This window comes from Nerophis ophidion, linkage group LG01, assembly GCF_033978795.1.
Source record: "Nerophis ophidion isolate RoL-2023_Sa linkage group LG01, RoL_Noph_v1.0, whole genome shotgun sequence".
Classification (NCBI taxonomy): Eukaryota; Metazoa; Chordata; class Actinopteri; order Syngnathiformes; family Syngnathidae; genus Nerophis; species Nerophis ophidion.
In genome coordinates this window covers 14,446,236-14,590,414 of record NC_084611.1, presented here as the reverse complement: position 1 = coordinate 14,590,414, position 144,179 = coordinate 14,446,236, and the positions used below count along the sequence as shown (strand labels likewise).

Here is a 144,179-nt window from a genome sequence, read left to right as displayed (position 1 = left end):
AAATTAGTTTGGAACCCCTGATTTAAACATACATTCATATTTTGTCGACGTATTATTCAATAAATATATTTATAAAGGATTTTTGAATTGTTGCTATTTTTAGAATATATTTTTTTAAATCTTACGTACCCCTTGGCATACCTTCAAGTACCCCCAGGGGTACGCGTACCCCCATTTGAGAACCACTGCGATAGAGCACCGACAACTTGCTGTAATATAATCTATCTGGAGCCCCTAAGATATTTGGATATTTCTGTAAATGTCAGTCCTCGTTGTGTCATGTCCAAAATCGTTTCTATGTAGGGTTTCAAATACGCTTTAGTCGGAGTTACAAACGCACAAATAATTCTCCTCCTGTTCTTTCGATTTTGAATTCTCAAAAGGCAAATCAAACAACTAATTTTGGGCTATTTTTTTTACAATTTTATTTCTGAAACAAAAGTTAGACAACTTTTTGATGACACGTTTTTAAAAACGACAATGAGACTCCTGCTGAACAAAGATGTTGGCAATTGATTGTAGCTGAGATAGGCACCAGCGACCCCTGCGAACCCAAAGGGAATAAGCAGTGGAAAATTGATGGATGGATGGATTATTAAAATTATTAAAATCCGTGTAAAACAATGAAAAAATTCAAATTCATGACCTGTTCTTAAACGGCCCAATTGTTCCCACCTGTTGTTCTTAAATTGCTGAACACCAAATAGTTAGCGCGTGCGTGTCTATCATAATTTGCATATAAACACGCCCTTATTTCCCCAATATGCATATGTAAACACCCTCAATTCCGTCATTTGCATAGGTAAACACCCTTAATTCCACATATAAGAGCACAATTCCAAAGCCAAACATCAAACACATGGAGAAAATACAAACAGATTACAGAAGAGAAATCCCTATTATCCCGCGGAGGAAATACATAATGTCAAAGCGTAGGTTTAAGAAAGGGGGGACTGCTGAGGTACCCCCGAAGCGTTCAAATAAATATTCGTCACTTCGGGCAAATAGGTCTACATGGTCGTAAAATATGCGCTCCCTTCCCAACGCACAATCTACGGCATCTTGCAGGAGCAGCAAAAGCATTGCCATTGTGTGAGTTGAGTTGTAAAGAGTCACCAATCACTAAATCAGCCCCGGTAATTGATAATTGTTTGTGTGTATGTGTGTGTGTGTGTGTGTGTGTGTGTGGGAGTGTGTGGGTGTGGGTGTGCTCGCACACAGTATTTTGAAATATCGATATTCCTGCCCCGCTGCTCCCAGTCTGTGGAACGCTCTCCCTGACCACCTGAGGGCACTTCAGACTGTGGATGCTTTTAAAAAAAGGCTTAAAAACCCTTCTTTTAAAAAAAAACCCTTTTTATAGATACATGCATACTAGTTCTAGCGATTAGGCTGTTCAAGTTTTTATACTGTATTTATTTTTATTATCTTATTTTTTTAATACACTGTAGCACTTTGAGGTTGTTTGCTCAATGTAAAGTGCTTTTTACAAATAAAATCTATTATTATTATTATTGCTCATTTTGCTATATTTCTGTCTATCTATCTATCTATCTATCTATCTATGTATCTCAGAAGGCAGGGTACACCCTGGACAAGTCGCTACCTCATCGCAGGGCCAACACAGATAGACAGATAACATTCACACTCACATTCACACACTAGGGCCATCTATCTATCTATCTATCTATCTATCTATCTATCTAGCTAGCTAGCTAGCTATCTATCTATCTATCTACATATAAATGAATGAACGGATTGTACTTGTATAGCGCTTTTCTACCTTCAAGGTACTCAAAGCGCTTCGACACTATTTCCACATTCACCCATTCACACACACATTCACACACTGATGGAGGGAGCTGCCATGCAAGGCCCGAACCACCACCCATCTAGAACAAGGGTGGCTGCCAATGCTTCTCCCTGCTCAGAGTCTCTCTACAATTCATCAAATATATCTGGAATCTGAGACAAATATCTTGAAATGCTCCATTGCTGATGGTAAAGGAATACTTTACTTCACTACTTTGGGGATATTGCAACAACATTGGACTCTGAAAAAGGTATTTTAAGAGTATCAAATCAAGGCCCAAACAGGCCTTCTGAAAACTTCAGTGCAGCTCATCAAGTTACCTAAAATACCTGTGTAAAATTACTTGAAAAGATGACAATAACAATTAAAAAGTTGTCAGAGGAACTTGAAGAGATAAAGAAATCTCTAAACTTCATGGGTGAAGAGATTGCTAAGGTTCTAAAGCAACAAGGAAACATCATGGGCCTCATGGAGGAAGTGAAGGAGCTGAAGGAGAATGTGATCCAGAGAGACAAAAGGATTGAACTTTTGGAGCAGAGATGTGAGGATTTGGAGCAACAATCACTTGTCAATGACATTGTGGTCACAGGACTAGAGCTGAAACACCGCATTTATGCTCGAGTTACAGCTGGGCTGAACCAAGGTGAAGATGCTCCTACGGAGGAACTTGAAACTCTTGAGCAAAAACTCCTGGACTTTTTCAGAGGTAAAAACATCATCGTTGAGAAACAAAACATATCAACATGCTATTCATTTCCAAACAAGAATGTTAAAGCAAGACCAATAATAGTGATGCAGATGGTTAACCAGAAACACAAAATGGAGCTGCTGAGACAGTCCAAAAAGCTAAAGGGCACTGGAATTTATCTGAATGAGCACCTGACAAAGAAAAATGGTGAAATTGCAAGAAGTGGCCGCATTCTCAGGAAAGAAAATAAGATTCAATCTACATGGACGAGACATGGCAAAGTCTACATAAAGCCAAATGGATCGGATCAAATGAAGCCAATATGGATTAAAAACATGAAAGACTTGGAACAATTTAAATAACTTGTTGAATCAGGACAACAAATGGTATGTGGACAATGAAAATGTATGGTACACATGGTATATGGACATTAGGATTATGGATAATGTGTGTTTTTTTAAGTTATATCGTACATTTTAGTACATTATTGATATTTTGGTTAAACTTCTTTGGAGGATGACTAATAAGGAGTTTGACTTTTATATTTCTGACGAGGAAGAAAGCAGTATAGCTGGGCAAGAAGATATTCAAGACAGGATAAGCGGTAAGGAACTAAATTTAAGTTATTTAGAAATGAATGATGATAAAGTAGGAGAATTTTGTAATGACATTGATCCAGAAATTAATTTAAGTGGATTACATAACATAAATGTTTCATATTACTCAGTGGATAGTTTTAAAAATGTGGATTTAAAGGGTTTTTCGCTTATTCATTTTAATAGTAGAAGTCTCAGGGCTAATTTTGAGAAGATACAAGAGTGTTTGGAATCTTTAAAATCAACATTCCAAGCAATTGCCATCTCAGAGACATGGTTGACAGATGAAATTAATGATATGTTTATATTAGAAGGTTATGATTTTTATAATATAAATAGAAAAAATAAAAAAGGAGGTGGTGTTGCGTTCTATGTACAGAAAAAATATTACTGTGAAATTATCGACAGTCTAGATGATGATGTTATGGAGAGTATGACTATAAAAATACAAATAAACAACGAACGTAGTGCATATTTGAGTTGTATTTATAGGACACCTGGGTCACATGTAGAGCTTTTCCATGACAGCCTACTAAAAGTACTTGGAAAACTAGCTAACAAGAAATGTGTCTTTGTGTGTGGAGATTTCAATTTTGATTTATTAAAATGGAGAACCCATAAACCAACTAATGACTTTATGAACGAAATGTTTACTTATGGTTTGCAACCAATAATTGATAAACCAAGCAGAATAACGCGAGAATCTGCTACCCTCATTGACAATATTTTTACAAATATCCATGACATAACTACAGGTGGAATACTCCTTAGTGACATCACAGATCATTTTCCAGTGTTTGTGAATATTCAAAGTATGATTGTAAATAATATAGCACAAAAAACATTGTTCAAATTAACAAGATTAAGGACACCTGAAAGAATACAAGCATTTAAGAATGAGCTTTCAAAATGTTTCTGGGAAGGGGTGTATGTTGAAAATTGTAATGATTCATACAGGGCATTTCTGTTTAAATGGTTTGAACTTTATAATTCCTGCTGTCCAGTCGTGAAGTCCACACTAAAGAAAGTGAGTAAAAATAAGCCTTGGATGACGAAGGGTCTAGTAATGGCCTCCAATAGAAAAAATGTTCCGTATGATAGTTACTTAAAAAATAAAACTGAACAAAATGAAAGGGAGTATAAAATTTATAAAAATAAGTTGACTTCTATTCTACGAAAGCAAAAGAAAAGTTATCATAACGAGAAATTTGAAGATAGCAAAAATAATATTAAACAAACGTGGAACACAATCAACCAGGTTTTAGGTAATAGATGTAAAAATCATGAGACTCCGAGCTACTTTATAAATGATAATAATATAAAACTAAACAAAAAAGAAATGATAGTGGAAGAATTTAATGACTATTTTGTTAATATGGGCCCTGCACTTGCAGAAAAAATACCTGTTTATGAGGACACAGGCTTGACTAAAAACACAATAAACCCTCATTTAAAATCAATGTTTTTGAGTGGAGTAACAGAAGTGGATATAATTCAAACAGTAAGAGCCTTTAAAAGTAAAACATCTACAGACATACATCACATAGATATGGTCATTATTAAAGAATGTATTCATTTAATTGCTAAGCCATTGGCTCACATATGTAATCAATCATTCCAGTGTGGATACTTCCCAGATGATATGAAGATAGCAAAGGTTATTCCTGTTTTTAAAAACAGAAATAAGCATCTTATGGAAAATTATAGACCGATCTCAATACTCACTCAATTTTCAAAAATTATTGAAAAGCTTTTTACAAAACAGCTAAATAATTTTCTGGAAAAAAACACCTTGCTTAAGCAGCAGCAGTATGGTTTTAGGGAAAATCGAACAACTACGTATGGAGTAATGCATATGCTAGAGGAGGTTAGTACTGCTATGGATAATGATGAATTTACAATAGCCATCTATATTGATTTAAAAAAGGCCTTCAATACCATTGACCGCAGACAGTTAATAAATAAGTTGGATAAGTACGGCATCCGAGGGCCAGCTCTGTCCTGGATCAAGAGCTATCTAGAAAATAGAAAACAATGTGTTCAGGTGGATAATACAATATCTGGATTTAAAAATATAGTTTGTGGAATTCCTCAGGGTTCTATAATTGGTCCTAAGTTATTTACAATTTTCATTAATGATTTTTGTGATGCATCAAGTTTCTTAACATTTTTTATGTTTGCTGATGATACAACCATCCTTTGTTCTGGAAACATTTTTAATGAACTTTTGGTAAAAATAGAACAAGAAATGACAGTGCTTAAAAACTGGTTTGATATGAATAAATTATGACTTAATATTGCTAAAACTAAATTTATGATATTTGGTACCAAAACTGAGGTATCTAAGGAAGTAAATATTAAAATAAATGGAGATAAAATTGAGCGTGTCTTTGATACTAAGTTTTTGGGAGTTATAATTGACTATAAATTATCATGGAGACAACATGTAAATTATATAAAAACAAAAATATCAAAAACACTTGGTGTTTTGTATAAAACTAAAGAATTACTTAATTATAATTCTTTGTTAACAATTTATTATACTTTGATACTTCCATACATGACATACTGTGTAGAACTCTGGGGAACCACTTTTAAAACCATAACTAATGATATTGTTTTGCTGCAAAAAAAAGCTGTACGGCTAATAAACAAAGCAGGATATTATGACCATACCCATCCATTATTTGTCAAATCAAAACTTATGAAATTTCAAGATATTGTTTATTATAAAATAACACAGATAATGTTCAAAGCAAAAATAAATACTCTTCCAGAAGGAATTCAAAAATACTTCTCTCTACAGACCAGCAAATACAATCTAAGAGATGAATCTAAGTTTATTTTACCAAAAGCAAGACTAGTTGTTAAACGTAGATGTTTATCTGTTCTCGGTGTTAATTTGTGGAATTCTGTTGGTAAAGAAATAAAAATGAGTGACTCAGTATTTAATTTCAAAAAGAACATGTCACAATGTATTTTAAAAAGTTATGTGAACTAGAAATTTATGTTTGTTTGGTTAAATGTTGTATTTAGAAGGTATGTATGTTTATCTATTTACAGAAAAGTGTATGTGTGTAGGTACATATTTTTGTATTATTTGTTGGGGGGCAGCCTGAATGTGGATGCTGAATGACTATATTTCTTTTTGTGTTGCAGAATTATTAGAAAAGGTAACTTAATTGAATGTAAAAAAATTTATGTTGGGCATATAAGCTTTTTTGCTTCTGCCTGTTTCAGTCATGTTATTCATTTTTGAATCGTGATCTATGTTTGAATATGTTTTTGTTAGACTGAAAATAAACTGAACTGAACTGAACTGAACGTGTCTTGCTCAAGGACACAACAGACGTGACGAGGTTGGTAGTAGGTGGGGATTGAACCAGGAACCCTCAAGTTATCTCTATATATATACGTCCTGTTGGCTTGAAAATGTACTTCCTGTTTCAATACCCCAAACCGGGGATAGCGTCCATAGCGTTTCTACTGGTATGGATTCTTCATTTATCACTCCAGGCAACGTTTGTAAGTTTTACAATGTAACTAAAACAATTCTTACTTACTAAAGTCTCCCACGTGTGGAGTGTTTTCATGCAATCACAATGTAATCAAGCTAGCGTCGTTAGCATTGGCTAATATGCTAACAGGTTTACGAGTGTCTGCGTTAGTATTACTAACTTACGATGGCATTCTTTTTCTGTTGTTTCACTTTCACAAATTCCTCAGTAACTTCACCAAAACGTCACCGTGGAGTTATTGAGTCTGTGTAGCTGATTAGAGAGCTAGTTTGCGCAGTTAGTGGGTCCATGACCATGAATTCTGTTTTGTTTGATCACCCCTTTTACTGCCTTGTTACAGACACCATTTCGAAACAATTACAGGTATGTAAATAAACATTTAAAGAAGATTTATATGTAAATAACTCATTTTGCGACGTATATATCTGCGACTAATAAGGGGATTTTTTATATATTTATTTCCATAGTTTATGAAACAATAACACACTTTTGAATTTCGGGCTAGTTTAAATCTATTCAATGGCACTTGGTGACCTAGAGGAGAGCGACAGGAACCTTGTAGTACAGAAAACAACAAGTATGTGACTTGCTGTAAAAGTGTCAACGATCAACATTCCCGGCTTTGACAGAATTTGGGATCTTTCCTAACTTTGGACAATATAAAAGGTTCTCCTCCCACCATTCTGACTGACGATTACAGAACTGCATTCTGGGTACTTGCGTTGTTTTGACCAGTCGCATTGAGAGTCGACAGTAGCATTGTTATTTTATTTGGATATTCAATTAAGTGGGACAGCAAATATGATACCTGTATTATTTTAGTGTGACATGAACTATAATAATAATATTACAAATATATTTGTGCCCTGCGATGAGGGGGCGACTTGTCCAGGGTGTACACCGCCTTCCGCAAGATTGTAGCTGAGATAGGCACCAGCGCCCCCTGCGACCCCAAAGGGAATAAGCGGTAGGGAATGGATGGATGGAATATATTTGTGTGACATGAACTATTCCAATATTATCAATATATTTCAGTGTGACATGAACTATAATAATATTATCAATATATTTTACTTTTTGTTTTTGTTGGATCCGCTTTGGACTGGACTCTCGCGACTGTGTTGGATCCATTGTGGATTGAACTCTCACAGTATCATGTTAGACCCGCTCGACATCCATTGCTTTCCTCCTCTCCAAGGTTCTCATAGTCATCATTGTCACCGACGTCCCACTGTGTGAGCCTACCGAGGATGTCGTAGTGGTTTGTGTTGTGGTTTGTGCAGCCCTTTGAGACACTAGTGATTTAGGGCTATATAAGTAAACATTGATTGATTGATTGATACTGTGACATGAACTATAATATTACTATCAATATATTTGTGTATGATGAACTATAATAATAATGTTATCAATACATTGATATGATAGTTATTGATTACATCATTGACTTTTGATCACATTATTGACTTATTGTTCATTACATTGCTGACTAACAATGATTATATTATTGAGTAATTATTGATTACATCACTAAATATTGACTACATTATTGAGTAATTATGTTTACATTATTGACATTATTACATTATCAGCGAATTGTCGATTACCTCATTGACTAATTATCAATTACATCATTGACTAATTATCCATTACATTATTGACTAATTATTGATTACATCCTTGACTAATCATCGACTACATTATTGATTATGATGGCATTATTGACTAACTATGATGACATTATTGACTAATTATCAATTAAGTCATTGACTAATTATCACATATATCATTGACTAATTGTCAATTACATTTTAGACTAAATATTGATCACATCATTGACTAATCATTGACTACATTATTGACCAATTATGATTACATTATTGAATAATTATTAATTAAGTCATTGACTAATTATCAACTATATTATTGACTAACTATTGATTACATCATTGACTAATCATCGACTACATTATTGACTAATTAGGATTACATTAGTGACTAATTATCAATTACATTTTAGACTAACTATTGATCAAATCATTGACTTATTATCAATTGTATTATTGAATAATTATGATTACATTATGACTAATTATTACATTTTTGACTAATCATCCATTAAGTCATTGACTAAATATCAATTATATAATTGAGTAATTGTCAACATTGTTGACTAATTATTGATTACATCATTGACTAATTATCGACTACATTATTGACTAATTAAGATTACATTATTGATATAACTATCCATTAAGTCATTGACTAATGTTTAATTACATTTTAGACTATAGGTCATTGACTAACTATTGATTATATTGTTGACTAATTACGATTACATTATTGATATGACTATCAATTAAGTCATTGACTAATGATCAATTACATTTTAGACTAATTATTGATTCCGTCATTGACTAACTATTGATTACATTGTTGACTCATTATTGATGAAATTTATGACTGATATTCATAGTTTGGTGCTAAAGTCCACCACCAACATATCTTTCACTCATTTATATCATTGACTAACTGTCAATGATATTATTGACTAATTATTGATCACATCATTGACTAATAATTGACTACATTATTGACTAATTGTGATTACATTATTGACTAATCATGATTACATTATTGATATAACTATCAATTAAGTCATTGACTAATGATCAATTACATTTTAGACTAATTATTGATTACGTCATTGACCAACTATTGATTACATTGTTGACTAATTATTGATGACATTTATGACTGATATTCATAGTTTGGTGCTAAAGTCCACCACCAACATATCTTTCACTCCCATTAAAGTACATTTTGAGCTCGTTTTTATCCAAGCAAATAATTGTGGAGCATGTGACTTTTATAAGCAGTGGAAATGTTGAATTCAAGTAAGAAGATATTTACAGTTACAAAATGCAACCATTTTTTAATTTGTATCAATTATGAATTCCAGATCCAAGTTAATAAAGTCGGCAGGAGAACATTTGAACAACTTCTCACTCACCACTTTCAGCCACACAGTGAAGACACATATGTGACAACAATCACTGTATCCGGTATTCTTCAAAATAAAACATTTTTGGACAGGCGGATTCTCCAGTAAAATAAACCAAACGTCACTACGTATAACTTTTACTCAATTGTAAAACACGCAAATCAACCATCATACATGAAACATTAGTTATTTTGTCCTCACAGAAATAACATTCGTTTTCGTAATTGCGTGATTTTGAAGGCATATTCGCTCCAAAATATAGTGCATTGACGTTACCCCAATCAGTGATTGTGATTGGTCGCCACTGTTCGCTGTCGTCCAATAGACAAACAGATTGTTGGACAGTCGGACATTTGCCTTCTCCGGAACGTGTGCAGATTCCGAGCTTCAAGGTGAGACTTTGTCGTAATTATTCCAAAATTCACATCAAATGTAAACATTCAGACTTTTATACGCCATCGTTGTTATGTCGTATTGTTAACAAGTCGGCTCGCTAACCGCATGGTTTGACTTGTACGCCTATTTTAGTGTAATAGTCGAACCAAGACGCAGCATTTTGTCAGTGACGTCAACATCTAAACTTGCACACTTGCAGGATTTATACGTTACATTATGTTTAAAAACAACGGTGACGATTATAATTTGTATCGTTAGTAATTCCAATAAAGTCTTTCTTTTGTGATTCGAATTATTTTGTGTAACTTGTCGCCGTCTTGTGACGTCACTGCCATTGCCCTCTTCCGGTAAGAAAATATTTTCCAAAGACAAAATATCCACAAAGGGTTTAGAAAAGTAGAAATAGGGGAAATCAGGACGATATATACGGTAGAACCTTTTTGGCTGAGAGAGCTAAGAATCCAAATATTTGATAATGTATTTACATAAGAGCCCATCCATCCATCCATTTTCTACCGCTTATTCCCTTTCGGGGTCGCGGGGGGCGCTGGCGCCTACCTCAGCTACAATCGGGCGGAAGGCGGGGTACACCCTGGACAAGTCGCCACCTCATTGCAGGGCCAACACAGATAGACAGACAACATTCACACTCACATTCACACACTAGGGCCAATTTAGTGTTGCCAATCAACCTATCCCCAGGTGCATGTCTTTGGAAGTGGGAGGAAGCCGGAGTACCCGGAGGGAACCCACGCATTCACGGGGAGAACATGTAAACTCCACACAGAAAGATCCCAGGCCTGGATTTGAACCCAGGACTGCAGGACCTTCGTATTGTGAGGCAGACGCACTAACCCATATAATATTTTTTTAACACTGAACACAACTAAATGCGTGCATTTTTAAGTAACACCAACATTTCTAGAGTATAATAGGTATCTTATTCTTTGTAATAACACTGTTATTCTTAAGCTAACTGGAGGGGGCGTGGCCTGCGGGCCTGCAGCGAAGTGGGGTGTTGCCAGGATCGGCCTCAAAATCAGCCCGTCTGGGCCTTGTTATCTAATCACCTGTCTCTCTGTTATGAGCAGCAGCCAGGAGGAGAGATGGGGTTGGGGCTGGAGCCAGAGCGCATGCGAGAACGAAAGAGGAAAAGACAATTGCCGGGAAAAAAACTGAGAGAAAAATAAAACAATATTGTAACCCTGAAACAGGCTCTCATGTCGGTGCTCATTGGTCTGAAAACCCCCCAGGAGGGCAAGTGCTACATTAACCAATAATAAATAAATAACTTCTTACCATTAACGCAACTTCTTGAACAGGTGTGGTAGAAAATGGATGGATGGATTAAAAGTGCATGAGAATGAAAGGGACGGCGTGGCGCAGTGGAAGAGTGGTTGTGCGCAACCCGAAGGTCCCTGGTTCAATCCCCACCTAGTAGCAACCCCGTCACGTCCGTTGTGTCCTGAGCAAGACACTTCACCCTTGCTCCTGATGGGGGCTGGTTAGCGCCTTGCATGGCAGCTCCCTCCATCAGTGTGTGAATGGGTAAATGTGGAAGTAGTGTCAAAGCGCTTTGAGTATCTTGAAGGTAGAAAAGCACTATACAAGTACAACCCATTTATTTATTTATTTATATTTTGAACTTTCTTTTTGATACTGTGATTACAAGTGGAATTATTAATTACTTGTCGTGCTACGCAATGTCAGATCAGATTTATCCCAGAGCCAGATGCAGTCATCAAAAGAGCCACATCTGGCTCTAGAGCCATAGGTTCCCTACCCCTGATATATACATTCTAGGTCAGGGGTCACCAACCTTTTTGAAACCAAGAGCTACTTCTTGGGTACTGATTAATGCGAAGGGCTACCAGTTCGATACACACTTAAAGGCCTACTGAAATTAGATTTTCTTATTCAAACGGGGATAGCAGGCCCATTCTATGTGTCATACTTGATTATTTCGCGATATTGCCATATTTTTGCTGAAAGGATTTAGTAGAGAACATCCACGATAAAGTTCGCAACTTTCGGTCTTGAGAGAAAAGCCCTGCATCCACCGGAAGTCGCAGACGATGACGTCACAAGTGTGGGGGCTCATCACATATTCACATTGTTTTTAATGGGAGCCTCCAACAAAAAGTGCTATTCGGACCGGGAAAACGACAATTTCCCCATTTATTTGAGCGAGGATGAAAGATTTGTGTTTGAGGATATTGATAGCGACGGACTAGAAGAAAAAAAAGAGTTAAAAAAAAAACGTGTTTGCATTGGGACGGATTCCGATGTTTTTAGACACATTTACTAGGATAATTCCGGGAAATCCCTTATTTTTCTATTGTGTTGCTAGTGTTTTAGTGAGTTTAATAGTACCTGATAGTCGGAGGTGTGTGTCTTGACGCAGCTAGTGTCTCAGGGAAGTCGACGGCAGCTGTATGGGCGGCACAAGCTCAGCTGATATCCTGTAAGAAGCGAATTTTAGCCACAATTTTCTCACCGAAACCTGCTGGTTGACATTCGGTTGGGATCCATGTTCGCTGTGATCCATAGTAAAGTTTCACCTCTGGGAATTTTAAACAAGGAATGTGTTTGTGTGGCTAAAGACTAAAGCTTCCCAACTCCATCTTTCTAGTTTGACTTCTCCAATATTAATTGAACAAATTGCAAAGGATTCAGCAACACAGATCTCCAAAATACTGCGTAATTATACGGTTAAAGCAGACAACTTTTAGCAGCGTGTGTGTGCAGCGTCTTGCGTACACGTCATCATTACGCAATGTTTTCAAGAAAAAACTCCCGGGAAATTTAAAATTGCAATTTAGTAAACTAAAAAGGCCATATTGGCATGTTTTGCAATGTTAATATTTCATCATTGATGTATAAACTATCAGACTGCGTGGTGGGTAGTAGTGGGCCTACTGAAACCCACTACTACCCACCACGAAGGTAGTAGGTGGGTAGTAGTGGATTTTTTTGACGGTGGAACTGTTGAAGTGGGTTGAAAAATGTGGAAGGAGTAGTCGCCAGAAGTAAGTGTGGAAATAGGGCTTTGAAAACCTGGATTTCTCAAAATCCTGGAATTTTTTTGAACTTGGAAAAAGGGTAGTTTAGATTTCCAGGATGGTGAAATATGTTGAAGGTGGAATGGTTTGAATAGGCTGAAAAATGTGGAAATGGATGTTTGAAAAAACGACCAATTTATGTTGAAATGGGAAAATAAAAAAACAAAAGGAAATGATGGGAAATCTGGGAATTCATTTTAGAAGTGTTGAAGTAGAGCTCACAGTTCCTAAACAGGCGGAATATTTTGAAGTTGGAATGGTTTGAATCAGATGAAGAATGTCCCATTGATTTTAATGGGAATTTCCCTAAATTTGGGGGTTTTGAGAAAGGTAGGAATTTTTTTGAAAATGCTAAAAAAAAAAAAAAACCTCTTGAATGAGTTGAGAAATGGTATTACGGAATTTCGGGAAAACCGGTAATTTTTCCAGTTCACAAAACAACATAGTTTTTCGTCCTAATTAAGAGGATTTTTTGGACGGTGGAACTGTTAAAGTGGATTGAAAAATGTGGAAGGAGTAGTCGCCAGAAAAAAGGGTGGAAATAGGGCTTTGAAAACCAGGAATTCTCAAAATCCTGGAATTTTTTTGAATTTGGAAAAAGGGTAGTTTGGATTTCCAGGATGGTGAAATGTGTTGAAGGTGGAATGGTTTGAAGAGGCTGAAAAATGTTGAAATGGAAGTTTGAAAAAACGACCAATTTATGTTGAAATGGGAAAATAAAAAAACAAAAGGAAATGATGGGAAATCTGGGAATTCCTTTTAGAAGTGTTGAAGTAGAGCTCACAGTTCCTAAACAGGCTGAATATTTTGAAGTTGGAATGGTTTGAATCAGATGAAAAATGTCGAACTTTGAAGAATGTCCCATTGATTTTAATGGGAATTTCCCAAAATTTGGGGTTTTTGAGAAAGGTAGGAATTTTTTTGAAAATGCTAAAAAAAAAAAAAAAAACCTCTTGAATGAGTTGAGAAATGGTATTACGGAATTTCGGGAATACCGGTAATTTTTCCAGTTCACAAAACAACGTAGTTTTTCGTCCTAATTAAGAGGATTTTTTGGACGGTGGAACTGTTAAAGTGGGTTGAAAAATGTGGAAGGAGTAGTCGCCAGAAAAAAGGGTGGAAATAGGGCTTTGAAAACCAGGAATTCTCAAAATCCTGGAATTTTTTTGAACTTGGAAAAAGGGTAGTTTGGATTTCCAGGATGGTGAAATGTGTTGAAGGTGGAATGGTTTGAATAGGCTGAAAAATGTGGAAATGGAAGTTTGAAAAAACGACCAATTTATGTTGAAATGGGAAAATAAGAAAACAAAAGGAAATGATGGGAAATCTGCGAATTCATTTTAGAAGTGTTGAAGTAGAGCACACAATACCTAAACAGGCTGAATATTTTGAAGTTGGAACGGTTTGAATCAGATGAAAAATGTCGAACTTTGAAGAATGTCCCATTGATTTTAATGGGAATTTCCCAAAATTTGGGGTTTTTGAGAAAGGTAGGAATTTTTTTGAAAATGCTAAAAAAAAAAAAAAAAAAAAAAACCTCTTGAATGAGTTGAGAAATGGTATTACGGAATTTCGGGAAAACCGGTAATTTTTCCAGTTCACAAAACAACATAGTTTTTCGTCCTAATTAAGAGGATTTTTTGGACGGTGGAACTGTTAAAGTGGATTGAAAAATGTGGAAGGAGTAGTCCCCAGAAAAAAGGGTGGAAATAGGGCTTTGAAAACCAGGAATTCTCAAAATCCTGGAATTTTTTTGAATTTGGAAAAAGGGTAGTTTGGATTTCCAGGATGGTGAAATGTGTTGAAGGTGGAATGGTTTGAATAGGCTGAAAAATGTGGAAATGGAAGTTTGAAAAAACGACCAATTTATTTTGAATTGGAAAAATGCAAAAACAAAAGGAAATTATGGGAAATCTGGGAATTCATTTTAGAAGTGTTGAAGTAGAGCTCACAGTTCCTAAACAGGCTGAATATTTTGAAGTTGGAACGGTTTGAATCAGATGAAAAATGTCGAACTTTGAAGAATGTCCCATTGATTTTAATGGGAATTTCCCAAAATTTGGGGTTTTTGAGAAAGGTAGGAATTTTTTTGAAAATGCTAAAAAAAAAAAAAAAACTCTTGAATGAGTTGAGAAATGGTATTACGGAATTTCGGGAATACCGGTAATTTTTCCAGTTCACAAAACAACATAGTTTTTCGTCCTAATTAAGAGGATTTTTTGGACGGTGGAACTGTTGAAGTGGATTGAAAAATGTGGAAGGAGTAGTCGCCAGAAAAAAGGGTGGAAATAGGGCTTTGAAAACCAGGAATTCTCAAAATCCTGGAATTTTTTGGAATTTGGAAAAAGGGTAGTTTGGATTTCCAGGATGGTGGAATGGGTTGAATAGGTTGAAAAATGTGGAAATGGTGTAAATATGAAAAAACGACCAATTTATTTTGAATTGGGAAAATGCAAAAACAAAAGGGAATTATGGTAAATCCGGGTATTTATTTTAGAAGTGTTGAAGTAGAGCACACAATTCTCAAATACCGTATTTCCTTGAATTGCCACCGGGGCGCTAATTAATTTAAAACCTCTTCTCACTCCGGCGCTTACCAAAGGCATGCGGTAAATTTAGGCATGCGCTTAAAAATTTGAGTGTGATGTAAGGATACCATCATGAAAAGCACATTTAATAAAAAAAACGTTATTATGGTTTTACCTTTACTTATTAATGAAGTCCATGCGGAGCTCCTTCTGATCAAAAGCATCGATCACTTGTTTATAGAAGTCTTCCTTATCTTTCTTCAGTTTTAAAAGTCTCTGTCTCGATGGAGATCTTCCTTTATTACCTCCTGCTTCGATTGAAAGTCCAGTTTAGAAAACTGTTTTATTTTAGACATGTAATTCTGCAAGTTAAAAGTGCAAGCGAGAGGAAAAAATAAACTCACGCTGCTCACTCTCGCTGCTTGTTGTCAATTCTTCTGCAGCCGAGTAGTCGCAAGAAGGATCACTAGCGCCCTCTACCACCAGGAGGCGGGAATCATTTGACTCATTTGACACACGCAGCTACGGTATAGTAATAAAATATAGCTGCTTACTGTTCTTTTTAGCATATTCAATAGCTTGGAACTTAAATCCTACTGAATATCTCTTAATCCTCTTCCCTTTATGCAATTTTAAATGATTGAAATCAGCCTCTTCCATTTTGAAACTTGACGTGACGTGTTGGACCCGGTGGAAATTTTAGACATGCGCTAATAAAAATAATATTTTACGAAACGAGTTTGACCCGGCGTTAGTCCTGAGCCGGCGGTAATGCTAAGCATGCGCTAATTATTTTGCGAAACGAGTTTGACCCGGCAGTAATTCTAGGCAGGCGCATACTATATACCCGGCGGCAAATCAAGGAAATACGGTAGGCTGAATATTTTGAAGTTGGAACGGTTTGAATCGGATGAAAAATGGGCAACTTTGAAGAATGTCCCATTAATTTCAATGTGAATTTCCCAAAATTTGGGAATTTGAGAAAGGCGAGATTTTTTTTGAAAATGCTAAATATAGTCTGAATGATTGGTGTTAAAAATGTTCAAATCGGTCGAGAAATGTTGAAGTAGTAACATGTTGAATTAAGAAATGGTATTACGGAATTTTGGTAAAACCGGGAATTCAAAAACCAACTTAGCTTTTTTGTCCTAATTAAAGGGGAACATTATCACAATTTCAAAAGGGTTAAAAACAATAAAAATCAGTTCCCAGTGGCTTGTTGTATTTTTTGAAGTTTTTTTAAAAATGTTACCGGTCTCGGAATATCCCTGAATAAAGCTTTAAAGTGCCTTATTTTAGCTCTCTGCGAAGACACGGGCCATTTCCCTGTGACGTCACACAGTGCTGCCAATGTAAACAAAAAATGGGAATACCACAGCAAGATATAGTGATATTAGCTCGGATTCAAACTCGGATTTCAGCGACTTAAGCGATTCAACAGATTACGCATGTATTGAAACAGATGGTTGGAGTATGAAAATATTGAAGAAGAAACTGAAGCTATTGAGCGAATAGCTATTGACGCTATTCATAGCCATAGCATGGCCGAATAGCTGCGTTAGCATTGCCGGTAAAATGTGCGGACCAAACTATCAGGACTTTCGCATCTTTTGACACTGGAGCAACTTAAATCCTTTGATTGGTAAGTGTTTTTTTCGCATTAAATGTGGGTGGAAGGAAACGTAATATAGTTGCAAATGCATCTGCAGGTTATCCATACATCTCTGTTCCATGTCCGCTTTAGCACCGCCGGTAAATAGCATGTTAGCATCGATTAGCGTAGCATGTTAGCATCGATTAGCTGGCAGTCAACATCAACAAAACTCACCTTTGTGATTTCGTTGACTATCGTTGCAAATGCATTTGCAGGTTATCCATACATCTCTGTGCTTTGTCTGCTTTGGCATCGCCGGTCAAATGTGGAGACACTCTGACACATTCAATGGGGGTCTGGCGGCAGACACTTTCGCATCTTCGGGCCAGTGGTGCAACTTGAATCCCTCCCTGTTAGTGTTGTTACACCCTCCGACAACACACCGACGAGGCATGATGTCTCCAAGGTTCCAAAAAAGAGTCCAAAAAACGGAAAATAACAGAGCTGAGACCCGGTGTTTGTAATGTGTTGAAAATGAAAATGGTGGGTGTGTTACCTCGGCGACGTCACATTCTGACGTCATCGCCTCCAGCGCGATAAACAGAAAGGCGTTTAATTCGCCAAAATTCACCCATTTAGAGTTCGGAAATCGGTTAAAAAAATAAATGGTCTTTTTTCTGGACCATCAAGGTATATATTGACGCTTACATAGGTCTGGTGATGATGTTCCCCTTTAAGAGGAATGTTTTGACGGTGGAAAGGTTGAAGTGGGTTGAAAAATGTGGAAGGAGTCGTCGCCAGAAAAAAAGGTCGAAATAGGGCTTTGAAAACCAGGAATTCTCAAAATCCTGACATTTTTTTGACCTGGGAAAAAAGGGTAGTTTGGATTTCCAGGATGGTGGAATGATTCGAATAGGTTGAAAAATGTGGAAGTTTGAAAAATGGCCAATTCATTTTGAATGGGAAAATGTCCTGGAAAACCGGGAATTCAGGGAAATATGGGATTTTTTGGGGGGACTTTGTGAAGAGAAAGCCCGCCATTCCCAAATAAGATGAACAGTTTGAAGTTGAAATGGTTTGAATGGGATGAAAAAATGTGGAATGTAGAGCGCGCCAAAATCAGGAGAAGAAGAAGTAGAGGAATAACAATAAATAGATTAATTTTGGTGTAGAAAAGCATGTTTGTGAATGTTGGCGTGGGCCCATAATAACATATATATATATATATATATATATATATATATATATATATATATATATATATATATATCCATCCATCCATCCATTTCCTACCGCTTATTCCCTTTTGGGGTCGCGGGGGGCGCTGGCGCCTATCTCAGCTACAATCAGGCGGAAGGCAGGGTACACCCTGGACAAGTCGCCACCTCATCGCAGGGCCAACACAGATAGACAGACAACATTCACACTCACATTCACACACTAGGGCCAATTTAGTGTTGCCAATTAACCTATCCCCAGGTGCATGTCTTTGATATATATATATAAAATCAATCACCTTTTCTGATGAGGTTGTTGGGTGTTTGCAGATGGGCGTCTTGTCCACCCTGCTCAGGGGTTTTATCCGAGGCGCGGACAGGATGTCGGAGTTCACCAGCAAGCGAGGGTCCAGGACTCACAACAAAGGCCGAGGATCGAGACCGTCTGGCGTGAATCTTCCCAGCAGGAAGTTTGTGTCCATCAGAGCCATGATTCCAGAGCTGGTGGTTCCTCAGCTGGAGGGCTTCCCGCTCAAGGCCTACGTCTCGTATCGCTGTCCGCCAGTAAGCGAGTTGCCGCTGACCCCAGAAAGTCTTTTTGCCGATGTGGTGGCTCCTCAGATCCAGCGGGACTGGAATGAAGGAACCTTCGACAAAGAAAAGCTGGAAAAATACGGATTTGAAGCCACGCAAGAAGGGAAGCTGTTCAAACTGTACCCCAAGAACTACGTGCGTTAAATCAGCTGTACCCCAAGAACTATGTGTGTTCAATAAACTGTACCCCAAGAACTACGTGCGTTAAATCAGCTGTACCCCAAGAACTATGTGTGTTCAATAAACTGTACCCCAATAAATACATGTTAAATCAACTGTACCCCAAGAACATGTTTTAAATCAACTGAACCCCAATAAATACATGTGTTGAATCAACGGAACCCCAATTAATACATGTTAAATCAACTATACCCCAAGAACTTCATGTTAAATAAACTTACCCCAATAAGTGCATGTTAAATAAACTAAACCCCAATAACTACATGTGTTAAATCAAATGTACCCCAAGAACTACATGTGTTAAATCAACTGTACCCCAATAACTACGTGTGTTAAATCAACTACACCAAGAACTACATGTGTTAAATCAACTTTACTCCAATAAATACATGTTATCAAATGTACCCCAAGATCTACATGTGTTAAATCAACTGTACCCCAAGAACTACATGTTAAATCAACTGTACTCCAATAAATACATGAGTTAAATTAACTGTACCCCAAGAAATACATGTGTTAAATTAACTGTACCCCAAGAAATACATGTTAAATCAACTGTACTCCAATAAATACATGAGTTAAATTAACTGTACCCCAAGAAATACATGAGATAAATCAACTGTACCCCAAGAAATACATGTGTTAACTCAACTGTACCCCAAGAACTACATGTGTTAAACTGTACCCCAATAACTACATGGGTTAGATCAACTGTACCCTAGAAACTACATGTGTTAAATAAACTGAACCCCAACGATAACTGTGTTAAATCCAATGTACCCCAATAACTACATGTGTTAAATCAACTACACCAATAACTACATGTGTTAAATAAACTGAACCCCAAGAACTACATGTGTTAAACTGAGCCCCAATAACTACATGTTAAATAAACTGAACCCCAATAACTATCCATCCATTTTCTACCGCTTGTCCCTTACGGGGTCGCGGGGGGCGCTGGCGCCTATCTCAGCTACAATTGGGCGGAAGGCGGGGTACACCCTGGACAAGTCGCCATCTCATCGCAGGGCCCCAATAACTACATTTGTTAAATCCAATGTACCCCAAGAACTACATGTGTTAAATCAACTACACCAAGAACTACATGTGTTAAACTGTACTCCAATAACTACATGGGTTAAATCAACTGTACCCTAGAAACTACATGTGTTAAATAAACTGAACCCCTACGATAACTGTGTTAAATCCAATGTACCCCAATAACTACATGGGTTAAATCAACTGTACCCTAGAAACTACATGTGTTAAATAAACTGAACCCCTACGATAACTGTGTTAAATCCAATGTACCCCAATAACTACATGGGTTAAATCAACTGTACCCTAGAAACTACATGTGTTAAATAAACTGAACCCCTACGATAACCGTGTTAAATCCAATGTACCCCAATAACTACATGTGTTAAACTGTACCATAGAAACTAAATGTGTTAAATAAACTGAACCCCAAGAACTACATGTGTTAAATCAACTACACCAATAACTACATGTGTTAAATGAACTGAACCCCAAGAACTACATGTGTTAAACTGAGCCCCGATAACTACATGTTAAATAAACTGAACCCCAATAACTAAATTTGTTAAATAAATGTACCCCAAGAATTACATGTGTTAAATCAACTACACCAAGAACTACATGTGTTAAACTGTACTCCAATAACTACATGTGTTAAATAAACTGTACCCTAGAAACTACATGTGTTAATTAAACTGAACCCCAAGAAGTACATGTGTTAAATCAACTACACCACTAACTACATGTGTTGAATAAACTGAACCCCAATAACTACATGTGTTAAATAACCTGTACCCCAATAACTACATGTGTTGAATAAACTGAACCCCAAGAACTACATTTGTTAAATCAACTACATCAAGAACTACATTTGTTAAATAAACTGTACCCCAAAAACTACATGTGTTAAATAAACTGAACCCCAAGAACTACATGTTGAATCAACTGTACCCCAAAAACTACATATGTTGAATCAACTACACCAAGAACTACATGTATTAAATCAACTGAACCCCAATAACTACATGTGTTAAATCCACTGTTCCCCAAGAAATACATGTGTTAAACTGAACCCCAATAACTACCTTGAATAAACTGAACCCCAAGAACTACAAACCCCAAAAGCAGTGAAGTTGTCACGTTGTGTAAATGGTAAAAACAGAAAACAATGATTTGCAAATTGGATAGACTGCAAAGAAAATATATTTAACGTTCAAAGTGGAAAACTTAGTTGGCAAATATTAGCTCATTTGGAATTTGATGCCTTCGACATGTTTGAAAAAAGCTGGCACAAGTGGCAAAAAGACAGAGAAAGTTGAGGAATTCTCATCAAACACTTATTTGGAACACAGGTGTGCAGGCTAATTGGGAACAGGTGGGTGCTATAAAAACAGCTTCCATAAAATGTTAAGTAATTGACAAACAAGGATGGGGCGAGGGTCCCCACTTTGTCAACACATGCCTGAGCAACTTGTTCAACAGTTTAAGAAGGTTCAGAGAATCTGGAGAAATCACTGCACGTAAGCCATTATGTCACAGACTTACGATCCCTCAGGCTGTACTGCATCAAAAAGCGACATCGGTGTGTAAAGGATATCACCACATGGGCTCAGGAACACTTCAGAAAACCACTGCCAGTAACTACAGTTGGTCGCGACATCTGTAAGTGCACGTTAAAACTCTACTGTGCAAAGCGAAAGACATTTATCAACAACACCCAGAAACACCGCCAGCTTCGAAAGCAACTACACTTCCCTGGTTTAAATGTTGTTGATGATAGTTTAGATAGTTGTTTGCGACAGTTTAGATAGTGAATGGTAGATGGTTGATGATGATAGTTTAGATGATTGATGATGATAGTTTAGATAGTTGATGGTGATAGTTTAGATATCCATCCATCCATCCATTTTCGGGGGGAAAATGGATGGATGGGGGGGGGCGCTGGCGCCTATCTCAGCTACAATCGGGCGGAAGGCAGGGTACACCCTGGACAAGTCGCCACCTCATCGCAGGGCCAACACAGATAGACAGACAACATTCACACTCACATTCACACACTAGGGCCAATTTAGTGTTGCCAATTAACCTATACCCAGGTGCATGTCTTTGGAAGATGGATGATAGTTTAAATGGTTGATGGTGATAGTTTAGATAGTGGATTATGATGGTTGCGATAGTGGATGACAGTTTAGAAAATGGATGATTGTTTAAATGGTTGATGGTGATAGTTTAGATAGTGGATGATGATAGTTTAGATAGTGGATGATAGTTTAGAAAATGGATGCTGATTTAGATGGTTGATGATGATAGTTTAGATAGTGGATGATGATAGTTTAGCTAGTTGATGATTGTTTAGATACTTGATGGTGAAAATGTAGATAACTGATGACAATAGTGGGGGATAGTTAAGAAAATGGAAGATAGTTTAGATGGTTGATGGTGATCGTTTAGATAGTGGATGCTGGTTTAGAAAATGGATGATAGTTTAGATGGTTGATGTGATAGTTTAGATAGTGGATGCTAGTTTAGAAAATGTATGATAGTTTAGATGGTTGATGGTGATAGTTTAGATAGTGGATTATGATAGTTTAGATAGTGGATGCTAGTTTAGAAAATGGATGATAGTTTAGATGGTTGATGGCGATAATTTAGATACTGGATTATGATAGTTTGTATAGTGAATGATAGTTTAGAAAATGGATGATAGTTTAGATGGTCAATGGTGATAATTTAGATAGTGGATGATAGTTTAGAAAATGTACGATAGTTTAGATGGTTGATGGTGATAGTTTAGATAGTGGATGATGATAGTTTAGATGGTTGATGATGATAGTTTAAATAGTGGATGATGATAGTTTAGATGGTTGATGATGATAAATGAGATTGTGTCAGGTAACTTTATTTTGAAATCGAGCTGCCCTTGGACACATCACAGCAGGAAGTAAGGACAATTTGGAACCAGGCTAATAAAAAGGATATTTATTTGACAAAGACAGGAAAGGAAGGTGTGGACCACGTGAGAAGAAGGTGAGGTCAACACGTACCGTCTGCCAGGTAGTCCCACCTCCACAGATGCAGCACGTGGTCGTAGAAGGAGCAGCTGGCGAGCAGAAAAGAAGATGTGTTGCCATGGCGACCGACAACCTCTCCTGCACTGGCAGCTGCTCCAAGGTCTTCTGGGACGTAACGTCCACTGTGGTCCTCCAGGCAGGTGTCCAGGCTGCCGGTGGGAGACTCGTACTGGATCTTCAGGTGACCGTCTGCCGGCTTCGAGAGCGTGGGGGAAGGGGCGGGAGGAGCAGGTTCCCCCACAGGAAGTTGAGACCAGTCGGCTCCGTAAGCCAAGGAGTTGTGCAGGACGTACGACGCCACCACTGGACACGCTCCCCCAGCTGCCTCTGCATGGAAACACATTCTTAGCATTAGTAGTAATACTCACAGTAACACTGGTAGTATTTACATTGTTAGCATTAGTATATATAAGTAAACATTGATTGATTGATTGATTACTCACAGTAACACTGGTAGTATTTACATTCTTAGCATTAGTAGTAATACTCACAGTAACACTGGTAATATTTACATTGTTAGCATTAGTAATACTCACAGTAATATTAGTAGTATTTACATTGTTACCATTAGTAGTATTACAGTAACAATGGCAGTATTTACATTGTTAGCATTAGTAGTATTACAGTAACAATGGCAGTATTTACATTGTTAGCATTAGTAGTATTACTCACAGTAACACTGGTAGTATTTTCATTGTAAGCATTAGTAGTATTACTCACAGTAACACTGGTAGTATTTACATTCTTAGCATTAGTAATACTCACAGTAATATTAGTAGTATTTACAGTGTTAGCATTAGTAGTATCACTCACAGTAACACTGGTAGTATTTACATTCTTAGCATTAGTAGTATTACTCACAGTAACACTGGTAGTATTTACATTCTTAGCATTAGTAATACTCACAGTAATATTAGTAGTATTTACAGTGTTAGCATTAGTAGTATTACTCACAGTAACACTGGTAGTATTTACATTGTTAGCATTAGTAGTATTACTCACAGTAACACTAGTAGTATTTACATTCTTAGCATTAGTAATACTCACAGTAATATTAGTAGTATTTACAGTGTTAGCATTTGTAGTATTACTCACAGTAACACTGGTAGTATTTACATTGTTAGCATTAGTAGTATTACTCACAGTAACACTGGTAGTATTTACATTCTTAGCATTAGTAGTAATACTCACAGTAACACTGGTAGTATTTACATTCTTAGCATTAGTAATACTCACAGTAATATTAGTAGTATTTACAGTGTTAGCATTAGTAGTATTACTAACAGTAACACTGGTAGTATTTACATTTTCAGCATTAGCAGTATTACTCACAGTAACACTGGTAGTATTTACATTTTTAGCATTAGTAGTATTACTCACAGTAACACTGGTAGTATTTACATTCTTAGCATTAGTAGTATAACTCACAGTAACACTAGTAGTACTTACATTCTTAGCATTAGTAGTATTACTAACAGTAACACTGGTAGCATTTACATTTTCAGCATTAGCAGTATTACTCACAGTAACACTGGTAGTATTTACATTTTTAGCGTTAGTAGTATTACTCACAGTAACACTGGTAGTATTTACATTCTTAGCATTAGTAGTATTACTCACAGACACACTGGTAGTATTTACTGTACATTCTTAGCATTAGTAGTATTACTCACAGTAACACTAGTAGTATTTACATTCTTAGCATTAGTAGTACTACTCACAGTAACACTGGTAGTATTTACATTGTTAGCATTAGTGGTATTACTGACAGTAATATTATTATTACTGACAGTAATATTAGTTGTATTACTGACAGTAATAGCAGTAGTATTACTGACAGTAATATATGTAGTATTTACATTGTTAGCATTAGTAATATAACTGACAGTAATAGCAGTAGTATTACTGACAGTAATATTTGTAGTATTTACATTGTTAGCATTAGTAATATTACTGACAGTAATATTAGTGGTATTACTGACAATAATATTAGTAGTATTATTGACAGTGATATTGGTAGTATTTACATTGTTAGCATTATTATTAGCAGTATTACTGACAGTAATATTATTATTATTACTGACAGTAATATTAGTAGTATTACTGACAGTAATAGCAGTAGTATTACTGACAGTAATAGCAGTAGTATTACTGACAGTAATATTTGTAGTATTTACATTGATAGCATTAGTAATGTTACTGACAGTAATATTAGGGGTATTACTTCCAATAATATTAGTAATATTACTGACAGTAATATTAGTAGTATTTCCATTGTTAGCATTATTATTAGTAGTATTACTGACAGTAATAGTAGTATTATTAACATTGTTAGCATTAATATCAGTAGCATTAAAAATAGTAATAGTATTATTTACATTGTTAGCATTTATATTAGTAGTATTTCTGAAAGTAATATTAGTGATATTTACATTGTTATTGGCCCTAGTGTGTGAATGTGAGTGTGAGGTGGCGACTTGTCCAGGGTGTACTTGGCCTTCCGCCCGATTGTAGCGGAGATCGGCACCAGCACCCCCCGCCACCCCAAATGGAATAAGCGGTAGGAAATGGATGGATGGATGGCATTGATATTAGATGTATTACTGACAATAATATTAGTAATATTTAGGTGGCGACTTGTCCAGGGTGTACTCGGCCTTCCGCCCGGTTGCAGCGGAGATAGGCACCAGCGCCCCCCGCCACCCCAAAGGGAATAAGCGGTAGAAAATGGATGGATGGCATTAATATTAGTTGTATTACTGACAGTAATATTAGTAATATTTACATTGTTAGCATTAATATTAGTTGTATTACTGACAGTAATAGTATTATTTACATTGTTAGCATTAATATTAGTAGTATTACAGTAATACTAGTAATATTAATGATTAATATGACAATGTGTTCACCTGTATTTATATTATGTTCATTTGTATTAATATGAAGATTTTTTCACCTGTAATAATATTGTCTTCACCTGTATTAATGTGTTCACCTGTATTAATATGATGTTCCCTTGTATTATGATGTGCTCACCTGGATTATTATGATGATGTGATCCCCTTATTAATATTATGTTCATTTGTATATAATGATGATGATGTGTTCACCAGTATGAATTCGATGTTCACCTGTATGACTATGATGATGATGTGCTCACCTGTGCTATGTTGAGTATTGAGAACATGTATATGATTGTGCATGCAGGCTGCCAGGAGAAGATGGTGGTGAGAAGGATGCCACTTCAACCTCCACACTCCTCCTCCCAAAGTGCTCTCACTCACAGGAGCTCGCATACTTCGACCGTCCCACAGCAGTACTTTCTCATCGTAGCTGAAATACACACACAAATACTTCAATACTTTCACATTGTTGCAGTACTTTCTCATCGTAGCTGAAATACACACATAAATACTTCAATATTTTCACATTGCTGCAGTACTTTCTCATCGGAGCTGAAATACACACACACATACTTGAATACTTTCACATTTTGCAGTACTTTTTCATCGGAGCTGAAATACACACACACATACTTCAATACTTTCACATTGTTGCAGTACTTTCTCATCGGAGCTGAAATACACACACAAATACTTCAATATTTTCACATTGCTGCAGTACTTTCTCATCGGAGCTGAAATACACACACACATACTTGAATACTTTCACATTTTGCAGTACTTTTTCATCGGAGCTGAAATACACACACACATACTTCAATACTTTCACATTGTTGCAGTACTTTCTCATCGGAGCTGAAATACACACACAAATACTTCAATATTTTCACATTGCTGCAGTACTTTCTCATCGGAGCTGAAATACACACACACATACTTGAATACTTTCACATTTTGCAGTACTTTTTCATCGTAGCTGAAATACACACACACATACTTGAATAGTTTCACATTTTTGCAGTACATTCGCATCGTAGCTGAAATACACGCACACAAATACTTCAATAATTCCACATTGCTGCAGTTCTTTTTCATCATAGCTGAAATACACACATAAATACTTCAATATTTTCACACTGTTGCAGTACTTTCTCATCATAGCTGAAATACACACACACATACTTGAAAACTTTCACATTATTGCAGTACTTTCTCGTCAGAGCTGAAATACACACACAAATACTTCAATATTTTCACATTGTTGCAGTACTTTCTCATTATAGCTGAAAAAAACACACAAACACTTCAATACTTTCACATTGCTGCAGTACTTTCTCGTCATAGCTGATATACACACACACATACTTGATTACTTTCACATTGTTGCAGTACTTTCTTATCGTAGCTGAAATACAAACACATATACTTGAATACTTTCACATTTTGCAGTACTTTTTCATCAGAGCTGAAATACACACACAATACTTTCACATTGTTGCAGTACTTTCTCATCATAGCTGGAATACACACACGAATAATTCAGTATTTTCAAATTTTTGCAGTACTTTCTCATCATAGCTGAAATACACACACACATACTTAAATACTTTCACATTGTTGCAGTACTTTCTCATCATAGCTGAAATACACACACAAATACTTGAATAGTTTCACATTGTTGCAGTACATTCTCATCGTAGCTGAAATACACACACAAATACTTCAATATTTTTACATTGTTGCAGTACTTTCTCATCATAGCTGAAATACACACACAAACACTTGAAAACTTTCACATAGTTGCAGTACTTTCTCATGGTAGCTGAAATACACACACAAATAATTCAATATTTTCACATTGTAGCAGTACTTTCTCATCATAGCTGAAATACACACACAAATACTTCAATACTTTCACATTGTTGCAGTACTTTTTCATCGTAGCTGAAATACATACACAAATGCTTCAGTATTTTCACATTGTTGCAGTACTTTCTCATCGGAGCTGAAATACACACACACATACTTGAATACTTTCACATTTTGCAGTACTTTTTCATCGGAGCTGAAATACACACACAAATACTTCAATATTTTTACATTGTTGCAGTACTTTCTCATCGTAGCTGAAATACACACACAACTACTTCAATAATTTCACATTGATGTAGTACTTTCTCATCATAGCTGAAATACACACACACATACTTGAATACTTCCACATTTTGCAGTACTTTCTCATCATAGCTGAAATACACACACAAATACTTCAATATTTTCACATTGTTGCAGTACTTTCTCATGGTAGCTGAAATACACACACAAAAACTTCAATACATCACATAGTTTATATTTGATGTAATAATCATAGTTTACATACTTTATATTTTACATAGTTACTTAAAGTATACATACCGTATTTCCTTGAATTGCTGCAGGGCATATAGTATGCGCCTGCCTTGAATTACTGCCGGGTCAAACTCGCTTTGCAAAATAATTAGCGCATGCTTAGTATTACCGCCTGGTCAAACTCGTGACGTCACGGGCGACAATTCCCCTGTCATCATTTTCAAAATGGAGGAGGCTGATTTCAATACCGGTAATTTGAAATCGCATAAAGGGAAGAATATTAGGAGCTATTCAGTAGGATTTAAGGTCCAAGCTTACATCACACTCAAATTTTTACTGCATGCCTTTGGTGAGTGCCGGAGTGAGAAGAGGTTTTAAAATAATTAGCACATGCCTACTTTTACCACATGCCTTTGGTAAGTGCCGGAGTGAGAAGAGGTTTTAAAATAATTAGCACATGCTTACTTTTACCGCATGCCTTGGGTAAGCGCAGGAGTGAGAAGAGGTTTTAAGCAATTCAAGGAAATACGGTACTTTATATTTGATACAATAATAATACTGAGAGTTAACATTGTTGATAATGATGTTATGATGGTAGTTTAGTTCGTTAATGATAGTTAATACAGCTGATGATAGTTAAGTTGATAGTTTTTATTGTTGAAATAGTTAATGATAGTTTAGACGGATGGTGATAGTTAAGACAGTTGATTTTGATGGTTTAGATGGATTGTGATGGTTAAGATAATTGATGATAGTTTAAATAGTTGATTACGATAGTTTAGCTGGATGGTGATAGTTAAGATAGTTGATGCTAGTTTAGATAGTTGATGATAGTTAAGACAGCTGATGATAGTTCAGTTGATAGTTTGTATTGTTGAGATAGGTAATGATAGTTTAGATAAATGGTGGTAGTTATGAGAGTTGATGATAGTTTAGATGGATGGTGATAGTTAAGATAGTTGATGCTAGTTTAGATAGTTGATGATGACCGTTTGGATAGTTAATGATAGTGAAGACACCTGATGATAGTTCAGTTGATAGTTTGTATTGTTGAGATGGTTAAATGATCGTTTAGATAAATGGTGGTAGTTAAGATAGTTGATGATAGTTGATTATGATAGTTTAGATAGATGGTGATAGTTAAGATAGTTGATGCTAGTTTAGATAGTTGATGATGATAGTTGAGATAGTTGATGATATTTACCTGCCAGTGGCAAGGATGTGTTCTCGATGGGGGTTGCTGTGAATGCTGCACACGCCCATAGAATGCCTTTGGAACAATATAAATTTAAACTTTAAATATCAACATTCATCTATGTTGATAGTTATAGGTATGATTATGCGCCATGAATAGTTATAGTCATAGTTCATTCAATGAACTATGACTATAACGATAACTAAAACTATAACTATGAATGGTCATAGTCATAGTTCATACTATAACTATGACCATTCATGGCGCATAACCATAACTCTAATTAGGAGTATTCTAGACTTATATGGCCAGACAATAGGAACGTTGCTGTATTGGAGATTCCAGCGGTACTCACAGTGGTAAAAGTACCTTTTCAAAGTACCACAATAAATATTAACATTAAGAGTACTACAAGGTACTACACAATTTACTTACATAGATAGTAAATAATTCCACTTTATTTACTAAGATAGAAACGTCAAAGCAACACAATATTCACTGATATAGATACTTCAAAGTACCACAATATATACTGACTTAGATACTTTACTAACATAGAACCAGATTTACCAACATAGATACTTTAAAGTACCACAACATTTACTAAAATAGTTATATCAAAGTACCACAACATTTACTAACATAGATACTTCAAAGTACCACAGTAATTATTAACAGTCACTTCAAAGTACCACAATATTTACTAACATATATAATTCAAAGTACCACAATATTTATCAAAATAGATACTTCAAAGAACAACAACATTTACTAACATAGATAGTAAATAATGCCATAATATTTACGAACGGATACTTCAAAATACCACAATATTTACAAACATCGATCCTTTGAAGTACCACAATACAGGTAGGTACTAAAATAGATAGTAAAATAACCCCATAATATTTACTAAAATAGATATATCAAAGTACCACAACATTTACTAACATAAATACTTCAATGTACCACAATATTTACTAACATAGATCCTTCAAAGTACCACAATAATTACTTGAGTAGATACTTCAAATTACTATAAAATTTACCAACATAGATCATTAAAAGTACCACAGTATTTACTATCATAGCTGGTAAAATAATTCCACAATATTTACTAAGATAGATACTTCAAAGTACCACAACATTTACTAAAATAAATACTTAAATGTACCACAATATTTACAAAAATAGATACTAAAAAGTACCACAAAATGTACTAAGATATATAGTAAGTAGTACCACAACATGTACCATTTTTTGATAGATAAAAAATAGTACCATAACATGTACTAAGATACAGAGTAAATAGTACCACATGTACTAAAATAGTTGGTAAATAGTACCAAAACATGTACTAAGATAATAGGTAAATAGTACCACAACACATACTAAGATAGATAGTAAATAGTACCTTTTACTGGTGAATGTGGGTGTGGAAGAATCCATTCTGAGATCCCAGCCTTTAAGTTTACAATCATCACCGCCTGAGAAGACAACAATATTTATTTTATACATAGTCAATATTTGTTTTACACACATTTAATATTTATTTTACAGATTCAATATTTATTAGATACATATTCAATATCTATTTTATACATATTAAATATTTATTTTGAACATATTCAATATTTATCTTATTAATAATCAATAATTTTATATATATTCAATATTCTTTTTACATATTTAATATATTTTTAAACATATTAAATATTTGTATTATATATTTAATATTCATTTTAATACATATTCGATATTTATTTCATATGTATTCAATATATATGTATACATATATATATATATATTTATTCAACATTTATTTCAAACATATTCAATATTTTCGTTATATATTTCATATTTTTCTGTATACATATTTCATATTTATTTGATACATATTCAATATTTTTATTTATATATATATATATATATATATATTCAACATTTATTTCAAACATATTCAATATTTTCATTATATATTTCATATTTATTTTAGACATATTCAATATTTATTTTATACATAATCAATATTTATTTTAAACATATTCAATATTTTTATTATATATTTCACATTTATTTTATATATAATCGATATTTATTTTATACATACCGGTATTCAAAATTTATTTTATACTTATTAAATATTTACTTTAAACATATGAAATATTTAGTTTATACATATTAAATTTTTTTATACATATTCAATATTGATTTTAAAAATATTCAATATTTATTTTAAAAATATTCAATATTTATTTTAGACATATTCAATATTTTCTATATATATATAATATTTATTTTATACATATTCAATATTTATTTAAGATATGAAATTTTACATAGCGACATCAAAGTATCACAACATTTATTAAACATAGATACTTCAAAGTACCATAACATTTACTAACATAGATACTTCGAAGTACTACACCATTTACTAACATAAATACTTCAAAGTATCACAATATATACTAAAAAAATACTTCAAAGTACCACAATATTTACTAACATGTATATTTCAATGTACCACGACATTTACTAAAATAGACACTTCAAAGTACCACAACATTTACTAACATAGATACTTCATAGTACCACAACATTTACTCAAATAAAGTATTTATTTTCAACATATTCAATATTTATTTCAAACATATTAAATATATATTTTTTATGATATTCAATATTTATTTTAAACCTATTTAATATTGATTTTTTACACATTTTCAATATTTATTTTATACATAGTCAATATTTCTTCTATACATAGTCACTATTTATTTTATACATAGTCGATATTTATTTTATACATACTCAACATTTATTTTGTACATGGTCAATATGTTGTGTTTTTTTAATTGATTGATTGAAAGTTTTATTAGTAGATTGCACGGTACAGTACATATTCCGTACAATTGACCACTAAATGGTAACACCCGAATAAGTTTTTCAACTTGTTTAAGTCGGGGTCCACATTATAAATTCATGGTGTTGATTGATGGTGTGGTAGATATTGTAGTACTTTGTAGAAGTAGTAGTAGTTGTAGTACCTGAGTACATCAAGTGTGTGTCCCAGTAGGAGAAGGCTGAGATTTAGTAGTAAATAATGCAGTATTTTGAAGTGGTGGTGGTAGTAGTAATAGTACCTCAGCACACCATGTGTTTCCCAGTAGGAGGAGGCTGAGATCTAGTAGTAAATATTGTAGTATTTTTAAGTAGTAGTAGTAGTAGTAGTAGTAGTAGGAGGAGGAGTAATACCTGAGTAAACCGGGTGTTTGTCCCAGTAGAAGGCGGATATCTAGTAGTATATATTGAAGTACTATGAAGTAGTGGTAGTAGTAGTAGTCGTACCTGAGTACACCAGGTGTGTGTCCCAAGGCTGAGATCTACTATTAAATATTGTAGTACTTTGAAGTAGTAGTAGTAGTAGTACCTAAGTACACCAGGTGTGAGTCCCAGTAGAAGGCGGAAATCTAGTAGTATATACTGAAGTACTTTGAAGTACTAGCAGTAGTAGTACCTGAGTACACCAGGTGTGTGTCCCATTGCTGAGATCTTGTAGTAAATATTGTAGTACTTTGAAGTAGTAGTAGTAGTACCTGAGTAAACCAGTTGTGTGTCCCAGTAGAAAGCGGATATCTTGTAGTGTATATTGAAGTAATTTGAAGTAGTAGTAGTAGTAGTAGTCGTACCTGAGTACAACAGGTGTGTGTCCCAAGGCTGAGATCTACTAGTAAATATTGTAGTACTTTGAAGTAGTAGTAGTAGTAGTTGCACCTGAGTACAACAAGTGTGTGTCCCAATGCTGAGATCTAGTAGTAAATATTGTAGTACTTTGAAGTAGTAGTAGTAGTAGTAGTAGTAGTAGCAGTACCTGAGTACACCAGTTGTTCATCCTAGTAGAACGTGGCGATCAAGTAGTATATATTGAGGTACTTTGAAGTAGTAGTAGTAGTACTAGTAGTAGTAGAAGTAGTCGTACCTGAGTACACCAGGTGTGTGTCCCAAGGCTGAGATCTAGTAGTAAATATTGTAGTACTTTGAAGTAGTAGTAGTAGTACCTGAGTACACCAGGTGTGTGTTCCAATGCTGAGATCTAGTAGTAAATATTGTAGTACTTTGAAGTAGTAGTAGTACCTGTGTACACCAGGTGTGTGTCTCAGTAAGAGAAGGTGGAGATCTAGTAGTATATACTGAAGTACTTTGAAGTACTAGTAGTAGTAGTAGTCGTACCTGAGTACACCAGGTGTGTGTCCCAAGGCTGAGATCTAGTAGTAAATATTGTAGTACTTTGAAGTAGTAGTCCCTTTGTACACCAGGTGTGTGTCCCAAAGCTGAGATCTAGTAGCAAATATTGTAGTACTTTGAAGTAGTAGTACCTGAGTACACCAGGTGTGTGTCTCAGTAGCAGAAGGTTGAGAACTAGCAGTAAATATTTTAGTACTTTGAAGTAGTAGTAGTTGTAGTAGTAGTAGTAGTAGTACCTGAGTACACCAGGTTTGTGTCCCAGTAAGAGAAGGCGGAGATCCAAGCTTCATAGTCGTGAGCTCTTAGGTGAGTGACAGGTGAAAGGTGAGTTTGGTGCAAAGAAAAGACGCTGACACTTCCTGTTGAGTCGCTGCACACAACCTTCACGTCACTGCTGCTCACCAAAACACAACACACACACACAACATTTGTGTAGAATACTACTAGGACATACATTTATTATAGTCATATTGTGAGAGAGACGTCACCTGTCCATCCTTCCAGTGGACCAATCTAACGACAAAACAAGTCCTGCTGACACCTTCTTGTTGTTGATCACCTGTAGACTCACACTGCCTTCCTACTGACACACACAACAATCACTGTGTCACTACACAACTACACTGCCTTCTTACTGAGACACACACCAATCACTGTGTCACAACACACCAACTACACTGCCTTCCTACTGACACACACAACAAACCACTGTGTCACTACACAACTACACTGCCTTCCTACTGACACACAACAATCATGTGTCACTACACAACAACTACACTGCCTTCCTACTGACACACACAACAAACCAGTGTCACTACACAACAACTACACTGCCTTCCTACTGACACACACAACAATCATGTGTCACTACACAACAACTACACTGCCTTCCTACTGACACACACAACAATCACTGTGTCACTACACAACTACACTGCCTTCCTACTGACACACAACAATCATGTGTCACTACACAACAACAACACTGCCTTCCTACTGACACACACAACAAACCAGTGTCACTACACAACAACTACACTGCCTTCCTACTGACACACACAACAAACCAGTGTCACTACACAACAACTACACTACCTTCCTACTGACACACACAACAATCATGTGTCACTACACAACAACTACACTGCCTTCCTACTGACACACACAACAATCACTGTGTCACTACACAACAACTACACTGTCTTCCTACTGACACACACAACAATCACGTGTCACTACACAACAACTACACTGCCTTCCTACTGACACACACAACAATCACTGTCACTACACAACAACTACACTGCCTTCCTACTGACACACAATAATCACTGTGTCACTACACAACAACTACACTGCCGTCCTCCTGACACACACAACAATCATGTATTTATACACATCAACTACACTGCCTTCCTACTAACACACACAACAATCACTGTGTCACTACACAACAACTACACTGTCTTCCTATTGACACACACTAATCACTGTGTCACTCACTACACAACAAGTACACTGCCTTCCTACTGATACACACAACAATCACTGTGTCACTACACACCAACTACACTGCCTTCCTACTGACACACACAACAAACCACTGTGTCACTACACAACAACTACACTGCCTTCCTACTGACACACACAACAATCACTGTGTCACTACACAACACTGCCTTCTTACTGAGACACACACCAATCGCTGTGTCACAACACAACAACTACACTGCCTTCCTACTGACACACACAACAAACCACTGTGTCACTACACAACAACTACACTGCCTTCCTACTGACACACACAACAATCATGTGTCACTACACAACTACACTGCCTTCCTACTAACACACACAACAACCACTGTGTCACTACACAACAACTACACTGTCTTCCTACTGACACACACAAATCACTGTGTCACTACACAGCAACTACACTGTCTTCCTACTGACACACACAACAATCATGTGTCACTACACAACAACTACACAGCCTTCCTACTGACACACACAACAATCACTGTGTCACTACACAACAACTACACTGTCTTCCTACTGACACACACAACAATCATGTGTCACTACGCAACAACTACACTGCCTTCCTACTGACACACACAACAATCATGTGTCACTACACAACAACTACACTGCCTTCCTACTGACACACACACCAATCACTGTGTCACAACACAACAACTACACTGCCTTCCTACTGACACACACAACAAACCACTGTGTCACTACACAACAACTACACTGCCTTCCTACTGACACACACAACAATCATGTGTCACTACACAACAACTACACTCCCTTCCTACTGACACACACACCAATCACTGTGTCACTACACAACAACTACACTGTCTTCCTACTGACACACACTAATCACTGTGTCACTACACAACAACTACACTGCCTTCCTACTGATACACACAACAATCACTGTGTCACTACACAACAATTACACTCCCTTCCTACTGACACAAAACAACCACTGTGTCACTACACAACAACTACACTGTCTTCCTATTGACACACACAACAATAATGTGTCACTACACAACAACTACACTGCCTTCCTACTGACACACCAACAATCAGTGTCACTACACAACTACACTGCCTTCCTACTGACACACACAACAATCACTGTGTCACTACAAAACAACTACACTGCCTTCCTAATGATACACACAACAATCACCGTGTCACTACACAACAACTACACTGCCTTCCTACTGACACACACAACAATCACTGTGTCACTACACAACTACACTGCCTACCTACTGACACACACAACAGTCATGTGTCACTACACAACAACTACACTGCCTTCCTACTGACACACACAACAATCATGTGTCACTACACTACAACTACACTGCCTTCCTACTGACACACACAACCCCTGTGTCACTACACTGCAGCTACACTGTCTTCCTACTGACACACACAACAATCACTGTGTCACTACAAAACTACACTGTTTTCCTACTGACACACACAACAATCACTGTGTGACTATACAACAACTACACGGCTTTCCTACTGACAGACGCAACAATCACTGTGTCACTACACAACTATACTTTCTTCCTATTGACTACAACAATAACTGTGTCAGTACACAACAGACGACCACTGTGTCACTACACAAGAACTACACTGCCTTCCTACTGAGGCACACAACAATCACTGTGTCACTACACAACAACTACACTTCTTTCCTACTGACACACAACAATCACTGTCATTACACAACCACTACACACTATAGCATGGTCCTTTTGACACAAAACTATCAGTGTATCACTACACAATAACTACACTATGGTCCTACTCACACAAAACCATCAGTGTATCACCACACAACAACTACACGGCATGCACAATGGTCCTACTTAACACACAACTATCAGTGTATCACTACACAACAACTACACTGTGGTCAAATTCACACAACAATCAGTATGTCACTACACAAAAACTACATAACGTGCACAATGGTCCTACTTAACACACAACTATTAGTGTATCCCTACAAAACAACTACACAATGGTCCTACTCAAACACAACCATCAGTGTATCCCTACACAATGGTCCTACTCAACACACAGCCATCAGTGTATCACTACACAACAACTACACAATGGTCCTACTTACACACAAACATCAGTGTATCACTACACAACAATTACATAATGATCCTACTCAAACACAACCATCAGTGTATCCCTACACAATGGTCCTACTCAAAACACAACCATCAGTGTATCACTACACAACAACTACACAATGGTCCTACTTACACACAAACATCAGTGTATCACTACACAACAATTACATAATGATCCTACTCACACACAACCATCAGTGTATCACTACACAACAACTGCATAATGGTCATACATAACACAACAATACAACATTTAGTGTGGTGACAAAAAACATGCACAATGGGCCTACACAACACACTAACACAACACAAGACAACATAAACAATGAAAAGTAGAGTAGGATGTGTCACATGATAAGTGTAGTACTACACAACACAACATGACAAGTAGCGTAGGATGTGTCACATATGATAAGTGTAACACAACACAACAAGTACAGTAAGATACGTCACATATGATAAGTGTAACACAACAAGTAGAGTAGGATACGTCACATATGATAAGTGTAACACTACACAACACAACATGATAAGTAGAGTAGGATGTGTCACATATGACAAATGTAACACAACACAACACAACATGACAAGTAGAGTAGGATGTGCTACATGTGATAAGTGTAACACAACATAACACAACACGACAAGACAGGTAGAGTAGGATGTGTTAAACATGTGATAAGTGTAATTCTACACAACACAACATGACAAGTATAGTACGTTGTGTCACATGATAAGTGTAATACCACACAGCACAACACAACACAACACAACACGACAAGTAGAGTAGGATGTGTCATATCTGGTAAGTGTAACACTACACAACATGACGATTAGGATGTGTCACATATGATAAGTGTGACACAACACAACACGACAAGGAGAGTCACATATGATAAGTGTAACACTACACAACACTACAAGTAGAGTAAGATGTGTTACACATATGATAAGTGTAACACAACATGACAAGTAAAATAGGATGTGTCACATATAAGTGTAACCTTACACAACACAACACAACATGGCAAGTAGAGTAGGGTGTGTCACATTTGATAAGTGTAACACTGCACAACACAACATGACGAGTAGGATGTGTCAGATACAATAAGTGTAACACTACACAACACAACACGACAAGTAGAGTAGGGTGTGACACATATGATAAGTGTAACACTACACAACACAACACAACATGACAGGTAGAGTAGGATGTGTCACATCTGATAAGTGTAACACTACACAAAATGACGAGTAAGATGTGTCATATATGATAACACTACACAACACAAAATTACAAGTAGAGTAAGATGTGTTACACATTTGATAAGTAACACTACACAACAAAACACGACAAGTAAAACAGGATGTGTCACATATAAGTGTAACCCTACACAACACAACACAACATGGCAAGTAGAGTAGAGTGTGTCACATATGATAAGTATAACACTACACAACACAATATGACAAGTAGAGTAGGATGTGTCAGATACGATAAGTGTAACACTACACAACACAACATGACAAGTGGAGTAGGACGTGTCACATTTGATAAGTGTAACACTACACAACACGACACAACATGACAAGTAGAGTAGGATGTGTCACATTTGATAAGTGTAACACTACACAACACGACACAACATGACAAGCAGAGTAGGATGTGTCACATACGATAAGTGTAATAACACAACACAACATGACAAGTAGAGTAGACATGAAAATACTACACAAAGTATGTGGAGTGTGTACCTGTTCAGGTGACAGTGTGTGTACTTGTAGTTCTCCATTAGAAGCTGCCAGACCCATCAGCACCTTTCCTGACACCGCCACATGACACCTGGCCAGGTAACTCATCACACACACACACACACACACACACACACACACACACACACACACACACACACACACACACACACACACAGAGTAAAATTAAAAAAATATATAATTTTGATAACTAATAACTTTTCTGCTATCATTTATTTACGTGTGTGTGTGTGTGTGTGTGTGTGTGCACCATTTGATATCAAGAATAGCAGACATGTCGATGGTCTGGATCTCAGTAAGGTGAGAAGTCTTTGCTTCTTGTTGATATCTCCAAAGATGCAAACGACCTTTTCTAATTGGAGGAACATCTTCTTCTTCCTGCAACAACAAATACACATGTACATGTACATTGCTCTATGTACGTACATACATACATACATACATACATACATACATACATACATACATACATACATACATACATAAATATACAGTGTATATATTTGATATACACTCCACATGCCCCTGAAGCTGACCAACACACCAGATTGTAGTCAGCTGGAGGTGTGTCTTAAAGAAATTATACAATGGATGCCCAGCAACTTTTTGCAACTTAACGCTAAGAAAACAGAAACTTAGATCATTAGACACAGACACCTATTTAATAATACCACCTTAACATTTGACAACAAAACATTTATACACTTATTTAATGAGACGGTAGAAGGTGGTAGGTGCCACATTAGTAGTAGTAGTAGTTTTTGAAGTATTACTTGCAGTACAAGATGGTAAGTGCAACATAAGTAGTAGTAGTAGTATTATTTCTCATGGTAGGTACCACATAAGTAGTAGTATTTGAAGTATTACTTGTGGTAGAAGGTGGTAGGTGCCACATAAGTAGTAGTATTTGAAGTATTACTTGCTGTAGAAGGAGTGGGTGCCACATTAGTAGTAGTAGTAGTAATATTTGAAGTTTTTCTTGTGGTAGAAGCTTGTAGGTACCACGTAAGTAGTAGTATTTGAAGTATTACTTGTGGTAGAAGGTGGTAGGTGCCACATAGGTAGTAGTATTTAAAGTATTTCTTGTGGTAGAAGGTGTTAGGTACCACATAAGTAGTAGTAGTATTTGAAGTATTACTTGTGGTAGAATGTGATAGGTGCCACATAAGTAGTAGTAGTATTTGAAGTTTTTCTTGTGGTAGAAGCTTGTAGGTACCACGTAAGTAGTAGTATTTGAAGTATTACTTGTGGTAGAATGTGATAGGTGCCACAAAAGTAGTAGTAGTATTTGAAGTATTACTTGTGGTAGAATGTGATAGTTGACACATAAGTAGTAGTAGTATTTACAATATTTCTTGTGGTAGAAGGATGTAGGTACCACATAAGTAGTAGTATTTGAAGTATTACTTGTGGTAGAATGTGATAGGTGCCACATAAGTAGTAGTAGTATTTACAATATTTCTTGTGGTAGAAAGATGTAGGTACCACATAAGTAGTAGTATTTGAAGTATTACTTGTGGTAGAATGTGATAGGTGCCACATAAGTAGTAGTAGTATTTGAAGTTTTTCTTGTGGTTGAAGCTTGTAGGTACCACGTAAGTAGTAGTATTTGAAGTATTACTTGTGGTAGAATGTGATAGGTGCCACAAAAGTAGTAGTAGTATTTGAAGTATTACTTGTGGTAGAATGTGATAGTTGACACATAAGTAGTAGTAGTATTTACAATATTTCTTGTGGTAGAAGGATGTAGGTACCACATAAGTAGTAGTATTTGAAGTATTACTTGTGGTAGAATGTGATAGGTGCCACATAAGTAGTAGTAGTATTTACAATATTTCTTGTGGTAGAAAGATGTAGGTACCACATAAGTAGTAGTATTTGAAGTATTACTTGTGGTAGAATGTGATAGGTGCCACATAAGTAGTAGTAGTATTTACAGTATTTCTTGTGTTAGAAGGTGGTAGGTACCACATAAGTAGTAGTAGTATTTGAAGTATTACTTGTGGTAGAATGTGATAGTTGCCACATAAGTAGTAGTAGTATTTACAATATTTCTTGTGGTAGAAGGATGTAGGTACCACATAAGTAGTAGTATTTGAAGTATTACTTGTGGTAGAAGGTGGTAGGTGCCACATAAGTAGTAGTATATAAAAGTATTACTTGCGGTAGAAGGTAGTAGGTGCCACATTAGTAGTAGTAGTAGAAGTAGTAGTATTTTAAGTATTAGTTGTGGTAGAAGGTGGTAGGTGCCACATAAGTAGTAGTATATAAAAGTATTACTTGCGGTAGAAGGTAGTAGGTGCCACATTAGTAGTAGTAGTAGAAGTAGTAGTATTTTAAGTATTAGTTGTGGTAGAAGGTGGTAGGTGCCACATAAGTAGTAGTATTTGAAGTATTACTTGCTGTAGAAGAAGTGGGTGCCACATTAGTAGTAGTAATATTTTAAGTTTTTCTTGTGGTAGAAGCTTGTAGGTACCAAGTAAGTAGTAGTATTTGAAGTATTACTTGTGGTAGAAGGTGGTAGATGCCACATAAGTAGTAGTATTATTTAAAGTATTTCTTGTGGTAGAAGGTGTTAGGTACCACATAAGTAGTAGTAGTATTTGAAGTATTACTTGTGGTAGAATGTGATAGGTGCCACATAAGTAGTAGTAGTATTTACAGTATTTCTAGTGGTAGAAGGTGGTAGGTACCACATAAGTAGTAGTAGTATTTGAAGTATTACTTGTGGTAGAAGGTGGTAGGTGCCACATAAGTAGTAGTATATAAAAGTATTACTTTCGGTAGAATGTGGTAGGTGCCACATTAGTAGTAGAAGTAGTAGTAGTATTTTAAGTATTACTTGTGGTAGAAGGTGGTAGGTGCCACATAAGTAGTAGTATTTGAAGTATTACTTGCTGTAGAAGGAGTGGGTGCCACATTAGTAGTAGTAATATTTGAAGTTTTTCTTGTGGTAGAAGCTTGTAGGTACCACGTAAGTAGTAGTATTTGAAGTATTACTTGTGGTAGAAGGTGGTAGATGCCACAAAAGTAGTAGTAGTATTTAAAGTATTACTTGTGGTAGAATGTGATAGTTGCCACATAAGTAGTAGTAGTATTTACAATATTTCTTGTGGTAGAAGGATGTAGGTACCACATAAGTAGTAGTATTTGAAGTATTACTTGTGGTAGAATGTGATAGGTGCCACATAAGTAGTAGTAGTATTTACAATATTTCTTGTGGTAGAAAGATGTAGGTACCACATAAGTAGTAGTATTTGAAGTATTACTTGTGGTAGAATGTGATAGGTGCCACATAAGTAGTAGTAGTATTTACAGTATTTCTTGTGTTAGAAGGTGGTAGGTACCACATAAGTAGTAGTAGTATTTGAAGTATTACTTGTGGTAGAATGTGATAGTTGCCACATAAGTAGTAGTAGTATTTACAATATTTCTTGTGGTAGAAGGATGTAGGTGCCACATAAGTAGTTGTATATAAAAGTATTACTTGCGGTAGAAGGTAGTAGGTGCCACATTAGTAGTAGTAGTAGAAGTAGTAGTATTTTAAGTATTACTTGTGGTAGAATGTGATAGGTGCCACATAAGTAGTAGTAGCATTTACAGTATTTCTTGTGTTAGAAGGTGGTAGGTACCACATAAGTAGTAGTAGTATTTGAAGTATTACTTGTGGTAGAATGTGATAGTTGCCACATAAGTAGTAGTAGTATTTACAATATTTCTTGTGGTAGAAGGATGTAGGTACCACATAAGTAGTAGAATTTGAAGTATTACTTGTGGTAGAAGGTGGTAGGTGCCACATAAGTAGTAGTATATAAAAGTATTACTTGTGGTAGAAGGTGGTAGGTGCCACATTATTATTATTAGTAGTAGTAGTATTTTAAGTATTACTTGTGGTAGAAGGTGGTAGATGCCACATAAGTAGTAGTAGTATTTAAAGTATTTCTTGTGGTAGAAGGTGTTAGGTACCACATAAGTAGTAGTAGTATTTGAAGTATTACTTGTGGTAGAATGTGATAGGTGCCACATAAGTAGTAGTAATATTTACAGTATTTCTTGTGGTAGAAGGTGGTAGGTGCCACATAAGTAGTAGTATATAAAAGTATTACTTGTGGTAGAAGGTGGTAGGTGCCACATAAGTAGTAGTATATAAAAGTATTACTTGCGGTAGAAGGTGGTAGGTGCCACATTATTATTATTAGTAGTAGTAGTATTTTAAGTATTACTTGTGGTAGAAGGTGGTAGATGCCACATAAGTAGTAGTAGTATTTAAAGTATTTCTTGTGGTAGAAGGTGTTAGGTACCACATAAGTAGTAGTAGTATTTGAAGTATTACTTGTGGTAGAATGTGATAGGTGCCACATAAGTAGTAGTAGTATTTACAGTATTTCTTGTGGTAGAAGGTGGTAGGTACCACATAAGTAGTAGTATTTGAAGTATTACTTGTGGTAGAAGGTGGTAGGTGCCACATAAGTAGTAGTATATAAAAGTATTACTTGTGGTAGAAGGTGGTAGGTGCCACATAAGTAGTAGTATATAAAAGTATTACTTGCGGTAGAAGGTGGTAGGTGCCACATTAGTAGTAGTAGTAGAAGTAATAGTATTTTAAGTATTAGTTGTGGTAGAAGGTGGTAGGTGCCACATAAGTAGTAGTATTTGAAGTATTACTTGCTGTAGAAGAAGTGGGTGCCACATTAGTAGTAGTAATATTTTAAGTTTTTCTTGTGGTAGAAGCTTGTAGGTACCACGTAAGTAGTAGTATTTGAAGTATTACTTGTGGTAGAAGGTGGTAGATGCCACATAAGTAGTAGTAGTATTTAAAGTATTTCTTGTGGTAGAAGGTGTTAGGTGCCACATAAGTAGTAGTAATATTTAAAGTATTACTTGTGGTAGAAGGTGGTAGGTGCCACATAAGTAGTAGTATATAAAAGTATTACTTGCGGTAGAAGGTGGTAGGTGCCACATTATTATTATTAGTAGTAGTAGTATTTTAAGTATTACTTGTGGTAGAAGGTGGTAGATGCCACATAAGTAGTAGTAGTATTTAAAGTATTTCTTGTGGTAGAAGGTGTTAGGTACCACATAAGTAGTAGTAGTATTTGAAGTATTACTTGTGGTAGAATGTGATAGGTGCCACATAAGTAGTAGTAATATTTACAGTATTTCTTGTGGTAGAAGGTGGTAGGTGCCACATAAGTAGTAGTATATAAAAGTATTACTTGTGGTAGAAGGTGGTAGGTGCCACATAAGTAGTAGTATATAAAAGTATTACTTGCGGTAGAAGGTGGTAGGTGCCACATTATTATTATTAGTAGTAGTAGTATTTTAAGTATTACTTGTGGTAGAAGGTGGTAGATGCCACATAAGTAGTAGTAGTATTTAAAGTATTTCTTGTGGTAGAAGGTGTTAGGTACCACATAAGTAGTAGTAGTATTTGAAGTATTACTTGTGGTAGAATGTGATAGGTGCCACATAAGTAGTAGTAGTATTTACAGTATTTCTTGTGGTAGAAGGTGGTAGGTACCACATAAGTAGTAGTATTTGAAGTATTACTTGTGGTAGAAGGTGGTAGGTGCCACATAAGTAGTAGTATATAAAAGTATTACTTGTGGTAGAAGGTGGTAGGTGCCACATAAGTAGTAGTATATAAAAGTATTACTTGCGGTAGAAGGTGGTAGGTGCCACATTAGTAGTAGTAGTAGAAGTAATAGTATTTTAAGTATTAGTTGTGGTAGAAGGTGGTAGGTGCCACATAAGTAGTAGTATTTGAAGTATTACTTGCTGTAGAAGAAGTGGGTGCCACATTAGTAGTAGTAATATTTTAAGTTTTTCTTGTGGTAGAAGCTTGTAGGTACCACGTAAGTAGTAGTATTTGAAGTATTACTTGTGGTAGAAGGTGGTAGATGCCACATAAGTAGTAGTAGTATTTAAAGTATTTCTTGTGGTAGAAGGTGTTAGGTACCACATAAGTAGTAGTAGTATTTGAAGTATTACTTGTGGTAGAATGTGATAGGTGCCACATAAGTAGTAGTAGTATTTGAAGTTTTTCTTGTGGTAGAAGCTTGTAGGTACCAAGTAAGTAGTAGTATTTGAAGTATTACTTGTGGTAGAATGTGATAGGTGCCACAAAAGTAGTAGTAGTATTTAAAGTATTACTTGTGGTAGAATGTGATAGGTGCCACATAAGTAGTAGTAGTATTTACAATATTTCTTGTGGTAGAAAGATGTAGGTACCACATAAGTAGTAGTATTTGAAGTATTACTTGTGGTAGAATGTGATAGGCGCCACATAAGTAGTAGTAGTATTTACAGTATTTCTTGTGTTAGAAGGTGGTAGGTACCACATAAGTAGTAGTAGTATTTGAAGTATTACTTGTGGTAGAATGTGATAGTTGCCACATAAGTAGTAGTAGTATTTACAATATTTCTTGTGGTAGAAGGATGTAGGTACCACATAAGTAGTAGTATTTGAAGTATTACTTGTGGTAGAAGGTGGTAGGTGGCACATAAGTAGTTGTATATAAAAGTATTACTTGCGGTAGAAGGTGGTAGGTGCCACATTAGTAGTAGTAGTAGAAGTAGTAGTATTTGAAGTATTAGTTGTGGTAGAAGGTGGTAGGTGCCACATAAGTAGTAGTATTTGAAGTATTACTTGCTGTAGAAGAAGTGGGTGCCACATTAGTAGTAGTAATATTTTAAGTTTTTCTTGTGGTAGAAGCTTGTAAGTACCAAGTAAGTAGTAGTATTTGAAGTATTACTTGTGGTAGAAGGTGGTAGATGCCACATAAGTAGTAGTATTATTTAAAGTATTTATTGTGGTAGAAGGTGTTAGGTACCACATAAGTAGTAGTAGTATTTGAAGTATTACATGTGGTAGAATGTGATAGGTGCCACATAAGTAGTAGTAGTATTTACAGTATTTCTAGTGGTAGAAGGTGGTAGGTACCACATAAGTAGTAGTAGTATTTGAAGTATTACTTGTGGTAGAAGGTGGTAGGTGCCACATAAGTAGTAGTATATAAAAGTATTACTTGTATTACTTGCGGTAGAATGTGGTAGGTGCCACATTAGTAGTAGTAGTAGTAGTAGTATTTTAAGTATTACTTGTGGTAGAAGGTGGTAGGTGCCACATAAGTAGTAGTATTTGAAGTATTACTTGCTGTAGAAGGAGTGGGTGCCACATTAGTAGTAGTAATATTTGAAGTTTTTCTTGTGGTAGAAGCTTGTAGGTACCACGTAAGTAGTAGTATTTGAAGTATTACTTGTGGTAGAAGGTGGTAGATGCCACAAAAGTAGTAGTAGTATTTAAAGTATTACTTGTGGTAGAATGTGATAGTTGCCACATAAGTAGTAGTAGTCTTTACAATATTTCTTGTGGTAGAAGGATGTAGGTACCACATAAGTAGTAGTATTTGAAGTATTACTTGTGGTAGAATGTGATAGGTGCCACATAAGTAGTAGTATTTGAAGTATTACTTGTGGTAGAAGGTGGTAGATGCCACAAAAGTAGTAGTAGTATTCAAAGTATTACTTGTGGTAGAATGTGATAGTTGCCACATAAGTAGTAGTAGTATTTACAATATTTCTTGTGGTAGAAGGATGTAGGTACCACATAAGTAGTAGTATTTGAAGTATTACTTGTGGTAGAAGTTGGTAGGTGCCACATAAGTAGTAGTATATAAAAGTATTACTTGTGGTAGAAGGTGGTAGGTGCCACATAAGTAGTAGTATATAAAAGTATTACTTGCGGTAGAAGGTGGTAGGTGCCACATTAGTAGTAGTAGTAGAAGTAGTAGTATTTTAAGTATTAGTTGTGGTAGAAGGTGGTAGGTGCCACATAAGTAGTAGTATTTGAAGTATTTCTTGCTGTAGAAGAAGTGGGTGCCACATTAGTAGTAGTAATATTTTAAGTTTTTCTTGTGGTAGAAGCTTGTAGGTACCAAGTAAGTAGTAGTATTTGAAGTATTACTTGTGGTAGAAGGTGGTAGATGCCACATAAGTAGTAGTAGTATTTAAAGTATTTCTTGTGGTAGAAGGTGTTAGGTACCACATAAGTAGTAGTAGTATTTGAAGTATTACTTGTGGTAGAATGTGATAGGTGCCATATTAGTAGTAGTAGTATTTACAGTATTTCTTGTGGTAGAAGGTGGTAGATACCACATAAGTAGTAGAATTTGAAGTATTACTTGTGGTAGAAGGTGGTAGGTGCCACATAAGTAGTAGTATATAAAAGTACTACTTGCGGTAGAAGGTGGTAGGTGCCACATTATTATTATTATTAGTAGTAGTATTTCAAGTATTACTTGTGGTAGAAGGTGGTAGATGCCACATAGGTAGTAGTAGTATTTAAAGTATTTCTTGTGGTAGAAGGTGGTAGGTGCCACATAAGTAGTAGTATATAAAAGTATTACTTGCGGTAGAAGGTGGTAGGTGCCACATTATTATTATTAATAGTAGTAGTATTTTAAGTATTACTTGTGGTAGAAGGTGGTAGATGCCACATAAGTAGTAGTAGTATTTAAAGTATTTCTTGTGGTAGAAGGTGGTAGGTGCCACATAAGTAGTAGTATATAAAAGTATTACTTGTGGTAGAAGGTGGTAGGTGCCACATAAGTAGTAGTATATAAAAGTATTACTTGCGGTAGAAGGTGGTAGGTGCCACATTAGTAGTAGTAGTAGAAGTAATAGTATTTTAAGTATTAGTTGTGGTAGAAGGTGGTAGGTGCCACATAAGTAGTAGTATTTGACGTATTACTTGCTGTAGAAGAAGTGGGTGCCACATTAGTAGTAGTAATATTTTAAGTTTTTCTTGTGGTAGAAGCTTGTAGGTACCACGTAAGTAGTAGTATTTGAAGTATTACTTGTGGTAGAAGGTGGTAGATGCCACATAAGTAGTAGTAGTATTTAAAGTATTTATTGTGGTAGAAGGTGTTAGGTACCACATAAGTAGTAGTAGTATTTGAAGTATTACTTGTGGTAGAATGTGATAGGTGCCACATTAGTAGTAGTAGTATTTACAGTATTTCTTGTGGTAGAAGGTGGTAGATACCACATAAGTAGTAGAATTTGAAGTATTACTTGTGGTAGAAGGTGGTAGGTGCCACATAAGTAGTAGTATATAAAAGTATTACTTGCGGTAGAAGGTGGTAGGTGCCACATTATTAGTAGTATTTTAAGTATTACTTGTGGTAGAAGGTGTTAGGTACCACATAAGTAGTAGTAGTATTAGAAGTATTACTTGTGGTAGAATGTGATAGGTGCCACATAAGTAGTAGTAGTATTTAAAGTATTTATTGTGGTAGAAGGTGTTAGGTACCACATAAGTAGTAGTAGTATTTGAAGTATTACTTGTGGTAGAATGTGATAGTTGCCACATAAGTAGTAGTAGTATTTACAATATTTCTTGTGGTAGAAGGATGTAGGTACCACATAAGTAGTAGTATTTGAAGTATTACTTGTGGTAGAAGGTGGTAGGTGCCACATTAGTAGTAGTATATAAAAGTATTACTTGTGGTAGAAGGTGGTAGGTGCCACATTAGTAGTAGTATATAAAAGTATTACTTGCAGTAGAAGGTGGTAGGTGCCACATTAGTAGTAGTAGTAGTAGTAGTAGTATTTGAAGTATTACTTACGGTAGAAGGTGGTAGGTGCCACATAAGTAGTAGTATTTGAAGTATTACTTGCGGTAGAAGTTAGTAGGTGCCACATTAATAGTAGTAGTAGTATTTGAAGTATTACTTGCGGTAGTAGTTGGTAGGTGCCACAGGCCAGGATGTGGTGGTAGGAGTACACAGGACACCATTCTACTGTGTCAGCGTTGAACTCCGTGTCCAAAACTTGCAAAGTACGAATTCCTGATCCTCTCTGCATCCTCTCTCTCTCACTTGCTGCAAAACATGACAACAACATGTACTGCAACATGTACTGCAACATGTACTGCAACATATAATACCACATGTACTTCCACAAGTACTACAACATGTACTTCAACATGTAATACCACATGTACAGCAACATGTACTTCAACATGTACTACATGTACTGTAACATGTACTGCAACATGTACATGATTACACGTGTCTTACTATGATGCACGTGTCCTACTATGATATATGATTACATGTGTACTTCCATGAATACTACACAAATACCACTATGATACACAAGTATGACTAGGATACATGAGTAAATGTGTACTACTACGATACCCGAATACTACTATGATACACGAGTACTATCATGATACATGATTACATGAGTACTACTATGATAATTGATTACACGTGTACTAATATGATACACGTATACTACTATAATATACAAGTACTATGAAACATCATTACAAAAGTTCTACTATGATACACCAGTACTACTACGATACATGATTGCACGTGTACTACTATGATTACACACTTACTACTATGATACATGATTACAAGTCTACTACAATGAATACACGTGCACTACTATGATACATGACTACTATGATACACGAGTACTACTATGATGTACGAGTACTACTATGATACACGTGTAGTACTATGATACATGAATACTAGTATGATACATGATTAGTACTTTGATACACGAGTACTACTATGATACGCGAGTACTACTATGGTACACAAGTACTACTATGATACACATGTACTAATATGATACACAAGTATTACTATGATACAAGAGTACTACTACAATACACTAGTAATACTATGATACACGAGTAGTATTATGATACACGTTTACTACTATGATATACAAGTACTACTATGATACACGTGTACTACTTTGATACATGAGTATTACTATGATACACAAGTAGTACTATGATAGACGAGTAGTAATATGATACACGAATACTACTATGATACACAAGTAGTACTATGATAGATGAGTAGTACTATGATACACGAGTACTACTATAATACATGAGTACTACTTTGACACACAAGTACTATACGATACACAAGTATTACTTTGATACACAATTACTACTATGATACACAAGTACTACTATGATACATGAGTACTACTTTGATACACGAGTACTACTATGATACACAAGTAGTACTATGATACATGAGTACTACTACGTTACACTAGTACTACTATGATACACAAGTAGTACTATGATACACGAGTACTACTATGATACAGGAGTAGTACTATGATACACGAGTAGTACAATGATACGGGAGTACTACTATGATACACAAGTACTACTATGATACACGAGTAGTACTATGATACACAAGTACTACTATGATACAGGAGTATTACTATGATACACGAGTAGTACTATGACACAGGTGTACTACTATGATACATGAGTAGTACTATGATACACGAGTTGTACTATGATACACAAGTAGTACTATGATACTGGAGTACGACTATGATACACGAGTAGTACTATGATACAGGAGTAGTACTATGATACACGAGTAATACTATGATACACTAGTACTACTATGATACAGGAGTAGTACTTTGATACACAAGTACTACTATGATACACAAATAGTACTACTACGATACAGGAGTACTACTATGATACAGAAGTAGTACTATGATACAGGAGTAGTACTATGATACAGGAGTACTACTGATACACGAGTAGTACTATGATACAAGACTAGTACTATGATACAGGAGTACTACTATGATACAGGAGAAGTACTCTGATACAGGAGTACTACTATGATACAGGAGTACTACGATGATACAGGAGTAGTACTATGATACAGGAGTAGTACTCTGATACAGGAGTAGTACTCTGATACAGGAGTAGTAGTATGATACAGGAGTACTACTATGATACAGGAGTACTACTATGATACAGGAGTACTACTATGATACAGGAGTAGTCCTCTGATACAGGAGTACTACTATGATACAGGAGTAGTACTATGATACAGGAGTAGTACTCTGATACAGGAGTACTACTATGATACAGGAGTAGAACTATGATACAGGAGTAGTACTCTGATACAGGAGTACTACTATGATACAGGAGTACTACTATGATACAGGAGTAGTACTATGATACAGGAGTAGTACTGATACAGGAGTACTACTATGATTACATGATATTTGTTTAGTTATTAAATAATTCTACAGACAGCACTGCTGGCTTGAAGGCTACAGTTAGCTTAGTCTTGTATTTACTACTTGTGTACTTAAAGAACGCACATACACACACGGGAGCTATAAAGTAACGCAGGAGTTATAAAATACATGTTTATACAAAAGTGTGTTTTTTAATCCAAACACGTCACTTAGAGTAAAAAGAGCGAAAATAAGTGTGTGTGAGGCGATAAACAAACTCACGTTGCTTTGCAGACCTTCTTCTTTTACAGCTGCTGTGCTGAGAATCCACATGTCTGCGACTCTACCGCCACCTGCTGCTCGGACACATACACTGCAACTAATATGAAGAGACGCTAATATAAAGGGTTCTTTTTGATCAGGGGTCTCGAACTCATTTTACTTGGGGGGCCACTGAATGCAGAGTCCGGGTGAGGCTGAGCTGCAAGAAAAGATTTATTTAAAAAAATATATTTTAAAATGTCTTTATTTTCATTTTCAACACGAAATAAAATCAAAATATAAATGAACAAGCCCTGCGATGAGGTCGCGACTTGTCCAGGGTGTACTCCGCCTTCCGCCTGAATGCAGCTGAGATAGGCTCCAGCGACCCCCCAGCTACCCCGAACGGGACAAGTAGTAGGAAATGGATGGATGGATAATAATGAACAAAATGAGAATTAAGAAATGTGAGGCCATGCAAATTAAATAATGAAAAAAAACAAATAATGGTTTGAATTGGTCTTGGTTATCGGGGACTGTTATTACTGACGGAGAGGTGCAACTGGAGCCAGGCACGTTAGAGAACCCTCGTCTCCATGGCAACGTCTCTGTCGCTTTCACTCATTTGCCGCTTTTCCACTAATGCAGGGGTAGGCAGTCCAGAACGTTGAAAGAGTCATTTTGGACCCAAATAACAAAAATTGTCTCCGTCTGGAGCATACTTGCCAACCCTCTTGGATTTTCCGTGAGACTCCCGAAAACCTCCCGGGGCAAATTTTCTCCCGAAATTCAGGCGGAGCTGGAGGCCACGCCCCCTCCAGCTCCATGCGGACCTGATCTAGGACAGCCTGTTTTCACGTCCGCTTTCCCACAATATAAACAGCGTGCCTGCCCAATAACGTTATAAGTGTAGAATGATCGAGGGCGAGTTCTTGGTTTCTTATGTGGGTTTATTGTTAGGCAGTTTCATTAACATCCTCCCAGCGCGGTAACAACACACAACAACAGCAGTCAAATTTTCATGTACCATAAAGAAATTTGTCTATGTATGTATATATATATATTAAGCTTCATCAACACATTTCCAACTTGGAAGCAGAGAGTTGAATAGAATTTAGAGTAGTCAGTGTGCAGCATTTGCAGAGTCATTTCTATGGTTGAATTGCATCGAATCGTGAAAAGATGTTTATCATTTAAAGATATTCATTTTATTGCGACAACCAGGCCGGAATTGAATTGATTAGCATGCACGTTAACTATTTAGCGAGATAATCAGCACATGACGAATAGTTATTTTTACGCCCTCAATTGTTTTGTCGTGTCACTTTAAGAGTCGAATATTTACAAGCAAAGGTTTTTTTCCATCAAGTTCAGCCGTGTGACTCTGGAGAAGAGTAGACAAGGTGAGCTCTGCTCATATCAATGTGAGTGACAGCTCCCTCTGGTGGCAGGAGTGATATTTCACGCAGAAATTATTGCCTTCGATGATTAATGCTAGTGTTAGTATTTTTTTTATATAGAAAACCCCAATCAAAACATTGCTCTTTGAAGAGTAATCATTGTAGTACATGTTGTAGTATTGATACACGTCAAAGCCAAATATCACATCCATATTTGGAACAAAAAAAAAGTCAAAATATTCTTTAGAAATATTTTAGAACGCATGAATCCAAAGTCCTTTATTCAAGTAAATATTCTTACAGAGAGTTGCAAACAGGCACAAAAACAACAACGTGTTTGTCTTAAGACACATTTTCTTGACATTTCACTTACATTCAGAATGCTGGGAAGACTCAGCAGTAATAAAGCAGTAATAGAGCAGTAATAAAGCGGTAATAGAGCAGTCGGAAAGCAGTAATTAGACTATAACAGAGCAGTAGAAAAGCAGTAATACAGCAGCAATAGAGCAGTGGTTAGGGTGTAATAAAGCAGTACTTAGTGTACTAGAGCAGTTACAAAGCAGTAATTAGGGTGTAATAGAGCAGTAACAGCACAATATGTCTGTTTTCTAGCTGTCACATGAGCAAATATAAGACAACTTGAATGATCAACGTTGCGTTTATAATACATTTATTACAAAGGAATAGTTCTATAACAACCCAAACACACAACGGCCAATAGAATACATCTTCCCGACATATACTGTATACTGTAAGTGTACTGTACTGTGTATTGTAAATCTACTGAACTGTATACAGTATATGCACTGCACTCTATACTGTAAACCAGGGGTGCCCATTACGTCGATCGCGAGCTACCAGTCGACCGCGGGGGGTGTGTCAGTCGATCTCCAGCCAGGCTTTTAAAAAAAATAGACCTAAAAATTAGTGATCATCAATCTTCACCAAGACGTCACTTAAATGACATTCACGGTACCGGAGGGTCTTGTGAGATGACGCTGGCTGCTGCAAGATCATTATTATGAAAATATGACCGAGAGGAAGGCGAGAAACACTTTTTATTTCAACAGACTCTCGCGCCGTACCTTCCGTCAAAACTCTAAAGGCCGACTGCACATTTCCTATCTTCACAATAAAAGCCCTGCTTCATGCTGCCTGCGCTAACTAAATACAGAGTCTCGGAAAACTGCCGTGCACAAGTGATCCCTCAGAAAGCTGGCGTGCACATCGATTGTGCACGCCAGCTTTCCGAGACTCTTATTTTGTTAGCGCAGGCAGCATGAAGCAGGGCTTTTATTGTGAAGATAGGAAATGTGCAGTCGGCCTTTAGAGTTTTGACGGAAGGGACGGCGCGAAAGTCTGTTGAAATAAAAAGTGTTTCTCGCCTTCCTCTCTGTCATTTTTTCATAATAATGAACTGGCAGCAGCCAGCGTCATCTCACAAGACCCTCGGGTGCCGTGAATGTCAATCAAGCAAGCTACGGATTTTGCCGCCAATGTTTTTCTTGTAAAGTGTATGGAAGCTGGATGAATTAGATGCCAAAAACCAACCACTTTCATGTGGTATTGTACAGAAAGGACAACTTTTTTTCTCCTCCATTTGAAAATGTGGGCGTTATCCTCATTACTGTCTGATTCCAATCAATGCAAGTCATCAGAATCAGGTAATACACCAACTTATATTCTTGTCTTCATGAAAGAAAGACATCTATATGTGTTACACATGCTTGTATTATCATTAAACACATTTAACTTGTTTACAAAAATGTCTCTTTCATAAATAAATAAATATAAATGATATATATAAATGAGGTAGATCCCCTCGAGTTGGTCAATTGAAAAGTAGCTCGCCTGCAGAAAAAGTGTGGCCACCCCTGCCGTAAACAGTATATGTACTGGACTGTATTCTGTAATTGTAATGTACTGTATACAGTATATGTACTGTACTGTATACTGTAAATGTATTGTATACTGTAAACATACTGTCCTATATACTGTAAATGTACATAACTGTATACAATATATGGACTAGACAGTATACTGTAAACATACTGTCCTGTATACTGTAAATATACTTAACTGTATACTGTACATGTACTAAATAAATAGTTTATATTGCTAGAGTCATAGATAATACACATACTTTCTTTCTGTTATTTGTTGTAAACACGCACACACACACACACACACACACACACACACACACACACACACACACACACACACACACACACACGCGCACACTAAAAGCAGTTTTGGTGCAGCATTATCACATGGCTAAAGAATATATTGCCATCATGATATACCATCATCACATGGCTAAAGAAGCTAATGCCATCATGATACATCATCATCACATGGCTAAAGAAGCTAATGCCATCATGATACATCATCATCACATGGCTAAAGATAATGTCATCATGATACACCATCACATGGGTAAAAAAAAGCTAATGCCATCAGGATATATCATCATCACATGACTAAAGAAGATAATGCCATCATGATATATTATAATGACATGACTAAAGAAGATAATGTCATCATAATACACCATCATCACATGGCTAAATAAGTTAATGCCGTCATGATATATCACCACATGACTAAAGAAGATAATGCCATCATGATATATTATAATGACATGACTAAAGAAGGTATTGTCATCATAATACACCATCATCACATGGCTAAATAAGTTAATGTCGTCATGATATATCATCACATGGCTAAAAAGCTAATGCCATCATGATATATCATTATTACATGGCTAAAAAAGATAATGTTGTCATGATACATCATCATCACGTAGCTGAATAAGCTAATGCCGTCATGATATATCATCACATGGCTAAAGAAGCTAATGCCATCATGATACATCATCATCACATGGCTAAAGAAGCTAATGCCATCATGATACATCATCATCACATGGCTAAAGATAATGTCATCATGATACACCATCATCACATGGGTAAAAAAAAGCTAAGGCCATCAGGATATATCATCATCACATGACTAAAGAAGATAATGCCATCATGATATATTATAATGACATGACTAAAGAAGATAATGTCATCATAATACACCATCATCACATGGCTAAATAAGTTAATGCCGTCATGATATATCACCACATGACTAAAGAAGATAATGCCATCATGATATATTATAATGACATGACTAAAGAAGGTAATGTCATCATAATACACCATCATCACATGGTTAAATAAGTTAATGCCGTCATGATATATCATCACATGGCTAAAAAGCTAATGCCATCATGATATATCATTATTACATGGCTAAAAAAGATAATGTTGTCATGATACATAATCATCACATTACTATAGAATCTATTGCCATCATGATACATCATCATCACGTGGCTGAATAAGCTAATGCCATCATGATATATCATAACATGGCTAAAAAAGCTAATGCCATCATGATATATCATTATTACATGGCTAAAAAAGATAATGTTGTCATGATACATCATCATCACATTGCTATAGAATCTATTGCCATCATGATTCATCATCATCACGTGGCTGAATAAGCTAATGCCATGATGATATATCATCACATGGCTAAAGAGGCTAATGCCATCATGATATATCATCATCACATGGCTAAAGAAGATAATGTTGTCATGATACATCATCATCACGTAGCTGAATAAGCTAATGCCGTCATGATATATCATCACATGGCTAAAGAAGCTAATGCCATCATGACATATAATCACATGGCCAAAGAAGCTAATGCCATCTTGATATATCATCATCACATGGCTAAAGAAGATAATGCCATTATGATATACCATCATCACATTGCTAAATAATCTATTGCCACCATGATACATCATCATCACATGGCTAAATAAGCTAATGCCATCATGATATATCATCACATGGCTAAAGAAGATAATGCCATCATGATAAATCATTATATGGATAAAAATAATACCATCATGATATATCAACACATGGCTAAAGAAGATAATGCCATCATTAACAATTTCCATAATCACATGGCTAAAGAAGATCATCCCATCAATAACATTTTTGGAAAATGTTTAACATATGAGTAAAGTTTTATTTAAAACAAGCGTGGAGAAAAAAGAATCAATAAAATTGAGTAATTGTGATTGAATTGTGATGATTTTTCTTTTTTTATCCGTACGAGCTCTGTGATTGGCTGGCATGGTGACCAAGGTGGACCTCACCTGTCAGCTGGGAGAGACTCCTGCTCACCTGCAAGCAGAAGAAAAAAAGCAACATAAAGATGTAATAAAAACATGTTTATGAGTAATTATAGTTTGTATATAAAACATCCAACCATCCATCCATTTTCTACCGCTTGTCCCTTTCTGGGTCGCAAGGGATCTGGAGCATGTTTATGAATATTTGCAGTTTGTATTAAAACATGTTTATGAATATTTATAGTTAGTATTAAAAACATGTTTATGAATAATTATAGTTAGTATTAAAAACATGTTTATGAATAATTATAGTTTGTATTAAAAACATGTTAATGAATAATTGCAGTTTGTATTAAAACATGTTTATGAATAATTATAGTTTGTATTTAAAACATCCAACCATCCGTCCATTTTCTACTGCTTGTCCCTTTCCGGGTCGCGGGGGGTGCTGGATCATGTTTATGAATAATTATAGTTTGTATTAAAAACATGTTCATTAATAATTATAGTTTGTAGTAAAATAAATTTATGAATAATTATAGTTTTTATCAAAACATGTTTCCAAATAATTATAGTTGGTATTAAAACATTTCTATTTCTATGAATAGTTATAATTTGTATTAAAAAATGTTTATGAATAATTATAGTTTGTATTAAAACATGTTTATGAATAATTATAGCTTGTATTTAAAACATCCAACCATCCATCCATTTTTCTACCGCTTGTCCTTTTCTGGGATGCGGAGGGTGCTGGATCATGTTTATGTTTATAGTTTGTATTAAAAACATGTTTATGAATAATTATAGTTTGTACTAAAACATGTTTATAAATAATTATATTTTGTTTTTAAAACATCCAACCATCCACCCATTTTCTACCGATTGTCTCTTTCTGGGTCGCTGGATCATGTTTATGAATAATTAGTTTGTATTAAAAATATGTATATGAATAATTATAGTTTGTATTAAAAACATGTTTACGAATAATTATAGTTGGTATTAAAACATGTCTATGAATAATTATAATTTGTATCAAAACATGTTTATGAATAATTATAGTTTGTATTAAAACATGTTTATGAATAATTATAGCTTGTATTTAAAACATCCAACCATCCATCCATTTTTCTACCGCTTGTCCTTTTCTGGGATGCGGAGGGTGCTGGATCATGTTTATGTTTATAGTTTGTATTGAAAACATGTTTATAAATAATTATAGTTTGTACTAAAACATGTTTATAAATAATTATATTTTGTTTTTAAAACATCCAACCATCCATCCATTTTCTACCGATTGTCTCTTTCTGGGTCGCTGGATCATGTTTATGAATAATTATACTTTGTATTAAAAATATGTATATGAATGATTATAGTTTGTATTAAAAACATGTTTATGAATACTTATAGTTTGTATTGAAACATGTTTATGAATAATTAGAGTTTGTATTAAACCATATTTATGAATAATTATAGTTTGTAATAAAAACGTGTTTATGAATAATTATTGTTTGTATTAAACCATGTTTATGAATAATTATATCTTGTATTTAAAACATTCAACCATCCATCCATTTCCTACCGCTTGTCCTTTTCTGGGTTTCGGGGGGTGCTGGAACATGTTTGTGAATAATTGTAGTTTGTATTAAAAACATGATTATGAATAATAATAGTTTGTATTAAAACATGTTTATGAATAATTATAGTTTGTATTTAAAACATCCATCCATTTTCTACCGCTTGTCCCTTTCTGGGTTGCGGGGGGTGCTGGAACATGTCTGTGAATAATTATAGTTTGTATTAAAAACACGTTTATGAATAATTATAGTTCGTATTAAAAACATGTTTATGAATAATTATAGTTTATATTAAAACATGTTTATGAATAATTATAATTTGTAATAAAAACGTGTTAATAAATCATTCTAGTTTGTATTAAAACATGTTTATGAATAATTACTTTGTATTAAAACATGTTTATGAATAATTATAGTTTGTATTAAACAATGTTTATGAATAATTATAGTTTGTATTTAAAACATCCATCCATTTTCTACCGCTTGTCCCTTTCTGGGTTGCGGGGAATGCTGGAACATGTTTGTGAATAATTATAGTTTGTATTAAAAACATGTTTATGAATAATTATAGTTTGTATTAAAAACATGTTTATGAATAATTATAGTTTGTATTAAAACATGTTTATGAATAATTATAATTTGTAATAAAAACGTGTTAATAAATCATTCTAGTTTGTATTAAAACATGTTTATGAATAATTATAGTTTATATTGAAACATGTTTATGAATAATTACTTTGTATTAAAACATGTTTATGAATAATTATAGTTTGTATTAAACAATGTTTATGAATAATTATAGTTTGTATTTAAAACATCCATCCATTTTCTACCACTTGTCCCTTTCTGGGTTGCGGGGGATGCTGGAACATGTTTGTGAATAATTGTAGTTTGTATTAAAAACATGATTATGAATAATAATAGTTTGTATTAAAACATGTTTATGAATAATTATAGTTTGTATTTAAAACATCCATCCATTTTCTACCGCTTGTCCCTTTCTGGGTTGCGGGGGGTGCTGGAACATGTTTGTGAATAATTATAGTTTGTATTAAAAACACGTTTATGAATAATTATAGTTTGTATTAAAAACATGTTTATGAATAATTATAGTTTGTATTAAAACATGTTTATGAATAATTATAGTTTGTATTTAAAACATCCATCCATTTTCTACCGCTTGTCCCTTTCTGGGTTGCGGGGGGTGCTGGAACATGTTTGTGAATAATTATAGTTTGTATTAAAAACATGTTTATGAATAATTATAGTTTGTATTAAAAACATGTTTATGAATAATTATAGTTTATATTAAAACATGTTTATGAATAATTATAATTTGTAATAAAAACGTGTTAATAAATCATTCTAGTTTGTATTAAAACATGTTTATGAATAATTATAGTTTATATTGAAACATGTTTATGAATAATTACTTTGTATTAAAACATGTTTATGAATAATTATAGTTTGTATTAAACAATGTTTATGAATAATTATAGTTTGTATTTAAAACATCCATCCATTTTCTACCGCTTGTCCCTTTCTGGGTTGCGGGGGATGCTGGAACATGTTTGTGAATAATTATAGTTTGTATTAAAAACATGTTTATGAATAATTATAGTTTGTATTAAAATATGTTCATGAATAATTATAGTTTTTATTGAAAACATCCATCTGTCCATCCATTTACTACCGCTTGTCCCTTTCTGAGAAGTGGGGGGTTAGATAAATATTACATACATCATTATGCCATCATGATATACCATCATCACATGGCTAAAGAAGGTAATGCCATCATAATAGATCATCATCACATGGCTAAAGAAGATAATGCCATCATGATACATCATCATCAAATGGCTAAAGAAGATAATGCCATCATGATATACCATCATCACATGGCTAAATAAGCTAATGCCATCATGATATACCATCATCACATGGCTAAAGAAGATAATGCCATCATGATACATCATCATCAAATGGCTAAAGAAGATAATCCCATCATGATATACCATCATCACATGGCTAAAGATAATGCCATCATGATAGATCATCATCACATGGCTAAATAAGCCAATGCCATCATGATATACCATCATCACTTGGCTAAAGAAGCTAATGCCATCATGATATACCATCATCACAATGTTCATAACTCACTTAGGTCCATCACCGGACAATAGAAGCTTTGAAAGGTGCGGCAGTTAAATGTAAACTGGCTGCTCCTGGGCTGTGAGCAGGCGATACATGGCTGCTGGCATCGTCTTCATGTGGATCTGAAACATAACAACATATTCACATTTATATTTATTTATGTATTTATTTATTTTTCTTTGTCTTGAAAAAGGGACATTTTTGTCATGAAAAAGGGAGGTTTTTGTGGTTGGTGCACTAATTGTAAGTATATATTGTGTTTTTTATGTTGATTTAATAAAAAAAAAAAAATATATATATTTTATTTTATTTTTATTTTTCAAATAAAAATGAATAAAACATTCTTCTGCGGCCCGGTACCAATCGGGCCACGGCCCGGATGGTTGGGGACCATTGCGCTAGAGAATGAAGAGTGCTTGAAACTCTGCATCAACATCTCTGGCCGGTGCCACACCAACAAAATGCCGAAGCAACTATTTCCATGTCAACACCGTACGAAAAAAAAAAGTCACCAACAGAAGGAGATAACGTCCGCAGGAACCTACCACATAGCGAAGTACATACACTATTTGATTTCCTATTATGCAGCTCATTTCAATGTGACACTTATTGAAATATCTTGTGTGACATCATGCACAAAAGTGCACTTTATTTATTTTAAACAATTGTAGTGGCGTTCTGTACAAAAAGTGCACTTTAATTTTGTGTTGTTTTGATGTGTCATCTTAGTGACATCATTCACAAAAGTGCACTTACGGCTTGTTTTAAAATGTCTCTGAGAATTTTGCACTTTCTGTTTCTGAAATGACATGAATGTTTGTGTCACTGTTTAATAACTGTTTAATAATTTGGTAAATTGACTTAGTTGTGATTTCCCTCGCTGCACGAAAGTTTAAAATGAGCATAGTATGAACAAGAAGGTTTTAATGTAGACACATAGAATCATCATACTGCTGTGATTATATGCATCAAGTGTTCATTCAAGGCTAAGGCAAAATATCGAGATATATATGGTGTATCGTGACATGGCCTAAAAATATCGAGATATTCATAAAAGGCCATATCGCCCAACCCTAGTCCGACTTACCGCCGGCAATGCAGACCAAGCTCTGACACTGATCATGCAGGGAGCGGCTGATACCCCATAATGACTGAGCATTTTCCACAGGACTTCCCGAAGAACAGAGTAGAAAGCCTTATCTAAGTCCACAAAGCACAAGTAGACGGGTTGGCCCAACTCCCATGACCCCTTAAACATCCTGCCGAGAGTATAGAGTTGGTCCACAGTTCCAAAACCAGGACCAAAACCAAACTGGCGCACCCTCCTTCCCAGTAAACCTGAGTAGACCTTAACACAGGCCTGTGCAATTATTTTGACTTGGGGGCCAAATTTAGAGAAAAAAATGTGCCTCGGGGCCGGTATATCTATTTTTAGGAAAACTTATACAAACATCACAATAAAGTCTTATTGAATCCTAAAAACGTTGACAGACCGCCTTAAAAACGGAATGGATTTTTTTTCTATGAACGATAAAACCCTGAATATTGAAAACATACGAACGTCACAGTCCCTCTCAATCGACATATTTTACAATCAAGCCAAATGCAACAAACAGCGAAATATGAACGGGAAGGGTAAAAAAAACAAAAAAACATCAACAATCTAAAATATCACTAAGCTTTAGAACTTTCTTGTAAAAATCTCCTTCCACGTCTGTCCCTGACACCCACATTTCAGGCTGGCTGCTCTGGAAACACTCTGTGGAAACGCTCCACACCCACACTGCTTGGTGTCTTGTCTGACCTGCTGTGACGTAGATTACCATAGTAACTAGTAGGGTTGTACGATATACAGGTATTAGTATAGTATCACGATACTAATGAATCATATTCCGTACCATACCGCCTCTGACAAGTACCGGTCCGCCACTCCCTAAGATTTTTTGTTAAAATAATGCCAATAATGCAATTTTTTCTTGTCGCCTTTATTTAGAAAACAATCGAAAAGTACCGAAAAGTATCAAAATAATATTGGTATCAGGACAACACTAGTCACTAAAACATCATGCAAAAGCGCAGATTCCAACCATTGACATACAAACCCCGTTTCCATATGAGTTGGGAAATTGTTAGATGTAAATATAAACGGAATACAATGATTTGCAAATCATTTTCAACCCATATTCAATTGAATGCACTACAAAGACAACATATTCGATGTTCAGACTCATACACTTTATTTTTTTTTGCAGATAACAATTAACTTAGAATTTCATGGCTGCAACACGTGACCAAGTAATTGTGAAGGGGCATGTTTACCACTGTGTTACATCACCTTTTCTTTTAACAACACTCAATAAACGTTTGGGAACTGAGGAAACTAATTGTTGAAGCTTTGAAAGTGGAATCCTTTCCCATTCTTGTTTTATGTAGAGCTTCAGTCGTTCAACAGTCCGGGGTCTCCGCTGTCGTATTTTACGCTTCATAACGCGCCACACATTTTCAATGGGAGACAGGTCTGGACTGCAGGCAGGCCAGGAAAGTAACCGCACTCTTTTACTATGAAGCCACGCTGTTGTAACACATGCTGAATGTGGCTTGGAAAAAGACGGCGCTTAGATGGCAGCTTATGTTGTTCCAAAACCTGTGTGTACCTTTCAGCATTAATGGTGCCTTCACAGATGTGTAAGTTACCCATGCCTTGAGCACTAATGCACCACCATACCATCACAGATGCTGGCTTTTCAACTTTGCGTCGATAACAGTCTGGATTGTTCGCTTCCACATTGGTCCGGTAGACACAATGTCAAATATTTCCAAAAACAATTTGGAATAAAAGACTCGTCAGACCACAGAACACTTTTCCACTTTGCATCAGTCAATCTTAGATGATCCCGGGCCCAAAGAAACCGGCGGCGTTTCTGGATGTTGTTGATAAATGGCTTTCACTTTGCATAGTACAGCTTTAACTTGCACTTACAGATGTAGCGACCAACTGTATTTAGTGACAGTGGTTTTCTGAGGTGTTCCTGAGCCCATGTGGTGATATCCTTTGGAGTTTGATGTCGGTTTTTGATACAGTGCCGTCTGAGGGATCGAAGGTCACGGTCATTCAATGTTGGTTTCCGGCCATCCCGCTTACGTGGAGTGATTTCTCCAGATTCTCTGAACCTTTTGATGATATTATGGACCGTAGATGTTAAAATCCCAAAATTTCTTGCTATTGCACTTTGAGAAACGTTGTTCTTAAACTGTTTGACTATTTGCTCACGCAGTTTTGGACAAAGGGGTGTACCTCGCCCCATCCTTTCTTGTGAAAGACAGAGCATTTTTTGGGAAGCTGTTTTTATACCCAATCATGGCACCCACCTGTTCCCAATTAGCCTGCACACCTGTGGGATGTTCCAAATAAGTGTTTGATGAGCATTCCTCAACTTTATCAGTATTTATTGCCACCTTTCCAAACTTCTTTGTCACAAGTTGCTGGTATCAACTTCTAAAGTTAATGATTATTTGCACAAAAAAGAAAAAGAAAGTTTATCAGTTTGAACATCAAATATGTTGTCTTTGTAGCATATTCAACTGAATATGGATTGAAAATGATTTATTTGCAAATCATTGTATTCTGTTTATATTTACATCAAACACAATTTCCCAACTCATATGGAAACGGGGTTTGTATATGCAATGATGCAAAGTCTTTGGTTAGATGGATCCTTTGATTTACGCGAGAGTGTCTGCCTATATAAGGTGGGCGTGTCCAAGGTCTGGATGGTAAAAAAATAATTTAGAGAAACGTGCGTAACTTCAAATAAAAAAAATATGAGGTTCAAAGGAAACAATACGTGATTCTCCACAAGTGTCCCAGATGAGGTTCTGGTCTACATGACAGCATTCAACATGTAATACTTGTGAGCTCACCTCTCCCACTGCGTTGGACAGGACCTGGACAATTTTTTCATGGGGGGTGGCGACCACACTCTGGCTGTTGATCTCAATGATGCGGTGACCCACTCGGACTCCGCCCCTTTCAGCAATCCCACCCCGCATCAGACTGCAGATCTGTGGACGGGGGGGAGCGCCCCTTGTAGCCGATTGCAATACTTTGCAATTTGAGAAAGTATGGTGATTACCCACAATGCCGTTCTGGACACTGAAGCCCAGCTGGTAGCGGAGGTCTGGTCGCCGGATGAGCACCGTGGTCACTGGGGGACATCTCACCAGGTTCATCCTGATGCGGGACTGGTTTTTAAGACCCTAAGAAAGAACGACTGTGATCTTTACATCAATACTTTTAAGCACGTCTGAACAACGCCATTACTCCCATACCTTGATGATACTCTGACAGGTGGACAGTGGCAGACCCACCAAACTGGTACCGTTAATGGACATGATCTGATCCCCGATGTTCAGTCTGCCAGACCTCTCTGCTGGCCCGCCGTGCATCATGTTGGCGATGATGACGGTGGGCAGGATGGAGCCCCAGCCGCTCTCCACGATGACCACACCCAATATCTCGCCTTTCGCTTTCTCCAGTAACACCTGGCAAACACAAACACACTAGAGATGTCGGATCATTTCTTTTTTGCCGATATTGTCCAACTCTTAATTAGGTAGGTAGGTCTTTATAGTCATTGCAACAAGTCCAACGAAACGGTTTTTTCAGCACAAACCTGTTCAAGATTAGACAAAAAAACAGTGTACAGGGTTACAGAACAAGAATGCTGATGGGTCGCCATGAGGGGACCCGTAAAAGATGGGAAAAAGGTAAACGCTGGGGAAGGATGAGTAAAAAAATACAATCCAGACTGGGCTCCTAAGGGGGCCCAGTTTGGAGTGAGAAAAAAACCTCCATAGTAAAGCACATATATATATATATATTACAACATACATCTCGAGATATCTAACAACAGAGGGAAGGTAGTTCAAGGTTATGGTGGTAGGTCGCAGCTCTCAGGCGCTGACCATCCATTCATCACCCCGGCGGGATTTGCGTCGAGGGCGTTGGATTGGGGGACAGGGGGGTGTATGTGTGGCATATATTTTTTTGTGGATGTGTGTGTATGTGTGTGTGTGTATAAGCCCATAGTGTGTCTCTGTTCCGTGGCCTTGATGTATTTGCCGTCGCTAGTCCAAAGTTCACAGGTGTGTGTCCATGAGAGACAAAAAAGGGAGTTTGTTGTGTCTTCGCTTGCAGTGATCTCCGGGAGAGTCTCGAAGCCAAGGAAACAATCCAAGTTAAAAAGATTTGTATGAGAGTGAAAATAAAATTAGCTTTTCACTCTAAAATTGTCTATGACTGGTCCTCAAAAACTGCAGGGTAGACAGTCCGATGTAATCCACAGTTCTTCCCGCATCCAGCTTTGGGGTACGTTGAAGACTGCCAGCAACTTCCAATTTGTCGACAAACCAGAGCAACGCTTACTCCAATCAGCAGATGTCCTGTTGTCATAATTCCGAATAGGTGGATATCTTAACGTCCTCGACAGAAAAGGGTCGCCAGGAACGCGGCCATCCTCCTTCTCCCAAGAGTCCGTCGTGTGTCCAGCAACAACCGCTTCGTCACGACAGCAGGTTCCCCCAAACCCAAGATCTTGTCAATTTTGTTGAGGCCGGTTAAATAGTTCCAATGTTTAGATTTGGAGAGCAGTGCAAAAAGAGACAACAAGAAAGTTAAAGACAAGACAAAACAAAGAAGCAAGCAGGAGAGATAAGGGTGGGGAAAGGGGAGCGTCCACCCTCGGTGAGTGCCAGAGAGAAAGAAGAATTACCGATACCAATATCAATACCGATATATACAGTCGTGGAATTAACACATTATTATACCTAATTTTGTTGTGATGCCCCGCTGGATGCTTTAAAAAAGGTAACAAGGTTTTCCAAAATAAATCAACTCAAGTTATGGAAAAAAAATGCCAACATGGCACTGCCATATTTATTATTGAAGTCACAAAGTGCATTATTTTTTTTAACATGCCTCAAAAAAGCAGCTTGGAATTTGGGACATGCTCTCCCTGAGAGAGCATGAGGAGGTTGAGGTGGGGGTCGGGGTGTATATTGCAACGTCCCGGGAGAGTTAGTGCTGCAAGGGGTTCTGGGTATTTGTTCTGTTGTGTTTATGTTGTGTTACGGTGCGGATGTTCTCCCGAAATGTGTTTGTCATTCATGTTTGGTGTGGGTTGGCATTATTATAACAGTTTTAAAGTTGTTTATACGGCCACCCTCAGTGTGACCTGTATGGCTGTTGACCAAGTATGATTTACATTCACTTATATGTGAGAAAAGCCGGAGATATTATGTGACTGGGCCAACATGCAAAGGAAGTGCCTTTAAGGTTTATTAGCGCTCTGAACTTCTCCCTACGTCCATGTGCACAGCGACGTTTTAAAAAGTAATGAATTTTACTTTTGGAAACTGATATCGATAATTGTAAAACCGATACTGATCATTTACGATATTACATTATAAAGCATTTATCGGCCGATGATATCGGTATTCCCTATGTTGCTAGATATCTCCAGATGTATGTAGTTTTAGAGATGCCCGATAATATCGGTATTCCGATATTATCGGGCATCTCTAAAACACACCCAATATTTATTCAAAGTAAATACCAAATAAAGTAAATGTCAAGTACATGTCAGGTAAACAAAAAGTAAATGTCAAGTACTTGTTAAGTAAAGGTCACATAAATACAAAGTAAATACCAAGTAGATGGAAAGTCCATGTCAAGTAAATACAAAGAACAGTATATACAAACCCTGTTTCCATATGAGTTGGGAAATTGTGTTAGATGTAAATATAAAAGGAATACAATGATTTGCAAATCATTTTCAACCCATATTCAGTTGAATATGCTACAAAGACAAGTACACCCCTTTGTCCGCAACTGCGTGAGCAAATAGTCAAACAGTTTGAGAACAACGTTTCTCAAAGTGCAATTGCAAGAAATTTAGGGATTTCAACATCTAGGGTCCAAAATATCAACAAAAGGTTCAGAGAATCTGGAGAAATCACTCCACGTAAGCGGCATGGCCGGAAACCAACATTGAATGACTGTGACCGTTGGATCACTCGGACGGCACTGTATCAAAAACCGACATCAATCTCTAAAGGATATCACCACATAGGCTTAGGAACACTTCCGAAAACCACTGTCACTAAATACAGTTCGTCGCTACATCTGTAAGTACAAGTTAAAGCTGTACTATGCAAAGCGAAAGCCATTTATCAACAACATCCAGAAACGCCGCCGGTTTCTCTGGGCCCGAGATCATCTAAGATGGACTGATGCCAAGTGGAAAAGTGTTCTGTGGTCTGACGAGTCTTTTATTCCAAATTGTTTTTGGAAATATTCGACATCGTGTCATCCGGACCAAAGGGGAAGCAAACCATCCAGACTGTTATCGACGCAAAGTTCAAAAGCCAGCATCTGTGATGGTAAGGGGGTGTAAGGCATGGGTAACTTACACATCCGTGAAGGCACCATTAATGCTAAAAGGTACACAAGTAAATGTCAAGTAAAAACCAAGTAAACATCAAGTAAATACGGAGTAAATACCAAGTAAATGTCAAGTAAATACCAAGTAAATATGAAGTAAATACAGAGTAAATGTCAAGTAAATACTAAGTAAATACAGAGTAAATGTCAAGTAAATATCAAGTAAATACTAAGTAAATACAGAGTATATGTCAAGTAAATATCAAGTAAATACCAAGTGAATACCTAGTAAATATCAAGTAAATACCAAGTGAATACCTAGTAAATATCAAGTAAATGTCAAGTAAATGCAAAAATGTCTATATAAAACTACGGACCAAGAATGACACTTTGCCATGATTTCTTCTGCACCTAAGGAGTGAAACAAGACTCTTTCGTTCGTGCGAACGGACTGCAACAAAGTCGCTCTTGTTCCTCAGAGGAGCTAGGACTTCAACATGGAGCCAGTCTCAATCGAGGATTGGAAGGACAGAATCACAGCAAAGAGAGGACAGTTCCTCTTCCAAGCTGTGGGAGCAACTTAGAGCTTTGAGAAGTTCCGGAGGTATGACACGGTAAGACCCGGATTAGGGTTTTCCCTTCAGCAGAAGCATCTGGACTCAAATCACCGGTTTTTCAGTCATTCTGGTAGGAGGAGAAGTAATGCCTTCTTTCATTTTCTACAGCAGTGGTTCTCAAATTGGCGTACGCGTACCCCTGGGGGTACTTGAAGGTATGCCAAGGGGTACGTGAGATTTTTTTTAAACATTTAAATATTTTTTAAATATTTTTAAATATTTTTTAAATATTCTAAAAATAGCAAATATTCAAAAATCCTTTATAAATATATTTATTGAATAATAATTCAACAAAATATGAAAGTAAGTTCATTAACTGTGAACAGAAATGCAACCATGCAATATTCAGTGTTGACAGCTAGATTTTTTGTGGACATGTTCCATAAATATTGATGTTAAAAATGTGTTTTTTTGGGAAGAAATGTTTAGAATTAAGTTCATGAATCCAGATGGATCTCGATTACAATCCCCAAAGAGGGCACTTTAAGTTGATGATTATTTCTGTGTAGAAATTTTTATTTATAATTGAATCACTTGTTTATTTTTCAACAAGCTTTTAGTTATTTTTATATCTTTTTTTTCCAAATAGTTCTAGAAAGACCACAACAAATGAGCAATATTTTGCACTGTTATACAATTTAATAAATCAGAAACTTTTTTTCAACCAAAAATGCTTTGCTCTGATTAGGGGGTACTTGAATTAAAAAAAATGTTCACAGGGGGTACATCACTGAAAAAAGGTTGAGAACCACTGTTCTACTGTATGCACAACGAAGCTCCTTTACCAAATATATTTTGGATGTATTTCCTACCTTACTACTGTTCTGACTACTCCCTTCTTTTATCTTCATTGTTAACGTTCATAACTGAGTTGTCACCTCGACTTCTAGTCTGATACCTATCTTACAGATTAGTTGTGTGATGTAAAATATACTGTATAGTATTGTAGTAGTATTAGAAGTAGTATAGTGGCGGCCAGACGGTCTTACATCTTTGCAGTTTTCCGACTTGGAGAAGTGAACGAGGTCATCGTTGTACATGTCCTGCGTGTTGAGCAGGTCGCTGTATTCCTTCTGGCTCAGGTCCTCTGGGTTGATGCCGTTGGCCCTCAAGAACTCCTGGTAGGCCACGCTGAAGGCCTGCCCAATAGACTGAGCAATGAGCTGGGCCTGGAATGAGCACCACAATGATTATTATCGTTGATAAGACCAATGATGCCAACGTATTGAAGACATCAACGCTTAGAATGTTCACTTCACGTATGAGCAGTTTGAACACAAGATAAGAAATCATATCGTGTACTACTTGGACTTATACTACAGTACCATTCTACAGTTTACATTACAGTACACATTATACAGTAAGGGTGATGTTAATGAGAGTGTAAACAATATCACTTGTTAGTGATGTTAATAAGAGTGTAAACAATATCTCATAGATCTTACATACTACATATTTATTAAGTCTTGCGTGTTTACTATTTATTAAGTCTAACATATTTACTATTTACTAAGTCCTACATATTTACAGTTTACTAAGTCTAACTTTTTTACTATTAACTAAGTCTTAGATATGAACTTATTTACTATTTACTAAGTCTTACATATTTACTATTTACAATGTCTAACTTTTTTTTACTATTTACATAGTCTCAAATTTTTACGAAGTCTCACATATTTACTATTGACAGTCTTACATTTTTACGAAGTTTTACATATTAACTTATTTACTATTTACCAAGTCCTACATATTAACTTATTTACTATTTACTAAGTCTTACATATTTACTAAGTTTTACACATTAACTTATTTACTATTTACCAAGTCTTACATATTAACTTATTTACTATTTACCAAGTCTTACATATTAACTTATTTACTATTTACCAAGTCTTACATATTAACTTATTTACTATTTACCAAGTCTTACATATTTACTATTTACAAAGTCTAACTTTTTTACTATTTACAAAGTCTTAAATTTTTACAAAGTCATACATATTTACTATTTACTAAGTCTTGCATATTTACTATTTACTAAGTCTTACATATTTGTTACTTACAAAGTCTTACATACTTACTATTTAATAAGACTAACATATTTAGTATTTACTAAGTCTTAAATATTTACTATTTACTAAGTCTAACTTATTTACTATTTAAAAAGTCTTACATATTCACTAAGTGTAACATATTTACTATTCAATAAGTCTAACCTATTTACTATTTACTAAGCCAAACTTTTTTACTATTTAAAAAGTCTTACATTTTTACAGTCATACATATTTAATATTTACTAAGTCTTACATATTTATTACTTACAAAGTCTTACATATTTACTATTTAATAAGACTAACATATTTAGTATTTACTAAGTCTTAAATATTTACTATTTACTAAGTCCAACTTATTTACTAGTTACTAAGTCTAACTTATTTACTATTTACAAAGTCTTACATATTCACTAAGTGTAACATATTTACTATTCACTAAGTCTAACTTATTTACTATTTACTAAGTCAAACTTTTTTACTATTTACCAAGTCTTACATATTCACTAAGTGTAACATATTTACTATTCACTAAGTCTTACATACCGGTATTTACTATTTATTAAGTGTAACAAGCGGTAGAAAATGGATGGATGGATATTTACTGAGTCTTACATATTACCTATTTACAAAATCTTCTATATTTACTATTTCTTAAGTCTAACATATTTACTAGGTCTTACATATTTACAAAGTTTTAACATATTTACTTACTCTCTATGAATATGGTCATCCAGGTCATTGGAGTCTCAGAACATTCAATCAATCATAACTGGACTGTTTGGTTTGTTTTGGAAGACGTTTTGCCTCTTATCAGGTCATGATCGTAGACTTTTATTGGTTATATCTAGTCTTAGACTTAGATTGGTCACATCTAGTCTTAGACTTAAATTGGTCAGATCTTGTCTTAGACTTAGATTGGTCAGATCTAGTCTTAGACTTAGATTCGTCGAAATCAAGTTTTAGACTTTGATTCGTCAGATCTAGCCTTTGACCTAGATTGGTCAGATCTAGTCTTAGGTTGGTCAGATCTAGTTTTAATAGTTGTACTTTGAAGTGATTACTTACGTCGTCGGATTCAAAGACGTGACAGACCATCTTGTACTGCCGCTTGCTGTCCACTTCTGGCTCTGAGGCCTCCATGTTGTCCTCAGAGTCCTGGCGGACCAAACGCCGGCGGGCCATCAGAACCACCAGGTTGCCGATGTCAGCGATGTAAGAGATGGTGCGCAGAGGATGGTCCATCATGGTCTCCTGTGGCTACACCACCATCATTATGTCACACACATAAAACATGCATGCTGCCCAGTCCGATACTCCTCATCCATAGGTGATATCGGCTGATACCGCTCACATGTACGAACTGTAAATGTTGCAATGAGTGCTATCGACAGTGTAGCACTATCAACTAGTTCCTAATTTGACCAAAACAAAGTCAAAAGTACACATTCAACAAACAGAAAAACTACTATCTACCAGTGGTGTGCCGTCAGGTCCTAACATAACCAGAAATCATGATCATAATAAAAGATAAAACAATTTTTCATTTACTTTTCCTAAATATCTAAAAGTATTCATATTATCTTCATGTCGTATTATGCTCCTTCCAGTGCAGTTGTGTTTAGTTTTAGTTTGTAGCCAAGCAGAATTCAGCTGCCATACTGTACAAAATCTGCCCGGAGACTTCAGAATCAACAATACGGGGTTTGTAAATAATAGTAAGACTTAGTAAATATGTAGATATGTAAGACTTAGTAAATTTTAAATATGTAAGTCTTAGTAAATATGTAGGACTTAGTAAATATGTAAGACTTAGTAAATAATAAACATGTAAGACTTAGTATATAGTAAATATGTAAGACTTAGTAAATACTAAATATGTTAGACATAGTAAATATGTAAGACTTAGTAAATAATAAATATGTTAGACATAGTAAATATGTAAGACTTAGTGAATAATAAATATGTAAGACACAGTAAATATGTGAATATGTAAGACTTAGTAATTAATAAACATGTAAGACTTAGTAAATACGTAAGCCTTAGTAAAGAGTAAGTAGGCAAGACTGAGTAAATATGTAACTTAGTAAATAATACATATGTAAGACTTAGTAAATACTAGGGCTGGGCAACGATTAAACATTTTAATCGAAGTTAATCGCACTATTTCTCGGATTAATCGCGATTAACTGCATTGTATACGCAAAGCCCAATAATGAATTCAAAAGTAGTGTGTAGTGCACCTTTATTGGAATATTCTCCCACATGAACAAAAGCGCCAAAACATTTGTTGTGCAAACACAATTTAAATCAGTCCTTGTTAAACAGTAGCAGTTAAATAGCATATTTTAAGAAAATCTACTCAAAAAATGTAAATACAAACATTTAAGCTTATTACTACCACTGCCAGGGTATTTAAGTTATCCTGTTTGTTATGGAAAATAAATATAATCTACATACAAATCTCTGAGCCACAATCATAACATCTGAACAGGCAATTTCTGAGGTAACAGCAGAAACATTTTTTTTATCAGGGATCTTATGTTTAAAAAACCTATATTATAGGTAGTGGGCTGTTTTAGGGAATTTTTGATCAAATTATCCGTGGTAGCAATATTAATAATGTTGTGTTTATTCTGAGTAGTGCACTTAAAATAATTATGACCATATCTAGGAATTGATATGATGGGAATTTTCCAATTGTTTGCTTGGTGCTTTGATAAACTGAACGCATCATATACATGGTACTATATTGTGATGTTATGAGCCAGGGGAAAAAAGAACTAACCTACCCAGCATGCAACAGGAGTGACGAGCATGCGCGGTAGCCCGGTATAGGTTGCGTCGCCATGACGGCATCTTGTATGTTGTGATATGCACGCTCTGAAGGCAAACGTTAAGAACTCAGCCAACACTCCTCGTCTGCATTATTCATAAATAGACAGACAACACATATACTCCGCTGCTTCACAGGCCGCTGGATGTAGCCGGCAAAGTATTCCCATGCTAGCCAGCCGGTCTAGCAAGCACGCCTCATTCAGTCCAAAACGGCCCGATCTATCCACATTCAGAATTGTCTGGCGGTCGTAAGTGATCCCGGAGTGACCACGCTGTAAGCCAGCCATGAAATTTGCAGAATTGTCCGGTATTTTTGCCAAATGTTCCATCTTTACCAAGAGCCCCTCGACGCCGAAGATTTTCCGGGCGACGCCATCTTGTTAAGAAAAGGCGTTAACAAAATAAAAGCATGTAAACAACATACGCAAATGTGCGATAAAATAATTGTCGGCGTTAATAGATTGATGAGTTAACTCGTAATTAACGCATTAATTTGCCCACCCCTAGTAAATACGTAAGCCTTAGTAAACATGTAAGACATTAATATAATTAATTATACGTATTTAGGAGTTTAAGAGTATCTGAGAGTATGCATTAGGTACTCTGAGTATACTTTGAGTGTGTAAAAGTAACTGAGAGTCAGCATTAAGTACTTTAATTATACTTTAAGTGTGTACAAGTACCTGGGAGTCAGCATTAAGTACTTTAATTCTCTGGGTGGAGATGAAGAGATCAACCTCCGTCATTGGCTGGCCTTCATCCTCAGGGACCTAAACACACACACGTACACATTAGTACTACACACACGTACACATTAGTACTACACACATGTACACATTAATACTACACACATACACAGTAGTACTACAAACAGATACAAAATAGTACTACACTCGTACACTTTAATACTACACACAGATACATAATAGTACTACACATGTACACTTCAATACTACACATGTACATACTAGTACCACACACAACACTTACACATTAGTACTACACACCCACACACATGTACACACTAGTACTAAACAAACATGTATAAACTAGTAATATACACATGTACATATTAAACATTAGTGCTACACAAACGTACACATTAGTACTACACATGCATACACTTTAATAGTACACGTACACATTTGTACTACACACACATGTACACACAGGTACACGTTATCCATTAGTGCTACACACACATACACATTAATACTACACACGGGTACGCATTAGTTCTACACACATGTACACTTTAATAGTACACGTACACACTTGTACTACACACACGTAAACAATATTAGAAAACACACATATGTACACTTTAGCACTATACACAGGTACACATTAGTACTAAACACACGTAAACATGAGTACTACACACACATATGTACACATTAGTACTAAACAAACATGTATAAACTTGTCATGACGTGGACAATGGTGTGGTTTGTTTTCTTGTGGTGGATCGGACACAACGTGAAAGTAACGACATATTTTAATCTTAACTCAAAAAAGGAATAAACGAAAGGCGCTCGCAGAGGAGGTACAAAAACTTGGCTATGAAACAAAACTATTACTACAACATAAACTATGTACATAAAACAAAACTTGCAAACTATGGCATGAATAACAAAACTTACGGGGAACGAGAAAAGAGCATGGATCATCAGCACGGAGCAAGGGTGCGTAGAGGATGATGTCGCCAGGCTGGCTGCCTGGCAACTACAGGCTTAAATAGTGTTGTGGTGCTTGAAAACAGGTGCGTGAGTTCAAATGAATCAGGTGCGTGAGTCGTGAGGACAGGTGAACTGATTGGTAGGCATGGAAACAAAACAATGGAGTGAAAAAACAGGAACTAATGGAGTCTTGAAGTAATCTAACACAACTAAACAAAACATGATCACAAAGACATGACAAAACTAGTAATACACACTTGTACACGCTAAACATTAGTACCCCTCCCACACACACACACACACACACACAGACGTACAAATTAGTACTACGCACATGTAAACTTGAGTACTACACACACACACATGTACACATTAGTACTAAACACATGCACATATTTAAACATGAGTACTACACAGAAGTACACATGTACACTTTAGTAAGTGAAAGTACTGCACCTTCTTTCTGTTCTGAGATCCTTTGTGAGCCGCCTGGCAGACATGCAATAAAATAAAACACACAATCATTGCTTACAACACTAAAATACATTTTCCACACACTATCTTGAACATACTGTATGTTATGTGTATGTATGTGTATCTCGTACGTGTACACTAGGGTTGTCCCAATACCAATAATTTGGTACCGGTACCAAAATGTATATCGATACTTTTCCAAATAAAGGGATCTACAAAATGTTTTAATATTGGCTTTATTCTAACAGAAATGCTTACAATACAATAAACATATGTTTCCTATTGCACTCTAAGAACAACTTTAAAAGGTTAAAATATAAATTATAAGGCATTAAACACATTGTGTTTTTCTTGTTGCACTCAAAGAACAATGTACATTTTCCCATATTTCACATAGTACGCCATAATCAAGGATTAAAGTTAAAATTAAAAGTTAAAGTACCAATGATTGTCACACACATAGTAGATGTGGCGAAATTATTCTCTGCATTTGACCCAACACCCTTGATCACCCCCTGGGAGGTGAGGGAGCAGTGGGCAGCAACGGTGCCGCGCCCGGAAATCATTTACGGTGATTTAACCCCCAAATCCAACCCTTAATGCTGAGTGCCAAGCAGGGAAGTAATGGGTCCCATTTTTATAGTCTTTGGTATGTAGATTAGAATACAATAAAAAGCTTTGTTTACATTATATTAAGTGCTTCATGATTTATGGTTGCCATTCCTGGTCTGTGCTTTAAGAAAAATACAATTATTATTAAGTTCTAAAAACAAAACTATGGATTATTCATCAGGACTCCTCTTCCTCCTATTCAGGAAATCGCAAAAAGCCGCTGCCTGACCAGGGCTCAAAAAATCTGCAGAGACTCCTCCCACCCGCATCCAAGGACTGTTTTCACTGCTGGACTCTAGAAAGAGTTTCCGCAGCCTCCGTAGCAGAACCTCCAGGTTCTGTAACAGCTTCATCCTTCAGGCTGTAAGACTGTTGAACGCCTCATAATAATCCCCTCAATTCCCCCCAAAAATGTATTAACTCGCTGGAAATACAAAGACAATATAACCTACATCCATAAATGTGGATGCACATGCAAAAGTGCAATATATTTATCTGTACAGTAATCTATTTATATGTATATCTGCACCTTAGTGATTTTTTTTATCCTGCACTACCATGAGCTAATGCAACAAAATGTTGTTCTTATCTTTACTGGAAAGTTCAAATTTGAATGACAATAAAAAGGATGTCTAAGTCTATATGTACACAGATAAGCCATGTAGCAGGTAAAGCACACATTGTTAAATGATTCTCATTTGCTGTGATTTGCACTGTAAGCTGGAAGGTCTTCTATGGACAGGTGTGTCTCTTTACTAATCAAGTACGATCAGTTGAATGTAAAGGGGTCTGAATACTTTCCGAAGGTACATCTATCTGTATACATATACATATACATAAGTACTAGTGTGTACTTACCTTGATGCGGGTGACCGCCTCTTGGGCTTGCATCATGCGGACGTTCTTGGACGGGGTCTTGTCTGACAGCAGCTGAGTAGATCCCAGGTAGTTGGCGGCAAAGATGATCCCATCAATCAGGTCTTCTGGGTCACACGGGCCCGGCACTGATGATGGCAACACAGTGAAAGCGTACGGTCACATGACCTGCAGCATGGCAAAACTGGACGAAGCTTCTTCACCTCGTATTTGAAGACACTCGGACCATGTAAAGAACCAAGTGGCTCAAAGTCATGTAGTAATGCAGACTCATCAGAAAATGTATTTTTAGTATATATGCTCCTTTACCTTAACTGTGGATGGTTACCTGAAACTTAGGGGTTGTTATACGTCACTGATCAGATAAATAATATGTAATTGATCAGGTCAATAATATGTCATTGATCAGGTCAATAATACGTAATTAATCAGGTCAGTAATTGCCTAAGTGTGAATGTGGAGTGAATAAATGATGGGTTCTTACTTCTCAGTGAGTGCTTAGTGTGTATTTAGTCGATAGAAAAGGACTATGTAAATCAAATATATTTACATATACTTATTTGACAGTAAATATAATATATAATTACACATACTTTAAATATATGTTTGATACTATATCTAGTATATAATTACACATACTTTTATATGCATGTTTGACACTATAAATACTATATAATTACACATACTTCATATACATGTTTGATACTATATATAGTATAAAATTACACATACTTTTATATACTTGTTTGACACTACAAATAGTATATAATTACACATACTTTATATACATGATTGATACTATATTTAGTATATAATTGCACATACTTTTATATACATCTTTGACACTACATATAGTATATTATTACACATGCTTTTACATATACAGTATGTTTGACACTATATATCAGTGGTCCCCAAACTACGGCCCTTGGGCTGGTACCAGCCCGCCAGCGTTCAAAAAATGGCCCGCGGGAAGTCCCAAGTTATTTTTTTTTTTTTAAATCTGTCCTGTCTAATCCATTTTCTACCGCTTGTTGCTTCCTAACCGCTCAGGCAAATCATAATGTCTACAAATGCATTTTCCAATCGATGACGTGATATTTATATATATATATATATATATATATATATGTATGTATGTGTATGTATATATATATACATATATATGTGTATATATATACACACATATATATATATATATATACATATATATACATAAATGATAAATGGGTTGTACTTGTATAGCGCTTTTCTACCTTCAAGGTACTCAAAGCGCTTTGACACTACTTCCACATTTACCCATTCACACACACATTCACACACTGATGGAGGGAGCTGCCATGCAAGGCGCCAACCAGCACCCATCAGGAGCAAGGGTGAAGTGTCTTGCTCAGGACACAACGAGGTTGGTACTAGGTGGGATTTGAACCAGGGCCCCCCGGGTTGCGCACGGCAACTCTCCCACTGCGCCACGCCGTCCCTGATACAAATATGTATATATATATGTATGTATATATATATATATATATATATATATATATATATATATATATATATATATATATATATATATATATATATATATATATATATATATATATATATATATATATATATATATATATATATATACACATATATATATATATATATATATATATATATATATATATATATATATATATATATATATATATAGCCGGCCCCTGGGTCAAAAAGTTTTGGGACCCCTACTCTATATAGCATAAAATTACACATACTTTTATATAGTTGTTTGACACTACAAATAATATATAACTACACACTTTATATGTATGTTTGATACTATATCTAGTATATAATTACACATACTTTTATAGTCATGTTTGACACTATAAATGCTATATAATTACACATACTTCATATACATGTTTGATACTATATCTAGTATATAATTACCGTATTTCCTTGAATTGCCGCCGGGGTGCTAATTAATTTAAAACCTCTTCTCACTCCTGCGCTTACCAAAGGCATGCGGTAAAAGTAAGCATGCGCTAATTATTTTAAAACCTTTTCTCACTCCGGCACTTACCAAAGGCATGCAGTAAAAATTTGAGTGTGATGTAAGCTTGGACCTTAAATCCTACTGAATAGCTCTTAATCTTTTTCCCTTTATGCGATTTCAAATTACCTTTATTGAAATCAGCCTCCTCCATTTTGAAAATGATGACAGGGGAAGTTTCACTCGTGACGTCACGAGTTTGACCAGGCGGTAATACTAAGCATGCGCTAATTATTTTGCGAAGCGAGTTTGACCCGGCAGTAATTCAATGCAGGCGCATACTATATGCCCTGCGGCAATTCAAGGAAATACGGTACACATACTTTTATATAAATTTTTGACACTATATGGCATAAATTAAACAATGGATGTCCGCTAACTTTTTGCAACTCAACGCCAAAAAAACAGAAATGCTGATTATCGGTCCTGCTAGACACCGAACTCTATTTAATAATACAACTCTAACATTTGACAACCAAACAAGTAAACAAGGCGACACGGTAAAGAATCTGGGTATTATCTTCGACCCAACTCTCTCCTTTGAGGCACACATTAAAAGCGTTACTAAAACGGCCTTCTTTCATCTCCGTAATATCGCTAAAATTCGCTCCATTCTGTCCACTAAAGACGCTGAGATCATTATCCATGCGTTTGTTACGTCTCGCCTCGACTACTGTAACGTATTATTTTCGGGTCTCCCCATGTCTAGCATTAAAAGATTACAGTTGGTACAAAATGCGGCTGCTAGACTTTTGACAAGAACAAGAAAGTTTGATCACATTACGCCTATACTGGCTCACCTGCACTGGCTTCCTGTGCACTTAAGATGTGACTTTAAGGTTTTACTACTTACGTATAAAATACTACACGGTCTAGCTCCATCCTATCTTGCCGATTGTATTGTACCATATGTCCCGGCAAGAAATCTGCGTTCAAAGGACTCCGGCTTATTAGTGATTCCCAAAGCCCAAAAAAAGTCTGCGGGCTATAGAGCGTTTTCCGTTCGGGCTCCAGTACTCTGGAATGCCCTCCCGGTAACAGTTCGAGATGCCACCTCAGTAGAAGCATTTAAGTCTCACCTTAAAACTCATTTGTATACTCTAGCCTTTAAATAGACTCCCTTTTTAGACCAGTTGATCTGCCGTTTCTTTTCTTTTTCTTCTATGTCCCACTCTCCCTTGTGGAGGGGGTCCGGTCCGATCCGGTGGCCATGTACTGCTTGCCTGTGTATCGGCTGGGGACATCTCCGCGCTGCTGATCCGCCTCCGCTTGGGATGGTTTCCTGCTGGCTCCGCTGTGAACGGGACTCTCGCTGCTGTGTTGGATCCGCTTTGGACTGGACTCTCGCGACTGTGTTGGATCCATTGTGGATTGAACTTTCACAGTATCATGTTAGACCCGCTCGACATCCATTGCTTTCCTCCTCTCCAAGGTTCTCATAGTCATTATTGTCACCGATGTCCCACTGGGTGTGAGTTTTCCTTGCCCTTATGTGGGCCTACCGAGGATGTCGTGGTGGTTTGTGCAGCCCTTTGAGACACTAGTGATTTAGGGCTATATAAGTAAACATTGATTGATGATTGATGATATAATTATACACATACTGTTTATACAAGCGGTAGAAAAATGGATGGATGGATGGATATATACATGGATAAAAATTCTTGGAAAGTTAGTTCTCACCCTCTAGGCATCCACTAAAAGTTTGCAAACAGACACTTTTGCAGAAACTGTAAATAGTTATGAATAATTATAATTCAAAAGTGTGATTAATCAGATTTTTTTTTAAATATATGTACTGTATGTGGCTTTGATTATAAAAATGGATTATATGGGGCGGTATAGCTCGGTTGGTAGAGTGGCCGTGCCAGCAACTTGAGGGTTGCAGGTTCGATTCCCGCTTCCGCCATCCTAGTCACTGCCGTTGTGTCCTTGGGCAAGACACTTTACCCACCTGCTCCCAGTGCCACCCACACTGGTTTAAATGTAACTTAGATATTGGGTTTCACTATGTAAAGCGCTTTGAGTCAATAGAGAAAAGCGCTATATAAATATAATTCACTTCACTTCACTTATTGATTACAGATCGATATCGTTGAATGGCTTCACAGGGCATGATATCAGTCAGAAAGCGCAGAGAGGTTTGGATTCCACAATGAAGTCAGTCCAAGCATGAAAGCGTGACTTGAAATCTAGATGTGCTGCACTAAAGTATGACACTTAGTAACTTGCTGTCTCACACACACACACACACACACACACACACACACACACGAATACACACACATACTTTGAAGACACACACAAAGATCATCAACGTTCTAAAGCAAAACCTCTCATTACAAAAGGACTTGCAGCGTTCCACATGGATCTGACATTAATCTGTGGGATCTTTGACCAAACTCACCTTCAACATACGTGGGGAACGATGCAAGACTTCTTCTGCACTACAAACAAAACATGAAAGTATAAGCACTGAGGCCAGCAAGTACTTAGTAAAGGTCAAATGTGACCAAGAGAGTGAGGCCACCTCTTTACTGGACGCAGACGCTTCCAGGCTGTCATCGGCCAGCAGAAGTCTGCTGGATGATTCTGCTCCACAAGGAGAAGGAGACCCGGAACCAGGAGACTGAAGAGGGAGAACTATGTGTTAAAAACACTGTACAGTAGAACATGTGTGGGGTTAGTAGGTTTTCCCTGAGACCGCGTGGGTTCTCTCCAGGTTCTCAAAGACATGCACCTGCTAGGATAGGCGGATTGACAACACTACATCAAAGTGAAATAAATTGTTAGATAAAGACTTACATTTGCTACAAGGATAGGCTGATTGACAACACTACATTAAAGTGAATTAAATTGTGAAATAAAGACTTATAGGCCTACTGAAACCCACTACTACCGACCACGCAGTCTGATAGTTTATATATCAATGATGAAATATTAACATTGCAACACATGCCAATACGGTTTAGTTTACTAAATTACAATTTTAAATTTCCCGTGGAGTTTCTTGTTGAAAACGTTGATGACGCGTATGATGACATGTGTTTGTGACGTTTCGGGTTGGAGGGGACATACTAGCTCAGCACCACTTACGGCTAAAAGTCGTCTCTTTTCATCGCGCAATTACACAGTAATTTGGACATCTGTGTTGCTGAATATTTTGCAATTTGTTCAATTAATAATGGAGACTATAAAAAACAATGCTGTTGATGGAAAGCGGTGTATTGCAGCTGTCTTTAGCACCGAGACACAGCTGGTGTTTTTTTGTTTGTTGTGAAACTTTAACACAGAGCGGTCAAGCGAACATGTTTCTCCATGTCAACCAACATGTTTTTGGATGGGAAAATTGTGATATATATCTTACCGGAGACATCAGTGGATAATTGACCTCCTGCAGTAGCTGTCAAAAAAGGCAGCTGTGAGCTTGGCTCCTTGTCTTCTCTCTGAGAAGCCATCCGACCTCGAGGTATGTCTTTACAATCTCACTAAAACACTATTAAAACAATAAGCAGATAAGGCATCTTCCAGAATTATCCTAGTAAATGTGTCTAATTACATCTGAAACGCTCACACTGCTGCCGCCCGGAGCCGTCGCTTTTTATTTTATTTTATTTTTTTCTAGTCCTTCACTATCAATATCCTCATCCACGAATCTTTCATCCTCGCTCAAATTAATGGGGAAATTGTCGCTTTCTCGGTCCAAATTGCTCTTACTGCTGGTGGCTCACATTATAAACAATGTGAGGATGTGAGGAGCCCTCACACCGGTGATGTCACGCGCACATACTTCCGGTAAAGGCAAGGCTTTTTTTATTAGCGACCAAAAGTTACAAACTTTATCGTTGATGTTCTCTACTAAATCCTTTCAGCAAAAATATGGCAATATCGCAAAATGATCAAGTATGACACATAGAATGGACCTGCTATCCCCGTTTAAATACGAAAATCTGATTTCAGTAGGCCTTTAAGTTTGGTACTATGATAGGCTAATTGACAAAACTACATTAAGTGAATTAAATTGTGAAATAAAGACTTATGGTTGGTACTAGGATAGTCTGATTGACAACACTACATTAAAATGAAATAAATTGTTACATAAAGACTTATATTTGCTACTAGTATAGTCTGATTGACAACACTGCATTAAAGTGAATTAAATTGTTACATAAAGACTTTCATTTGGTACTAAGATAGACTGGTTGACAACACTACATTAAAGTGAAATAAAATGTTACGTAAAGACTTATGTTTGGTACTAGGATAGGCTGATTGACAACTAAGAATTAAAGTGAAATAAATTGTTACACAAAGACTTTCATTTGGTACTAAGATAGACTGGTTGACAACACTACATTAAAGTGAAATAAAATGTTACGTAAAGACTTATGTTTGGTACTAGGATAGGCTGATTGACAATACTGCATTAAATTAAAATAAATTGTTGAATAAAGATATTTAGTACTAAGATAGTCTAATTGACAACACTACATTAAAGTGAAATAAATTGTTAAATAAAGACATTTGGTACTAGGATAGTCTAATTGACAACACTACATTAAAGTGAAATAAATTGTTCAATAAATACATTTAGTACTAGGATAGTCTAATGGACAACACTACATTAAAGTGAAATAAATTGTTAAATAAAGACATTTGGTACTAGGATAGTCTGATTGACAACACTACATTAAAGTGAAATAAATTGTTCAATAAATACATTTGGTACTAGGATAGTCTGATTGACAACACTACAATATGCCGACACTAGTGTGTAAATACATGTCTATTTGTGTTGGTCCTACCATGAGGTAGCAGGACCCCGATAGGGACAAGTGGTAAAAAACGAATGGATGGCAAATGACGGCAGAGAACGGGTTTGCATTTAAAAAACTCTTCAAGACTTGCAGCATTTTGGACCACCTGTAATGAAGGTGCAGTTGACGCCAAAAATGCAAGCAATAATTTTTTAACGGATCAACAAACTCTCCAACCTCTTCTTCGTCATGTTGCTCGGTCTCTCTGGCTTGGCTTTCTTCAAGATTTTCCACCTGATGAATCCAAAAGTTCTCCATGACTGTCACTAATGCTACGCACGCTGCGGAGAGTCCAGCTTTTATAAGCCAGAACCAGGACGACGCAGCGAGTCTGCTCTCAGGTGACACTCAGGTATCATGTCCTCCAGGATCACATGTCAGTCTTTCTTTGTTTTTTAGATTGTCTAGGTTGACTTTTAGCTTTATGTCCGTGTGTCCAAAATGTGAACTCATGTGCGTCATGACAACACAACACATTTTGTTCAAAGTATAAAGTGATATATGATTATGTTTATCTTCTCAACTATCTGTCATCCTGTTATTAAATCCTCAATAAATTATTCAGCGTGTATACCCGCGTTAACCTTTCCATCCCTCACTCCGACAATGTGGGTGTGCGTGTGTCAGGCAGTGTGTGTGTGAGTGTGCAGATTAATTTCCATATACAGTACTTGAGTAGGATTGTGAACATGTTAAGTAGTTTAGTAAAAAAGACACTTTTGCACAGCTTATTTACCAAGGAGCTGTTTGTAATATTAGGACCAAATATTATAAACTTATCACTTTCCTGTCCAAAAAACAGTTCTTCATCCATCCTTTGCTAATAAGAAATTACCTCATGGTAAACTACCGGCCGATGTTGCACCTCTCATTTATCTCTAAAATCCTAGGAAAGTTGTTGCACAGCACTAAATGAATCGTCGTCGGCATCCTTCCGTCTCTTTAGTGGACCTCTCCAGTGGGTCTACATGGCCTAAGGCATGGAAGTATGGAGGGCAAACAGTTGTCCAGGCAGCTTGGTGGATCCAAGGCAGTGACAGGTGTCGATACAGTTTGGCACCAGCAACGCCACAGACGTCAAAACGCCTTCAGGACTCTGGCTCCTGATTTGCTGTCGGTGTTTACTCCCTTTGCCTTACCCTCGAGTGGGTTGACCGCAAGGCAGCGGTGGTTCTGAGATTGGAGATTTCCTTCTCCTAGATGGGCTGCCAAACCAGGTTTACGAGCCCCATCTGCCCGAATGTGGCAGATAGCACGGGGGTACATTTTACCCGTGGTGGTATAAGCCCAACCTGACTTAGCAGCTAAATGAATACTTAGCGTGTAACTATCTTTGTGAAGCCTTCTAGTCAGAGTTCAGGGCAAATCACTCTACTGATTTGTTGCTAACTATGGATGCTGATGCGCCATCCATGTTGCTGCCACTTGACCTTAGTGCTGCTTTCCATACCGTCAATCATAACATTTAATAAGAACGTATCGGTGTGTCAGATTTAGGCTTTTCTTGATTTAAAATGGGAGTATTTAAATACTTCTGAGCACTAAGGTACTGGTAAAATAGTAACCTTTAGTTACAGCGAGTGATGAAAAGTCCGTTATTCTTAGCATCAACACCAACGCGAGTGGAAGTGGCTGCAAGGTGCCCGTCACATTGTATAATTGTACTCACTAAGAACCGATCAAAGTCAATCGGATAATCAGAACTTTCAGTGTGCTTGTACTTTGAGGTGCTCTTGACTTACAAACTCTTTGTTCTGAATTGGGACAAGCTGTAGTAAATGGATGGATGGATGTTGTGAGAGGGTCAAAGAGCTCTGAGGAGGGCGAAGAGAAGGACCAAGTAAAGTTGTACTCACATCCCCCCCAAGCGATGATTGCAGGTCACACTCTGCAGTGGGGCTGAGGTCTTGCCTCATGACCCAAATAGGCTCCTTTGGTTCATCGGGAGTGTAAGGAGACCTCACTGCTCGGGTCTTCACCTCCTCTATGGCCTCCTTGATGTCCTTGATGGCCAGAGATATAGCATCCCGCTTCTCTTGGCTATTTCGGACTGCGGCCATCTCCTCTGATGGACTAAAAGTCTGCGTTTTGCTACGCTTGGCATCTTGGACACTTTTATCAGAATCAATTTGGTCATCAGATCCGAGTAGTTCACAGTGTCCGTCTTCATGGACGAAGTCTTCAGTAATACACTGAAGACTCATCGAGCTTTGGCTGTCTTTCACCTGCGCCACGAGGCTGTCAAAGTCTTCCTCCTGCTCACAGCTGTCAGCGCGAGGGTACGGGGCGAATTCCGCCTCTTTCTCTGGACTGTCAGACTCTCCGTCTGACCGTTCGTCATAATGTCGCAGACGAGATCCCACAGCCTCTTGCTGCTGCTGGTAGTCCCCAGATGACGCCTGGCCGTCCAACAGACGGAAGTTAGCTCTTCTCTGCTGGAGAGAATCTCTGTCCTCAGCTCCGTCCGCAGCTGAAGAAACCAACGTAGCGTCACAGATTTCCTCGTAGACGTGCTCAGAAAGGGAGTAAATGTCGTAAGGTTCGGAGTATGCTTCTTCTGCCGCTTCGGCATCTAAACGCTCCACGTCTGTAATGTCCACATGTCCTCCAGAGATGCTGGCAGACGGAGTACAGATGTAGTTGGGGTGTTCTGGGGTGGATGTAGCCTTGGACTCGTCCTGTCTCTGTGGGTTAGACTGTTGATGGCACGGTAGAGGGGGGTAGTTTGATTGCTGTTCGGATTCAGCTCTCTCAGTGTAGCCCTCAGCTTCCGGACGTAGCTGAAGTCCATAGTTGGTGGTGTCGTCCTCCAGCCCAGGCTCCATGGACACCATTACCAGGCCATCATCGCCCTCCGCCCGGTCAGTATGGGTATGAAAGCCGCTCTCAGTGCTGGCAGAGCGGGCTAACACTGAATCATCCCTCTCTCCATCGTCTTCCTGGGCCATGTCTTGTTGTGCTAGCAGCTGTGCTCTCTCCGTCTCTCTCTGCTGTCTCAGCCGGTGCCTTTGCTGCTGGGCTCTGATGCGGGCCTCACTGTCGCCCTGTCTGCGGTAACGTGTCACAGCAGGCCGGGGAATGGGCTGCTTGGCTCCATGTTGCGTCTCCATGTCGTGCTCTTGGGGGCTGTGGGGCTGAGACCCACTGGCTCTTCAGCCGGCGCCTCCTTGGGTCGTTGTTTCACAGCGCTTGGATCGTTCTTGGTTGGTGCCAGATCTGCTGTTGTGGTACTGGCGAGGTGCTGCACCGGACTCAAGCGTAAGAACCTTGCCCTGCTCTGTCTCCTAGGGGTTCATGGCTGTCTGGCCTTGGTTGGACCAGTCATTTTTTACACAGGTCCATGACCGGCATCAGTGACCTACACAAACAGTAGAAAGAAGGTCAACGTTTCACAGAACAAGAGTCAAAATTCAGTATTGTGAAATAAGTGGTGCAATTCTTGGGATGCGTGTCCTAATTGTTTATTCATTCAAAGGGTCAACGGTGAGTCAAGGAGGAGAAACGTTATAATGCACTGGAAGTTTGGATGCAGAGTACACCACACGCAATAAATTGAGCGAAGAAACTTCCAGAAAACTGTCATATCTATTCTGGTGGCTTCCATTGAGAAACGTACAAACAAACAGCCATCAAAATGAGGATCAAAGTACCACAATGCTATTCAGTATTAACTATCAAACATCCATTGAGAATATAAAACTACCATAGTAATACTCTGTATTAAATAGGGTTGCAAGGGGGTGGAAACTTTCCGCAAATTTACCACGGGAAGTTAAGCTCGGGAAGTTTGGAAATATTGACTATTCACTGGATCGGTTCGCAGCCGAGTGTGAAGCGACCGGAATGAGAATCAGCACCTCCAAGTCCGAGTCCATGGTTCTCGCCCGGAAAAGGGTGGAGTGCCATCTCCGGGTTGGGGAGGAGACCCTGCCCCAAGTGGAGGAGTTCAAGTACCTAGGAGTCTTGTTCACGAGTGGGGGAAGAGTGGATCGTGAGATCGACAGGCGGATCGGTGCGGCGTCTTCAGTAATGCGGACGTTGTATCGATCCGTTGTGGTGAAGAAGGAGCTGAGCCGGAAGGCAAAGCTCTCAATTTACCGGTCGATCTACGTTCCCATCCTCACCTATGGTCATGAGCTTTGGGTCATGACTGAAAGGATAAGATCACGGGTACAAGCGGCCGAAATGAGTTTCCTCCGCCGGGTGGCGGGTCTCTCACTTAGAGATAGGGTGAGAAGCTCTGCCATCCGGGAGGAGCTCAACGTAAAGCCGCTGCTCCTCCACATCGAGAGGAGCCAGATGAGGTGGTTCGGGCATCTGGTCAGGATGCCACCCGAACGCCTCCCTAGGGAGGTGTTTAGGGCACGTCCAGCTGGTAGGAGGCCACGGGGAAGACCCAGGACACGTTGGGAAGACTATGTCTCCCGGCTGGCCTGGGAACGCCTCGGGATCCCCCGGGAAGAGCTAGACGAAGTGGCTGGAGATAGGGAAGTCTGGGCTTCCCTGCTTAGGCTGCTGCCCCCGCGACCCGACCTCGGATAAGCGGAAGATGATGGATGGATGGATGGACTATTTTTTGATTATTCAAGTCAGCTAAACAATTGGAGTAGTCTTTAAAAATATTTTACTGATGGACAAATGAATAGAAATAGGCTGGATGAAAAAATGGACACTCAATCAGCATGCTCAATCAAACTATAACCTACTCCTCTCTGAGTTGCAACCTTATCGTGGAAGAGGAGTTTGCGTGTCCCAATGATCCTAGAACCTATGTTGTCCGTGGGCTTCCATGCCCCCTGGTAGGGTCTCCCAAGACAAACAGGTCCTAGGTGAGGGATCAGACAAAGAGCAGCTCAAAGACTTATATGGAAATGCAAAAACCAAGACTCCGATTTCCCTGGCCTGGGCGCGGGTCACCGGGGCCCCCCGCTGGAGCCAGGCCCGGAGTTGGGATGCGAATGCTAGCCCGGGCACAGCTCGAAGAGGCAACGTGGGTCACCTCTCCAATGGGAGGGGCCATAGAAGTCCGGCGCATTGTGAGAATGTCACCTCGCTGGGGGAGAAGGCGCCTGAGCTAGTGCGCGAGGTGGAGAAGTTAAAGCTGGATATAGTCGGACTAACTTCGACGCACAGCAAAAGCTCTGGAACCAGTTCTCTCGAGAGGGGCTGGACTCTCTTCCACAGTGGCGCTGCACGCAGTAAGAGGCGACGGGCTGGGGTAGAAATTCTTGTTACCCCCCCGGCTCAAAGCCTGCACTTTGGAGTTCAACTCAGTGAACGAGAGGGTAGCAGCTGCTTCCCTTCGCCTGTAATAACTATCAAACATCCATTGAGAAGATAAAAGTACAATAATAATACTCTGTATTAACTATCAAACATCCATCAAGAAGATAAAAGTACCATAATAATACTCTTTAAAGGCCTACTGAAATGAGATTTTCTTATTTAAACGCGGATGTGTCATACTTGATCATTTCGCGATTCTGCCATATTTTTGCTGAAAGGATTTAGTAGAGAACATCGACGATAAAGTTCACAACTTTTGGTCGCTAATAAAAAAGCCTTCCCTGTACCGGAAGTAGCAGACGATGTGCACGTGACCTCACTGGTTGTAGAGCTCCTCACATTGTTTACAATCATAGCCACCAGCAGCTAGAGCGATTCGGACCGAGAAAGCGACAATTTCCCCATTAATTTGAGTGAGGATGAAAGATTCGTGGATGAGGATAGTGAGAGTGAAGGACTAGAAGAACGGCGTGGCGCAGTGGAAGAGTGGCCGTGCGCAACCCGTGGGTCCCTGGTTCAATCCCCAACTAGTACCAACCTCGTCACGTCCTTTGTGTCCTGAGCAAGACACTTCACCCATGCTCCTGATGGGTGCTGGTTAGCGCCTTGCATGGCAGCTCCCTCCATCAGTGTGTGTGAATTGGTAAATGTGAAAGTAGTGTCAAAGCGCTTTGAGTACTTTGAAGGTAGAAAAGCGCTATACAAGTACAACCCATTTATCATTTATTTATTTAAGAAAAAAGACAAAGGCAATGGGAGCGATTCAGATGTTATTAGACACATTTACTAGGATCATTCTGGAAAATCCCTTATCTGCTTATTGTGTTACTAATGTTTTAGTGAGATTATATAGTCATACCTGAAAGTCAGAGGGGTGTGGTGACCGCCAGTGTCTCTGAGGGAACCCATGGAGGAGCCAAGAAAGTCGCAGCTGCCTCTTTGAAAGCTGCAGGAGGAACGACACAAGCTCCGCTCATGTTTACGGTAAGAGCCGACTTATTACCACAATTTTCTCACCGAAACCTGCCGGTTGACATGTGGTAGAGCAGTGGTCCCCAACCTTTTTGTATCCGCGGACCGGTCAACGCTTAATAATTTGTCCCTTCTTTGTCATGAAAAAGGGAGGTTTTTGTGGTTGGTGCACTAATTGTAAGTGAATATTGTGTTTTTTATGTTGATTTAATTAAAAAAAATAAAAATAATTTTATTTTATTTATTTATTTATTTTTTTTATTAAAATGAAAAAAAAATTATTCTGCGGCCCGGTACCAATCGGGCCACGCCGCGGCCCGGTGGTTGGGGACCACTGTGGTAGAGAACCATGTTTGCTTCACCCCTCTGTTCCATACTAAAGCTTCACAACAAACAAAGAAACACCGGCTGTGTTTGTGTTGCTACAGCCGGCTGCAATACACCGCTTTCCACCAACATCTTTCTTATTTGTAGTCTCCATTATTAATTGAACAAATTGCAAAAGATTCAGCAACACAGATGTCAAGAATACTGTGTAATTATGCGATAAAAACAGACTACTTTTAGCCGTGAGCGGTGCTGGGAGGACATGTCCGCTACCACCGGTGACGTCACGCGCACGCGTCATCATTCCGCGACGTTTTAAACAGGATACCTCGCGGGAAATTTAAAATTGCAATTTAGTAAACTAAACCGGCCGTATTGGCATGTATTTGCAATGTTAATATTTCATCATTGATATATAAACTATCAGACCGCGTGGTCGGTAGTAGTGGGTTTCAGTAGGCCTTTAAAGGGGAACATTATCACCAGACCTATGTAAGCGTCAATATATACCTTGATGTTGCAGAAAAAAGACCATATGATTTTTTAACCGATTTCCGAACTCTAAAAGGGTGAATTTGGCGATTTAAACGCCTTTCAGTTGTTCGCCGTCGGAGCGATGACCTTTCACCCGTGACGTTACAACAGGAAGCAATCCGCCATTTGTGGGTTCTTCCGAGGATGTTGTAGTCGTAATGATTTGTGCAGTCCTTTGAGACATTTGTGATTTGGGGCTATATAAATAAACATTGATTGATTGATTGATTGATTTTCTCAAACAGATTACACACACAAGTCAAATCAGCTCCGTTATTTTCCGTTTTTTCGACTGTCTTCCGTACCTTGGAGACATCATGCCTCGTCGGTGTGTTGTCGGAGGGTGTAACAACACGATCAGGGACGGATTCAAGTTGACTTACGTGGAGTGTGCATCGATTAGCACAGAATGCTAATCGATGCTAACGTGCTATTTAGGCTAGCTGTATGTACATATTGCATCGTTATGCCTCATTTGTAGCTATATTTACATCCAGCCTTTCCCTCCACCCACATTTAATGCCAAACAAACACATACCAATCGACGGATTCAAGTTGCACCAGTGTCAAAAGATGCGAAAGTCAATCAATCAATCAATCAATGTTTATTTATATAGCCCTAAATCACTAGTGTCTCAAAGGGCTGCACAAACCACTACGACATCCTCGGTAGGCCCACATAAGGGCAAGGAAAACTCACACCCAGTGGGACATCGGTGACAATAATGACCCAGTGGGACGTCGGTGACAATGATGACTATGAGAACCTTGGAGAGGAGGAAAGCAATGGATGTCGAGCGGGTCTAACATGATACTGTGAAAGTTCAATCCATAATGGATCAAACACAGTCGCGAGAGTCCAGTCCAAAGCGGATCCAACACAGCAGCGAGAGTCCCGTTCACAGCGGAGCCAGCAGGAAACCATCCCAAGCGGAGGCGGATCAGCAGCGCAGAGATGTCCCCAGCCGATACACAGGCAAGCAGTACATGGCCACCGGATCGGACCGGACCCCCTCCACAAGGGAGAGTGGGACATAGAAGAAAAAGAAAAGAAACGGCAGATCAACTGGTCTAAAAAGGGAGTCCCTCGTTTGTTCTGCACATTTTACCGACGATAGCAATGCTACGACAGAGATGTGTGGATATCCTACGACACTAAAAGCAGATGCATTTCCAACGATAAAGTCAAAGAAATCCCAAAGGTGAGTTTTGTTGATGTTATTGACTTATGTGCTAATCAGACATAGTTGGTCACGTCATGACTGCCAGCTAGTTGATGCTAACATGCTATTTAGGCTAGCTGTATGTACATTTGTAGCTATATTTGCATCCAGCCTTTCCCTCCACCCACCTTTAATGCCAAACAAACACTTACCAATCAACGGATTTAAGTTGCTCCAGTGGTCAAAAGATGCAATCGTTGGTTAGAAGGCGATCGCCGAATTCGTCCGCGTTGCCTTTTTCCGTCGTGATATGGCTCAATAGCTTCAGTTTCTTCTTTAATTTTGTTTTCGCTATCTGCCTCCACACTCCAACCATCCGTTTCAATACATGCGTCATCTGTTGAATCGCTTAGGCCGCTGAAATCTGAGTCTGAATCCGAGCTAATGTCGCTATATCTTTCTGTTCTATCCGCCATGTTTGTTTGTATTGGCGTCACGCAGTGACGTCACAGGAAAATGGACGGCTGGATTTACAGATAGCGAAAGTCGGGCACTTTAAAGCCTTTTTTCAGGATATTCCATGATGGGTAAAATTTTGAAAAACTTCAAAAAATAAAACAAGCCACTGGGAACTGATTTTTATTGGTTTGGACCATTCTGAAATTGTGATAATGTTCCCCTTTAATAACTATCACACATCCTTCGAGAAGATAAAATTACCATAATAACACTCTGTATTAACTATCAAACATCCATCAAGAAGACAAAAGTACCATAATAATACTCTGTATTAACTATCAAACATCCATCAAGAAGACAAAAGTACCATAATAATACTCTGTATTAACTATCAAACATCCATCGAGAAGATAAAAGTACCATAATAATACTCTGTATTAACTATTTTTTCCTACTTTTTCCAGTGGCTTCTGGTGGAAGGAGCTCTTTGCTCTTGTGTCATCCTTTTGTTTCCATCTTGTTTTCATGTGTTTTTTGCCTTTTGGTCCGGGACCCTTTGGGACTGGGCCACAAGGGGTGCCACTTTTGTGACTTCTGCTGTGCTTTTTTGTGAACTCCCCGATCTGCCTCCCGGGAGCCTTTTGGCCATGGAGACCAGCTGCTGGGTCTCTGCCACACCAGAGTCCGTTTGGGGAGACTGGAAGAGATGCGGATGAAGAGACAGAGCTGCGGCGCTGGCGCTGAGTGTCGGGACGGACAGGCTGAATGAGCAGGAATCGGACACCTCCCTCTCCTTGCACGCATCCTCGCTCTATCCATGCGGACTGGACACTGGCCGAGAGTCAGTGGGCGGCCGAGGGTGGAGTCGGCTCTCTTGGTTGCTTTGTTGGGTCTGCTCCTGTCCCTGGCCGCAGAGGCCACCACGGTGTATATGGGTGTTGAAAGGATGTTTTTGTTTGGTTGTTTGTCTATATGCATCTTGAAATAGTGTGTGCCCAATATATATCATTAGTAAATTATTATTATTATATATATATATATATTTTTTTTACTGTAGCTGTATGTAGAAATGGCACTGTTGGAGTGGCAGCTGGTCGCAACAGCTCTGCTCTTTTCATGTCTTTAATGTCCTTTGTGTTCTTTGATGTTTCCCTCGTACACACATATTTATGTGTGCAATGGCTATGAGGTTGGGGCCCGGCCGGGCACAGCCCGAAGAGGCAACGTGGGTCATCCCTCCAATGGGCTCACCACTCATAGGAGGGGCCATAGAGGTCGGGTGCATTGTGAGCTGGGCGGCAGCCGAAGGCAGGGCAATTGGCGGTCCGATCCTCGGCTACAGAAGTTAGCTCTTGGTGACGTGGAACGTCACCTCACTGGGGGGGAAGGAGCCTGAGCTAGTGCGCGAGGTAGAGAAGTTCCGGCTGGATATAGTCGGACTCACCTCGACGCACAGCAAGGGCTCTGGAACCAGTTCTCTCGAGAGGGACTGGACTCTCTTCCACTCTGGCGTTGCCGGCAGTGAGAGGCGACGGGCTGGGGTGGCAATTCTCGTTGCCCCCCGGCTCAAAGCCTGCACGTTTGAGTTCAACCCAGTGGACGAGAGGGTAGCTTCCCTTCGCCTTCGGGTGGGGGGACGGGTCCTGACTGTTGTTTGTGCTTACGCACCAAACAGCAGTTCAAAGTACCCACCCTTTTTGGGTACACTCGAGGGAGTACTGGAAAGTGCTCCTCCGGGTGATTCCCTTGTCCTACTGGGAGACTTCAACGCTCATGTTGGCAACGACAGTGAAACCTGGAGAGGCGTGATTGGGAAGAATGGTCGCCCGGATCTAAACCCGAGTGGTGTTTTGTTATTGGACTTTTGTGCTCGTCACAGTTTGTCGATAACAAACACCATGTTCAAACATAAGGGTGTCCATATGTGCACTTGGCACCAGGACACCCTAGGCCGCAGTTCCATGATCGACTTTGTAGTTGTGTCATCGGATTTGCGGCCTTATGTTTTGGATGCTCGGGTGAAGAGAGGGGCGGAGCTTTCTACCGATCACCACCTGGTGGTGAGTTGGCTGCGATGGTGGGGGAGGATGCCGGACAGACTTGGCAGGCCCAAGCGCATTGTGAGGGTCTGCTGGGAACGTCTGGCAGAGTCTCTTGTCAGAGAGAGTTTCAATTCACACCTCCGGGAGAACTTTGAACATGTCACGAGGGAGGTGCGGGACATTGAGTCCGAGTGGACCATGTTCCGAACCTCTATTGTCGAGGCGGCTGATTGGAGCTGTGGCCGCAAGGTTGTTGGTGCCTGTCGTGGCGGTAATCCCAGAACCCGTTGGTGGACACCAGCAGTGAGGGATGCCGTCAAGCTGAAGAAGGAGTCCTATCGGGTTCTTTTGGCTCATAGGACTCCGGAGGCAGTGGACGGGTACCGACGGGCCAAGCGGTGTGCAGCTTTAGCGGTCGCAGAGGCAAAAACTCGGACATGGGAAGAGTTCGGGGAAGCCATGGAAAACGACTTCCGGACGGCTTCGAAGCGATTCTGGACCACCATACGACTCCTCAGGAAGGGGAAGCAGTGCACTATCAACACCGTGTATGGTGCGGATGGTGTTCTGCTGACTTCGACTGCGGATGTTGTGGATCGGTGGAGGGAATACTTCGAAGACCTCCTCAATCCCACCAACACGTCTTTCTTTGAGGAAGCGGTGCCTGGGGAATCTGTAGTGGACTCTCCTATTTCTGGGGCTGAGGTCGCTGAGGTAGTTAAAAAGCTCCTCGGCGGCAAGGCCCCGGGGGTGGATGAGATCCGCCCGGAGTTCCTTAAGGCTCTGGATGCTGTGGGGCTGTCTTGGTTGACAAGACTCTGCAGCATCGCGTGGACATCGGGGGCGGTACCTCTGGATTGGCAGACCGGGGTGGTGGTCCCTCTCTTTAAGAAGGGGGACCGGAGGGTGTGTTCCAACTATCGTGGGATCACACTCCTCAGCCTTCCCGCTAAGGTTTATTCAGGTGTACTGGAGAGGAGGCTTCGCCGGATAGTCGAACCTCGGATTCAGGAGGAACAGTGTGGTTTTCGTCCTGGTCGTGGAACTGTGGGCCAGCTCTATACTCTCGGCAGGGTTCTTGAGGGTGCATGGGAGTTTGCCCAACCAGTCTAGATGTGCTTTGTGGACTTGGAGAAGGCATTCGACCGTGTCCCTCGGGAAGTCCTGTGGGGAGTGCTCAGAGAGTATGGGGTATCGGAATGTCTTATTGTGGCAGTCCGCTCCCTGTATGATCAGTGCCAGAGCTTGGTCCGCGTTGCTGGCAGTAAGTCGGACACGTTTCCAGTGAGGGTTGGACTCCGCCAAGGCTGTCCTTTGTAACCGATTCTGTTCATAACTTTTATGGACAGAATTTCTAGGCGCAGCCAAGGCGTTGAGGGGTTCCGGTTTGGTGGCCACGGGATTAGGTCTCTGCTTTTTGCAGATGATGTAGTCCTGATGGCTTCATCTGGCCGGGATCTTCAGCTCTCACTGGATCGGTTCGCAGCCGAGTGTGAAGCGACCGGAATGAGAATCAGCACCTCCAAGTCCGAGTCCATGGTTCTCTCCCGGAAAAGGGTGGAGTGCCATCTCCGGGTTGGGGAGGAGACCCTGCCCCAAGTGGAGGAGTTCAAATACCTAGGAGTCTTGTTCACGAGTGGGGGAAGAGTGGATCGTGAGATCGACAGGCGGATCGGTGCGGCGTCTTCAGTAATGTGGACGTTGTACCGATCCGTTGTGGTGAAGAAGGAGCTGAGCCGGAAGGCAAAGCTCTCAATTTACCGGTCGATCTACGTTCCCATCCTCACCTATGGTCATGAGCTTTGGGTCATGACCGAAAGGATAAGATCACGGGTACAAGCGGCCGAAATGAGTTTCCTCCGCCGGGTGGCGGGGCTCTCCCTTAGAGATAGGGTGAGAAGCTCTGCCATCCGGGAGGAGCTCAACGTAAAGCCGCTGCTCCTCCACATCGAGAGGAGCCAGATGAAGTGGTTCGGGCATCTGGTCAGGATGCCACCCGAACGCCTCCCTAGGGAGGTGTTTATGGCACGTCCAGCTGGTAGGAGGCCACGGGGAAGACCCAGGACACGTTGGAAAGACTATGTCTCCCGGCTGGCCTGGGAACGCCTCGGGATCCCCTGGGAAGAGCGAGACGAAGTGGCTGGAGATAGGGAAGTCTGGGCTTCCCTGCTTAGGCTGCTGCCCCCGCGACCAGACCTCGGATAAGCGGAAGATGATGGATGGATGGATGGATGGATGGCTGTGAGGTTTTTTTTCTTCCTTGGCCTCAGTCTGGACCTCCTCTCCAGGGGCCCAGGCTTAGACAGATTTTTTTTTTTAAATAAAGTACTTCTGATTATGATTTTCATCAAACATTTATTGGGGCTTGAGGAGGAGGGGGGGTTTGAGGTAGGCGGGCTTTGGTGGTAGCGGGGGTGTATATTGTAGTGTCCTGGAAGAGTTAGTGCTGCAAGGGTGACCGGGTGTTTTTTCTGTTGTGTTTATCTTGTTACGGTGTGGATGTTCTCCCGAAATGTGAAATTCTTGTTAGGTGTGGGTTCACAGTGTGGCGCATATTTGTAACAGTGTTAAAGTTGTTTATACGGCCACCCTCAGTGTGACCTGTATGGCTGTTGACCAAGTATGCCTTGCATTCGCTTACGTGTGTCTAAAAGCCGCATATATTATGTGACTGGGCCGGTACGCTGTTTGTATGAAGGAAAAGCGGACATGAAAACAGGTTGTAGAGGACTCCAAAGGGAGTGCTATCAAGTCACTCCCCCAATATTGTTGTCCAGGTGGAAATAGGGAGAATTTCGGGAGAATGGTTACCCAGGGAGATTTTCAGGAGGGGCACTGAAATTCGGGAGTCTCCCAGGAAAATCGGGAGGGTTGGCAAGTATGATCAAACATCCATCGAGAAGATAAAAATACCATAATAATACTCTGTATTAACTATCAAGTATCCATCGACCTTCCTTCAACAACAACAACACTACTAATCATGGCAGACTTGATGAGAGACAACAAAGACTACTTTGGGACAAATGATGATCCAGGAACTTCTAGTTTTGAGCCTGAATATAAGGAGGATGAGCTACACGTTTTAGAAGCTGTGTGATAAAGAGATGCAGCTTTAGTCAAACACAAAGCATCATGTAGCAGTATTACCAAGTGCTAGTCAAGATATACAAACGTAATAAAAGTACAATGTCTGCTCTTCCCCTTTACATCAACAATTCATCATAAAATGAGCCTCTTTTCGTGTCTTTCTCGCCATCGCCGGGTCTAACTTGTGGGTTTATGTCCGCAACCTTCTACATGCATGATTTATCGTCTACAATTAACTTTCACCAAGTCAGAGGCGATGCGGCAGCTCAACATGTCAATATAGCAGCGTTAGCTCGGACTAATCATGTTGGCGATAACAATAACATTGCAGATAGTAATGATAATTATTATATTACAAATGGTAATCTATCCATCCATCCATGCATTTTCTAACGCTGGTCCCGTTTGGGGTCGCGGGAGCCTATCTCAGCTGCATTCGGGGGGAAGGCGGGGTACACCCTGGACAAGTCGCCACCTCATCGCAGGGCCAACACAGATAGACAGACAACATTCACACTCACTTTCACACACTAGGGCCAATTTAGTGTTGCCAATCAACCTATCCCCAGGTGCATGTTTTTGGAAGTGGGAGGAAGCCGGAGTACCCGGAGGCAACCCACGCCGTCACGGGGAGAACATGCAAACTCCAACACAGAAAGATCCCGACCCCGGGATTGAACCCAGGACTGCAGTACCTTCGTATTGTGATGCAGACGCACTAACCCCTCTGACACCGTGAAGCCCTATACTAAAGAAAATAATAATAATTATACAACAGATAGGGAGGCGTTTAGGGCACGTCCAACCGGTAGGAGGCCATGGGGAGGACCCAGGACACTTTGGGAAGACTGGCCTGGGAACGCCTCGGGATCCCCCAGGAAGAGCTGGACGAAGTGGCTGGGGAGAGGAAAGTCTGGGCTTCCCTGCTTAGGCTGCTGCCCCCGCGACCCGACCTCGGATAAGCGGAAGAAAATGGATGGATACAACAGATACAAATATTGGAGATAATAATAATCATGTTACAGATATTAATAAAAAATAATCTTGAATTTGTTAGTTAATAATAATAAGAATAATAGATGATTATTTTAATATTTGATATTTTTACAGATGTTATGTCATACATAAAATATGAATATTGTTTCTGATAACGTTAGTTGTATATTTTCATTCATCAAACATATTAAAACAACCTTCCATCATATATTCTCACACAACAACAAAACCTTTTTTTTTTTTTTTTGCCCTGAAGACAGCAACCATTTTTTTCCCCCCAATCATCCCACGGAAGCAATTGGAGAATGAAAGAAAAGATTGACTCACCTTTTAGCTGCTGTTAGCTTCTGCTAGCTGCTGTTAGCTCCTGTTTCTTCGTGCTAGCTGCCCTTAGCTTGTTTGGGCAGCTGTTAGCATGTGTTAGCCGCTAGCAGCTGCCACCGCTGGCTAATGGAAGCTAATGGAAGCTAATGGTGGCTAAGTGGTGATGCTGCGGTCAAATGCTGACATCACACCGTCGTCCTCCATCTTCACTGGGGGGTGCGCGCGCACACGCACTTGCGCCACTCCCCCCCTCCCCTTCGAAGTGATGTGGCGAAGGCAAACATCAACATGGTGAGTGTGTGTGTGTATATATATATATTTATATATATATATATACACACACACACACACACACACACACACACACACACACATTGGGGCGTCGCAGCTCGGTTGGTAGAGCAGCGGTGCCAGCAACTTGAGGGTTCCAGGTTTGATCCCCGCATCCCATTTTCTAGTCACTGCCGTTGTGTCTTTGGGCAAGATACCTGACCCACCTGCTCCCAGTGCCACCCACACTGGTGTAAATATATCTTGAAGATGTAGATAATGGCTTTCACTATGTAAAGCCCTTAGAATCAATAGAGAAAAGCACTATGTAAATATAATTCACTTCATGATATATATACAAATATATATATACTGTATACATACAGTACATATATACAAATATACACACTTATAGATATCCATCCATCCATCCATTTTCTACCGCTTATTCCCTTTCGGGGTTGCGGGGGGCGCTGGCGCCTATCTCAGCTACAATCGGGCGGAAGGCAGGGTACACCCTGGACAAGTCGCCACCTCATCGCAGGGCCAACACAGATAGACAGACAACATTCACACTCACATTCACACACTAGGGCCAATTTAGTGTTGCCAATATGTACACATATACATATATATGCATATACAATTATATATATACACATACATATATATATATATATATATATATATATATATATATATATATATATTTGAGTTGGGAAATTGTGTTAGATGTAAATATAAACGGAATACATCCATCCATCCATCATCTTCCGCTCATCCGAGGTCGGGTCGCGGGGGCAGCAGCCTAAGCAGGGAAGCCCAGACTTCCCTCTCACCAGCCACTTCGTCTAGCTCAATGGTTCCCAAACTTTTGCAGGCTGGCGCCCCCTTGGCTCCCCAGTGAATTCCTAGCGCCCCCCCCCTCACCCCCCACCCTCCCCCACAGACACATATGGAAACAAACACCTCTTTCTTGATATTTGGTATGCTGCAATTTGAAAAGAGAAAGGTTAAACACAAATGTGTATTTCACAAATAAAACCCAATTTAGTAAATCAATTTATTTTTTAGCAGTTTTAACTGTTTCAGCAACATAGAATGGTAAGTAAACATTCCACCAGTAACCTTCATTGTCTCACACTTAATATTAATGGGATGGAGTCTATGCTGTCGGATCTGACTGGGCCAGAGCGGCGTGTGGTAACCGGACCCTGATGCGTCGTCCACTGACTCGTCCTGCTGCACGTGTTGTGTACAAATTGTCAAACAAATGTTCGAACTTCTGACTTCGACTTCGGACTGCCGCCCCCCTAACGCCCCCTTCTTCCTCACCGCCCCCCCAGATCTTTCCACCGCCCACTTTGGGAACCACTGGTCTAGCTCTTCCCGGGGGATCCCGAGGCGTTCCCAGGCCAGCCGGGAGACATAGTCTTCCCAACGTGTCCTGGGTCTTCCCCGTGGCCTCCTACCGGCTGGACGTGCCCTAAACACCTCCCTAGGGAGGCGTTCGGGTGGCATCCTGACCAGATGCCCGAACCACCTCATCTGGCTCCTCTCGATGTGGAGGAGCAGCGGCTTTACTTTGAGTTCCTCCCGGATGGCAGAGCTTCTCACCCTATCTCTAAGGGAGAGCGCCGCCACCCGGCGTAGGAAACTCATTTGGGCCGCTTGTACCCGTGATCTTATCCTTTCGGTCATGACCCAAAGCTCATGACCATAGGTGAGGATGGGAACGTAAATCGATCGGTAAATTGAGAGCTTTGCCTTCCGGCCCAGCTCCTTCTTCCCCACAACGGATCGATACAACGTTCGCATTACTGAAGACGCCGCACCGATCCGCCTGTCGATCTCACGATCCACTCTTCCCCCACCCGTGAACAAGACTCCTAGGTACTTGATTTCCTCCACTTGGGGCAGGGTCTCCTCCCCAATGGAATACAATGATTTGCAAATCCTTTTCAACCCATATTCAGTTGAATATGCTACAAAGACAACATATTTGATGTTCAAACTGATAAACTTTTTTTTTTTTTGCAAATAATCATTACTATTAGAATTTGATGCCAGCAACACGTGACGAAGAAGTTGGGAAAGGTGGCAATAAATACTGATAAAGTTGAGGAATGCTCATCAAACTCTTATATGGAACATCCCACAGGTGTGCAGGCTAATTGGGAACAGGTGGGTGCCATGATTGCTTATTAAAGCAGCTTCCATGAAATGCTATGTAATTCACAAACAAGGATGGGGCGAGGGTCACCACTTTGTCAACAAATTGTCGAAAACAGTTTTAGAACAACATTTCTCAACGTGCAATTGCAAGGAATTTAGGGATTTTACCATCTGCGGTCCGTAAAATTATCAAAAGGTTGCATGAAGAAATCACTGCACGTAACCGATGATATTTCGGACCTTTGATCCCTCAGGCGGTACTGCATCAAGAACTGACATCATTGTGTAAAGGATATCACCACAGGGGCTCAGCAACACTTCATAAAACCACTGTCAGTAACTACAGTTGGTCGCTACATCTGTAAGTGCAAGTTAAAACTCCACTATGCAAAGCAAAACCCATTTATCAACAACACCCAGAAACGCCGCCGGCTTGGCTGGGCCAAAGCTCATCTAAGATGGACTGATGCAAAGTGGAGAAGTGTTCTGTGGTCTGACGAGTCCACATTTCATATTATATTTGGAAACAGAGGACGTGGTGTCCTCCGGAACAATGAAGAACATAACCATCCAGATTGTTATAGGCGCAAAGTTGAAAAGCCAGCATCTGTGATGGTATGGGGGTGTATTAGTGCCCAAGGCATGGGTAACTTACACAACTGTGAAGCCACCATTAATGCTGAAAGGTCCATACAGGTTTTGGAGCAACATATGTTGTCATCCAAGCAACGTTATCTGCTTATTTCAGCAAGACAATGCCAAGCCACGTGTTACAACAGCGTGGCTTCGTAGTAAAAGAGTGCGGGTACTTTCCTGGCCTGCCTGCAGTCCAGACCTGTCCCCCATCGAATATGTGTGGGGCATTATGAAGCGGAAAATACGACAGCGGAGACCCCGGACTGTTGAACGACTAAAGCTCCACATAAAACAAGAATGGGAAAGAATTCCACTTTCAAAGCTTCAACAATTAGTTTCCTCAGTTCCCAAAGGTTTATTGAGTGTTGTTAAAAGAAAAGGTGATGTAACACAGTGGTGAACATGCCCTTTCCCAACTACTTTGGCACATGTTGCAGTCATGAAATTTTAAGTTAATTATTTGCAAAAAAAAAGAAGTTTATGAGTTTGAACATCAAATAACTTGTCTTTGTAATCTAATTTAATTTCATACAATATTAATACAGTAATAATAGTATTTACTTTAATACTATATTTGCTATATACATTAATATTTCCTTTCATACAATATTAATACAGTAATAATAGTATTTACTTTCATACATTAATAATATAATATTTACATCCATACAATACTAGTGTTTATTTTCAAACAATAACTTTTACTTTCATTCAATATTTACTTTAATACATAATAATATAGTTACTTTCATACAATAATATTTACTTTCATACATTATTAATATATTTACTTTCATATAATATTAATATATGCACTTTTACACATGAATACAAATGTATCTATTTTCATCATGTAAACTAAATATATTTTTTTAAATGATTCCACTAAGTCGGATTGTTTTAAGGAGAGATGACAAAGACAACAAAGTCAGTACAGAAATATTTTAATCCAACATGAAATATAAGATTTAAAGTTTAAACATAAATCACATGAAAGCAAAATGGGATTTCTATGAATGAAGCCTAATTAACATATATGAAGGATGTCATTGAAATCAGAATGATCCAACTCACTTGTTTCTTCCACACGCGTTGTCACTTACCATTTGGCCTTTTTGAATAGTCCTCAAAGTATTCCTCACATCCAAATAAACATCTATGGTCAAGGATCAGCTATAGTCAAAGATCATTTATGGTCAAAGATCAGCTATCGTCACAGATTATTTATGATCAAAAAACATCTATAATCGTAGATCGGCTACAGTCAAAGATTATTTATGGTTAAAGATCATCTTCAGTCCAAGATCAGCTACAGTCAAAGATCTTCTATAATCAAAGATCATCTTTAGTCATAGATACTTTACAGTAAAAAATCATCTATAATCGTAGATCGGCGACAGTCAAAAATCCTCTATGGTCAAAGATCATCTTGAGTCAAAGGTCATATATACAGGCAAAGGTCATCTAGAGTCGAATATCAGGTATGGTCGAAAATCATCTATTGTCAAAGATCATCTTTAGTCCAAGATCATCTATGCTCAAAGATCATCTTTAGGCAAAGACACTCTATGGTCAAAGATCATCTATAGTGAAAGATCATCTATAGTCAAAGACAATCCAAGGTAAAAGATCATTTAAAGTTTGACTGCACTCTATTGTTTTTTAGAAACAGCTGAAAAATGTCAGAATCCTTTTCCTCTCGGTACTACTGGTACACTTGGTCCAGCTGGTACACTCGGTACAGCTGGTACATTTGGTACACTCGGTCCAGCTAGTACACTCTGTTCAGCTAGTACACTCTGTAAACTTGGTCCAGCTGATACACTCGATACAGCCGGTACACTCGGTACAGCTGGTATACTCAGTACACTTAGTCCAGCTAGTACACTCGATACACTTGGTCCAGCTGGTACACTTAGTCCTGCTGGTACACTCGGTAGACTTGGTCCAGATTGTACACTTGGTCCAGCTAGTACACTCGGTACACTTGGTCCAGCTGGTACACTTGGTCTAGCTGGTACACTTGGTACAGCTGGTACACTCGGTACACTTGGTCCAGCTGGTACACCTGGTCCAGCTAGTACACTCAGTTCAGCTGGTACACTCGGTACACTTGGTCCAGCTGGTACACCTGGTCCAGCTAGTACACTCGGTTCAGCTGGTACACTCGGTACACTTGGTCCAACTGATACACTCGATACAGCCGGTACATTCGGTACAGCTGGTACACTTGGTCCAGCTAGTACACTCGGTACACTTGGTCCAGCTGGTACACTCGGTGAACTTGGTCCAGCTGGTACACTTAGTCCACCTGGTACGACCGTTACACTTGGTCCAGCTAGTACACTCGGTCCAGCTGGTACACTCGGTACACTTGGTCCAGCTGGTACTCGGTACAGCTGGTACACTCGGTACACTTGGTCCAGCTGGTACACTCGGTTCAGCTGGTACACTTGGTCCAGCTGGTACACTCAGTCCAGCTGGTACACTTGGTCCAGCTGGTACACTCGGTACAGATGGTACACTCGGTACACTTGGTCCAGCTGGTACACTTGGTCTAGCTGGTACACTTGGTACAGCTGGTACACTCGGTACACTTGGTCCAGCTGGTACACCTGGTCCAGCTAGTACACTCAGTTCAGCTGGTACACTCGGTACACTTGGTCCAGCTGGTACACCTGGTCCAGCTAGTACACTCGGTTCAGCTGGTACACTCGGTACACTTGGTCCAGCTGATACACTCGGTCCAGCTGGTACACTCGGTACAGCTGGTACACTCGGTACAGCTGGTACACTCGGTACACTTGGTCCAGTTGGTACACTTAGTCCAGCTGGTACACTCGGTACACTTGGTCTATATTGTACACTTGGTCCGGCTAGTACACTCGGTCCAGCTGGTACACTCGGTACACTTGGTCCAGCTGGTACTCGGTACACTCGGTTCAGCTGGTACACTCGGTCCAGCTGGTACACTCGGTACACTTGGTCCAGCTGGTACTCGGTACACTCGGTTCAGCTGGTACACTCGGTCCAGCTGGTACACTCGGTCCAGCTGGTACACTCGGTCCAGCTGGTGCACTTGGTCCAGCTGGTACACTTAGTCCAGCTGGTACACTCGGTACACTTGGTCCAGCTGGTACACTCGGTCCAGCTGGTACACTCGGTCCAGCTGGTACACTCGGTACACTTGGTCCAGTTGGTACACTTAGTCCAGCTGGTACACTCGGTACACTTGGTCTAGATTGTACACTTGGTCCAGCTAGTACACTCGGTCCAGCTGGTACACTCGGTACACTTGGTCCAGCTGGTACACTCGATACAGCGGGTACAGTTGGTCCATAGAAAAGAAATGTGTGAGAAAAAGTGTTATGTCACATGAATGAACAACAATCTATGAAGTATCATCGTGTAAATTGAACTGTCATAATGTAGAATAAGTGTAATATTTTGCTGAAGTGATCATTTGATGAAGTATTATTATAAGTATAAAAACTAACTCCCTGCCCAGTGTGACTAGTAATACTACACACAGGATAGTTATAAATACTACTGTAACAGCAATGTGTATATTAGGAATGAATATGGACAGTACACATGTAACAGTGCTTGTAGTATTCAAGTATTGCAGTAGCAATAAACCCTTCAAAGTACACGTGTACTGGTGAAACCCTGTGCTTCATGCTAATATGGCAATACTAATATTCAAATACTGCAGTACCTCACTTTTTGAAGCAAATCATGTTTCCATAAGAAAGAATATGAATCCAAAGCAAGAAGACAAAACATTTAATGGAGATTAGCAGTTTGACATGTAGGAAATATTCCTGATGAACGAAAGGAATAATACTACCTTAAGACTTTCTTAGTAACTTCATTGAACTCTTGATGATGGGACTTCCCTTGTTTAACGGAGATTATTAATAGTTTGACACATAGGAAGCCATGTGAATTATTCATGATGAATGGAAGAAATAATACTAATTTAAGATTTGTAACTTTATTGAACTCTTGATGGTGGGACTACTTTTCTATGTTATTTTGAGTTCTTTCTTAAACACAATACTTTTTTTGCACCTTTCTCTAATCAAGTACTGGCATTTGCACTATTCTTTGCTGGATTATTATTCCAGAAATACTTCATAAAAGTAAGAAAACAAGTGAATCAGTAACGTGTGGATTCTTTGTTTGGCCTATGGATGATACTTTTCACATTTCAATGGATATTCTCCATTTTAAGTAGTTTTAGTTTTTTTTAATGTGGTAATAAATGTAACTATTTAATAGGAAAATGGCATCCATTTGTTATATTTACTTCCAAGTATGCAAATCGTTTGTCTGAGGTGTGTTGCCGTATTATTTGCCATTAAGTGAATGTTTTTTTTGTTGAGTCCTACAAAGTGTTTGTGCTCTAAGTACTGTACTTATTACACAGCAGATGTTTGATAACATGCATCTCCCATCCATCCATTTTCTACCGCTTATTCCCTTTCGGGGTCGCGGGGGGCGCTGGCGCCTATCTCAGCTACAAGGCAGGGTACACCCTGGACAAGTCGCCACCTTATCGCAGAACATGCATCTTATTTGTACTTTCTATGACCAAATGTGGAGGTGTTGAAATTTCCATGCAAAATCACTAATGCTAATCAGTAGCATGTATATGCACTATCGAATGTAAATAAGTATCAAGCTAGGGTATTTTAAAAAAATGAAACTTTACTTTTGAGTGCTTTTTATCAGGCATGCTTGCTCTGTTGGCATGAAAAATGACAACATAGAGACAGTCTGCTACAAATACGCTTGTTTCCCCGCCAGGTTTTTGAGTCTGCAACCTGACGTCAAGCGTAATAAAAGTATCCAAATAATATGCTGTGTGAGTTCATGTGACATCCTTCTGCCACATGATATGCCGGTAAATGGACTAGTTTGTCACAAGCAATGTTTGACGATAAAATACCTGAGACAGTCTCCAAAACCTGGGGCAAAATTGTGCTGAAAAAAATTGAATGGACAAAACCAAATCTATTAAAATTGATGTGTGCAAAACCGAGGTACTTCTGTATTAGCATTTATAATCTTATTGGCTTTCTGTTGAGACCCGCACGCACTTTGTTACATATCGATATATCTTCCTGACACACAGACACATCCTTCCAACAAATGGATACATCTTTCCTATGCATCGACACATCTTTCCGACGAATAGATACATCTTTTCCACGCACAAATAAATCTTTCCGATGCATCGATACATCTTTCCGATGAATAGATACGTCTTTCCTACGCGTCGACAAATCCTTTCAACAAACAGATACACCCTTCCGATGAATCGATACATCCTCCCAATGAATAGATACATCTTTCCAATGAATAGATACATCCTTTAGACGAATAGATGCATCTTTCAGACGAATAGATACATCTTTCCGGTGTATCGATACATCTTTTCGACGAATAGATCATCTTTCCTATGCATCAACATATCTTTACAATGAATAGATACATTTTTCCCAAGCATTGACATCCTTTCGACGAATAGATACATCCTTCCGACGAACACATGCATTTGACAGACGAATAGATACATCTTTCCGACGAATAGATACATCCTTCCAACAAATAGATACATTTCCCGACAAATAGATGCATCTTTCAGACGCATTACCACATCTTTCCGACGAATAGATCATCTTTCCGACTCATCGACACATCTTTCCGATGAATAGATACATCTTTCCCATGCACTGACACATCCTTCCAATGAATAGATACTTCTTTCAGACGAATAAATACATCCTTCCGACGAATAGATACATCTTTCAGACGAATAGAAAATCTTTCCCACGCATTGACACATCCTTTCGACGAATAGATACTTCTTTCAGATGAATAGATACATCTTTCCGACGAATAGATAAATCTTTCCGACGAATAGCTACTACATCCTTCCGACGAATAGATACATCCATCCAACGAATAGATACATCTTTCAGACAAATAGATGCATCTTTCAGATGCATTGAAACATCCTTCGGACAACAAATAGATACATCTTTCCGACGAATAGACCATCTTTCCAACGCATCGACACATCTTTCCGATGAATAGATACATCTTTCCCATGCATTGACACATCCTTCCGACGAGTAGATACTTCTTTCAGACGAATAAATACATCCTTCCGAAGAATAGATACATCTTTCAGACGAATAGAGAATCTTTCCCACGCATTGACACATCCTTTCGACGAATAGATACTTCTTTCAGATGAATAGATACATCTTTCGGACGAATAGATAAATCTTTCCGACGAATAGCTACTACATCCTTCCGACGAATAGATACATCCATCCAACGAATAGATACATCTTTCAGACGAATAGATGCATCTTTCAGATGCATTGAAACATCCTTCGGACGACAAATAGATACATCTTTCCGACGAATAGATCATCTTTCCAACGCATCGACACATCTTTCCGCTGAATAGATACATCTTTCCCACGCATTGACACATCCTTCCGACGAGTAGATACTTCTTTCAGACGAATAAATACATCCTTCCGACGAATAGATACATCTTTCAGACGAATAGAGAATCTTTCCCACGCATTGACACATCCTTTCGACGAATAGATACTTCTTTCAGATGAATAGATACATCTTTCCGACATATCGATATATCTTTCCGACGAATACATCATCTTTCCTATGCATCGACACATCTTTCCAATGAATAGATATATTTTCCCCACGCATTGACACATCCTTTCGACGAATAGATACTTCTTTCAGACGAATAGATACATTCTTCTGACAAATAGATGCATCTTTCAGACGAATAGATACATCTTTCCGACGAATAGATACATCTTTCCGACGAAAAGATACATCCTTCCGACGAATAGATATATTTTCCCAACAAATAGATACATCCTTCTGACGATAGATACATCTTTCAGACGAATGGATGCATCTTTCAGACGCATTACCACATCATTCCGACAAATAGATACATCTTTCCGACGAATAGATCATCTTTCTGACGCATCGACACATCTTTACCACGCATTGACACATCCTTCCAACGAATAGATACTTCTTTCAGACAAATAAATACTTCTTTCAGACGAATAGATACACCTTTTAAACAAATCGATAGATCTTTCCGACGAATAGATACATCGTTCCGACGAATAGATACATGTTTGCGACAAACTGATACATCTTTCCGACGAATAGATAATCTTTCCTATGCATCAACACATCTTTCCACTGAATAGATACATCTCTACCACGCATTGACACATCCTTTCGACGAATAGATACCTCTGTCAGAGGAATAGATACTTCTTTCAGACAAATTCAGACGAAAAGATACTTCTTTCAGACAAATTGATACATCCTTCCGACGAATAGATGCATCTTTCAGACAAATTGATACATCCTTCCGACGAATAGATGCATCTTTCAGACGAATAAACAAATCTTTTAGACGCATTGACACATCCTTCCGACGAATAGATACATCTTTTAGACGAATAGATGAATCCTTGCGACAAAATTATACATCTTTCCGACGCATCAATACATCTTACAGTCGCATCGATATATCTTTCCGACACATTGGTATATCCTTCCGACACATCGATACTAAATTTCCGACCCATTGATACGCAATTCCCGACGCATTGATGCATCTTTCTGACGCATCGATAGATTTTTCCAACAAATACATACATATTTCCTGTGAATAGATACATCTTTACAATGCATCGACACATTCTTCCGACAAACAGATCATTCTTTCAGACGAATAGATTCATCTTTCGGATGCATCAACACATCTTTCCATGCATCTATACATCCTTCCAACGAATAGATCCATCGTTCAGACGAATGGATCCATCTTTCAGACGCATCGACACATCCTTCCGACGCAGATACATCTTTCAAACGAATAGGTTTATCTTTCCGACAAATAGATTCATCTTTTCGCCGAATAGATACATTTTTCCGACGCATCGACACATCCTTCCGACTAACATATACATTTTTCTGAGGAGTAGACACATGTTTCTGACGCATCAACACATACAACAAAGATACATCTTTCCGATGCATCGATACATTCCCCATTCCACTCGTAAGACGTTTCTTTGAACATACGTGCCTAGATGCTACAAGATATGATGGAATATACAGTCAAGTTTGGTCAGATTGTAATAATCAGTGAGGTCTAGGATATGAAGAGTTGAAGTAAGAATGTCTGTGAGGTGAATGTGGATGAAGACAGGAAGTATGAATCGTTATAATATGTAGGCATGAATGGAAGGATGCTGTATAAAAGCACGGTCCACCTACTGATCTCAGAGTTCCTTGCAAATGACAGTGTCCAACCACTTCTTGTAGGCCAAGGCAAAGCGTCTCTGCTCAGGATGACAAGGGCCATCCAGGACTGCGCACACAAAGGTGAACTCTGACGACAGGCTGGGTAGACTCGGAGGTCGGAGGCCTCTCTTCAGACGCTTGCTGTTACGAGGCAACGAGACGCCATCTACCTCCATGGCAGCGTGTCCGTTCACATCCTCTCCCCACTCTCTACCGCCCGCAGACTTTACCAGGCCACTGGAGTTATTTAGAGTGCTGGCGCCACTGCTGTTCAGGTGGGAATGTTCTAACCTCCACTGGTGCCACAAGTAGAAGACATGACGCCTGCGGGAGAGTGCAAGATGTATTCATTATTCTCCATTCATGGAACTGCTCAGATTGTCTTCCAAAACATAGATCGGCCAGCTCTGGTGTGAGGGCCCTAGAGATGCGCGGATAGGCAACTATATAATCCGCAACCGCATCACCAAAGTCGTCATCCACCCGCCGTCCACCCGAATCAACATTTTATCAGAACCGCAACCGCCCGCCACCCGCCCGTTGAAATACATCAGAGGTCGGCCACCTTTACCACTAAAAGAGCTATTCAAACCTGTTCCACAGAGTAAAGAAGACAATAGGAGTCGCTAACGTTCTCGCGAATATCCAATGGTGTTCGTCCTGATGACAAGAATAAGGGCGTGCTGTGAAGCCATTGCCTTTGACACCTTCAACAACATGTACAAACCGATCGTTAGTCCGGCAACATGTTGTGTGCAGCTTCTGCAATCACACGTACAAGATTGAAAGGCATACTGGGTGACACAGAGTACACTGATGGTTGTGATATAAACAATTTTAAAACTCTTACTAATATGCGCCACGCTGTGAAGCCACACCAAACAAGAATGACAAACACATTTTGGGAGAACATCCCCACAGTAACACAACATAAACGCAACACAACAAATACCCAGAATCCTTTGCATCCGTGACATTTCCTAAATATATTTTACACCCCCGCGCCCCAACCCCGCCCACCTTACCGACGCACGAGGGAGCGGGGGGTGTTTCCTGCTAGCGGGGTGTATAAAATAGTCAGGAAGTATCATGGATGCAAAGGATTCTGGGTATTTGTTGTGTTGCGTTTATGTTGTTTTACTGTGAGGATGTTCTCCCGAAATGTGTTTGTCATTCTTGTTTGGTGTGGCTTCACATATTAGTAAGAGTGTTAAAATTGTTTATATCACAACCTCTAGTGTATTCTGTGTCACCCAGTATGCCTTGCAGTCGTGTGCGTGTGTCTGACAGACAACATGTTGCTGGACTGACAAGTAGATCGTACCTGCTGTAGAAGGCGACAAAGCCAATGGCATCATAGCACGCCCTAATACTTATTAACTGGGTGACTGCCGGCAGTCATTCTGGAGAATGTTTATGTCTCCTATTGTCTTCTTCGCTTTGTGACACGGGTCCTAAATGGCTCTTTGAATGGTAAAGGATACCGATCCCTGAACAATGTATAACAAATATTTCCGAATGGATCAACCGCCACCCGCCCGAATCTAATTAAAATCTATTTTTTCATCATGTCACCCGCCCGACCCGCGGTCTCATCCGCGGACTCCGCGGACTCCGCGGATGAGACCGCAAACCGCGCATCTCTAGAGGGCACTGTGCAGCGTCCAAAGTCTCTCTCTTCCACAAGAGGAGACATGGCCGATGCGAGACCTCTACCAGCACATCACCGGTTAGAACGTAATGATTCTAGTTTCATGGAGTCCTGTTATGACGTGTTCCAGGCCGAATTACTGCGTCTTCTCGGACAATACTCTCTTACTTAATACAAGTCACTTTCCAAGATCAACATAGGCTTGTGTTTGTCACTTAGCTGCTTCACATTCGACATCATTTTGGCCTAAATCAAGCATTTCCAGGCATGAAAATGGCAAAATGAAGTTAAAATAAATCTGAGGCACTGCATTGCACATCATTAAACCACACGTGTGAAAATGTCCAAAGATATACAGTGCATCCGCAAAGTATTCACAGAGCTTCACCCTTAGATAATACTTTATTTATTCCGTCATAAGAGTTCCTACGGGAAAATTAAAATTTTCAGCAAAATCCCATTCAAAATCAGACAAACATTACGGGGAGACAGAACAGGATGGCTGATGGGTCTGCCGGCTTCCAGCGCCCCTTACAAAAAAGATAAGATACAGGTAAACAAGGGGGGGGGATGGGAGAAAAAAATAGAAGATTGAAATAAAATTTTAAAAAATCGGTCTTAGCCTGGGCCCTGGAGAGAGGGTGCAGACTGAGGCCAAGGGAAAAAAATAACTCATAGCCATAGTACACTTCCTCTTACATGTGCGTAATAGGGAAACATCAAACATCAAAGAACAGAGAGGACATTAAAGACATTAAAGCAGCAGATACAACCAGACACTTCTACATATGGCTATGAATAAAAAGTAAAAGAAACATATCCACTGTGGTGGCCTCTGCGGTGTTCCACCCGGGAGCATGGCCAGAGACAGGAACAGACCCAACAAAGCAACCAAGACAGCCGACTCCACTCTCGGCCAGTGTCCAGTCCGAATGGATGAGCGAGGATACGTCCACTCTTTCCACATTCCTCAAAATTCTACACACATCCATCCATCCATTTTCTACCGCTTGTCCCTTTAAGGGTCGCGGGGGGTGCTGGAGCCTATCTGAGCTGCATTCGGGCGTTAGGCGGGGTACACCCAGGACAAGTCGCCAATAACTTTTTAAAACAAATAAGAAATCACATGTAAGTGTTCACAGCCTCTGCCATGAAGTGCATCCTGTTTCAACTGATCAGCCTTGATAGGCTCCTACAGCTTAGTTAGAGTCCACCTGTGGTAAATGCGGTTTGTTGGACGTGATTTTAGAAAAAAAAAAAGGTCCCACACTTGACAGTGCTTGCACTGAGCACAAACCCGGAATGAAATGGGTTGTACTTGTATAGCGCTTTTCTACCTTCAAGGTACTCAAAGCACTTTGACACTATTTCCACATTTACCCATCCACACACTGATGGAGGGAGCTGCCATGCAAGGCGCTAACCAGCACCCATCAGGAGCAAGGGTGAAGTGTCTTGCTCAGGACACAACGGACGTGACGAGGTTGGTATTAGGTGGGGATTGAACCAGGGACCCTCAGGTTGCGCACGGCCACTCTTCCACTGCGCCACGCATTAGTAACACAATAAGCAGATAAGGGATTTTCCAGAATTATCCTAGTAAATGTGTCTAATAACATCTGAATCGCTCCCATTGCCCTCCTCTTTTTTTTCTTAAATAAATAAATGATAAATGGGTTGTACTTTTATATCCCTTTTCTACCTTCAAGGTACTCAAAGCGCTTTGACACTACACTTCCACATTTACCAATTCACACACACATTCACACACTGATGGGGGGAGCTGCCATGCAAGGCGCCAACCAGCACCCATCAGGAGCAAGGGTGAAGTGTCTTGCTCAGGACACAACGGACGTAACGAGGTTGGTACTAGGTGGGGATTGAGCCAGGGACCCTCGGGTTGGGCACGGCCACTCTTCCACTGCGCCACGCCGTCCGAGGTGTTGTCTGTAGACCTCAGAGATAGGACTGTCTTAAGGCACAAATCTGGGAAGGGTACAGAAAAATATCTGCTGCCTTGAAGGTCCCAATGAGCACAGTGGTCTCTATAAATGGAAACAGATTGGAACCACCAGGATTCTCCCTAGAGCTGGCCGGCTGTCGGGGACAAAGGACCCAAGTCAGGGAGGTTACCAAGAACCTGATGGTCACTTTGTCACAGCTATAGCATTCCTCTTAGGAGAGAAAAAAACCTTCCAAAAGGACAATCCACCAATTAGGCCAGTAGGGTAGAGTGGCCAGACGGAAGCAATTTCTTAATAAAAGTTTGACCCTGAAAGACTCTCAGACCATGACAAACTAAATTCTCTGGTCTGATGAAACAAAGATTGAAGTCTTGGTGTGAATGCCAGTTTGGAGGAAAACCGGCACCGCTCATCACCAGGCCAACACTATACCTACAGAGAAGCATAGGGGTGGGGGTGGTTTTCCGAGGCAGGAATTGGAAGACAAGCCAGGATAGAGGGAAAGATGAATGCAGCAATCTACAGAGACATCCCGGATGAAAACATGTTTTCATTGTCATTATGGGATATTGTGAGCAGAATTTTGAGGACAAAAATAATTTTGGACTAAGACTGTAACAAAAAGTGATGTGAATACTTTGCAAATGCACTAAACAGACACACCCCAAAGGGCCTGAGACAGGTATTAAAGGCAACATCAGGAAAAAGTTGTGTATATGAATATGTCATTTCTATTTGAATATATCTCAGTGTAAGATATGTCCAGTAGTCTAAGGCCGCGTGCATGAGTCCTCACCTATGACTCCACAGTGTCTCGTGTCCAGGGAAAGACTGGATCAGGTCCGAGCACAGTTCCATCTCCTCGTGGAAGAGCTTCAACAGTTTGTTGAGCTCCACCTCCAGCTGCTCTTCTTCCTCGGACAGATCTCCGTTCAGCTGCACACCGCCGGAACGTGAGGGACACGTCCCACACGGATGCGGCTGCAGACAGCTGCTGTTGCGGGGACAATGCGTCTGAGAGAAGTCCGCCACGAGCTCCTTGAGCAGGAACTGGCGGTAGTGGAAGCCACTGTGGTCGGACACGTGCGCCGACACCCACTGAGCCATGGAGGACAGCTCGTCGTGGAAGACCTGAGCGGGAACAGGACACACCGAACTTCACCCGTGATTGCAAAAGACTTCAGCTCAGTGAGAAATCACGTGTTGCAGACAACTGACATGCAGAAAAACAAAAGCGGTGGACATTGTTGGCCCGGACAGCGATGAGTGGAGAGGGAGGAGGAGAAGAGTACATTTCTACTGTGCTTTATTTCCTCAATTCAGTAGTGCTTCTCACCTTCTTTATCCAAGAATTGATACTCGCAACTTTCTCTGGTCCCCATGTTTACTAGTTTGTGTTGTTTTGTACTGGATATTTGCCATAATAACCACTATTTCTTAACCAGTCTTTATCCCAGTAAGAGCAGACGTTGTACAGTAAGTGATTGTTTTAATATGTTCTTTGTCTCTCATCAAGTCTGCCATGATTAGTAGTGTTGTTGTTGAAGGAAAGGTGATTGTTGTGATGCGTCTATGAAATGAATATGCTTAAAATGACCCAAATATGTAAAGATGACATGTTATTATGAATGTTACTATATTACATATATACTTACAGTGTGTATATAAAACCTTGAGGGAGGTTTTTGGATGTTTTTAGAGCGCTTTATAGGCAATTTTTATTTTTTTTCCCAAGATGGTGCCGCTGTAGTGGCTGCTGGTTGCAGGAGCTCTTTGCTTGTGTGTCATCCTTGTGTGTTCCTGATGTTTCCCTTTTTTTTCATGTGTTTTTTTGCCTCTTGGTTTGGGACCCTTTGGGTGGCACTTTCATTACTTCTGCGGTGCTTTTTGTGAAATTCTGGATCTGCCGTGATTATTATGAATTGATTAACGTGGACCCTGATTAACGTGGACCCCGACTTAAACATGTTGAAAAACTTATTCGGGTGTTATCATTTAGTGGCCAATTGTACGGAATATGTACTGTACTGTGCAATGTACTAATAAAAGTTTCAATCAATCAATGCCTCCCTTTTGGTAATGGAGACCAGCTGCTGGTCTCTGCCACACCAGAGTCAGTTTGGAGAGACTGGAGGAGATGCGGATGAAGAGACAGGGCTGAATGAGCAGGTATCGGACACCTCGGATTCTTTGGACATATCCTCGCTCATCCATGCGGACTGGACACTGGCCGAGTGACAAGGGGTGACACTTACCTGACTTCTGCGGTGTTTTTTGTCTTGGTTACTTTGTTGGGTCTCCTTCTGTCTCTGGCCATGTTCACCCCACCCCAGCAGACGATGGAGTGGAACGCCGCGGAGGCCACCACGGTGTACATGTTTTTTTTTATGTTGTTGTTTTACTTTTGTGTCTGTGTGTAGAAGTGGCTGGTTGCATCAGTTCTGCTCTTTTAATGTCCTTTGTGTTTTTTAATGTTTGACGTTTCCTTCTTACACACGTTTATGTGTGCTATGGCTATGAGTTTTTTTCCCCCTTGGCCTCAATCTGAACCTCCTCGCCAGGGGCCCAGGCTTAGATTGAATTTTTTTTTCTCCCTCCCCCCTGTTCCCAGCGGAACAGGGGGGAGGGAGTTGGCAGACCCGTCAGCGATCCTGTTCTGTCTCCCTGTAATGTTTGTCTGCTGTTGAATGTGATTGTGCTGAAATTGTTAATTTATTAAAGTATTTCTGATTCTGATTGTGAATGTTAGCTGGCTTTTGCCAGTGTTTATTCATAATTTAGAATGCATAAACATTAAAAACATATGTGTTCCTGTCTTACATAAGGTTTGTGACAACAAAAGTGCAGTTCCTCTTTGTATTTCAAGTACAAGTGAATGATAGACGCATGAAAAGCAAGATACTGTATGATGGCAGCTACCGTATATTTCTGCAAGGATGTCATTGTTGACGTGACAATAAATTGCTTCTGACTTGTGTAGACAGACAGGAGTCCTACCTTGACATTTCCTTTGGCCATGTGTTGCAGCACCCAGATGCGATGGGACCAGGCGTTGTAGTTGCTGGGGTAGCGACAAGCAGCATCAGAGCACACCTGAAGCTCTCGCTGGAGACTCCTGGTCAGATCTTCACTTAGCTGCTGACTCCTTTCTGCTTCTTCTTGCTCCCCTTCAACCTTCACACCGCACAGACCTGCTGAGCCTCCTCTCAGCATGTGTTGCAGTACCCAGCGTCTGACAGTACACAACACCTGTGTTACTTTGTGTTACAGCAGTACTCAACACCTGTGTTACTTTATGTTACAACAGTACACAACACCTGTGTTACGTTATGTTACAACAGTACACAACACCTGTGTTACTTTATGTTACAGCAGTAAACAACACATGTTACTTTGAGTTACAGCAGTACACAACACCTGAGTTACTTTGTGTTACGGCAGTACACAACACCTGTGTTACTTTGTTACAGCATTACACAACACCTGTATTGCTTTATGTTATAGCTGTACACAACACTTGTGTTACTTTGTTACAGCAGTACTCAACACTTGTGTTACTTGGTCACAACAGCACACAACACCTGTGTTACTTTGTTACAGCAGTACACAACACCTGTGTTGCTTCATGTTACAGCAATACACAACATCCGTGTTTCAGCGGTAGACAACACCTGTCTTACTTTGTGTAACAGCAGTACACAACACCCGTGTTACTTTGTTACAACAGTACACAACACCTGTGTTGTTTTATATTATAGCAGTACACAACACCTGTGTTAAATTTGTGTTACAGCAGTACTCAACACCTGTGTTACTTTGTTACAGCAGTACTCAACACCTGTGTTACTTTGTTACAACAGTACATAACACCTGTCTTACTTTGTGTTACAGCAGTACACAACACCCGTGTTACTTTATGTTACAACAGTACACAACACCTGTTACTTTATTTTACGGAAAAACACAACACCCCTGTTACGGCAGTACACAACACAAGTTACTTTCTGTTACAGCAGTACACAAAACCTGTGTTACTTTATGTTACAGCAGTACACAACACCCGTATTACTTTGTGTTACATCAGTACACAACACCCATGTTCCAGCAGTAAACAACACCTGTGTTACAGCTTTACACAACACCTGTGTTACTTTCTGTTACAGCAGTACACAAAACCGGTGTTACTTTAGTTACAACAGTACACAACACCTGTGTTACTTTGTTATAACAGTACACAACACTTGTGTTACAGCACTACACAACACCTTTATTACTTTATGTTACAATAGTACACAACACTTTTTTTACTTTATGTTACAGCAGTACACAACATCGGTGAATAGTTACCGCTGTTGAGTGAGTGCTTTGTTACTGATGTTGAGTGAGTTCATAGTTACCGATGGTGAGTGAGTGCATAGTTAACAAGGTGAGTTAGTGCATAGTTACCGATGTTGAGTGAGTGCATAGTTAACGATGTGTGAGTGCTTTGTTACCGATGTTGAGTGAGTGCATAGTAACCGATGTTGAGTGGGTGCATAGTTAGCGATGTGTGAGTGCTTTGTTACCGATGTTGAGTGAGTGCATAGTAACCGATGTTGAGTGAGTGCATAGTAACCGATGTTGAGTGGGTGCATAGTTAGCGATGTGTGAGTGCTTTGTTACCGATGTTGAGTGAGTGCTTTGTTACCGATGTATCCAGGTCTCTGGGCTCTTGGGGAATTTGGTGAGTGCCAACTTGGCCAGGTAAAGGTCCTTGTCAGGGTGGAAGACTCCAATTTGCAGCAACTCCTTCCTGTACAGGTCAAAGAAGAGACAAAATACTGACATGTTTCTTTTCACTGAGCCACAACAACTTTTAAACTTGAAAACGCTTCCTTGTGGTCTACATAACATTTAATGGTGGTTATTTGCTGAAAAGGTTGCATAGATGATGTTTTACTTTATAGCTGACCAAAGTTGGACTAAAACATTTTCATAGATTTTTGAACGCCTTGTGCAATTGTCTAGATTTTGAATGGAACACACATTTTGGTGTTGTTTACTTGAGTCATATTGCAGTCTACATGTATTTTTTATGAAAGACTGCCATCATATTTCAGTCTAAAAGTATCTCTTATGTGTGACTGCCGTATACTGGTTACACTTATCATTTCACCATGTACCAAATAAAATAACTTCTAGGTTGGTAAGCACAACCAAAAGTATTCGGTACATTAGGCGCACTGGGTTATAAGGCGCACTGTCAAGTTTTGAGAAAATGAAAGGATTTTAAGTGTGCCTTGTAGTCCGAAAAATACAGTACATAAAAGTATGTTTAATTATATACTATATATAGTGTCAAATGTGTATATAAAAGTATGTGTAATTATATACTATATATAGTGTCAAACATTTATATAAAAGTCAGTGTAATTATATAGCATATATAATGTCAAACATGTATATAAAAATATGTGTAATTTTATAATATATAAGGTATTAAACAAGTATATAAAAGTATGTGTAATTCTATACTATATATAGTGTCAAACAGGTATATAAAAGTATGTGTAATTCCATCTATCCATCCATTTTTCTACCGCTTGTCCCTTTCGGGGTTGCGGGGGGCTGCTGGAGCCTATCTCAGTAATTATATAGCATATATAGTGTCAAACATGTATATAAAAGTATGTGTAATTTTATACTATATACAGTTTCAAACATGTATATAAAAGCATATGTAATAATATACTATAGTAGGAGTAGGGAACCTATGGCTCTAGAGCCAGAATTGGCTCTTTTGATGACTGGATCTGGCTCTCAGATAAATCTTAGTTGACATTGCTTAACAGGATAAATAAATAATAAATACACTGGTAATCACAGTGTTAAAAATAATGTTCAATTTATAAAACATTCTCATGCATCCATCGTTTTCTACCGCACCTGTTCAAAAAGTTGCATAAATGGGAAGAATAATTAAATGTATTATTGGTTAGCTTCAGAATAAACATGTTATTAAACCGAATAAGATTCCTATTATACTCTAAAAATGTTGGTCTTACTTAAAAATGCATGCATTTAGTTGAATTCAGTGTCAAAAAATATATGGCTCTCAGGGAAACATTTTTAAAAATATTTGGCTTTTATGGCTCTCTCTCAACCAAAAAGGTTCCCGACCCCTGTACTATAGTGTCAAACATGTATATAAAAGTATGTGTAATTATAGATATAGTGTAAAAACTTGTACATAGAAATTTGTGTAATTATATAGAATATAGTGTCAAATATGTATATAAAAGTAGGTGTAATTATATATAATATATAGTGTCAAACATGTATATAAAGGTATGTGTAATTACATAGCATATATAGTGTCAAACGTGAATATAAAAGTAAGTGTAATTATGAATATATATATAATGTCAACCATGTATATAAAAGTATATGTTATTCTATGGCATATGTAGTGTCAAACAAGTATATAAAAGTATGTGTAATTATATAGCATGTATATTGTCAAACGTGTATATAAAAGTATGTGTAATGATATACTATATATAGTGTCAAACATGTATATAAAAATATGTGTAATTACAAATATATATAGTGTCAAATATATTGCAGCACTGACATCAGGTGACTCAACATGGACAGTACCTGACGTTCCAAGCGGTGGTGAAGTCAGGATGGAGAAGCAACAAGGTGGAGGTGAGATCTACCAAAGCTGAGAGACAGACAAAGGTCATCATTCAAAAAAAACTTCTTGGATGTGTGGCAGCCTAGAAGTTGTACTGTGTGTCACATGTGTCACACTAACAACATTATCTCTTATTATGTACTATTTGAAGAGTTCTACTGTGTGTCACACTAACAACATATCTTATTCTGTACTATTTAAAGAGTTCTACTGTAGGTCACATGTGTCACACTAATAACATCATCTCTTATTATGTGCTATTTAAAGAGTTCTACTGTGTGTCACATGTGTCGCACTAACAACATCATCTCTTATTACCGTATTTTTCGAACTATAAGTCGCAGTTTTTTTCATAGTTTGATCGGGGGTGCGACATATACTCCGGAGCGACTTATGTGTGAAATGATTAACACATTACCGTAAAATATCAAATAATATTATTTATCTCATATGCGGAAGAGACAAAGAAAATGTCAGCAATCGTCACATACACGTCAGCCAATAAGAATTTGGCGGGGGAGGGTCATGGCAGAAGCATACTTGCCAACCCTCCCGGATTTTCCGGGAGACTCCCGGAATTTAGCGCTTCTCCCGAAAACCTCCGGAAGAAATTTTCTCCCGAAACTCTCCCGAAATTCAGCGGAGTTGGAGGACACGCCCCCTCCAGCTCCATGCGGACCTGAGTGGGGACAGCCCGTTTTCACGTCCGCTTTCCCACTATATAAACAGCTTGCCTGCCCAATCACGTCACATCTACGGATTTTAATAAAAAACTGCACACACAAGGAGACGAAGCAGAAGAACGAGGAAGTTACAGCCATGGCGACGCCGTCTGTAATAGAGTGATTCTATGGTGTCTGTCGCCATCTCCTGGTGAATGTTGGCTATAGCGTTATGGGGTTGCTTTTTGATTGGCCAACGATTTATGTAATGTTGCACAAATATGTGGCAGAAGCGCTTTGTGGGTCATAGAATGCTAACTGCTATATGCTATAAGCTACTGCCGTAGCTATTAAAATTGACCATTTCATCGTTGGCAGTAACTGATAAAAACTGAGAAGGGCTGAACAAAAATGGCACCGAAAAGGAAATCATGTACTGCAGATTACAAGCTGGATGTAGTGAAAAATGCAGCAGAAAACGACAAGAGGAAGCGACGCATACTTTTGGAGTTGGCAGAGTTGTTTGGAAGCGACATCGAGGAAGAAGATTTCATCGGATTTATCGATTAGGAGTGACGGATTGTCTGGTAAACGTACAGCATGTTCTATATGTCATAGTTATTTGAATGACTCTTACCATAATATGTTACGTTAACATACCAGGCACGTTCTCAGTTGGTTAGTTATGCGTCATATAACGTACACTTATTCAGCCTGTTGTTCACTATTCTTTATTTATTTTAAATTGCCTTTCAAATGTCTATTTTTGGTGTTGGATTTTATTAAATAAATTTCCCCCAAAAATGCGACTTATACTCCAGTGCGACTTGGTATACATTAGAGATGCGCGGTTTGCGGTCACAACCGCGGAGTCCGCGGATAATCCGCGGGTCGGGCGGGTGACACGACGAAAAAATAGATTTTAAATAGATTCGGGCGGGTGGCGGTTGAACCAATTCGGAAATGTATATTGTAATAATCCCAGGAATGTAGGCTCATAAAATGTATTCGTTTGTCTTGTCTTTATTGCACAAGATGTAATACAACCACACAACCACTCTAATGTCTCAACCGCTTTTCCCGGGACAACTTGAAGTTTCACTTCCTGTCGAGAACGTCACTTCCCTATCTCTTTCAGAAGTCCCGCCCCCCCAGCCAAAGTCATTGACTAACACCCCGTAGCCAGCCGCTACATTATACATAGTTAAATGTTATGTTGAAGAGGTTCATTTAACCTACTGACGTGTATTTATAAATGGTTGATTTATACAGGCTAGTAGGTAAAGTGTTGTACCTGACAACTCTTGATGGTACAATCCATATATCACGTCACAGACATCATGCTAACATCACGTGACACCTCTGATGAAGGCTGCAGAAGCAAGGTAGCCCAAACTTGTCAGGTACAACACTTTACCTTACTAGCTTATAGAAATCAACCATTTATAAATAGTTAAATGTTGTTACCCACATACGAAAAACGGGCAGCACTCTTTGAAACAGTATGTGAGCATACTTTTATTTTGAAGTGTCTCGTTTGGTCTGTCGACGGATGTAAGGAAGCTACTTCCGGATATGAGTACACTTTTTTTATTTGATGTAATGAGAAGGGCGAAAGACTAAAAAGTGTCACAAGGACTTTAAATGTTTGGGCTATAAGAGCCAGAAGATCATAATTTTCTCTTAAAAGAAGCATGTAGGCCAACGAGGTATTTGTTTGTCATTTGTTGGTATTTTATTTGGTAAAATGTTTGATCCACATGCTGTGCATGTTATTATTTTTACGTTTGTAACGTGCTTTATTTATTACAGTTTTCACGGTGAATTTGAAGGGAAAGTAAGCCTTCAAATAAATCAGTTCAAGAAAGCCATTGTGTCTGTGCTATTTGGAGGGAGTTACACTTTCTAACCTCACTAATGCCTTGCATCGTCTATATTAGATATATAACAACGGGCGGGTGGGTGTGGCTTTGATGAAATGTTGGTTCCGGTGGGTGGCGGGTGGATGAAGACTTTAGTGATGCGGTTGCGGGTGATATAATTGCCTATCCGCGCATCTCTAGTATATATGTTTTTTCCTTCTTTATTATGCATTTTCGGCAGGTGCGACATATACTCCGGAGCTATTTATAATCCAAAAAATATGGTATTTACTATTTAAAGAGTTCTACTGTGTCATATGTGTCGAACTAACAACATCATCTCTTCTCATGTACTATTTAAAGAGTTCTACTCTTTGTCACGCTAACAACATCTCTTATTATGTATTATTTGAAGAGTTCTGTGTGTCACATGTGTCACACTAACAACATCATCTCTTATTATGTACTATTTAAAGAGTTTGACTGTGTGTCAACAGCAGATGAGATGTGTTATGGGTGTATGATTGTTTGTACATTGATGTTGCATCCATGATGTCGTTCACAACAACACGACAAAGGAAATATGTTGTGTATGGCTTTCCCTTCCTACTTTGAAGTGGCCATCTCCACATTGTTTATTTCAGGATGTGTTTCGGGGACGAAAGATTTATTTACCAACACAGCTTTCTCCTCACAATGACAACATTTCTCTCACATGTGTGTAGGGCTGGGCGATATATCGATATAATTGATATAACGCAGGTTTGTCTCTGTGCGATATAGAAAATGACTTTATCATAATATTCGATTATATGTTGTCACACAGTTGCTTTTAGCTGCGGGCATTACATTACTGGCGTTTCTCCCTCCTCGTCTCTCCTCACATAGACATAAAACGAGCCCGCCTTCTTACATACGTCACATACTGTCGCGCGTCTAGCGTCATACGCTCTCGCCGAGCAGAGAGGTAGCAGCATGGCTAACGTTAGCAGAGGCAGGTCGAGCGGAGTGGAGCTTGTGACGTTACGAGAGAGAGAAGGTGCGAAACTGATCACAAATGGAGGAAGAACAACAAATGCCCAAAATAAAGAGCAGGGGATCCATCATCTGGCGGTGGTTTGGCTTCAAGTGGGAAGATATTCAGCAGACAATAGCAATTTGCAAAGTATGCAGCAGAAGTGTTACGACAAAAAGGTAGCAACACTATTAATTAGTTCTTTCATTAAAAAAAAAACACCCATGAGAGAATGAAGAGTATTTAATAAATACAGTTTTGGTCAATTACCATGAATTGATTAAAGTGGACCCCGACTTGAACAAGTTGAAAAACTTATTCGGGTGTTACCATTTAGTGGTCAATTGCACAGAATATGTACTGTACTGTGCAATCTACTAATAAAAGTTTCAATCAATCAAAAACAATCAAAATTGACTTAGTTGTGACTTCCCTCTCTGCATGAAAGTTTAAAAGTAGCACATATTAATGCAGTATGAAGAAGAATGTTTTAATGTAGACACATAGAATCATCATACTGCTGTGATTATATGCATCAAGTGTTCATTCAAGGCCAAGGCAAAATATCATCTATCGCAATATGGCATAAAAATATTGCAATATTAATAAAAGCCAATATCGCCCAGCCCTACATGTACAGTGGGGCAAAAAAGTATTTAGTCAGCCACCGATTGTGCAAGTTCTCCCACTTAAAATGATGACAGAGGTCTGTAATTTTCATCATACGTACATTTTAACTGTGAGAAACAGAATGTGGGGAAAAAAATCCAGGAATTCACATTTTAGGAATTTTAAATTATGGTGGAAAATAATTATTTGGTCAACCATTCAAAGCTCTCACTGATGGAAGGAGACTTTGGCTCAAAAACTTACGATACATGGTCCCATTCATTCTTTCCTTAACACTGATCAATCGTCCTGTCCCCTTAGCAGAAAAACAGCCCCAAAGCATGATGTTTCCACGCCCATGATTCACAGTAGGTATGGTGTTCTTGGGATGCAACTCAGTATTCTTCTTCCTCCAAACACGACGAGTTGAGTTTATACCAAAAAGTCCTATTTTGGTTTCATCTGACCACATGACATTCTCCCAATCCTCTGCTGTATCATCCATGTATCCATTTTGGTATAAACTCAACTCCTCGTGTTTGGAGGAAGAATACTGAGTTGCATCCCAAGAACACCACACCTACTGTCAAGCATGGGGGTGGAAAAATCATGCTTTGGGGCTGTTTTTCTGCTAAGGGGACAGGACGTTTGATCCGTGTTAAGGAAAGAATGAATGGGGCCATGTATCGTGAGATTTTGAGCCAAAGTCTCGTTCCATCAGTGAGAGCTTTGAATGGTTGACCAAATTTTACTTGTCTTCCACCATAATTTACAAAAAAATTATTTAAAATTCTTAGAATGTGAATTCTTGGATTTCTTTTTTCCACATTCCGTCCCTCACAGTTGAAGTGTACCTATGATGAAAATTACAGACCTCTGTCATCATTTTAAGTGGGAGAACTTGCACAATCGGTGGCTGACTAAATACTTTTTTGCCCCACTGTATGTACATTTCTTTGATATTCTGACTTAGCAGCAGATTCCCTTTTATTGGCCAATTATGGGATTCCTTCAGCGGTTACATCAACATGGAAATCAAATGCTTTATTTTTTTGTTGAGTCCAGTGATTATTGATTGTATTAGCGCTGTCTCAAAATAAAAGTAGTAACCATGGTGACACTTCAAATTTCTAGTAGACGTGCTGTTTTCCCCTCCACACTAAATCTCTTTCATCCCTTCTACTTGTACAAGCTTAGCAATTTGCGTGTGTGTCGCACGACTCATTGTTACTTATGATTATATTTTTATGATCGTGAGAAGCCCACATTTAAATTGGATTAACCTTCAAGGAGGGCAGATTATTATGAGTACCGTATTTTCCGGACCATAGGGCGCACCGGATTATAAGGCACACTGCTGATGAGCGGGTCTAGTCAGGTCTACTTTCATACAAAGGCGCACTGGGGTCATATTATTTCTTTTTAACCACCATGTAATGGTGGTTATTTGGTCAAAATGTTGCATAAATGATGTTTTACAGATCGTATTCAAGTAAATTTCTGACAGTCGCTTCAGAATGCGCCGTTTTTTGGGCGGTCTTATTTACGTGGCGCACCTTCGACAACGTCTCCTCCCCGTCATCTTTGTCGTAGCGGTGTAGTGTGAAAAGCCGGGAGTGGAAGAAGTGTCAAAAGATGGAACTAACTGTTTTAATGACATTCAGACTTTACTTCGATCAATAACGGAGCAGCATCACCTCATCCGTGGATCACAAGTGCAAAAACAACGCCCAAAATGTGTCTCGTAAAAAAACGTCCGCTCAGAACTCTCTAAGAACTTAAGTTCCTTGGGTGAATAATGTAAACTCACTACACCGGTATGTTTTAGCGCCTTCATTTCGAGTCTACTGACATATATAAGTAAGAACATTACATTACTTTATATTACAAATGCCAACAGAGGAGGATGAATGTCCCATAAGAAGAAAATAGAGAAAAACAAGAAGCTTCTCAACTACGGTGTTGGGAAGGATTATAAAGGCGGACCCATTCAAATTTTCAAGACTTATGCAGATCCCAAATACAGATCAGTACCAGAAAGTAAGAAAAGTTGCTTTTGCATAATATTGCGAAACAAAACGCCAGATAATATGTCTTACCTTATACACACACAATAATAATACCCCTATGTTGAAGCACAGTACAATCCATCAAGCGGTGAGGCTTCATAGCTTACCAAAGTCGTACTAAAACATTGTGATAGATTCTTGAGCGCCGTGTGTAATGTTCTACATTTTCAAATGGAACATATAACATTTTGGTGTTGTTAACTTGAGTCGTATTGCAGTCTACATGTATCTCTTATGAAAGACTGCCATCATATTTCAGTCTACAGGTATCTCTTATGTGTGACTGACATCTACTGGTCACACTTATAATTTCACCATGTACCAAATAAAATAGCTTTGAGGTCGGTAAGCACAACCAAAAGTATTCGGTACATTAGGCGCACTAGGTTATAAGGCGCACTGTCGAGTTTTGAGAAAATGAAAGGCTTCTAAGTGTGCCTTATAGTCCACAAAATACGGCACATAAAGTATGTTTAATTCAATACTATATATATATATATATATATATATATATATATATATATATAGAGAGAGAGAGAGAGAGAGAGTCAAACATGTATATAAAAGTATGTGTATTTATATACCATATATAGCATCAAACATGTATATAAAGGTATGTGTAATCATATAGCATATATAGTGTCAATCATGTTTATAAAAATATGTGAAATTTCTATACTATGCATGGTATCAAACAAGTACATAAAAGTATGTGTAATTCTATACTATTATATAGTGTCAAACATGTATATAAAAGTATGTGTAATTCTATACTATTATATAGTGTCAAACATGTATATAAAAGTATGTGTAATTATATAGCATATGTGTAATGCGACATGTAGTAATGTTCTATATTTTCAAATGGAACACATAACATTTTGGTGTTGTTTACTTGAGTCATATTGCAGTCTACATGTATCTCTTATATGTGATTGCCATCATATTGCAGTCTACACGTATCTCTTATGTGTGACTGCCATCATAATGCAGTCTACACATATCTCTTATGTGCGACTGCCATCTATCTACTGGTCCCACCTATCATTTCACCAGGTACCAAATACAATAGCTTCGAGGTTGGTAAGCAAAACCAAAACTATTCCGTACATTAGGTCGAGTTTGGAGAAAATGAAAGGATTTTAAGTGGGCCCTGTAGTCCGAAAAATACGGTACATAGACCAGTAATAAATCATGCTTAGGCTGCTGCCCCCGCGACCCGACCTCGGATAAGCAAAAGAAGATGGATGCATGGAATAAACCTGGGGTGTTCAAACTTTTTTGTCCATTATATGGTCTCGTGTTACATTGTGGAAATGAAATAAAACAGTAAAAAGAAAGTGTTCAAAGAGGCAACTTTTTGGTCTATTTTATGGTACTTTGTTACATTTTAGAAATGAAAACAGGCAGCAAAAAAACTCACAAACTTGTAAGCCACTTGGTGACGTAATTGTTTAGTTTGTGTGGAGCACATGTCAGTTACCTTCCCTATCAAGCCAGTGTTTGCGCTGGCGGTACAGCACCAGCTTGTTGTGGACGTACGGCAGCAAGAACTTGACACACCAGCTCTCCACGCCCAGCTTGTTGTCCACCAACACGATGGGACTGCGATTGTAGCGAGCCTCCGGACACGGAATCACACCGATTTCATCGCTGCGGAGAGAGAAACATTTTAAAAAGTGTATTCAGCTAATAAGCACGTACTTGGCGTCATTGTGTACAGCAAACTCATTTTAGATCAGGGGCCACCTGGAGAACAATCTACACCCAACTGGTAAAATCCCGGCATGATAACTTAAAAATAAAGACAACTTCAGATAGTCTTTCTTTGTTTTAAAAATAGAACAAGCACATTCTGAAAATGTACAAATCATAATGTTGTTGGGTTTTTTTTTTTACACTTACTTGTTGCGGTTAATAGTATTCTACCTTTATCTGTCGTGATTTAGACTTTCTGAATAAATTATATGATAATGTTCATCAGTGGGCAGCTGGGTGAAACAGGGGTTAGTGCATGTGCCTCACGATACGAAGGTCCTGAGTTCAATCCCGGCTCTGGATCTTTCTGTGTGAAGTTTGCATGTCCTCCCTGTGACTGCATGGGTTCCCTCCGGGTACTTCGGCTTCCTCCCGCGGCCAAAACCATGCACCTGGGGATAGGTTGATTGGCAACGCTAAATGGTCCCTAGTGTGTGAATGTGAATGTTGTCTGTCTATATGTGTTGGCCCTGCGATGAGATGGCATCTTGTCCAGGGTGTACACCGCCTTCCGCCCGAAAACAGCTGGGATAGGCTACAGCACCCCCCGCCAACCCAAAAGGGACAAGCGGCAAAAAATGGGATGGATGGAATGAGAGACGATCATTTCCGGATCCAATTTTGACAGCAAATTTCTCACTTAGAGCTGGGCAATATATCAAGTTTGTAAGATACATCGATATATTTTTAAACAAGATATGAATTAAGAAAATATCACGACATTGATATAATTTATTTCACGTTAAATTGACCTAACACCGCTTATTTGTTGTGTTCTTTGTTGTCCCCCACTCCCCACTCCCTCGCAAAACTCCATGGGCTACTACACCCTCACCTTTCCCCCTTGCTTGCACGTATAAGAACATCCATGATTGGTTGGTTGTTTACTATGATGAGTCACGATTGGTTAAGATTAGGGCAAAACATAAGGGATAGGCCAATCAGAGGCAAGATAGGACGGGTCATGGAACCAGAAAGGAAAATCACAACAGACAAGGGCTGGGGGATATATCGATATATTCGATATATCCCGGGTTTGTTTCTGTGCGATATAGAAAATGACTATATCGTGATATTCGAGTATACATCCTCACACAGTTGCTTTTAGCTGCGGGCATTACGCTGCATGCATTTCCCCCTCTTTCCTGTACCTCCCTCTCACAAACAAGTGCACTTTCTTACATACGTCACATACTGTCGCGTCATACGCCCTCGAATGATAGGTAGAAGCATGGGTAACAATAGCTGTGATGCTAGCGGAGTGGTGCGGGTGGTAATACGAGAGAAAGTAGGTGCCAATCTGGTAACAAACGGGAATATGTCGAAAGCGTTGTTACTAAAAGAAGCACCGAATACTAATTTGTAGCATCATTTGAAAAGTCCCTCGCTAAAGAATGAAGAGTGCTTGAAACTGCATGTCAACATCTCTGTTCGGTGCCATACCCACAAAATGCCGAAGCAACCATTTCCAGATCGCATGAAAAAAAATAGTCAACAATAGAATTAAATAATGTCAGTAGTAACCTACCACATAGCAAAGGACATACACTATTTGATTTCCTGTTACGCAGCTCATTTTTATTTGACAGTTATTGAAATATATAGTGTGACATCATGGACAAAAGTGCACTTTATTTGTTTTTAACTGCTTCACGGTGGCAGAGGGGTTAGTGCGTCTGCCTCACAATACGAAGGTCCTGCAGTCCTGGGTTCAAATCCAGGCTCGGGATCTTTCTGTGTGGAGTTTGCATGTTCTCCCCGTGAATGCGTGGGTTCCCTCCGGGTACTCCGGCTTCCTCCCACTTCCAAAGACATGCACCTGGGGATAGGTTGATTGGCAACACTAAATTGGCCCTAGTGTGTGAATGTGAGTGTGAATATTGTCTGTCTATCTGTGTTGGCCCTGCGATGAGGTGGCGACTTGTCCAGGGTGTACCCCGCCTTCCGCCCGATTGGAGCTGAGATAGGCGCCAGCGCCCCCCGCGACCCCGAAAGGGAATAAGCGGTAGAAAATGGATGGATGATATTATAGTGGTCTTTAATTTAGTGTTGTTTTGATATGTCGTCTTAGTGACATCATGCACAAAAGTGCACTAATAGCTTGTTTTAAAGTGTCTGACAATCTTTCTGCACTTTCTGTTTTAAAAATGACAGGAATGTTTGTGCCACTGCTTAATTACTGTTTTTATAAATACAGTTTTGGTCAATTGACTAAGTTGTGATTTCCCTCTCTGCATGAAAGTTTAAAATAAGCATATATTAATGCAGTATGAACAAGAATGTTTTAATGTAGACACATACAATTGTCGTACTGCTGTGATTATATGCATCTTGTGTTATTTAAGGCTAAAGCAAAATATGGAGATATATATTGTTTATCGTGACATGGCCTAACAAAATGGAGATATTAATAAAAGGCCAAATCGCCCAGCCCTAAACCGAACACAGCTTTGCTCCTGCTGCCTTTCTAAAACAGCGTCCATGCATGCTAGCGTAACAATCACGCCTGCGCCCAAAAATACGTTGCGCCTTCTTTATGCGTTAAATACAGAAATAGCACCCGTAACTGACACGGCGCCTTATGGTTGCGAAAATACGGCACAGTGGCTTCGATAATGAGAACCGTTTTTTTAAAGGGATTCAAATCCATGGAATCGGTTATTTTCTTATCGGAGCATCGGGAGAACCGGTTTTCGAACATCATCCCTAATCATCAGCGTTTCCGTCTTGTTTGAATTCATCTTCTAGCAAGAAGAAATTCATGAATAAAACGTTAATTATTGCTCAGTTTGCTACATTGATTTGCTTTAACACTGAATATGGAACAAGCAACGCTCATATAACTTAATAGTGCAAAATCAACTTTCAAAAAACAAATGAAAAAACATCAATGTTATATGAAATCAAATTTAAATTAATTAATTTTTGGCTTAAAGGCCTACTGAAATGAGATTTTCTTATTTAAACGGGGATAGCAGGTCCATTCTCTGTGTCATACTTGATCATTTCGCGATATTGCCATATTTTTGCTGAAAGGATTTAGTAGAGAACATCCACGATAAAGTTCGCAACTTTTGGTGCTAACAGAAAAGCCCTGCGTTTACCGGAAGTCGCAGACGATGTCGTCACATCTTGATGGCTCCTCACATCCTCACATTGTTTCTAATGGGAGCCTCCAACAAAAAGAGCTATTCGGACCGAGAAAACAACAATTTCCCCATTAATTTGAGCGAGGATGAGAGATTCGTGTTTGAGGATATTGATAGCGACGAACTAGAAAAAAACCAACAAAAAAACGCGATTGCATTGGGACGGATTTAGATGTTTTCAGACACATTTACTAGGATAATTCTGGAATATCCCTTATCTTTCTATTGTGTTGCTACTGTTTTAGTGAGTTTAATAGTACCTGATAGTCGGAGGGGTGTGGCCACAGGTGTCTTGACGCCAATGTCTCAGGGAAGTCGACGGCAGCTTTATGGGTGAAACAAGCTCAGCTGATCTCCGGTAAGAAGCGACTTTTTACCACAATTTTCTCACCGAAACCTGCTGGTTGACATTTGGTCGGGATCCATGTTCGCTCTGATCTATAGTAAAGTTTCACCTCCGGGAATTTTAAACAAGGAATCACCGTGCGTTTGTGTGGCTAAATGCTAAAGCTTCCCAACTCCATCTTTGTACTTTGACTTCTTCAATATTAATTGAACACATTTCTAAAGATTCAGCAACACAAATCTCCAAAATACTGTGTAATTATGCCGTTAAAGCAGACGACTTTTAGCTGTGTGTGTGTGCAGCGCTCATATTTCCTAACAGTCCGTGACGTCACGCGCACACGTCGTCATTACGCGACGTTTTCAAGAAGAAACTCCCGGGAAATTTAAAATTGCAATTTAGTAAACTAAAAAGGCCGTATTTGCATGTGTTGCAATGTTAATATTTCATCATTGATATATAAACTATAAGACTGCGTGGTGGGTAGTAGTGGGTTTCAGTAGGCCTTTAAGCATTAGACACCTTTTTACCTGCACCCTGCCTTCCGCTCTGGACAGCACCGACACTCAACGACAACACATCATTTGCAGACTATAATTACTGCTTTGCAAACGATATTTTTAACCCAAATAGGTGAAACTAGATAATCTCCTACGGCACACTAGTGTGCCGCGGCACAGTGGTTGAAAAACCCTGCTATAAGAAGTTATTTTAGAACACCACGGCATCATTGTAAGAGTAACGCTGACATTTGGACTCACAACATTCTATTTCATGAGTAAAAAAAAAATGTTATGCACTACAAGACAGGCGCTGAAAGGTGACAAAGTAGTGACTAAAGCATTTGTTTAGCAGATAAGCAAGTAACGATGCTGACGTCATCAACACGCCAATGTTATGTATCGATGAAAACAGGCAACTTTCGTCCGCGGTCTAATACGGCACCGACTTTTACAGACTAACTGGATGCAGAAGACGTACTTTTGACAACATTTCGTAATAAAAAAAACCACACTTACATGTTGGGGTTTCTTTTGAAGGCGTTGGTAATATCTTTAACAACTCTCTGGACCAACACATCTTCCTCCGACTCCGCCATTTTGGGTCAACAATGACGTCACACAGGCCAAAGTGTTTCCGGGGCGGGATGAGGCCCACGTGACAAAATAGTTCCCGCTCTAAAATGACTCTCAGAAAAAAGCCCAAGTATTTCCGGTTCAGAATGACAACAGCTGCCTTGGTGTTTATGTACATTGAAAATATCTGATTTTATGTACATTGCACAAAAGTATATGTAATTATAAATATATATAGTGTCAGACATGTATATAAAAGTATGTGTAATTCCATACTATATTATATAGTATAGAATTACACATACTTTTATATACATGTTTGACACTATATATAGTCTATATATAGTGTATATAAAGATATGTGTAATCATAAATATATATAGTGTATATATAGCATATATAGTGTCAAACATGTATATAAAAGTATGTGTAATTATATATATATATATATATATATATATATATATATATATATATATATATATATATATATATATATATATATATATATATATGTCTTAATTGGATTATCCAGAGAATAGTGCTCGATACCGTGGTAGAGCGCAATTTGTGTATATAATTTGTGTATATATATAGTGTATATAAAGATATGTGTAATCATAAATATATATATAGTGTATATATAGCATATATAGTGTCAAACATGTATATAAAAGTATGTGTAATTATATAAATATATATATACATATATATATATATATATATATATATATATATATATATATATATATATATATATATATATATATATATATATATATGTCTTAATTGGATTATCCAGAGAATAGTGCTCGATACCGTGGTAGAGCGCAATTTGTATGTGTGGGAAAAATCACAAGACTACTTCATCTCTACAGAACTGTTTCATGAGGGGTTCCTTCAATCATCAGGAGATTTTAATGGAAGCATTCACATACAATGGTTTATATCAGGAAACCTGATTGCCCTCTCATCGGGGGGTGCTTACAAACATCAGTCGTTTACCAAGCAAAGGTAACACGCAAGAACATTAACACATCCGACACGTACGTAGGATTAACCGAGGGAGAGTTTAAAGCCAGATGGAATAATCACAAGGCCTCCTTTAGAAACCAGACCTTGCGGAATTCTACAGAACTCAGCAAGCACATTTGGAACCTCAAAGACAATAATGTTGAATATGCAATAACATGGCAAATTCTTGCATCCAGCACACCTTACAACAGTGGTAATAAAAGATGCAACCTATGCTTAAAAGAGAAACTGTTTATTATATATCACCCAGACCTGTCATCACTCAACAAGCGCAGTGAAATCATATCAGCACGCTGTCACAGACGGAAACACCTCCTAGGTCACACATGAGCCAATCACCATGCCCCTACGCCTGCCTGTACCCACCCACTCTGTGCCCTTTATAAACCATATATATATATATATATATATATATATATATATATATATATATATATATATATATATATATATATATATATATATATATATATATATTTATATATAGTGTCTAAAATGTATATAAAAGTATATGGAAATATAAATATAAACATATATATATATATATATATATATATATATATATACAGATATGTATATAAAAGTATGTGAAATTATAAATATATTAGGTGTCTAACATGTGTATAAAAATATGTGTAATTATAAATATATATACATATATATAGTGTCAAACATCTATATACAAGTATGTGTAATATTACACATATTCATGATACTATAAATATATAGTGTCAAACAAGTATATACAATTAGGTCTAATTGTAAATATATATCGTGTTAAAAATGTATATAAAAGTATATGTTATTATAAATATATATAGGGTCAAACATGTATATACAAATATGTGGAATTCTATACTACTGTATAATATATAGTACAGAATTACACATACTTTTATGTTCATGTTTGACACTATATATAGTTTATATATAGTGTCAAACATGTATATAAATGTATGCATAATTATATTCTATATACAGTATCAAACATGTGAATGAAAGTATGTGTCATTATAAATATATATAGTAACAAACATGTGTATAAAAGTATGTGTAATTATATATATATATGTATATATATATTTATATATACATAGTGTCAAATATATATATAATAGTATGTGTTATTATGAATATATACATTAACATGTATATAAACGTATGTGTATCTATAAATATATATAGTGTAAAACATGTATATACAAGTATGTGTTATTATAAATATATGTAATGTTTAACATGTATATAAAAGTATGTGGAATTATAAATATATATAGTGTCAAACATGTATATACAAATAAGTGGAATTCTATACTATATGATATAGTACAGAATACACATATTTTGTATCCATTTTGACACTATGTATAGTCTATATATAGTGTCAAACATGTAAATAAAAATATGTTATTATAAATAAGTATGGCGTTTAAAATGTATATAAAAGTATGTGTAATTATAAATATACATAGTGTCAAACATGTATATAAAATTATGTGTTATTATAAATATATATATATATATTTAGTGTCAAACAACTATATAAATGTATGTTTAATTATAAATATACATAGTGTCAAGCATGTATATAAAAGTATGTGTAATTATAAATATAAATTATAAATGACGTCACACAAACCAAAGTGTTTCCGGGGCGGAATCAGGCAAACATAACAAACCAGCCTATGGCTTTGCACTTTGTTAGATTTATTAATTTGTGGCAACTTGTCCATGGTGTACCCCGCCTTCCGCCCGATTGTAGCTGAGATAGGCACCAGCGCCCCCCGCGATCCCAAAGGGAATACGCGGTAGAAAAATGGATGGATGGATGGCATTCAATTTAGTTACTTTATTGGGTTTACAACCCTCTGCCGCTGTTTTGTACTGTTTTTATTAGTATTATTTCTCAATTATTTGTAAATGTTGCAATTGATGGATAAAGGTTTATAAAATAAATTAAAAAAATGAAAAAATAAAAACAATATAAAACTAATTCGGGTGAAAAATGACGCCATACGAGCCTAAGTATTTCCGGTTCCGAAGGACAATAGCTACTTGAAATTGTTGAGATTTGTTGAGAGCGCCTTGGTGTTTATATACATTGAGAATATATGTTTTTATGTACATTGTTCAATTAAAAAAAAAAAATACAACAGTTACGGAATGCCGGAAAGATCAACCACCCAGTGGCTAAACTAATATTGCATAACATAATATAACATATCGATTAAAAAAATATATTTTAGGCGACAAAGGTGCCTTACATCACAGAACGTAAAGCGAGATGTTATTTACAAAACACAACTTTATGAAGATCATTTCAACGTCATTCATTGACGTAACCTTCTATTAATATTGTGACCACTAGATGGCAATGTTTCCTCAAAATCCACAAAATGTCATTCAAAATACAACCTTTTACTAATAATTGTTTTTTTTTTCATTACATTCATCAAGGTTTTGTAAAACTTAAGTGGGTCATATGGCTCACAATTAGCACTAAATAACAACATCTAATGAATAAACACAAGCATTGAACGAGTGAGCAAAACATGACGTTCTCAGCGTCTTGTTTTTGTTACCATGACAACTTCACAACAATCACACGTTTACCGCCAAATGTTTGTGCTTGCAATATTGTCAAATCAACATTCCTGCATTGCTTTTAATATTTGCACTTTATTTCTTTCTAGTTCAAAATATACTTTTTTAGCATAAACAATGTCGTACTTGACATTTAAATTAGGACTGTAGAGGTGTGAACACATGCGATTAATCACAACAAATGATGGCGTTAATCATCCATCCACTCTGATCAATCATGCAATACATTTTGTGTACTTTACCTTATTGGTGGATGTTTACCTCACACCTGTGTTGTTGTACGTCAGCAATCAGCGTACCTGACAGGTGTGCTGTTAGACGTCAGTGATCAGCTGACATGTGTTTGTATTGTGAAATTGTGTGTTTGTATGGTGAAATTGTGTGCTTGTATTGTGGAAGTATGTGTTTGTATTGTGAAAGTATGTGTTTGTATTGTGAAATCATGTGTTTGTATTGTGAAAATTCTTGTTTGTATAGCGAAACTATGTGTTTTTATAGTGAAAATGTGTGTTTGTATAGGGAAAATATGTGTTTGTGTTGTGAAATCATGTTTGCATCGGGAAATCATGTGTTTCTATTGTGAAATCATGTGTTTGTATTGTGAAAATATGTGTTTGTATTGTGAAAATTCTTGTTTGTATAGTGAAAATATGTGTTTGTATAGTGAAAATATGTTTTTTTTTATAGTGAAAATATGTGTTTGTGTTGTGAAATCATGTTTGCATCGGGAAATCATGTGTTTGTATTGTGAAAATTCGTGTTTGTTTATTGAAAATATGTGATTGTGTCGTGAAATCATGTGTTTGCATTGGAAAATAATTTGTTTGTATTGTGAAATCATGTGTTTGTATTGGAAAATCATGTGTTTGTATTGTGAAATCATGTGTTTCAATTGTGAAATTGTGTGTTTGTATAGTGAAATCATGTTTGTATTGTGAAATTATGTGTTTGTATTGTGAAATCATGTGTTTGTATTGTGAAAATATGTGTTTGTTTAGTGAAAATATGTGTTTGTAGAGGGAAAATATGTGTTTGTGTTGTGAAATCAGGTTTGCATCGGGAAATCATGTGTTTCTATTGTGAAATCATGTGTTTGTATTGTGAAATCATGTGTTTGTATTGTGAAATCATGTGTTTGTATTGTGAAAATATGTGTTTGTATTGTGAAAATATGTGTTTGTATTGTGAAAATTCTTGTTTGTATAGTGAAAATATGTGTTTGTATAGTGAAAATATGTTTTTTTTTATAGTAAAAATATGTGTTTGTGTTGTGAAATCATGTTTGCATCGGGAAATCATGTGTTTGTATTGTGAAATCATGTGTTTGTATTGTGAAAATTTGTGTTTGTTAAGTGAAAATATGTGATTGTGTCGTGAAATCGTGTGTTTGTATTGGAAAATCATGTGTTTGTATTGTGAAATCATGTGTTTCAATTGTGAAATTGTGTGTTTGTATAGTGAAATCATGTTTGTATTGTGAAATTATGTGTTTGTATTGTGAAATCATGTGTTTGTATTGTGAAAATATGTGTTTGTTTAGTGAAAATATGTGTTTGTATAGGGAAAATATGTGTTTGTGTTGTAAAATCAGGTTTGCATCGGGAAATCATGTGTTTGTATTGTGAAATTATGTGTTTGTATTGTGAAAATTATTTTTTGTATAGTGAAAATATGTGTTTGTATAGTGAAAATATGGGTTTGTGTTGTGAAATCATGTTTGCATTGGGAAATCATGTGTTTGTATTGTGAAATCATGTGTTTGTATTGTGAAAATTAGTGTTTGTATAGTGAAAATATGTGTTTGTATAGTGAAAATATGTGTTTGTGTTGGAAAATAATTTGTTTGTATTGTGAAGTCATGTGTTTCAATTGTGAAATTGTGTGATTGTATTGTGAAAGTGTATTTTGAAATGATGTTTTTTTGTTGAAAAGTACGTGTTTGTATCGTGAAAGTATGTGCTTGTATTGTAAAAGGATGTGCTTGTATTGTGAAAATATGTGCTTGTATAGTGAAAATATGTGTTTTTGTCGTGAAATCATGTGTTTGCATTAGGATATCATGTGTTTGTATTCTGAAATCATGTGTTTGTATTGTGAAAATTTGTGTTTGTATAGTGAAAATATGTGGTTGTATAGTGAAAATATGTGTTTGTATAGTGAAAATGTGTGTTTGTATAGTGAAAATATGTGTTTGTGTTGTGAAATAATGTGTTTGCATTGGGAAATCATGTGTTTGTATTGTGAAATCATGTGTTTCTATTGTGCAATTTTATTGTGAAAGTATGTGTTTTTACTGTGAAAATATGTGTTTGTGTAGTGAAAATATGTGTTTGTGTTGTGAAATCATGTGTTTGCATTGGGAAATCATGTGTTTGTATTGTGAAATCATGTGTTTGTTGTGAATGCATGTGTTTGTATAGTGAAAATATGTGTTTGTGTTATGAAATCATGTGTTTGTATTGGGAAAACCATGTGTTTGTATTGTGAAAATGTGTGTTTGTATAGTGAAAATATGTGTTTGTATAGTAAAATATGTGTTTGTATAGTGAAAATATGTGTTTGTATAGTAAAAATATGTGTTTGCTTTGGGAAATCATTTGTTTGTATTGTGAAAATGTGTGTTTGTATAGTGGAAATATGTTTGTGTTGTGAAATCATGTGTTTGTATTGTGAAATCATGAGTTTGTTGGGAATGCATGTGTTTGTATAGTGAAAATATGTGTTCGTGTTATGAAATCATGTGTTTGCATTGGAAAACCCATGTGTTTGTATCGTGAAAATGTGTGTTTGTATAGTGAAAATATGTGTTTGTATAGTGAAAATATGTGTTTGCATTGGGAAATCATTTGTTTGTATTGTGAAAATGTGTGTTTGTATAGTGGAAATATGTGTTTGTGTTGTGAAATCATGTGTTTGCATTGGGAAATCATGTGTTTTTATAGTAAAAATATGTGTTTGTATACTGAAAATATGTTTGCATTATATGTAAAATACTGTATTTACAGTATATGCTGAATGTACATACAGTATATACAATACTGTATTTACAGTTTATACTGACTGTATATACATGATAAACAATACTATATTTACAGTATATGCTGACTGTACATACAGTATGTACAATACTGTATTTACAGTATATACTGAATGTATATGCAGTATGTACAATACTGTATTCATAGTTCTGCATCCCAATGTTATTACAGAAAGAAAGAATCATGTCACAACATTAAAAGATGATTTTATTTTCTAAATCCAAGTCCAAAGGTGTTATTTGTCATAACCCCTGAGCACCACGATCCAGTTTTCCCACAATGCACTGGACTCGTCAGCGTCAACATTTCAAGTTGCTTATGTCAGCAAATATAAAACTAGCAGCAAAGCTAAACTACAAACAAATTGATCAAGGACATCAATTTATATTCATATCATTTCTGATCATTTTCACACGTGTCAATCTTCCAGTCTCTCCCCCAAACACTTGACATATCAGATGTGTAATATTTGCCTGATATTCACAACAAATACACGCTTGAACAGAAATACAAGTATCATTGTTTTCACAAGGAGATGATGCAATGAACACAACTCTCATTGGCTCCTGATACTCAATCAATAACTGTCTTTTTTGTCATTATGAACTATAATAATAATAACAACAATGAATTACACCTCAAATATGTAACGTCAGCATGAAGTAACAGTCTTACACCTGTACCTTTGTGCTACACATGTAATTTTGTGCTACACCTGTGACTTTGTTACACCTGTAACTTTGTGTTAAACCTGTAACTTTATGTTGCATGTGTAACTTTGTGCTATACCTGTAACTTTGTTACACCTGTAACGTTGTGCTACACCTGCAACTTTGTGCCACACCTTCAACTTTATCTTAAACCTGTAACTGTGCTACACCAGTAACTCTGTGCTACACATGTAACTTTGTTATACCTGTAACTTTATGTTACACTTGTAAATTTGTGTTGCACATGCATCTTTGTTACACCTGTAACTTGGAGCTACGTCTGTAACTGTGTGTTACACCTGTAACTTTATGGTACATGCGTAACTTTGTGCTACACCTGTAACTTTGTTACACCTGTAAAGTTGTGCTACACCTGTAACCGTGTGTTACACCCATGATTTTGGGCTACACCTTTAACTTTATGTTAAACCTGTAACTGTGCTACATCTGTAACGTTGTGCCACACATGCAACTTTGTTACACCTGTAACTTTGTGCGACACGTGCAACTTTGTTACATCTGTAACGTTGAGCTACACCTGTAACTTTGTGTTACACCCGTAAGTTTATGATACATGCATAACTGTGCTACAACTATAACTTTATGTTACACCTGTAAATTTGAGCTACATCTGTAACTGTGTGCTACACCTGTAACTTTGTGCTACACCTTTAACTTTATGTTAAACCTGTAACTGTGCTACACATGTAACTCTGTGCTACACATGTAACTTTGTTACACCTGTAACTTTGTGCTACACATGCATCTTTGTTACACATGTAACTTTGAGCTACATGCAGCCCTTTGAGACACTAGTGATTTAGGGCTATATAAGTAAACATTGATTGATTGATTGATCTGTAACTTTGTGTTACATGCGCAAGTTTGTGCTACAGCTATAACTTTGTTACACCTGTAACGTTGTGCTACACTTGTGACTGAGCTAAACCAGTAACTGTGTTACACCTGTAACTTTGTGCTACACCTTTAAAATTATGTTAAACCGGTAACTGTGCTACACCGCTAACTTTGTGCTACACATGTAACGTTATGTTACACTTGTAACTTTGAGCCACACCTGTAACTTTGTGCTACAGCTGTAAATGTATGTTACACCCGTAACTTTGTGCTACACCTTTAAGTTTATGTTACCCCTGTAACTGTGCTACATCTGTAACTGTGTGCTACATCTTTAACTTTGTACACAGGTGTACTATATTAAAGTACAGTTGTACTATATAGAAGTACAATTTTACTATATTATAGAACATGTGTACCACATGAAAGTACAGGTGTGCCATATAGCAGTACAGGTGTACTTTATGAAAGTACAGGTTTACCATATAGCAGTACAACTGTACCACATGAAAATACAGGTGTACTATATGAAAGTACAGGTGTACTATGCGAAAGTACAGGTGTACTATATAAAAGTACAGGTGTACCATATAGCAGTACGGTGGTACCACATGGAAGTACAGGTCTACCATATGAAAGTACAAGTGTACTATATGAAAGTACAGGTGTACTATATGAAAGTACAGGTGTACTATATGAAGTACAGGTGTACTATAGAAAAGTACATGAGGTACATCTGGCACGTACTATAAGAAGTGAGTGGATATTTTCACAAACAGGATGATATTAATATTGCAGAATTCACGTAAGCTTCCCAAAAATGTGTTCACATTCCAAAAGAATCAAAAGGTTTCATGTTTCTTACACCTTGTTGACATCAAATCATGCAAAACAGATGAAAACTAGTATTTTACAGGTACTCTTCACAATAAAAAGATATATTAATGGATTAGTATAAATGAAACAAGACAATTATGAACAAAATATTAATTTGTCATCTTTTCAAATAATCCCACTTCTTGCTTTCATCTTTGTGCTTCTCTTATCATAATTATTATTATTATTTTGTTTGAATTCACCTTTTAGATGTTTTTTTTTCATGTTACTTTCATCCACATCTTTCTTGGAGATGAATAAAGTCGGTCAGATTTATCAGAACACTGAAGGACTGCTTCATGCACACAGACTTAAATTGCACACGTCCGGTCTGAGAGGACGGTGCAGGATCCAAAGTATTTGTCCTCTACTTGAGGGGACATGCCCAGATAAGATGCTGGTACACAGTGGAGTATAACAGAATAAAGTACAATCGGTATTGACAGTCATAAGTTAAATTGGTATTGACAGTCATGAGTAAAATTAGTATTGACAGTCATAAGTACAATTAGTATTAAACCGTCATAAGTACAATTGGTATTGACAGTCATAAGTGCAACTGGTATTGACAGTAATAAGTTAAATTAGTATTGACAGTCATGAGTACAATTAGTATTGACAGTCATGAGTACAATTGGTATTGACAGTCATAAGTAAAATTGGTATTGACAGTTATAAGTAAAATGAGTATTGACAGTCATAAGTGCAACAAGTATTGACAGTAATAAGTTAAATTAGTATTGACAGTCATAAGTACAATTGGTATTGACAGTCATAAGTACAATTGGTATTGACATGCATAAGTTTAATTGGCAGTGACAGTCATAAGTTCAATTAGTATTGACAGTCATAATGAAAATTGGTATTGACAGTCATAAATACAATTGGTATTCACAGTCATAAGTACAATTAGTATTAAACCGTCATAAGTACAATTGGTATTGACAGTCATAAGTGCAACTAGTATTGACAGTAATAAGTTAAATTAGTATTGACAGTCATGAGTA

General features: G+C 38.2%; 5 protein-coding genes across 6 annotated transcripts; 1 reads left to right on the top strand and 4 right to left on the bottom strand.

Annotated features, from left to right (window-relative positions):
• The first annotated feature begins 9,870 nt into the window (after window positions 1-9,870).
• On the top strand, window positions 9,871-19,346 carry mrpl41 (mitochondrial ribosomal protein L41). The gene is made up of 2 exons (XM_061896742.1): window positions 9,871-10,011; window positions 18,747-19,346. Exon 2 carries the CDS (start codon window positions 18,747-18,749, stop codon window positions 19,152-19,154), a length of 408 nt encoding a protein of 135 aa, XP_061752726.1. The 5' UTR covers window positions 9,871-10,011; the 3' UTR covers window positions 19,155-19,346.
• Window positions 19,347-23,192: 3,846 nt separating this feature from the next.
• dph7 (diphthamide biosynthesis 7) lies at window positions 23,193-51,864 on the bottom strand. Of its 2 annotated transcripts, none has more exons than XM_061896723.1 (10): window positions 51,787-51,864; window positions 49,195-49,343; window positions 39,710-39,837; window positions 39,442-39,541; window positions 34,483-34,574; window positions 34,231-34,388; window positions 31,161-31,233; window positions 29,756-29,821; window positions 26,460-26,632; window positions 23,193-23,626 (listed from the first exon to the last, which is right to left on the bottom strand). In XM_061896723.1, the coding sequence occupies exons 2-10, from the start codon at window positions 49,324-49,326 to the stop codon at window positions 23,262-23,264; spliced, it is 1,287 nt and encodes a 428-aa protein (XP_061752707.1). In that variant the 5' UTR covers window positions 49,327-49,343; window positions 51,787-51,864; the 3' UTR covers window positions 23,193-23,261. The 2 variants fall into 2 exon arrangements, with proteins under 2 accessions (XP_061752707.1, XP_061752715.1); XM_061896731.1 differs by having other exon boundaries at window positions 39,442-39,529.
• A 3,469-nt stretch (window positions 51,865-55,333) lies between these two features.
• On the bottom strand, window positions 55,334-99,952 carry apba1a (amyloid beta (A4) precursor protein-binding, family A, member 1a). The gene is made up of 14 exons (XM_061896712.1): window positions 99,746-99,952; window positions 86,406-87,907; window positions 82,263-82,361; window positions 82,140-82,179; window positions 77,674-77,819; window positions 76,186-76,218; window positions 74,734-74,820; window positions 72,281-72,472; window positions 70,151-70,330; window positions 65,433-65,645; window positions 65,241-65,360; window positions 65,025-65,165; window positions 61,110-61,225; window positions 55,334-57,424 (listed from the first exon to the last, which is right to left on the bottom strand). Exons 2-13 carry the CDS (start codon window positions 87,657-87,659, stop codon window positions 61,154-61,156), a joined length of 2,577 nt encoding a protein of 858 aa, XP_061752696.1. The 5' UTR covers window positions 87,660-87,907; window positions 99,746-99,952; the 3' UTR covers window positions 55,334-57,424; window positions 61,110-61,153.
• A 3,799-nt stretch (window positions 99,953-103,751) lies between these two features.
• Window positions 103,752-105,835, bottom strand: LOC133550701 (uncharacterized; the record flags this gene model as incomplete). The annotated part of the gene is made up of 1 exon (XM_061896700.1): window positions 103,752-105,835. A coding segment is annotated over one exon (858 nt), but the record flags the coding sequence as incomplete, so codon positions are not given.
• A 759-nt stretch (window positions 105,836-106,594) lies between these two features.
• Window positions 106,595-134,132, bottom strand: ptar1 (protein prenyltransferase alpha subunit repeat containing 1). The gene is made up of 7 exons (XM_061896686.1): window positions 133,995-134,132; window positions 129,206-129,375; window positions 121,466-121,532; window positions 119,514-119,618; window positions 117,824-118,058; window positions 115,623-115,957; window positions 106,595-111,535 (listed from the first exon to the last, which is right to left on the bottom strand). Exons 1-7 carry the CDS (start codon window positions 134,072-134,074, stop codon window positions 111,190-111,192), a joined length of 1,338 nt encoding a protein of 445 aa, XP_061752670.1. The 5' UTR covers window positions 134,075-134,132; the 3' UTR covers window positions 106,595-111,189.
• Window positions 134,133-144,179: the final 10,047 nt, after the last annotated feature.

Excerpts from the sequence above, each read along its gene's own strand:
- dph7 (XM_061896723.1), bottom strand. The coding sequence starts at position 49,326 with ATGCAGAGAGGATCAGGAATTCGTACTTTGCAAGTTTTGGACACGGAG. Across the intron at positions 26,633-29,755 it reads CACATCCTTGCCACTGGCAG|CTACGATGAGAAAGTACTGC; the intron begins GTAAATATCATC and ends TGTGTATTTCAG. Across the intron at positions 23,627-26,459 it reads CAATACTCAACATAGCACAG|AGGCAGCTGGGGGAGCGTGT; the intron begins GTGAGCACATCA and ends GTTTCCATGCAG.
- apba1a (XM_061896712.1), bottom strand. The coding sequence starts at position 87,659 with ATGGAGACGCAACATGGAGCCAAGCAGCCCATTCCCCGGCCTGCTGTG. Across the intron at positions 82,180-82,262 it reads CGTCTGCGTCCAGTAAAGAG|TGCAGAAGAAGTCTTGCATC; the intron begins GTGGCCTCACTC and ends TTTTGTTTGTAG. Across the intron at positions 76,219-77,673 it reads AGGCGGTCACCCGCATCAAG|GCGGCTCACAAAGGATCTCA; the intron begins GTAAGTACACAC and ends CATGTCTGCCAG.
- mrpl41 (XM_061896742.1), top strand. The coding sequence starts at position 18,747 with ATGGGCGTCTTGTCCACCCTGCTCAGGGGTTTTATCCGAGGCGCGGAC.
- ptar1 (XM_061896686.1), bottom strand. The coding sequence starts at position 134,074 with ATGGCGGAGTCGGAGGAAGATGTGTTGGTCCAGAGAGTTGTTAAAGAT. Across the intron at positions 118,059-119,513 it reads CCAGAGACCTGGATACATCG|ACGCTGGGTACTGCAACACA; the intron begins GTAACAAAGCAC and ends GTGTACTGTCAG. Across the intron at positions 111,536-115,622 it reads GAGACACTGTGGAGTCATAG|GCGTCATGTCTTCTACTTGT; the intron begins GTGAGGACTCAT and ends ACTCTCCCGCAG.